The sequence below is a fragment of the Lytechinus pictus genome, chromosome 4, assembly GCF_037042905.1.
Source record: "Lytechinus pictus isolate F3 Inbred chromosome 4, Lp3.0, whole genome shotgun sequence".
Classification (NCBI taxonomy): domain Eukaryota; kingdom Metazoa; phylum Echinodermata; class Echinoidea; order Temnopleuroida; family Toxopneustidae; genus Lytechinus; species Lytechinus pictus.
Window position 1 is genome coordinate 6170529 of NC_087248.1, and position 112534 is coordinate 6283062.

The window sequence follows — 112534 nt, forward strand, 5'->3', positions numbered from 1 at the left end:
CTATAAAGATCATATGATCAAAGAGACTGCACACAGTTGTTTGAAGGTAATCCACAGTTCAGCAATAGAAAGGAAGATCTTCATTAAAGGATATCCTTTGTAGAGTAAGAAACCCATTCAATCTTATTCTACAGTTCTACGCATATTAGTACCATACACACACACACACACACACACACAAGAGAGACTGAGTGACAAAGATATTCTCAAGTCTCAAAGAAATTGTATATTAAATCAATTAGGAGTTTCTCTGGCAATCAAAGCATTATTAACATAATGTAACATTTTCTTGACAAATCAAATGCTTTCCAGACCAGTGAGGTGTTTTTGTTTTGTTGGGTTTTTTTTGGGGGGGGGGGTAATGTCAACTTTTTGGGGGGTGTCAGAAAAACTATTTCCCTCATAATTTTTTTCCTTGGCCAAACAATGAATGACACCATACATGTACATGTACTTTCCATGGCCAAACAATGTTGCCCCCAAAAATGAAGAAAAAAATCTCCCCCCCCCTTGAGCAATGAAATGCTGGATCTGCAACTGTGCCAGCTATAGAAATAAATAATACAAAGATTTGAAAGTGATTCCAGATAGCACAGTCAAATTAAAAGTCTAGAGATAAAGTTTTATTCCCATTCTCATCCCAATAACACACCAATCCCATGACCCTTGTCTCTCCTCCTGCAGTAATTAAACTCTTAAATTCTCCTTATCATCTTCTTCTTCAAATAGTTTTTCTTTCTTTTCTGAACTCTTCTACATGTACATTGTAATACCCCCCCCCCCCTACATGTACATGTACGTTTATCAAATCCACTGACAATAAGGAAAACCCAACATATGTAGTAAGATGAGATATGTGATAACAGAAATTACAGAATGCATATTAAGAAAAACAGAGTTGTTAAAGTTGGGGTAGGAATAATTTTTTCAATTCAATTCGGTTTATTAGATATAAAACAGAATACAATGCTGTAGACCGAAGACTAATTGCGCAATGTTTACATTGATTATTATTTACATTTGAAGATTGTATATACACTTAAAAAAATTATTCACATATAAATGAGAAACAGTTGGTTGATTAATTGAGTCATGCATAAGAAAGTTTAATGGAGCTATTAAAAAAATTGAGATTATAATAACTCTCCCATTATCAGGTCTAGCATCTCAGCATATTGTTACAAAGTGCACATAAAGTAAAATCTACAATGATTTTTTTTAAACATACGTACTTATAAAAAAACCTTTGTAGAGTTGGCTTTCACCTGAATGCCTGAGGATCCCCCAAAATATACAAAAAGAATTGAACTGCCCTTTTTCTGCCTGCTATATAGTGGGATGTTAAAAAAAAAGACTGTTCCCCCCCCAAAAAAAAAATGTAAAAAATCAGCATTTTGAATGCATACTATGTCCTTAATCGTTTAAAGAGAGTATTCATGTTGTGCCCAACCCCCTCAAAAAAGAAGAAAATATTAAGGGTATAAAATAAATACACATTTTACCAAAACCTTGAATCTAGTTGAATTCAGATGAAAAATAAATTCAAAGAAACGAATCAATGAAAGTTTGAGGAAGATTGAATGAAGAAAGCAATGAGCATTTGAATGCTGAGATCACTAATTAATGCCATGTAGTCCATGTGATGTCATATATAAAACTTCCAAAAATGTTACATATTACACAAGTTTTCTCTGTTTTGTAGTCTGTCACAAGATCAGGTGTTCTTTTTTATTTAGGGTATACAGTGTACATGTATGTGTCCAAAGGGGAGAGTTGATTTTATATCTTTTCTTTGACCATGAAATATATTAACATAAAATACGATATTTCTATACTGTATGAACATACCAATACCACAACAAAATCATATGATTAAATATACAAATAATCAAAGTGATAAATCTACACATGTACAGCAAAATAATACATGAATTTCTTCGGTTACAATCAAATGATACAAATTTGTTGTTTTTGTGACATCACAGATCTTGTTTACAGTTGCCAATGGGGATTAGTAGTCTAAATATTCAAATGCTTATAACTTTCTTATTGTGTGTCCAAGTTTACTCTGACTTTATCTTTAATTGGTCTTACATGTATTCTTTTTTGTTTCCTTTTTTTGCTTGAACACTTGTAAGCTAACTTTTTGCATGGGTTTCATATTCATATAGGACAACAAATTTTTAATTAACATGATATATGCATGCCATTACTGCTGTCTTTCATTAATTTTTTTCTTCCATCCTTTCTACCTGTCATTCAGATTCACCACACACGAATACATGTACATCTACATGTAACGTTAGACCTACAATATAAACACATCAGGGGCCCTGTTGCTGAAAGAGTTGCCATCACTTTATATCAGACACAACTTGATAAGTTTTGTTTTTTTGTTTTTTTTTATTATATCATAAAATCATAATCAAGGAAAAATTACAATATTTACAACTAAAACAGATTAGAGTTATTGTAACAAAAGGCAATAAAAACAAATAATAAAGTTTAACAAACAAAACAATAAAAAAAAATTAAAAAAATGTTCAACCAATCAAAAGCATCTGAGTATTAATTTCAATGCAACTCTCTCTTCAATGGGCACCTGATCATGATCAGAGAAAGAGGACACCCCGGCCCAGAGGCAGAGATTAGACTAGAGAAGCGCCGCCCCAAATAATCCCAGCATGAATGATGACCTCTAAAATAACCTGATCTATTGACGAAGGGGTGTAGGCATTTTTTAATGCTACAAGCACTGTAAAGATATTTGCTTTAGTTTAGTGCTAATACATTTCACAGTTCTTCAAGTTCTTCTTCAAGCTACACTGACTGCCTCCTTCAATTCTGAAGATTCTTGCAGTATTGTAGTACAGGGGACCGGCAGGTGAAATACACCGGGTGAACACCCTACTCTTTGATGAATAGTGTATTGGTTTTAACGTGGATAGGTTGTGACTCTCCTATACACGGGACCAACATTTGCGTCCTTTCCGATAAACGGAGTGTTTTCCAACTGCATTCACACCCACACTGAACACAGCGCTGAGGCACGCCACTTGTTCACTGCAACCATCCTGCCTGTGGGGAATCTACAGGTAGGACTATGGTATGCCAATGCTGTCATAGCACACAATTAGAAATCATTAAAATATCACTTTTGTGACCAAAATTACTACTTTCCATACAGTTGCAATTTATTTTTCATTAGTAACTTGGGAATAATTTTTGTATTCACCAAAGCACTCAAAAACACGAATTTTGGGGATATATTTGTGTACGCCCTCTATTGGTGCAAAGTAATATGGCAAGAAAATTTTCATTTTTCAATCTCTATTTTTAATTAAGAAAAAATAATTTAAAGAATCAAATTTAAGAGCGAAGTTATATGAAAATAGCTGTATTGGAAACTGACAGTGTAAGAAAATCAACAATTTGTCCCATATAAAAAAAAAATTAAGCCAAAATTGCCACCCTTATTTTGCCACACATGGAGATGTAACTGAGAACAAGGTTATATCATTGAATGAGTGAGGCACGCTAACAGTAACAGTAACACACAATGCTAGCATCAGTCAGTCAGTTTTTTTGTTAAGACTTTTTCCGGCATGCTGCTGGATTCAAACCCACACACGTCGAGATCTACAATCTTATCCGGAACAGGTGCTCTAACCGACTGAGCTACGCTGCCTCCCCCATACTTCAAAGACTATTTCAACAAGGCCAAGTCACCAGGGGCCCGTTTCATAAAGCTGTTCGTAAGTTAAGAGCGACTTTATTAAACTTTAAGAACGACTGGTGAACCTTTATTACTCACTAAATCATCGCCAATGAACCTTTTGGTGTAGGTATACCATTTACCACAAGAAAGGATCACCAGTCGTTCTTAATTAAAGTCGCTCTTAACTTGCGAACAGCTTTATAAGTTTATGAAACACCCACCGGGACAAGTTCTCATGGCGCATCATTACACGGATAGGGGCACGCTTCACTCATCTCCCCCGATCCGTCGGCATGGATAATCTGCAACCTCCGATAAACACCCGAACTTAGCTGGGCCTGACTGAAGTCACTGCGTTTAGCAATGTAAAAAATTGTAACTGATCAGGTTCTCTGTTAATTTCACAGTTTTAAATGAAGCAAAAAAAATCTTACCTTTCATCCAGTCCGCTACGTCTTTGGCTGACCATCGAGGGATATTAATGAACTCCATGATTCCTGATTATCAGACTCGATTCAAGCAGGAAGCTGCCGACGGGTTTGGACGATGTCGATGATGAGATGATGTATTTCGTGCGCGCTGCATGCCTCGCCTGCAAATTTTGCATGCATACGGTATGTGTGCGCGCGCGCCGGCCGAGCGCGGTGTGCGTAAGTTCTGCGAGTACTGTCAGATTTGACTGAATCCAGAGCAGAGGGAAATTTTAGGAAAATAATAAGTTTTATACCATATCTAATGTTCATTTTCCTTTCGTTTTTCAAGGAGAATTGAACAACACATTTCTATAATTCACGATATATCACATATGACTTTATCATATAAACCAACGTCTCCAGAGTTATAGTTTTCTGTGATCCCATTTTTATCTTCACTTCACTCTTCAGTCCCATTCGTAGGATAGTGTGTACGGCCTACTGACGCCTTTATTGACTGGATCTGGACTTCATCAACAATAAACAAACTGAAAAAGCTCAACGCAGTTTTTTTTTTCCTGAACCGACATGTCGAGACAAAGCAGTAGAGCAACAGACCCTCGTAAAATTGTGAGTAAATCTGAAGTAGACTGGAACTACTTGTTCACTGAGTTGTTGTTTTTTCTCCCAATAAGTACTGTTTAAAATAAGCCCATCTGAAAAAACAAAAATTTTCATGATTTTTATCCATTTTGTACTTTTGTAGATCTACTTCTTTTCTCACTGTGTTTTACATAGGTCATAGGCTCCTCCTTTTTAGCATACTTCCCACTTGTAAAACTATGTGTTCTTTAAGTTAAAGGGCATACAAACCAGCAGCCTTAATGGGATGGTCGGGGCAGATGAAAATATATCTAAAAAGAGTAAAATTCACAGAGCAAAATGCTGAAAATTTCATCAAAATCGGATAACAAATAATGAAGTTATTGAATTTTAAACTTCATCAATATTTTGAGAAATCAGTTATATGCACATTGTCATGAATATTCATTAGGCGGGCTGAAGATGTCACACCCCCACTTTCCTTTTTCTTATGCTATTATTACTATTAGTATTACATGAAATCATAAAATGTTTAATTTTTTCATGCATGTGTAGGTGATGCGTCTCCATTATGATGAAATATGTTGCGGCAGTATTAATAAAGGTCAAGTCCACCCCATGAAAATGCTGAATTGAATAAAAAGAGAAAAATCAAGCTAGCATAGTGCTGAAAATTTAATCAAAATTGGATGTAAAATCAGAAAATTATGACATTTTAAAGTTTCGCTTATTTTTCACAAAACAGTGATAAGCACAAGTAGGTGATTCAGTCGATGATGTCCGTCACTCATTATTTCTTTTGTTTTTTATTGTTTGAATTATACAATATTTCATTTTTATAGATTTGATAGTAAGGACCAACTTAACTGAACCATATAGTATTAAGCAATGCTAATTCCACATGTTCAGGGAGGAATTAATTGTTGTATCCCTTGACAATGAGGAGAAAATTAGAATATTTCATATAATAAAATACAAAAGAAATAGTGAGTGGACGACGTCATAGTCTCCTCATTTGCATACCAGCCAGGATGTGCATATAACTGTTTTGTGAAATTAAGCGAAACTTAAAATGTCATAACTTTTTTATTTTACATCCGATTTTGATGAAATTTTCAGTGTTATGCTTGTTTGATTTTTCTCTTTTTATTCAAATCAACTTTTTGTTGGGGTAGACTTGTCCTAAATGCACTCATCAGTTGTCAATCCAATTGTTTTAGTTCTTGGTAGAAAATTTTTGAATAAACCTAATTTCATATAATGAAATACAAAAGAACAAGTGGGGATATGATATCATCAGCCCACCTAATGAATATTCATAAAGACATGTTTCACCGGAATAATGCAAATCTTTAAAATTCAATAACTTCAGTATTTGTTATCCGATTTTGATCAAATTTTCAGCATTTCGCTTTGTGAATTTTACTCTATATTGAGATATAAATATCTCCAGCCTGGACCTTCCCTTTTATAGCCCCACCTCAAGTCTACTCTGGCCAGGTTCCCTAACCATAATGCAACATTCTAAACATTGAATTCTTGAAAAGTTGTAATACAGACCCACTTGAATGATAACATACTACGGTAATTCACCACATTCATATTGCAATGTTTATGTTACCAAGTAACAAAATTTACTCTTCCAAAAACATTTTAGTTTCTCCACAGAAATAAAAATTTAGGCTATTTTATTCTCTGTATTACTAATGGGTCATTCTCAGAAAAATACTACAATTGATGGGGGGAAAAATCGTAAAAATGAAGTCTACAAAATGGGTTGAAAAATACATATTGTGAAAGTACCATGTATCAGAAAGTGGCAACAGAAAAGGGGCATGTCGCTGTGGCGTCAATTTGAAGTCCTGACCGGATTAACTCAAGCACTGTATATCAACGTTACATCCATGTACGGAGGTTAATCGTTAGCATTGTTCACTTATGTTACTCAATTATATCACTTTTGAAATGATTGAAATAGAAATGCACACCATTTAGTTTTAGTGTGGTATCAACAATTTTGTTTACTGAAGCAAAAATGTTTGCAAGATAGCAAAAATATTCAATATTCTTTTTCAGAAGCAGGATTTTACCAAATAACATTTAACAAAAAGTACCATAAAAATCATTGCACATCTTTCGTTCAGTTTAATGTTCATAATTTGAATGAGGCAACCTTAAAATAACTTTCATCCATAACCTGAGATCCTAAGCAATGCATGACCAATGCTGGGAATCAAAAGATAGTTTACCATTAAATCCTCTCGATGGCATTTTACCTTATCAACCTTCGTTACGGAAGTTAAAATCAAGTTACAAATCGCACTACTTATTCTGTTAGCTTAGGAACATCTATATTAAGGTATCAATTGGTATAAATTTTTTTTTAAAGTTTATTGAAGATGAATGTGGAACGCATTGCTTAATTCCCCCCCCCCCCCCAAATAAAAAAAATTAAAAACACAACAGGAAACGGGCAACTGTCGTTTTTGTTGTCGTTCTTGTTCACAGTTGGAATGAGAAAACCGAATAACCGGGCCACAGAATTGTAGTTCATCTTACAAGTTTCTGGCCCTAAGTAATCCTAAGCAAGATCTTAAGCAATGCATGACCAATTCTGGGAATCTCAAGATACTTTACCATCAAATCCTCGAGTGGCATTTACCCTTGTCAATCTTCGTTACGGAAGTTAATCAAGTTACAAATTGCAGTATTTATTTGTTAGCTTAGGAAAATCCATATTTAGGTATTCGTATAACCTTTTTTTTAATAAATAAAGATAAATGTGGAACGCATAGCTTAATTTGCCACCCCCCCAAAAAAAAATGTGAAAAACATAAACAGGAAACGGAAACTGTAATTTTATTGTCGTTCTTGTTCAAAGTTGGAATGAGAAAACCGATAACCGGGCCACAGAATTACAGTTCATCTTTAAAGTTTCTGGCAATAAACAAAATGTAACAATCGCAGTCCCGTAACCAGGACGAGTTCTCCGGGTTACGAGGACTCCCGCCGCTTGCCAATAGCCAAAAAAGATGGAAAAAGAGGGGAAAAAAAATTTTTAAAAGGACATGGGGAAATGAATAATAAAAAAGTAAGGTGAATGAAAAAAGAGGCTAAAAATTCACAAATACATAAATTATTAATGGAATCTATATGATCTAATCGCGATTTTTTTTTTCATTAGTTTGTTTTATCGAGATACGCAATTACGCATCCTATTCGTGATTTTAAAAAAAATGATGAATAGCTAAAATGTTTGATTATCGAAATACGTATTTCATTTATACATTCCAACAAAGCATGAGTGTTTGAAATACCCCTTTCCATGTTTTCATGTCGGTAGGCCTATATCGATTATTCAAGCGCTTTTCATGCACATTAAAGGGGTCATCTAGGCTGAAAAATATGATCTCGAACAGATAATAAGCAGACAAACAAAATACTGCAAATATGATCAAAATTGAACAAGAAATAACGAAGTTATGCCATTTTAAAGATTTGCATTATTTTAGTGAAACAATATAGTCTATGCATATCTTCATGAATATTAAAAGAGTTGATTGATGGTGTACATACATGTAATCCCCACTTGTTTTTTTTATTGTATTGCATGAAATTATTTTTTATTCAATTTATACCCTCTTTATTTGAAAGCGTGCTTAAGATGTCTGGTTTTCATATTGGAATGACACATATTTTCAGCTCGCGCTTCGCACTCACTGCGCATCATTTCCTTAGCAAGACACCCATCCTTTTTATGATTACAAAAAGTAATTAGTAGAATGTCCCGTTTTGGGGACTAAACCTCAAAAAGCGCGTGTTTTACCTTTGCAATAATTGTTTATTGGATATATATCTTGTTCTCAAATTACAACGTCCAAAAATTATTGTTTTCAGATCAAAATATAAAAAATTTACAGTCGCATCAATTGAGATACCCATCCTTGTGATTGGTACAAAGAGTGTTTAGAATGTCAAGCTTTCAGTCAGAATAGGAAAAAAATCATCTAACACTTTGTACTCGCATTAATAGTTTATTCAGATAACATCCTGATCATTTGTACAAAAAAATGCTAGAATTTCAAGTTTTCAGGTTAGACTACATAAGTTTTAGCTCGCGCTTTGCGCTCACATTTTTGATCGGTGATACATTAACCCTCCTCATGAGTCATTGCAAACAGTTTTTCTGTCTCTTTCCTTGTCCATGAAGGTTTAATCGTTTCTCCTTCTTCCCTTTCTCTACACCATTTCTGCCGACTACAGCATTAGACAAAGCCATGTCACCTGTTCTGGAACTAGAATCGTGCTATCAATCTTAGCAAAGTACAGCAAAGAAGTGTATTAACTTCCGTAACAGTAATTGTTATGGAAGTTAATGCACTTTATATAGCAAAGGAAATTAGAAATCTTAAGTTCTAAAGAAGATGCCAATATTCAAAATTTTTAGTATGAATTATTCGAAATTCTAAAAGCATTAAATATCATATATAATTCTCGGGAAATTGTTTTCGCTGTCAATTTTCCCTCTTTTCAAAGTGATGTTGAAAATAAGGTGTGTAATAATAATTTGACAAGGATGAATAGCTATCATTTTTATGGGTAAGTAGGTGGACGGTACCTTATATGATTTATATCTGTATGATCCGGAGTGATTCAGTATAGCACAAATTTGTAGCATATTCAAGAAAAAATGTTACGGAAGTTAATGCGTTACGGAAGTTAATATCTTAATGTTTTATGGTCCAACGTGGTCCTTATTTAGCAGCCATACCTTTGAAAATTGTATTTATTATGAAATGTGTCTCCTATCCTATATAATACTGAATCCTTAACAGAACTGCCAAAGTGCATATTTTCTTAAGGTGTGTTACGGATGTTAAAGCTGTTTAGTCATACATTTTACTTTTTAAGAATAGTCCTTTATTTCCGTGTAATACAGGAAACGCATAGGATAATTCCCTATCAATTATTTATTAATGAATATCACTCTACTTGTAGACACATTATCACATAATATCATTCAGTATGAATGGGAGAAAAAACTTGTGGCAGTATTCGTTACGGAGGTTAAAATGAATTTGGGACAAAGTTAAAAGTGAAATTAATCACAAAGGGATCATCAAATACTAGGATAGGCGCAGTATGTCGGACGTTTACACCGAGCTGCCCTCACCAGACATTAATCTAGGAAAGAAATACAGACTACTTAAGAAAGAGAATGATAGTAAAATCTAAAACTGACCCGAGACAGCGTCGATTCTAACAAAAAGCAAAAATAAAAGGCTTTTGTAATAAAATTAGAGCTTTACTAGTCACTGGTCGCATATGCTTTGTTGGAGCTAGTCTATTATTGTCATTTTCTTGATAATATTTTTGTAGAAAATGTTAGGGTTGTGAAGCTAGTGGCCATAATATAGTCGAGACACGTTTTTGTCTCACCTGCATAGCAGAGTGAGACTATAGGCGCCGCTTTTCCGACGGCGACGGCGGCGGCGGCGGCGACGGCGGCGTCAACACCAAATCTTAACCTGAGGTTAAGTTTTTGAAATGACAGCATAACTTAGAAAGTATATGGACCTAGTTCATGAAACTTGGCCATAAGGTTAATCAAGTATTACTGAACATCCTGCCTGAGTTTCATGTCACATGACCAAGGTCAAAGGTCATTTAGGGTCAATGAACTTAGACCATGTTGGGGGAATCAACATCAAAATCTTAACCTAAGGTTAAGTTTTTGAAATGTCATCATAACTTAGAAAATATATGGACCTAGTTCATGAAACTTATACATAAGGTTAATCAAGTATCACTGAACATCCTGCATGAGTTTCACGTCACATGACCAAGGTCAAAGGTCATTTAGGGTCAATGAACTTTGGCCGAATTGGGGGTATCTGTTGAATTACCATCATAACTTTGAAAGTTTATGGATCTGATTCATGAAACTTGGACATAATAGTAATCAAGTATTACTGAACATCCTGTGCAAGTTTCAGGTCACATGATCAAGGTCAAAGGTCATTTAGGGTCAATGAACTTTGGCCAAATTGGGGTATTTGTTGAATTACAGCCATAAATTTGAAAGTGTGTTGGTCTAGTTCATAAAACTTGGACATAATAGTAATCAAGTATCACTGAACATCCTGTGCGAGTTTCAGGTCACATGATCAAGGTCAAAGGTCATGTAAGGTCAAAGAACTTTGGCCACGTTGGGGGTATTTGTTGAATTGCCATCATATCTCTATAAGTGTATTGGTCTAGTTCATAAAACGTGGAAATAAGAGTAACCAAGTATCACTGAACATCTTGTGCGAGTTATAGTAGTTTTCAAAATCAGCACTGCTGCTATATTGAATCGCGTGATGCAGGTGAGACGGCCAGAGGCATTCCACTTGTTTGTGAATTGTAACATTTTTTTGAGAATGACCCTAATACTAGTAGTTATCTCAACGACCAGACTAGCTTCTTATGTCCATACACACAGTCAACAAGAAGTCACACAGAGTGGTGGTCAATTTTTGTCACAATTTTGATGTTTAAAAAATATATTTTTAAGAATATTTGAACATTTTTCATTCAATTTTTATCATTCTACATGGCTTAAGTTACAGTCAATCAATCAACAATCCATGGTTGTGGATGCCATTTTGGTCTTTTGATTGACCTTGCTTAATGCCCGGCCCCTAATATTGGTTTTCCAGGAGATTTAAAGTGCCCTTTTTAATTTATTTTTCCCCCATTTGTGCTGTAGTACATAAATTCACACTTGGAAAAGTTTCCTTGCCTGTGAATATTGAAATTTAAGACCTTTATTTATTTTTAATGATTTGTTGTTGGGGTTGACTTGAGTTTTGATCTTCGATTCTGTCCCTAGAGTCAAGAGCTGTTTACTCTCACGTATGGCGCCCTTGTGGCTCAACTTGTGAAAGACTACGAGAGCGATGAGGAAGTCAACAAACAGCTTGATAAAATGTAAGATTAGTGAAACTATAGTCTATACGTTTCCCTGCTATTTTGTTTCTAACCTTGTAAATGATGAGTTTTCTCATGCAGAATACTCAATGGCGTGGGGTGGGAGTAGTGTATTTTGACTGTAAATACATAGTTTGCAAAACAGAAATTTGCTCATAATACCTTGTTACCAGTTGTGTACAGAATACTTAAAGCGCATTTCATAATTTCATATTTGTTGTAAGTTATTTACTTCACAACTGCTGTACTCATTTAAATGAAATATTTAGCAGATACATGTAGGCAATCATATTTCCATTTTTGACATTACATTTTTTAGTATCATTTTTCTGATATTAGATTAAAAGAAGTTAATTATTAATATCAATAATTACACTTTGTTTCTTTATTGCCCAGAACAACTTCAATTAACAACAATTTATTAATTGAGAAATGTCTTAATGGAATGAGAAGACAAAGAAAAACAAAACACGATTTTAGATTACATCATTTTGGAATTTGACAAGAAGTGTGAACAGCATTTTAAGAAATTGTTGACAATTGATGCTAGTCATGCTATAGCTGTACATTTTGAGGCTTCACTTATTCATCTTGTTATTCATGATTAAACCATAAATTCATTTATTTGTGTAGGGGATATAACATCGGCATTCGTCTTGTGGAGGATTTCTTAGCACGGTCCAGTATTGGTAGATGTAATGATTTCAGAGAAACAGCAGATATCATTGCCAAGGTAAAGTATGGATTTCCAATGTAAAAATCAAAGATATTTGAGATATTGTTTTGTCAGAAACTTGGAAATAGACAAATTCAAATTTACTATTGAAACATGGATGTGAAGTTGAATTTGACATCAAGATGATTTTGATTTTAAAAAAAGAAACACAAGAGGATTATATTAATGATGGTTTGGTCACAATGGTGAATATCCATTGATCAGAAAATAAGTGATTTTTTTTTATATATGCTTTGATTTTTAAACATATTTGACAGCTTCCAAATCTGTTGCCTAATGAATTCAGCAAAGTGCCTTTTTATTTTTCATAATAATGGAGTTTGTAGAATCATGTCATGTTCCTGATTATTTATCAAATCATTGTCCATATTCTGAGAAATTTTCTTTTGATTTATTGACATCTTAGACAGCATATCACATGTGATGTCACAAAATCCTTAACTCTGTTATTCTTTGATGGCTGTTGATCAAACCTTTAGAAAACTGCATTTTCTGCTTTTATTGAAAACAAGTTAATAAGCCAGTTCGGAGTTCCATTCTGCGCATGATCAGAAAAAGGTCATTTCTACCAAAGTGACATGGCGGTTTAATATTTAATGAGATACATGTAAGCACCAACTTTGATGTCTTGATTATTCATATATTCTTTTGAATTGGGTTTTTCATTAGATCCACAAAACAACGATGCGTCAACTATAGCGACTGGTATTTCACAGTTGGCCAATACATGTACATTTTATAAGAACATGCTAATGCATTCAAAGTAGAAATGCAACAAAACCGTCATAGTGTGTCCATTGTTGTGCTATTCTAGTCACCTGGTCTATGCAATTTCTGCATCCTGTTATGCAAGGCATGCTTAAATAATATCTTGCTTTGAAATCTGTCTATCATGATGAAAGAAATGAAAGGTTATTTGACCAAAATTGCCCATGATGTAACTTCAAACTGGTCTATTGTCAGGATGGACTTATCAATACCCCATAAAACAAAGAAGAATCAATATTTGCAATCTAATGAACATTTAATAAATTTACTATACTCATTGCCAAGTAAAGTTCTATTGTATCATAGGTTGATTAAGGAATGATTGCTTTTTAACATATTTCCTGTGACCTTTCCATGAACTACATGTACTTGCAATAACATTATAAAAACTATGAAACAAATAATATCAACAATAACACAGTAAATGAAAAAAGAAAATGTAGTAAAATTGCATCCAGGTTATTTTTCATTTTGCTGTTAACCGTTTGTTATTGCAGTTTCCGCAAAAACATTTTTCAATTATAGGTAGTACATGTATACAGTATAAAATACTAATACATGCAGAGATAAATGTTTCAGGGAAATAGACACATGCCTGGATAAAAACCTATTTCCATCTGAAAGGCATACTTCCTGTAGGTCAGACTGGGCATCCTGAGTTTGATATTACTGATAATTACATTAAAATGTACATTTGGTCTCGATACATGTTATTGATTGATAGGTCTGACAATCGAGGATTTAATCCTCTCTTGAGAAAAATTTGGTTTGATTGTAGGAAATAAGTAAAACAGTGTCAACTTCATCAAAATTGGATGATAAATAATAGTTGTAGAATGTTACAATTTTGCATTATGTTGTGAAACTGCAATTAGGAAAGCGAGTTCCTTGTACTTAGCTCAGACTAATGATGTCTTTGGCCCTCTTTTTAATATGTAGTCTTCAATCGTATGAAAAGGTATCTGCAAGAATCTCACCCTTGTGTCAAATACTGTAAATTAAACATAAGGATTATTTTCCACCTCTCTCGGGTTGGCAGGCTGTGATATGTATAGTGCTACACATACATCTCTCATTTTGTCATTCAAACAAATCCAAGGTCTCCGACCACAGATCTCTGCTAGACTTACATGTAGGTAAATTTGACTTAAATAATACCACTTGCCAGGAAATAATTTTCCTGGTATCCCATCACAATTTGCTCCCTATTTTTTAATGACTGCTACATGTACATGTATACAAAATTGCTTTTGTGAAGTATTTTGTTTTTGTACATATTTGAAAGCTTTTCTCTCACAACCATGAATAATAAGTAAATTTGAGAAGCAAACTTATTCCCTGCATGCAAAGCATTTGTAGTCTGGTCTGAAATTTTCTTCACCTTGGATGGGATTATTCAACTTATGTAGACTCAACTGTTATTTGTGTATCATTTATTTTATTTGTATTTAAAAAAATAAATATTCAATCCAGCTTGTGTTTGCATTCCACAGGCCCTTTTACTTTCAAAATATAAATATAACAAGCATCATTTATAATTATAGAGAGTAAATGAATTGTATATTAATATTTCCTTTTATGTCTTTTCTGTTCCTACAATTAGTCTGGATTCCGCATGTTTCTTGGAGTGACTCCGAGTGTTTCTAACTGGAGTCCTGCTGGTGATGAGTTTTCCCTCGTGATGGATAATAATCCTTTGACTGACTTTGTAGAACTCCCAGATGATCACAGTAACCTAAACTACTCCAATGTGCTCTGTGGTGTCATAAGGGGTGCTTTGGAAACGGTAAGCTTTGAGATCCATATGTCATTATAGGTGCTTCAGATATAGTGAATTATCTATCATATAACAGAGAGGTTGATGAATGCGGAACGCAGGATTGTTTTTTTTAGGTGTTGTACAGGGTTGTGATTAATTAACATTGACTGAAGTACCAAGTGTACATGTAGTAGTAAGAGATTCATTTTGTTATTGTTGTTGTTTCATTAGAAAAAAAGTAAGGGATTCAATATTTTTGTTTCATTAGAGAAGGTTTTCTAAAGCTTTTTCAACTTATGACTCATGTACATATATGTAGATCACCTTTAAAAAAAATGAGGAAATTAATTCTCATCTGAATGACAAGGATCTTTGCAGCAATTTTTATGCACTTCCAAAGAGGATGGAAAAGGCCAGTTGTAATTGCCCTCCCTGCTTACGATTTGCAATATTTTCTGGATTTAGATGATGCTAACAAAATTCTTAAAACTGGGGTAGATTAATCTTTCATAGTGTTTCATTTCAAGTTAAAGGACAACTTATGACTGTTATGTCAATTTTTCTATCAGGTTCAAATGGATGTGAGCGTGAGGTTCGTCCAGGATACACTTAAAGGAGACAATCAAACAGAGATACGTGTTAAATTCATCCAGAGATTAGAAGATGCTTTACCAGCTGGAGAGGAATGAGCCCCATACACATCTCTTGTATATAAAGGACTGTGTAAATATATAAATATAACCATGAAGATATGATATCATTCCCTATTATGAGTGTAATACACAACGTGAGTATGAGACCCTGTTTAAAATTGGAAAAATGTATGTGTAATACACACACAGCATAATAACCAACGATTATAAAAATACTTACATGCATTTCGTTCGTAAAGTGCTCATATCTACTTTGCATGGTGCTCAAAAGTGGCAATTGTTTTAGTCAGTTGGCCATCCGGCACACATGTATTTTTTCAAGTAAATTACACCTGGCAGACTTTTCACAACTTAGTCATTTGTATGTTACATAATAATACACAAGTAGTCACCTGTCCTTGGGTGCCAAGTCAGCCTGTTGATCATATTGGATCCTGCAGCTGACATGGCTAAAGTTGAAAGCCATTCTTTGTACATTAAAATTCCTCTTTTTCACAAGCATCTTGATGCTGAGTTTATAATTTATCAAAAATTTGATTTGGAATATAGGAAATGCACTCCCGTAATGTCAAAACAGGAAAAGCTCAAATCTCATTGAGCAAGAGAACATCTCACCCATTGTACATGACTTTTGTACAGCTTCATGGAACAAAACCTTGGGTAAAAGAGCATAATGTGGATGAATTTGTTTCTGAAAGAAATATATGCTCTGGCTGGTTCACTATCCTACGATGAACGACAAAGAGACAGAACCCCCATATTACATAATGCTCTATACCCTTCACAGTAATAGATAGGTGCAAAGGAAACAGACACTTACCAGTATACATTTTATAACCCCACTATAGTCTTTACTTGTTAAGTTGCTGCTATGAATATTATTTTGTATTGAATTGTAGTACATGTTACTATGTTTGAAGAAAAGAGAAAGATAAATACTAGTCTAGTATTAACCCTTACTGCATCATACCCTTCACATGCAACAGAATGTAATTCAATCTTTGGGCATCTCCATATTCATTGGTATGAAGCAGAACACAAGTACGGTTAACATCAAAGGTTACCATCCCATTAGGCTTCTATTATACAATGTACATGAAACAAGATGCAGCCTTTGACCTCCAAAATTTAGCATAGGGGATAGTTTTGCTAATCATGAAATATGATTTTCTTTATATTCATGTTTAGTAAGTTGATTTTAGGAAATTGCTTTAAATATGGTATATAGTAGTTAACAATGAAAAAGTGCAATACTTTGTCCACTCTGTTAGATATGTCAATCTTGATAAATGATTTTGATATTTTTTAGATAGCTTCAGATGGTGATTGTCGGAATTCAGCGAACCTTTTAGAAGCACCATCCATTTTTCCTGTAGTAAATGATTCAGAATGTTTAAATTCCAGAGTTTTTCAAATTAGAAATAACTTTTAGAACCACTTTGTAAACATACAGGCAGTAAATTACTTTCTGCCTGCCATCCATGTAGGTAGTTGTCAGAGGCATTATGTTTCAGGTTGTATATTCATCCCATTTTCATTCTTGCATTGACATTTAAATCATTTGATGGATAAACTTTATATAATCACTGGTCAAGGCAGGGTCCGCAGTTCTGGCCTCTTTTCAGGCTGTGAATAAAACTGTCCCACATCATTGGATACATGTCCATACATGTATATCTCAACACAAAGGGACTTCAATCTAGACACAAGCCTATTTTTAATTGGATGATTTTGCTTGTGTGTGTTTTATTTTAACACAAAAGTTTTCAACGCTAGACTTGAAATCACCCAATCTTTTCAGAGCCGGTAAAAAGCCTCTGAGTCCTTGACATATGTTAGATTATTGTATACAACCTGAAACATATTGATCATATGGTTTGATTTGCTTTTACGAATTTACTTCCAACAGTGAAATAATTGGATATTAATGCATGAGTATGTGTTGTACAGCTATCTGGTTTAAGGGACGTTAATTTCGCCCTTCATGTCTGATATTCAAAAAATTTGGGGAATTGTCCAAAATGTGTAACTTGTAAATGTTATTTTCCCCCTTTTTCTAATTTATGTCAATAACCTGTGAATTGTTACATGTAACATTCTTTATAATCGTAAATAAAATAGAACACTAGTGAAAATATTGAGAGTCTTGAAATTTATTACAAGTGATAATTCAAATTTACATAGTCATTTCAAATATTTACAAAACACATCAAAATACAAAATATCTTTACAAGAAATTCTTGACACAAAATTACAATTTTTGAACTCTATAATATAGAATAACATTCCATAATGTCTGTTATTTACAATTATACAAATAAACTAAAATACAAAAATGATAAATATATCAATAACTCTGTTCAAAGTGACAAGAAATATTCACTTAACAAACAATTTGTAGGCAACATTGGAGTGTACATGTATGTATATTCAGGAAATATATGTCTTATTCATAAAATGTCCTAATACACAATTATAGAGTGATGCTTGCTTAGGCTGCTTTATTCAGTAGAATTGTATCTTATTCATAAAAGATAACCTCCACCTCTTTCCATTTTAGATTTTCTTGACATGTTTGATTTTATCAATCTGTGTGAATCACAGACAAGAATCTGGGGCATGTTTCAGAAAGAGTTGCAATTAATCACAACCTCACTGACACCCTATCACAACCATGTATTTGGATCTTTTAGTTGCAATTACATACAGCTCTTTCTGCAACAAGCTCCTGGAAATTTCTAGTATAATAAATAAAAGCTGCACAGTATCAATATCATTATTGAATATCAAAAGAAATTGTAAGTTCATATACATAGTACATCAATTCGTTGATAAACGATGGCACCTCTAGTGGAAATCTTCAATAAAAGCACAAGATGAAATATAAGTATATTGCAGTTGCATTTGTGGTGAAAACAGTTGGTACAATTTGCATATAATGGACAATGAACACACACATTTGTATAAGGTGGAATTTAGGACGGAATGATAGCTAGTCAAAATAAATATGAATCATAAATCTTTTATTTAATTTGTAATAACATAATAGGATGAATTGTCCAAGAGAAATAAAGGCACCTTCTATTACGATTTTTTTTCTAAATGAATATGATGCATATCCTTTGCAAGACAGCCATGTTTCACAGTGGCAGAATATGAAAAAGTCTTTGCACCAAACACAAAATAAACCTTTCAGTCATTCTCTTCAAGCAATACCTTGCGCATTGTGATCCCTTTGCCTGAAATTTGTTACCTATTAGGTAATTCCCATATTCCTGTCATGGATGTTACAAGGTCGCATGTATGTTTACAGAGTAAGAATGAGCAGTGTGCACCTTTATAACATTGGAAGATGCCTTTTCGGTGGTAGATGCAAATAATATAAAATAGCAACATAAATGAAACATTGACAAGAGCCAATGTATTAAGCTACATGATTTTTTTTAATCCAGATATCTCAAAGACAATAGAAATCAGTTCCACTTAACTTCATCTCAATCTGTTAAAGTGTAATTACAAACTGCAGAAGTCATGTTGCTTGTAAGTTTGAATAAGCATACAGAGAAAACTATTTTCAAGAATTTCTCATTTTTTCTAAATAGCTTTAAATCTTGCTTGACTTCGGCTCAAAGAACATAAACTTTTTCTAAACTTCAGTTTATCAAAACAAAATGTAAATATATACTAGAAAAGAAATTCTGCAACGTATCAAATTTAAGTGTTGAGTAGAGGCTGTTTTCAAAATATCTTCTTTTTTTTTCCAGTATCTTTCAACTCAGTTTTAGACACTCTGTGTAAATGTCCCCTCACAGGCAATTATAATTCAAACAATTGTAGAGATTGACCCATTTTCAGGACATCTGCATTCAAAGGCTTTAAACTTGTTTGAATCGATCCTATTGGCAGACGTACATGGATCTGAGCATCTCTGAATACAGGTGGATATGTCTCTTCAGAACAAGAACATTTACATAGCGACCAATGTTGATGGTGTAGGCTCTCGTCCTTTTAGATTGAGAAAGAGAAGCATCTTGTGATCAAAGTCAATAGGAAGCTCTTTGGGACTACGAGATCGTGGTCCCATCTGGTTGCCTAGGTAACGGATGAGTTCACAGTGCTCCTCAAACTGGTCCAGTTTCTTGCGGTACTTCTTGCGAACATAGTCGGAGCTCTTGGGGTTGTACGCTGGTGGGTAGAAGGGAAACAATAACATAAAAGAAGATGAGTACAAGAAATATTACACAGAGTTAAAATGACGATGATAATGATGATAACAATGATATTGATGAAGATGGTGGTGGTGGTGGGGATGATAATGGTATGGATGATTACAATGATGGTGGTGGTGACGATGGTGACGATGATGATGTTGATGTTGTGCATCATGACAATGGTGGTGGTAAAGGTTATGTGGATGGTAATTGATGACAGCAACAATTAAGATGAATGAAAATGAACACCATAATGCTAATGAAACAAAGTAACACATCGGTGGGTTCTTGTGAGGTGATAGATCTGTCATATTTGATAACCCTGGGCCCTATCTTACAAAGAGTTGTGATACCTTCAAATAAACCTTGAATTGAGATTGATCTAAATTTGCTTGATAAAGAGATAAGAATTTCAGATCAATCTCAATTTTAGTTTGATTTGAATCAATCATTGATCTTTGTAAGACTGGTTGCTGGTCCTCTATAATGACTAGTTACACATGGGTACACAAAATAATATGCCAAAATACTGCTGGAAATTTAAAAAATATATGATTTCTTAATACATTTTTCACATCATATAAAATAAGAGACAATGACCAAATAGAGAATGCATGTGTATGCAAGAAAAAAAAAGCAGTTTGGAAATGCACCCTTTGTAAAGAAATCCTACTAGAAAAATGTATTTAGAAAACAGATGGACAGAACAAAAAAAAAGGGCCTGAGGGGAAGTCTCACCTTTGAGATGGAATGCCAGATATAGCAACGCTGATCTTGAGGGTGAGACGAAGGGGAACTTTGGTTTGAAGCAGCCCGTTGCAGTAAGAGCCTTGGTGATAGCAGTTGAGATTGTTTGTTCCATATAACCTAACATAGGCAGTGAGGTCACAAGGAGAGGGTCCTTCCTGGGTGGTAACTTGTGAGGTAACTTCAGGTTGTAGTAACGCTCAGGATACCTAAGGAGGGATAATAGGAATAGATTATGATGTCATTAACAAATAATGATCATTTGAAATTAAGGTCATGCTAAATCCATAAATATGGTCCTTCATTGTATGGCATAATGGCAATTTAGTCACCATCATTATCTAAAACAGCATTATAATCATATCATTTCCATCATCATCATCTTCATTATTTTCTTCAATATCACTGTCATTATTGTCATTATCATCATCATGATCGTCATCTTCATCATTTTCTTTAATTTCAGCCTTATCGTTATAATCATAATCTTTACCTTCACATTCATGATATGATCTACTATCACACAACTTACAAGTTACTTTTCAATATATCTCTTTTCTTTTCCTTCAAATGTTTGATCATTGCAGGAAAAATATCAAGTATTTATGGTGTGATATACCTCATGAATTTCTGCAGTTTTTCTTCAGAATCAAAGCAGTACATATTTTCCCTGTACTCCACAATAAGATCCGGGTTGCCTGGAAGGATTGCTTCATACCTGAATGCAAAAATAGATATCGAACAATGAAAATAAACACAATCCAATTTAAAAAAAACGAGAGCTGGTGAACATTTTATGAACATCTTGTTCGTCATTTCCGCAAATAAATTTGCAATTAACTGATCAACAATTATAAGTACTAAATCACTGACAAGCTCTATGAAACGTTTGCCTGATAGAGAATACAATGTGCTGTACAAGGTTTAAAGAAATATGGACAATTCCATCTTTTGCGGAATAAAAGTTAACTTTGATTAAAACAAATGATTCAATCATAAACATAGCAGTACTGCATATACCACAAAATTTAATAAGCTTATTTTAGTATGCTCCATAAATTGTATAATTTATTCATTAATTATATATTATAAATGAAACAAGGGTAAACATCAGGGAAACATCTACTTGATTAATAAATATAAAAAAACTCAAATCAAATCACAGGCAATGTGTCATGCCATAAAATCTAATTATTCTTTAAAATATTTTCATCAGACTGGGGCTAAGGAATGGTAAAAGACTCACCTCAGCTTTCCATCCAGGTAGGTAACAGGACAGTATCCCTGCAGCTCAATCTGCATAGGGAACATCTTCTTAGCATCAATGGCTGTTCTCCTCTTAGGCAGCAGCTCTGGAGGAGGTAATGCTCTAGGAGCTTGAGGTGGCACATAGAGTTCTGGTCTGGCCAGGAACTCCTTGACCTTCTCAGGGTTCTCCATCTTGTAGTAGCGACCGCGGAATTCTGCAGCGTTGTCTAGGTTGATCTGTCCGGCGCAGTCCACCAGCTCACCATCTTTGGCCAGGCTGACTGGACAGTACTGGCCAAAGTCACCAAGACGGGAGAAGAACTCCTTTGGTGTGATACACATGTCAGCGATAGATGCTGCCTTGCCTGAAGAGTTCAACCGGAAAATGGAGTATATTATGCAAACAGGGTATGACTTGAAATGTAATGTTTACTGATAATCAATGAATAATTCATTCCCTTGTAGTATCTCCTTTTTTCTTTCTTTCTTTCTTGTTCTGTGATCAATCTTAAAATCAGCCTAAAAACATTCCTGATATGTCTCCATACATACTGTAAAATTTATTCAAAGTAGTGCAATTTGCATGACAATCTCACTCCTCAGACAGGTGTATCTGACATCAAAAATGGTACAAACATATTGGGTATGATAAGTTTGTATTTGGTCACCCAACTCCCTATAAAGAACTGTACCAAGTATGCTATGAAGAAAAGGTTCTTATCAAGATGATTTATGATTATTCAATAAATCACCCTGAAACCTTCCTAAACACTACATTATACAAAGAAAGCAAAATGCAATCCTAAAATACTTGTTGTGAAGGTAAAAACGAGATGTGAATTGAAATGAATGAATCACGTCTTGAAAAGAAAATATGAAATCTGTATTGAAAGATCAATGTAATTTAGAATCTCTTCATCTGGAGAGAAGCAGGTATGAGGAAAATGATGAAGAAGATCGGAGTTTAATTGATAAGATGGAAAGAGAATGTGGAAAGATTCAACCAGAAGACACAAAGAAAAGGGAATGTCATATTGGAACAAAACACTGTAATCTATGATGCAGAGACAATGCTAACTTAAAGAAACTAATGAACAATGATATCCTTACCCTCTGATATCCTCTGCAGATAGTCTTGTATCCTACGAACGCTGTCCTTAGAATGGTCAGCAGCTCTGTTCCAAACCCACCACTTAGACTTCTCTCCTGTCACACTGACCCAGTTCTTATGAGTCTCTTTATAATACTCCCTCACAGAAGTAATCTCTTTCTGCCAGGCAGCAATCTTCAGAGCTAAGATCTGGGCGCTGTCATGGAGCGGTAACAACCTGAAAAGAAAATAAAAATTCAACAGATTTAAGTGTGAATGCTAATCACGCATTGTAAATCACTTGTGAATCAGCATTGTAGTTTTTCAAGGACTGAAGATGCATATAGTTTTTTTCCTGGGTGTGCCATGTGTGCTATTAAAATTAATAAAGATAATTATTTTCCGCCATACCAGGGTCATAACCAAAAGTTACAAAGCAATTGTACAAATGATTTCTATAATTCATTACACATAATGACCAATGTAATCAATTGTATCAGTCAGCCACATGTTGCATCATTAAGCTCTGTGTTACAAGGCCCAATACTATTTGGAAAAATAAACAAACAAACAAATAAATACTGCAAATAAAGAATAATTATTTGACAGCTATCAAAGTCTTTTTATTAAATTAAATTACCTGATATATGATTCGCATTTAATTATTCAGGGGATATACTGCATAGCATGAATTTTCATGGCATCATATAAATAATGTTTTAAAAAGTTACATGATAATTATCATAATTATAATAATAACAATAGAGAATACATCAAAATAACTAGAGTGTGCCTAAATGTGCTGAAAGATATGTCCATATTTACCTTTCTGAAGAATGTCTATCTTTCATTCCTCTGACCATGAGTTCCCTGCTATCAACACTAAGCTCAAGAATAACCACTGGGATAATACCGTGCTCTGTCATTAGATCAACCTGGTGTTTGGAGACTGGGTAACCATCAAGGACGTAGCTGTAATGGGGAACATAAAATCGGAATGGATGCCATAAATCTAAACAACAAAATATAGATCAGCTTCTGCTAAAACAAAAGGATTTATGATTGTTTTACATGTTTAAAATTAGAATCTGATTTTGTGACAGATTTAAAATATTATCCAGAAAATAATTTCATATTGCAATCTCTTCCCTCTCATATCCATGTGTTTGTCTTTTTTTCCTTTGCTTGTAAATCTTTTGGGAGGGGGGGGGGGCAATAACCCCAAAACCCCCACCCCATGCACACATTCCCCCCTCATAGACTGCAAGCACAGACTCATATTTGATACTTAAACCATTTATACCATGTCTAGAGTGAAGTCTAGACTCCAAACTCTCTGTCTGTGTCCAGTAAGAGAGGCAGCCACAGTATAAAGTGAATCTAGTCTCCCTACTTCAGACTCTGCATTATACTATGCAAATTTCACGAAAACCAAAGGTCTGGGCCTGCAGAATACCCCCCTCCCCCAAGTACCTTGACCATTACCCTCATCACCATTCCCAATAAGCCTTCCCTCTCTCCCTCTACTTACCCTCTGGTCGATGACCTCGTATCAAGGAGATTGACCTCTAGGGCTCGTATGGCAAGTTCATCAGGGAGCGGGATACCCTTCTTGATCTGAGCATTGATAAGTTTAGCTAGCTGTGTCTTGGGTTGTTGGGTCAAGATAAACCTGACTGCTTCACCGATAGACAGTCTCATCATACCGTAATCTGATGCAAATCGGTTGGCCACTGAACAGAATATAAGTTGGAGGAATAATAGTTTAGTGAATGCTGATATTCAGCTCATTGATCAATAAAGCATTAAGAGTAATAAAGCATGATAAAAAATTGATCATAAAGATATGCTCCTGACGAAGAGTCTAAGTGCTCGAAACGTTGAGATCACCTGTTCTTCTTAGAACTATCATCCGTAAGATTACCCAACAATCTTCTTCAGGACAACCTTTCAAAGTGAAACCGAAAATTTTATCATTTAGATTTGCACCATGTTTCACAAAGCTTGATGTGAGTAACAGGTGCTATGATATTGTCTGAAATATGCTTTTTGTCAATCAGTTCATTTCAGTAGCTTATAACAATTATAACTTATACATAACAACTCCACCATTGCTACTCACATGAAGTTTTTCCAGACTTTGGTGGTCCAATGATGGCCATCCTTACAGGGACAACAGGCTTGGGAGACGGTTGCTTCAGATACTTCAATGGATGCATGACAAACTCCTCTCTAGCTTGAGGGGTAGACATGAAGTAAATGTGCTGACGGTATACTGCTGGGAACGTTGGGTAGGTGTGACCCTGCAATTCAAGACCATTCAACAAATGGTGAATTAGTTTGTACAACAAAGATGAAATAACAAACATGATGAATAGAAATAAGATTTGTACTCATTCATTTCCAACAGAAAAATCATCAGTGTAAATTTGATAGCATAACTGAGAATTAACATTATACAAAAGTGTACAATCCTTGATTTGTATGTTGCTATAAAAAACAAAAATCTGAATACACATTGTAAAAGAAAGAGCTATAATAATCTGTGAAAAGTTTAATGTCTATAACTTTTTTTCACTAAGATACTAAGACTTAGGATTATGATTTTTGTTATGTTTTTTTTTTTTTAATTGACAATTAAATATTTTATTATGCACACATTTTTGCAGCACTTCACAAAGCACCATCATTTCTCAATGGCTCAATATACATAAGTTGTTATTATATCAAAGTCCCATATATCTATTTAATTCTTTTAACACTTTCATGAAAGGGTATGCCAACTTATACTGAGTGGCTGCTGGTGATGAGAAATTTGGATTTTACTGATTTTTTTTTAATGTTTTTTAAAAAGTATTTTGAAATTTAGTTTTCCCAAGATATATACATTTCAACTATATGATCCAAGCCTACCTGCATTGGTTGTATACAGTCTCCTTCCAGTAGCTTTACAGGACACCATCTTCCAAACCTTGACTGATGTTTATAACCAATCTGTAGCATCTTCCTAGCTACCATCTCCCTGATAGGATACACCTTCTCAAAGAGACTCTCTCTAAACTCCTGGACGGGTCTCAGACTCTGCTCAAGGGTGAAGCGGACAATGTGAGGCTTGCGACCTCCGTTCAGTTCCATCCGAGGGATCATGATCTCGTCAAGAGTTTCCTGTCAAGAAAAAAGAAGGAAGAAAGGATTAGATGAAATTATTTTCATTGTTTCTGGCTGACAACTAATGCACTCTGCAACTCTCACCATAATGAATCATCCTCCCTCTACAGACAAATTCCATCTATGAATCAGGCTACGGTTATTCCTTCAACCATTTTCTTCATGAACATGATTCTAACCCCAACTCAATGAAGCAATCGCCCATGTCCATTTGTACATGTGTTCCTCAATTTCAAGTATATTCTGATTACACACGATCCTAATCAAAAGAAGTACTCTTGGGCACGACATTTATAAAAATGAGGGGTGTTTTCTGAAATATTTTAGGACGGACTTAATTTGATATGAAAATTTCAGTGAAATCTCTGGTTTTGATTGAATAAGAAACTCTGATCTCTGTTACAGCGCTTTGTATCCTCTGGAAATGTGTTATATATACATGTATCCAATTATTATTTCTTATTATTATTGTTATTATTACTATGGTAACTGTCAGAGAATGACAACTTGTCAGTGCTGACAAGCTTCATAAGGTGGTCCCCTCATAGATAGTACTAAACAAAACAGGCATGTCAAATCAAAGGATTCATCGTTGGATAATAAAGATATATATCATTCATGTTTCTCCAATAATACCAAAAGGGGTATTATCAAAACAGGTATGCTTAGTGTTTTCGGCATCCAAATATTGAAAATGAAAATGAAGAAAGCATACATACAAATAAGGACATTGTATATTGTGAAGGTACCACCACACTTTCCATTTCATAAGAAAATTTTTTTTTCTACTTACCTGTAAGCCTGCGATGCGACTTGTATCATCATCATACACCTCGCCAATTTCATTCTTCAGTCTCTCAACGGCGTCTTCTTCTAACTCCTCCTCCTCTTCCTCTTCTTCCTCCTCTTCTTCAAACTCTTCAGCCAGCATAGCCTCGATATCTTCCTCTTCCTCATCATCAAACCCTTCTTCATCTGATGGTTCTGAGTCATCGCTGTCTCTATCTGCTGCTCTCTGAGCCTGATGAAATGCAAGCAAAAATGAATACTAGTATTGGTATTCTTTTAAAAATATATTTAAAAAAATATAAATGTATACATAACTATCATCTACAACTACTCGATACAGACATTTCCAAATTTATTAGTGTTCTTTTCATAACAAAATATTCATAGATATGCTTAGACATTCAGGGTAATGTTGTTTTTTGTTACATTTTCCTTATAATCAAAAGAACATGCATATATTATGTGACAGCACAATAGAAGATACATGGTTTAACACATTTTTCTTTTCTCCTTTTGTTTTTAAAAATATTGCAGACCCAAATACAAAAACCTTAGGCTAAAAATTTAAAACATTTTTTGCAAAGTACAAGCTTTAGAAAAAAATATCAGTTAAAATCTTCCTTTTACAGGGTGGTCATTGATGGGGATTTCAGAGAAGAAAATAGAATATGGTGCTTTCTAAAGCAAGGCATTCAATTTTTAGGTAAAATACATCAAACTAAATATTACAAACAGTATCTATTTCAAACTTTTAGAGAAAAAAATATTAAACATTATGGATTGTGAGTACAAAAAAAACAAGAACTAAACATCATTACTTTTCACACCGACACTCAAGCAATTAAGGCAAAGCAACATCATTATTACATAATTGTATTTACATTTCACGTTCATGATATTCAGCAGCAGCATTCATTTTATAGAACATGCAAAAGACATTCATGGGGGTTCTGGACTTGTTAAAAACACAAAGAAAAAATGGGAGAATGTGATTATCATCAAGATATGATCATAATCATCTCATAGTCAGACACTTTCTTCAAGAAAGATAATAATATTATTTGATGTACATGTACATGTATGCTTATGATACTTTGCATTTACACACACACAGAAAATAACTTTTTTTTAATTTAATTAACATATTTTCGATTTTGATATCTCCCTCCCCCCCCCCCAAAAAAAAAAAACATATCATGAGGATTTAAATGAGCATTCCAATTACTATAACTATATTACTTTTTGCTCAGTTATTTCTTGAAAGTAAGCTACAAGCGCAATTTATCATTGTGCAATGCCATAAGTTATGTATGTCCGACCACTCTGCGTAGGATATTCCTGAAATGGTTTGTCTCTTTTTATCTTGTTAATGAATATAAAGAGATATTATTCTCTCAAATTCTCAATAGCTTGAATAGTTCATGAAATGTAGTATTGATGAATAAAAAGAAAGTTGGCCGTAAATTTTAAGTAATTGCCCCATTGCAAATTTACTTTCACTCTCTATAGCTGATCATACTTTTAACTCTACATATCAAGAAGATTACTATTTAGTTAGTCTATTTAATGCAAGCTTGTATATCTATCACATGTTTACATACATTTAAGGGGTTTTGCTAGCATGTTAACACAATATATATTACTAGTTCTTCACAGCTACAAGGTTCATTCTATACTGCAAATTTATTTTCGCTCTCCTCAGTCTATTATGCTTTTAACTCTACAGTTCAAACAGATACTTGTATAGTTAGTAAACTTTGTGCAAGCTTGTGAATCAAAATAGCTTTAGGCTTTTGTGAGCATGTTAACATTATTGCACATTAGGTATGCTCTTATTATGTGGTTCATTTGTGACAGAGAAGACCTCTATAACAATAGAGTTATTAGTTTTAAGGTTCTCAAAGCATTAACTGCATTGTTAGATTGTTTTATTGTATTGATCTACTTGTTAATTAGTCTATTCAAATGCGATTACACAATTAATGTTATTAATTGTTCTGTCAAGCTTTACTGGCCTAATTGTGATGTTAGACATGATTTTATTATTATTGCTTTCAGTCTCTATGTATAGTGTAGGCGTGATTAATTATTAGCTATCTTTTTTTCTATTTTTATTCATCGATACCCCTTTCACATTGATCTTGAAGTACACAGTCAGCACCAGGGTGTCTCCTAGTTTTAATCCAGGTGGTTCCAGGTTAAGATTAGCCAGAGATTGAAGAAGGAAGACATCTCAAACTGGAAATTATCCAGATTGGACTGCGCATGGGTAACTTTCCTCAATGTGAAAGAGGCATTCGAAGCTTAGGCTTTCAAAGTACTTTGTTAATAATCTATCTATATACTTTGTTATTTGTTATTGGTGACACTGATATAGGAGTGTCAAGATGTTGATATGAAAACCTACCCTTAACTCTGCCTGCTCGTACACAATGATGAGAATAATAGAGATGAAACAAACAAAGGTCATGAAACAGAGTGAAACAATAGCACATGTTCAAAACAACAATGAAACAAGAGAGACAAAAATGTATATGCACCATCTCCTAAACAACCAATTAAGAAAATCAAAAGAATTGGGAAGGGGTTGCATATAACTCATTGTCACTGATATAAATAAAAATGTAAAACACTTATTATAAAAGATATAATGAGTAAACATGAGATAGATAATGAAATAAACTGACTGAAAGGATTTGTATAAATGAAATAACATAAATGTACATTGACTGCATATTAATGAATACAAGAGTAACAAGATAAATACAAAATCTTGGACTTTACAAAAAAATATGAACAACAAAACAATACGCAAGCTCTGTTCTGCTAGTACACAAATAATACACATTAGCAAGAATTACACATGTGAGGTAACTTTGGAACTATTCTAACGTGCCCGAAACATAGATGAGGGCATTGAACTGTTTCAAAGGTAACAAGTGTGTGTAATTACTCTGATACCCAAGCGAAATTATATGCATTATTTGTTTTATAAGATAATGTTATGGACCCTTGTTATTTGATAAACCATCCTCATCTTGTAACCATGACCGGTCAATAGTACCAGTCATTAGCAAGTTTGCCTTTTAGCTAAAAGAAAAGACTGGTCACACGATAGATTTCAGCCAATCATGTGATTAGGATCCATATCACTATTTTATAAACTTTCATATCTAATGGAGATAAGAAGCAGTGTACCTTGTGAATACGCAATGTTTTCGCCAGAAACTTCATTATAAAACATAATGGTGAACAAATAAATTACATGGAAAAAATAATACTGGTGAAATATTATTAATGCAATAGTGGTGATGATGGTAATGGAAATATATAGGGGGAGTGATACGTTTTTGTGATCACAAAATCAAATGCCACAAGTATGAAATGTCTTGGGATATACAATAAATTTCTTACAGGAATGGAAATAGGTATAGCAAAAAATATCGAAATATTCCTGGGGTAATAATAAGGTGTTTTATGTTACTACATTTCAAAGATGGATACAGATATCAAGTGTATGTTGTGTAGTAAATCAAATGATGTAGACACATTAAATATTGACCAATAATAATAGACAGGCAAATGAGGAGGTATCCCTATAAAACTGAATGAAATCCAATGAAAATCCAAAAGTTTTTCGTTAAGACAGCATACTGTCATACACAATGTTTATCAATTGAATCCTAATTTCTTTGCTTAGTATTTCAAAGAGATGGATGAATATTTAGATCAATAAAAGTAGATATCATGTTTTCATATGGCTGACCGCAAGAGGTGACCAGGATCCTGTAACACAAAGTTTAGCGATTAATTGTACACTTCATTTTCACGATTGATTGTACATTGTAGTCAATGCAATCAATCGCAGAAAATTGTTGTACGATCATTGCTAAGTTTTGTGTTATGTGCCCCTGGGGAGTGTTTCATGAAGCATCTAGTCAGTGATTTTCACTTACAAATTTGACCTGAGCCAATCAGATGCAAGGATTACAGTAGCTTATAACAATGACAGTGAAAATCACAAATAAAGTGTTTCAGGGAATGCTCCCAAGAAATGTAAGACATTTCAGAATCTCCTACCTGTCTCTTTGCTTTCCTATCATCCGCCTCTGAGATGAGTTCTTGTCGTCGCTTCTTGATCGCCTCCTCTCGCTCCTTCTTCTTCTTGGCCTTACGCTTCTCTCTCCGTGCCACCCTGCGATCACGTCGCTTACGCCATTTCTCCAGCTTGGGCGGGAGCATTCTGCTTGTGATGTCTGAATCTTCTACATTGAGCAGGATAGCAGCGTCTGGGAAAAAGCCATTTTCAGCCATGAATTGAGCTTCCTCGGAGGTGCGAGGGAACCCTTCCAAGATGAAACCAGTTGATCTGTACAACATCATACAAAAATCACTCATCAATAATTAATCTATTACAATCAATAAACTTGAACAAATGGAATGAGTAGACATTCAAAAAACAGTAGAGGATCACACCAATACCTCAACCAAATATAGATTTCAATGACCTATTGGTATAAGTGCAATACATTCCGGGTTGGTCAAAATTCCTAACCATAGAATAGTTTAATAATTACTTCGCAAAGGAATTAATTGATTCAATTAAATACAATTTTCAAAATGTCTGACAATAGATTTGTTATATGATTTAAGACTTCAACTAATTTACACAATTTTCTTTGCCTTTTGCTTCAGAAAAGTACTTTGTGTGACTGCAAGAACCAAGCTTGGTGTTTAATTAGCTGTTTGTAAGTTATGCATGACTTAACACATAACTACATATCTGGAACATCTTCTTAGGTGCTAAGTCAACTACATAGAGAAATATCATTTAGCACAAGAAGAGGTCACCAGTTTTGCATCAAACCATGCATAACTTACACACCGACTTATGAAATGACCCCCGAGACTTACTTGTAAGGTTCTAAATTCCACCAGTCTGGTATAATCTTCTCCAGTGAGTCTATGCTGAGTGATTCATCACCCATTAGGTTACCCTTGATGTTCTCTTCAAACTCATTCAACTCCACCTCCTGCTCCTCCTCTCCCTGATGGATAGATAGAAAGAACAAATCAAGATTGAAAATATTCAACATCAATTTACACTAATATGACTATCATGTAAAGGTGTTTTGGTTTGGTTTGGTGGATAAGTCTCTGCACTTTGAGCTACAAAGTACCTGGTTCAATTCCATGCCGCAGCACTAATTTCCTTTGGAAAGACAGTAATCTGCATTTACCACACTTTTACTCACAATGTGGGTGTACAAATTCTGAATTTCATATTGTTCATACAAATGAAATTACTAATCACAATCTTAAAAAATAAAGCAATAAATGTAAATAATAATAATAATTGGCATTTATATCGCGCTTTATCAATCTATGACTGTTCAAAGCGCTTCACAATTATTATTACCTGGTCACTGGATTCATAGCATTTTAAGCAGCCTGTTAGGCGCACACTTGCTAAACCAACCACAATGATGGTTGCCTCCTACCAGTTTCATGATTAAACCATAAATCAACATGACTTACCAGATTAGAAAATAACTCAACAATATAAAATGATTTAGCATGACTTACCCCTTCTTCATTGTCCTCCTCAGTCTGTTCTGCAGCAGCAGCTGATATCATAGTAATAGAAAAGAAAATATGTTATAGACCGAAAGACTTAAAAGAACCTGCAGTCAATACACATATTTAACATTAAAATTATGCATCACAGAAATAACTGCAAGTAGCGACAAGCTGCTATCACATTGATGCTGCGAAATTTTAAAGGAATTTAGTGATTATTTTAAAGCAACTACTGGATGTATCATTGAATTTTTGGCTTTGTAGCACTAGATAATCACTTTTGCAATTGACTGCATAGGTCACAATGTACAATCAATCATTAAAATCACCAATGTATAATCATGTGCTAAAGCTTTTCTTTCTTTTAATCATTATTCATATGGTGAAAATAGTCAGAATAATACTTTTTATTCAAGTCATCCATCACCATCCTTGGGTATGTTTGTTGGGTTCGTTTGTTTCTTGTTTTTTTTTTTTGTATCAGAGCATTTGAAAACTCTTTTTTCATTAAATGATTTGTATGATGAAAATAAATAATCAGAATATTATTTCAACACCATATCCATCATCATCCTTGGGTATTTTTTTATACCTTTTGCAAACCATTCTAAGGCCTGGCACATATTCCACTATCTGTAAAGTTGATGAAGATGGAATCGTTAGCCAATGTAAGAAAAGATTTACCATCATTTGGTTCTGATACAACTGGTATTCCATCCTTCAGTCCTTCTACTGGCTCTTCCTCTTCTGGCTCTTCCTCTTCTGGCTCCTCCTCCTCCTCTTCAAACTCTGGTCCTATCTTCTTCTTGGTCTTCTTGATGATGAGTTCCTGGAGCCGATCTTTGAAGCTGATGTGGAACAGGCCTAGTTTGTCTGCCATAGCTCTTGCATGGAGGGACTTGCCTGCACCCTTGGGGCCAAGCATTAACAGCCGAACTGGAGGAGGCTGAACAATGGAAACAACAGGTGTAAAAACATGAAGAATATGTGATACAAGCACATCTCTGTGGATCAAGGGGCCAATGCCCCCAGGCCAAAAGTAAATTATTTCTTTCTATTCATTTCTTTTTTTAATGGGTTATACACCCTATAAGGGGTGATTGCTTTTTATAATACTTCCTTTTTTTCAGAGTGCCTCCCAACCTGTACAAACTACATCCCTGACTGCATCTTGAATATATCATCCTACAAGAAACTAGATATCACATTATTGAATTAAGTCCCCTGGGTGTTTTTCATATGGATCCATTTAATGTTAACAAATTCTTTCAAACTAGTTACAGAAGTCTTTATTTCTTTCTTTCCGTTTCCTTTTCCTATTTCTTTCTTTACTTTTTCATTGCTTTACCTTTCTGTCTGCATCCAGGCCATCCTTTATATTTTCCATCTTGGGATCAATTTTTTTTCTATTCTTTACAGGAAACATAATTTCAAAATTCACTCTCTTCTTTTATAAGATCTTCACTTTCCTTCAAACACAATCTCACCTGAAACGGCCTTCCTTTAGCCACAAACGTGGTTGGTTCAGCGATGAACTTATCCCTAGCCTCTGGGTTGGAACAGTAGTAGACCTTCTCCCTGTACTTAGCTGCTATCTCTGGGTTACTAGGCCATAGGACAAACTTCTCCTTCAGAGCTACAGGACAGAAGTGCTTGGTATCACCAAACTGCTTCTTCTTATTCTTAGTGACTTCCTCATCCTAAGAAAAATAAATAAAAATAGAATACTCCAATTTAAAACAGGACAAAATATAATGTGCAATATTTTCTGTAGCTCACCATTAAAATAATATCTTTTTTATTATAAAACAAATTTAAAACATAATGATGTACACATAGAAAAGCACTATCCAGTTTCCAGATAACAGAGCAAAAACTGGTTCAATTTCTCAACCCCCCCGGGAAAAAAATGAAATTGAAATAAATCTAGAATATCAGTTTGAGTAAAGGTTTCAGGTTTACCACTACTTCTGCACCCTAATACAGATCAGATGAGATTAAATTTGAGCTCTGCAAACAACTAGCCCTGGCAACCTGGATTGTACCACTGAAAATTTTGACTATCATTATTATCATAGAAACAAACAGCACACAAAAGTCTCCAAGTATAATTATATGTAAAAGTCCACACGAAGAGGGAGAACAGAGTATACCACCCCCAAAAAAATATCCATCATCTTACCTCTTCTTCCTCCATCTCATCTCCCTCCTCATCAGCTTCAGCTGCTGCATCTTCATCCTCTTCATCCATATCAATACTATTATACTCCCATGGTCTGTAGGTGTACGGTACTATACAAAGAACAAATAACATATCAAAGGTATCATTATGGTTTTCATTTAAATAGACAAATATTAAGAACTTTTTCCCAAAAAATAATCTATTATTGACAATTGCTCCAACACACACACCCACACAAATCAAAAATAATAAACTCAGCCTTAAAAAAATACCTATTAAGGTCTAAAGACAGTATTTTCTCATATACTGGACCAATTGTTATTTGATATTGAGATTTCTCACCACTGTAATGATATAAACAGTAAAGTTTATTAGAGGATCAAGCTGGCCCTGTAACAAAATAAATCTTCCAAGTTACTCTGTCACCAATGGTAACTACGAAGATGATGACATGACTCTCAGTCAAAGGAAAAGAAAAGAATGTTTCCATGGCAGTTACCATGAAAAATACATGTACCATCAATGGTCAGTTTTATGACACAAGAGCATGGCATGTAAAAGCCTAGCAGATCACTTAAACAAGGTGATGAAGGCCACAGGTCAAAGAAAATTAAAACCCTTCCACAGCTGAATGTATATTTAGTCAGAAGTATATTTGGATGCATTAATACAAGAGGCAAACAATGCAGTTCTTCTGACCCATAGCTGAATGTATAATTTGTGAGAGGTATGACTTACGTTCCACCATGGTATGTGATTCCTTGATGATATCCTCAGTCTTCTTGTTCTCAATCTCTATCTGGATCGGATCAAGGTTGATAGTTCCTGTGAGTAGAGCTTGGATGGACGGCCACTCTCTCTCAAACTCATTCCTCTGATCTTTGAACTTGCTTGTCTCTGGACCATCGGGAGGAAGAGGGTCTTCTTCAGGGACAGGAACAGGAGGAGGTTTATCCTCTTCCTCTTCTTCTTCCTCAGTCTTAGCTAAAAGAATGATCAGGGGTAATTATATCATTTTGATATACAAGACCAGTCAGCAATAATAATTACATTTGCTTGTTGTGCACATGACACTAGTTTTATAAGAAGAATAAGTGAATCTGCTTCATTCAAACCTCTTGTGACCACAGAATCTGTTCATCTTTGGAGAAAATTGAATTAGAAGTGAATAATAAAATGTATTGCATAATCTTTTCTTGAATAAAAATCTTTTAATAGTTAACATTCCACAATTTTCTGCAAAATTTAATTTTAAGACTGTATTTTCCCCCAAGAGGTTGTAGATCTTATTTTTTCACTGTCTCTTCTTCCCTTGCAATTGTCATTTTGGGGGATATACCAGTAATGTTATAAAATCAGAACAATACAAGGAATAACATTTTAGGATTGATAATGGAGGAAAATATATATAAAAATTAGAGCACAAACAGAATTGACAGAAAATGATGGAAAATCAAAAGCTATATTTGTAAACATTGTGGAATTCTCAAACTGGAGAAAGAATTCAATGTTTGCCAAAAATCAATTTGAATCCTCAAGTTTCAGAAATTATACACATTTGATTCTTACTGTATTCCTCCCCTTTTCAGGAGGGAGATAGCAAAAATAATAGCAATATAATCACACAATGACTCTGTATACCTTTTTCTTCATAAGAAGTTACAGTAGTAGTAAGGTCTGCATCAGTTGTAGTGCCTTCTGTATATATGTAGCAGTGTGTTATGCAAAGCAAGTATAGTTTATAGAATGATACAAGGTGTATAAAGGAATTTGGAATGTTTTGAAGATTGATAGATTGAGTATAGTCAGTAAAGCAGATAATAAATAGGAAAATACAGTACAGTTAAATACAAGAGCAAAAGGATGGCAGTGCAGATAGCAGCATTTATGTGAAATGTAAGTCATGTTAGTGTAAGTGACAAGATATTGAGAAGGCAAAGGATTTGGTTTTCAATGAACATGATGGATATGGAAAGTGAAATAATGTGCATACACAATAATCAAAGCAGAAAAAGGTGTACATACATATTATGTATGTACATGTACATACAAATATCACAAATATGCCACAAAAAGATGAATACATGTATATAGTGGATACAATAAAGTTGAGATGAATAGTGGATACAATAAAATTGAGATGAATATAGGAAGAGGATGGTGAAATTAGATGAATATGGGGGAAAGCATAAATAATATAAAACATTAGCATAAAATAAGATGCATTGCATAGTGACTAAAAACGTACTAGTAAGAGCTATGACCTTCAAAATTCCACTGTATAATTTAGCATAATATTGAGTCAGGTAAATGGAAAGCATATGAACTTATTTCCGAGTGTTAATCTTTTATTTTTTTTACTATGCTATGCTATACTTATCTGCATTCTAATAACAATAGTTAAATAATAATTCCAAGTACTTTGGTACAATATAATTCAATACTTAGTAAACTCCACAATTTTTGGATGATGTTGACATTTTTACACATAACAAATTTAGTTCAATTAACTAAATTACACTATAAATTTCTATACTTTTCTAAAATTGTCATCAAAAACGAAAAAAGGAATTTTCTTACTCAGAAAAATATTAATACATCTTCAAAGTAGTAAGTAAAATATCTTCATAATCAACACCCTCAAAACAATAATATTCCACATAAGGAATAGACACAGCCACACCCAAATCTTATCAAAAAGGAATTCCACTGGATCAAGATTTCACAACAGAAAAAAAAAATGATCCCTCAGAGCAAATATACTCATACCCCTCCATAAAACGTTCTTATGATTGTAATAGCCTTATCAAAATCACTGCACACATGTTAGTAGGCGCTCTACCTTTGGGTTTTTGTTCACCATCAGACACGCCCGGTGCTGCATCACCCTCCACCCCTCCACCAGAAGTGGGAGAAGCTGATTTAAAGTTTAAAGATTTAGAGCACATTAGTGTTACATATCTTATTAATATCTTGTTAATAAAGCAACATGCCCCAGCAGTGGCGGACCGTGACCCTGAGGAGAGAAAGCATTGGAGGGGCACTGTATTGTTTGTGAACAATGCTGTGTCCCTCCAATGCTTTGTCTCCTCCGGGTCACGGTCCGCCACTGTGCCCCAGCGTAACAAGGAATGCTAAACATGAACGCCATCCACCACAAATAACTTCAGTTTAGAGAAATTAAAAACCAAACAACCCAGAAAAAAAAACATTTGGCACATGCAGTAATTTTCTCAATTTCACTGTCAAGTATATATATGTTACAAGGGGCAACACAAAACTTTGACCCTTTATTCAAATCTAAGATACACAACATAAACAGCATAAAATGCATTATAGATTGATCATCAATGAAGTGAAGGACATGCTGAAAACCCAGTGGATTTTTAATTCACTCTAATGCTTAAATTTGATATATCTGTATACTTTTTTTCTTTATCTTTCTTCCTCACATTCCTCCCCCATCCCTCCCTCTTTCTCTTACAATAACTCAGTGTTTCACTCCCTCCCTTATTTTTCATCCTTTCCCTCCTATCTTATCTACTTGATATCTGATTCTATTCTGACATTTTGTTATGCTTCATTACCTAGGTATAGACATTTAACTCTTATTTTAATCCCATTTTTTTCATACATCCAAGATCTCTTTCATTGATTGCCTGAGTTTTCTTGTCTTAATGTATTTTCCCTTTTTTTTTCTTCTTTCTGTAAAATGAGAGGAAGAAAGTAAAGTTAGTATTCTGAACAGGTCCCATAAATGATGCACAGCAAACAAGATGAATGATGAACGGATTCTACCTTCTCCTTCCTCTCCACCTCCTGCTCCTCCTTCTCCAGCTGCCTCTCCATCCTTCTCTCCATCCTTTTCTCCTTCTGCTTCTCCTTCTTGGTCTCCTTCTTCTTTTTCTCCTTCAGGTTTCTCTTCCTGCGTTTTTGCTGCTACTTACGGTAATAAATAGTGTTTGGGTCACATTATACATTTTATTTGACTGGTAATATATTTTGTCTGTGCAATGTACAATTCATATATAACATATCAGGCATAAGTATTTATTTATTAAGGGTATGCGTGAATATCATGCTTTTGTATGTAACTATGTGTTTACAGATAAATGTGTGTCTATGAATAGAATCTAGAGCTGGATGGTAATAAAAGTATTTGGAATCTTTATAGCTATAATTGCTCCTGCCATTCTCTTTAACTGCTACTACTGCTTCAATATTTTACTGCCACAACCTGCAATGACCACTGCCATTACCACCACTGTCAATGATTGATACTGCCACAATTGCTCCCATTTACATGTTTTACCTCTACCACCACTACCACCACCACCATGATCACCCACCATACCGTAAATATCCATATAATTTATCTACTCTTTGCTTGCTTATATTTGTGTTTTTTTCATGTGGTTCTATACATGTAGATGAATTGGTGTACACAACCCTATACTAGTGATAGATTTATAGTCGAAGCATGCAAATCTTTAAAAATGTACTGCTACTACCTTTACTTTAAATCTACCACTAAAACTACCTTAACAACTCCCAATCAAACACCCACTACTACAACAATTTTTTATTACTAGTACTTCAACCACAAACATCATTCCTCTCCAACTATCCATATCACTTTTAACCACTCGGACTAAGCTTTTAACCTTCAATAAAAAGTTTTTTTTATCTCAAAAGTTACTAAAACTGACTTCGTGCAAGTACATTAAAGTACATAAAAATAACATTTACAAGATAACTGGTTGCAACATAATAAACATGAACTTGTGTTTATATAAATGCTGTAATACTGATATATGCATCTGTGCTTTTCTTGATATTTTGGCTTCATGCAGGGACTTGATATATATAACTAAATATAAATATATTCACATGTAAAAATGCAGGGACTTGATATATTTAACTAAATATAAATATATTTACATGTGAAAATACAGAACTTATGTGTCTTGTGTGCTAAGAGGTGTAAAGTCTTTTTTCTATTGTATTCTGTCCTGTCTATTTGTCTGTGTGTCACTGTGTCCATCAGTCTGCCTGTCTTTTTGTCTTTTCACTCAACTTACCATCTTCATCACCACCCTCTTCTACTGCCGCTGCTGCTGCTTTAGCCGCTTCTTCCTTCTCAAGTTCCTCTTGTATCCTGTATCAATATAAATGTCACACAACAAATTACATTTGAATGATATGGAATCTAATCATGAAAGTTCATCTGTGTTGATAAAAGATAACGATTTTGTTGAACTTTGGTTCACAACACAATCATCGACCATTACGTCACTAAGGTCAAATCGCTGACAAAGGTTGCAGTTAGCAGCCGAAAATTTTGAGGTAACTCTTCGTTATTTTCTGTTTTTTGTGTTGTGAACCAAAGTTCAACAAAATCGATATGGAATCTACATTCAGCTCTCAATTTTTTTGAGGTTTTCCAAATAGGCAATACTGACGATAAGTATGTGATGCTTTATCATCCAAATAAAGCAATTTTCAATGTTTAAATAAAGGCTTAATTGTGAACATGAATAGCGAAGAACAGAAGTGCAAAAAATGAGAAACTAATAACTATTTTTTTTTAAGTTTTGAATTTTTTGTATGTATTAGGCCCGTTTCGGATACACGTGTACACGCACGGTCAAGCCAGTGCACATGAACTAAATTCCATCACCGTGTACACGGTAGCATTGCATAAAGCTTGCATGGGACTGTAAATTCAGTGAACAAGCTCACAGCCTCACATTAATTCTTAGTTCTCAGACACTGGACACATTTTAATCACTAATATGTCAATATATTTCAATTATCCTAGAGTGAGTTTACTTCCGAAATCGCCGATTTAATCCACATTCATTCTGGAGACTCAAGTTTCTGTACCACGAAATGGGTCTGCTCCGGTCTCGAAAGCGTTGCTCAATCACACTCAGAGCCAATTTGAAAATCACCAATTGCAACAGCGATCATTGCTACAGTTACGTGTTATACGCTCGTACACATGTGCTACAAGCCTACGAACAAACGCTCCTCAAATTGGCAATAAAATAATGAAAATCAATCAATAACTTCAGTTACACTTAATTCTGCAGTGATCTGTGCATATGCATGTACGGTACAGTATGCAAAATGCGCATCCAACGAACGTCGGCGCTAGCTAGGGCCCTGCACTGATTTTCTTTTGCATTCTTTATTAATTAAATGCGCTACAAAGCTAAGTAAACTTTTTAATAGCACCAATTTTTGTGGGTTGATACTTCTAACTTCTCAGGTAAGCCTTAAAACTGTGACTTAGGCTATATAAACCCCTTTTTGTGTAACATTGACATATTGATGCGGGTCCGTGTCGACATGTCGGAAACACTGAAAACATAACTCGCTCTCTGTGTTTACGACGACGTGTACATGACCGAAAAACACGCCGTGTACATGTGCATCAAAAATGGACTTTCAAAATGGGCCTAGTATTTATATGTTGAAAATTCATTAAATGCCATCTAAAAATATTTGAGATGTCTCATAATTTTCAGGTTGTTCATTTAAATTTTGATAACCCGAATAACTAAAAGAGTTGTGTAAAAGGCTACTGATTCTCATTAACTCATAGTCAAATAATTAAATGGAATGTGAAAAGGATCTATTCTTGCACTAAATCTCAGAAAACAACAACGAATAACCAGTGCAAGAAAACGTAAATGTTCATTTATATTTCAATCCAAAAAAAGGAAGAACAAAGAAATGAAAGTTTAAAAAGTAACTCAATATAAACTAGGCCAGTCCATAAACTGCAATTTGTGATTGTGTATAACATTCAAACTAATGGACTGAAAATTGTGTACACAGGACGTTCCACAGTTAAAGTGAAATCCATGTCATTTTCACCAAACTTTGCACATAGATACTTTAGAACCTGAACATTCGAAATATGCAAAAAATAACATAGGTCCATGTGCTTGATTTTTTGCTATAGAGCTTCAAAGTTCACCCAAATTGATGTTCTTACGAATTGCGCATTCAAAAGAATTTGGCATTTTTAGACCTCGCAAGATCACTTCAATGAGTTTAAACCTCTATTACTCAGTCAAAATACATGAAAAAGTCATCGAATTTCGCAAGAGAGTTAATAATTGTATCGTTAGAATGGAGAATCTATTTATAGTGCTATTTGTTTGCAATTTTACATCTAACAGCACTGTCAGTTCTTAAAAATGGCATAAAAGATAACAAAAACACAATCTCAAAAATGTGAAATTTCAATAACTGCAAAAGTACAAAAAATACAATAGTTGTAAAGGAAGGTATACCGAAGAGGTTCAAACATTAAAAATATGGGTTCATGTGCTTGTTTTCAAACTATCAGCATTTTCATTAGAGAAAATGTGCTTTTTAAAACACCAAAAATGCACCAAATGCTTTGTATCTTTATGAAGAAAAAATCAAAACCACTCTACCATTTATTCAAACTCGGGGTCATATTCGTGATTCTTGGCAGCACTGCAGAGTAAAGTATTTTGAAATTGTAGATATATTTTTTTTAATGGTCCATGGAATAATTCCAGTTTTTAGCTTTCTAAAATAACGCATCAGATCTGCAGTTAGAGTGCAGATGATGAGAAAAATCAGCTCATACCCACAGCTAATTTATCACCTGTTCATCCATTGTGACGTCAGCGCGCAGAGTGTAAAATATGCACAGATCATAATGCGCACAAACATATCTGTGGAACGTCGTTAAAAAGGTCCTTACTCTGACAACTTGAATATGTGTTCCCTTTTAAAGATCTATGTGTGAGACCTTCAAAACATGTGATTTGGAAATACTGACTGCAACAAAAATAGGCATAATTTGTGCAAAATGTCTGCTCATGAATTTCGGTGAAATGCGTTGAACTAGTGTTGAACTAAGATGACAATGAATGTGCAATATCACAAGAAATAGAACTCCAGAACTCTTTTGTTTCTTTTTTTTTTTCATGTTTGATTGTATTGGATGCTTTAAAAGAACATTGCTATATGCCTGTATTCAGAACTATGGTTTAATTTAAACTGTAGTCGTTTAGTATGTGCTTTAAGTAGGGGTAGAAATTTGGCACTTTTCATACCAAATACTATTAGAAAAAGTCTGAAGAAGAGTTCTTCAATTGTTTGGGATAGTTACCAATAAAGCATGAGAAAAGGAGCAAGAAGGCATTTCAAAGGACACATACAGATTTCAATTTTTTTGTATACAGACATTTTTGGTCACCAATAATTAAGAACAGGGCTTGATTTAAACTAGAGCTCAGAATACAGGCCACAGTGATTGCAAAATGGAACACTAAATTGAAAGAATGAATGAATAAAAGAACTGCAAAGTGAAAATGAATGGTTCAAATAGAATAAATTTGCTGGAAAACAATGTGAAAAAATAACCAATGGAAATATGAGTGCATTGCTTTATGAAAGGGCAACTGCTATATTACCTGTTGAGTCCAGTACTACCAGTAGTGTCCCTAGATGTATTACTTTGATTAGAAGAGTGAGGGAAGGAAAGAGGGATGATTTTAAGGACTGATAGACAGAAGGATTAACTTATGATGAACTTGGTTGTAAATTTGAAAGTGAGATTTAGCACAAAGTAGTCACATTATGCTTGCTGAACACTGCTGTCCACATAAATGGGAGCGGCCATGCAAACCAATACTCGTATGAAGGAACATCACAAAAGCTTACATGGGAATCACAGAAATGGCAAATGTAGGATGAATATTTTGATGATACTGTGTTGACTACTGCAGAAGCAATGGTGGCATTTTAACTATGATTTTATTGGCAATAGGTATTTTTGTGTAAGGGAACATGTCACAGAAGCATAGTGAAGAATCCAGAAAGGGCATAGAGAGCAAAAGCTTCAAAAAGGGGGGAAAGACAATAAGTTAATTATGAACTACCACGATTATATACATGTATAAACGAGCATATAATATCCCATGAACCAATTATTACCTTATGACAAGCAGGATAAAAAGCAGATAAAAGGTTTGCTTAAAGAAAATATGGAGAATATTTCTTCTCATGGTATAATATATAAGCCAATGAATATTGAAACAAGACTTGATGACAAAAGCACAGATGTAGTTAAAATAAGCATAGACTCTGAAACCAGTCACTTTCTCTTACCTTGCATCGTCTAAGACCCTTTGTTTCTCTCTCTCTTCTGCTTCTTTCCTCTCTCTCGCCTTGGTGTCCACCTCATCTCTGTTGAGTCTGTACCATCGCTTCATCAGGTAAAGACCGTTCTCACTGCTGTCCTTGAGGCAGATGACCTCATCAGGGGCCAGACCACGGTCAAGCAAGACTGTCCAGTGGTCCCGGGATTGAGGGAAGTTATCAATGATCCATCCACCAGCACTGGACAAAGGGAAGAAAAATTGACTTGTAGTAAATGCTGGGATTTTCATAGGTCTTGAAAAAGACAACTCCTGCAGCATAAAACTTGGCAAGGAAATATGAGGGGTTTCATATGAAATATACAGGGAACAGATTATAGAGGTAAGAAAGGATTGATGATTGACAGTAATTAATGAGGATCAAGAGGATTCAAATCTCAATCTGTATTTTTCATCACTATCAAAATTGTTAGGATCACTGTTAACATCACTTCACCACCATTATATCAATCAAAAGGGACTTGTTGCAGAAACAGTTCAATCATATGCAACTCATAAGATCAAACACAACTTGATTTTCAAACTATTCAGAAGCACATACTTTGGGCTTTACTTACTTTACTTTTTGGTTGAGATTAAACACGATTCTTTGTGCAATGGACACCTAGATCTCCAAACCTTTCTGAGAAATATCGATAATTTCAATGCTTGAGAGAAATGGCATTGCCATAAAAAGCGTGTCGAGAAATTATCAAGAAAAATTGATAAATCATCTGGAAGAGCTTAAAATGATAAACATTCAGATTCTTTCCAACAAAACTTAGAATGGTTTGGAGATTAGGGGAGAGTTTATGGCACCTTGACTAAGTTTCTCTGAGCCGATCAGATGAAAGGATTGCCGCAGCTTCCACAACAAATAGTGGGCAATTTCATGACATGCTCCAGTGGTATAAACTCACCCAGGTCCATTAGGATCTTTCTTTCTGAGTTCTCTATGTATCTCAACTACAGCTTCCTCTACACAGTCTGCATACTGATCAGCACCTATGGGATAGGAGAGCTTCTCAGCTTCCTTCACTGCAGCTTCTACCATTTGGATCACCTAGAAATCAATGATGAACAAGATGGTAAATTCATGAATCGATTAAAATCATCATAACAATTCAATACACTAAAATATTGCAATTAGATTATGATGTTAACATTAATATAAGGTCAAGATCAACATGTGAATAACATAATGTTTACATTTTATTGGCAAGAGGTATTTTGTCATCATTTTATGAGTTCATATTCAGGCAACTTGCTCATGACATAATATGCAAATATCAACCTTCTCTTATGAAATTTGTCGGGCACCTCACTAGAAGTTCTTCCTTTTATATTTTTTTTTGTCTTTTTTGTCTTTGATGTGGCGATATGGTCAAAAGAAGACAAAGAGAGGGTGAGAGAAGGTACAAGGAGAGGAGAGTAAAGGAGTAGGAGTAAAAGAGAGTACAGTTGTGGGGTGAGGATTACCTCTGGGTGGTTTTCATCCACATCTTCAGATATCTGTGATACAGTAGGAGCAACCCCGGTAATGGTAGACAGGTCTTCGGTGGGATGCTGTGACGCAGCAATGGTCTCTGTACCGTCTCCTTCAGTCACTCCTGTAACAGAATCCTGGGCAGTGGTCTCGCCTAGAATGAAACAGATTACAATAATTATCAATAATGATATAACATAATATTGAAAATGTCACATTTACCCAAGGGAGCCACAGCAGTTCCAAAAAAATTACGTGATGATTTAAGATTACATGATGAAAACATCCTAAGATTCTTTACATGGAGCTCCAAAGCATATATATCGAGGTCTATTGGTTTCAACTCTAGCCACTATATAAAAACAATTTTCAGAGTAAGTTTGCAGATATCACTCCGCAAACTTTTAACTAGATAACACATGCTTTTATTGATTTGTCGACAAGTTGGATAAGTGCACGTTTGACAACAGAGCCCAAAGTTTCTGAAGCAAATTGAATTCAGAAAAGGTCTCATACACTGCACAACCAATGACAATAATATTTTTTCTACTGAATTGCAATTGAATTCCCTGCCCAAGTCAGTGCAACTAGTCTGAATCAATTCAAATGAGACCCTGACAAGTTCTGGCATGGTGATCTTCCTATCAAAGATACTGAAATCAACGAGGGGCACATAAGTTTATTGCTCTACATCACAACATCCAAGCAAATCAAGTAAAGTAAAAACCTGCTATCACCGATATTTAAATGTTGGAGTGGATTACAACTTCCTTTAACAAAACATTGTTCTTTTTACCTTCTTCTTCTTTCTCCTCTGAAGCCTCAGCTTCTCCTTCAGTTTCTTCAGCCGCCTTTATTCTTGATTTCTCTGTGCAAAGAAGAAAGACTGATATTAGCCAACTTGAAATTATACTTTTATTAATCTCAAGATTCAGTAGTCTCACCATGATAAAACCATTTGATACTAGGGATAGTGAGATATACTTGGCTTAAAAAATAATAATCACCAAGTATTAGTGATGAGATGATTCAGTTCCAGTGAATGAAGTACAAACAAATGCAAGTAATAATTTTTATTCTAGTGTTCTTTGTTTCAACACAAATATCCATCATGGCAAACCAATTATAACGTTTGGCACAAATCAAATTTCTATGCAAGGAAATATTATCATCACTCAACAGTCTTACAAAATAAAATGCTGTTATGCTATGTGTTAATTCCAAGTATTATAACTAGCTAGTATCACACAGAATTGTTAGTGATGTTATGATTATAGAAGCACTTCGTCAATGAAACTTTGTTGTTAGTTAGTTAAAATGAATGAGTTTTAGACAAGGGAATAAAACTAGTCATGTACTTGTAGGTACAAAAGGGCATGGGTAAGAATAGAGTTAGGAATCAGTGATGGAGTAATTGTCACTAGAAAATCTTGGTAAAGGGTTGGGATTTTTTTTTTTTTTTTGGGGGGGGGAATAATCAAATAACCCCTCTTTTTGCTCCCAAAGCAATAGCTGGAAATAGGTAGCATTTACATCATTCCTTGTATATTGTAAACTGTAACAGCTGTTTAGATTTTTTTTTAATGTGATTTAGTGATGACCAATGCAGAATGATGTAAACAATACAAGAAGAATCATCCAGTACATTGCATAACTTCAGAGTTCTTCTTGTTGCTCACAAAATTATTCCTGCTATAACATTTTTGAATTTATGAAAACATTGATCATTATTGGAAACTTTCATACAGAACACATTTAAATTGTCATTCTTTTCTTTTAACTTTATAACTTATTTTCAACGGTTTCAGATTTCTTTGAAAGTATTTACTAAGCAGATGACTTCAATTTTCCTGTAGAAATTGGGGAAAAATGAAAATTCTCTGATTAGATTTTAAAGAAAACTGTAAAAGTTCTTTAACTATTGCCATAAAATTAATCTCCAAGGGAGTAATTTTGATGCCTCAAAGTTGGTTAAAAAGGAGCTATCGAAACCTAATTGGGGGGAAATAAAGCAGAAGCATCATATCACAATACTGTTAGTTGGTTTAGAAAATGATATACATATACTTCAAAGCAAACTGTTGTAGCTGTAAAAAAAAGGAAATTCAATGGGTAATACAGAAATGAGAGAATAATCACCACCACCAAGAAATTAAGAAGTTCAGAAACAGCAAATATGCACACGGAGATGTGAAACATTACTAGTACTGTATTGAAAACAGAATAGTTCTCTTATATCACTATACTATGACACCATGAGGTTTTCACAAACCATCCAAAGACTAAACTTTATGGACATCCTATTTAAATTTCATTTGTATGAGATGTCCGGAAACGTAGCCTACTGAAGGTAATGTATAGCTGAGCCTCGTAAAGGATGGTGAGGATATGGAAGGGCAAATCATAGAGTTTTTGTAAAGAGATAAGATTGATAGCAGGCAAGAAAGACAGATCACTCTCAAACATAATACCTCCATCTTCTTCTTCTCCTACTCCTTCCCCTGCCCCCTCCTCCTCCCCCTCCCCTTCCGCTCTGGACTCCTCTGTATCTGACGTCTTCGCTTCTTTCTCTTCTTCTGAGCGGCAATGGGGGAGGGGCATAAGGGAGGACCAAGGGGTGGGGTCAGTCCAAGGTGAATAAGTATGATGTGTGTGTGTGTGGACCATGACGAATGGGGGCGGGGTGCAACCATGATAGGAGGGGCGGTGCAATATATATATGATGTATGGGGGTGCCGATGCGTTGAACATGCAAAGCGATGGGGGGGAGGGAAAACAATAAAATGGAAAGGTTAACACAAACTCAAATTAACAGAACACCATCCCATTGTACCCACATCATTAAATATTACAAATCTCACATTTTTGCAATTAATAATACATTCTTGAAAATTTCAAGCCTGTATACAAACCCTAAGTTATATTTACAAAAATTTATATATTTTCATTTTATAATTATTCTCAAGGTGGACTGTGCATAAAAAAATACCAAAGATATAGTCATGAACTTGTAAAGCGTGTGCTCCCTTTGATTGTAGACAAATCTGAAATGTATGATTCAGTGTACATTGAAAAACAAAAAGTGCAATCTGAAATGTAATTTCAAAAGAACAAAAAAATATGAATATCTTTTGTAACCACTTCCCAGGAAACACAAACAACATGTTTATTTCTGTCCATTATAGATGAAATGAAATACTTGATAATGTGGTAAAGTATTACATACTAAGATTTTGAAATGCATAGAATAAAATTAGTTGACATAATGAAAAGGCTTATATCAACCTGCATGCCTGCATATCAAATAAATTGATAAGCACCAACTTTCAAACACAATACAATCAATTTTGAATTTACATAAATGTTTGTTAGTTTACAACTGACATGTCCACAAAATTAAGTGCATCTAGTGCATCAACTACACTGTAGACTGATGATGAAAATCTATTGTTACTGACACGTGTACAGATCATTAAACTGGACCAGTTCAGCAAAAATTACAGGTGTATGATAAAAGTAAATCAGAACAAGTAAATTCTGATTTTGTAAGATTTCACCCGTGTTTTGCAGACTTCATCAGACCTTTATCATAACTGGGACAAATCTGCAATGCACATTCATGTTAAAACACTTGTTTATATATCACTGGCAATAGTTAACCCATATAGATTTTTCTTTTTTTTTCCAGACTTTATTATTTTTTGGGGGGGGCATTCTTTTGAAAATTAAAGCAAGTATAAGAAGTCGAATCTCAATATTAAACCAGCTAATTTTAATAAGCTAATACTTTTCTTCTAAAGAATAATGGAAACAAGGAGAAAAAACGCATTAAGATTAAGAAGCTGTTTGTTATAAAATGTCATCTCTCAACATACAAAAAAATGCATTACAGACACAAACATTTCTAACCCAGACTACCACTTGCAAAGAAAAGTAAGGAATCCATCTAAAATGTGTTTTCTAAGAAAGAAATATTAAAGAAGAAGGAATTGCTACTCTTGTATCAAAAGTGGCATGTCTGATTGACACCAAGCAATCACCGAGTCAGTGTTAGTCCATGACATGGAGCACCGGGTATTTTGCAATGTGCAACACTAATACTAAAGGAATGCGGCACAATGGCGTGGTACTGTGGGCGTGGCACTATGAGTATGATTGACTGGACATTTGGGATACTGCTTGAAAGGTGCGAGGATAAAGGTGGAGGTGGGGTGGGTGCATTGCGCAGGAGATGGTGCACATATTTCTACCTTCAGGGGCATCATCGTGATCATCAGGACCATCCCCTTCCGATCCAGCTAAGAGTTTGATCGTAAGATTGTGGGATAGAACAAGAATATAGAACAGTTCCATTACACCCTGCTAAGTTTGCATACTCTAGAGCACAACAATACAGTGTACAAGCCTCCTGTGACAGAGTCCTGTGTCACAAAGCCAAGCAATTGATCATACGATTGATTTTCAAGATTGACTGTACATTATGGCCAATGCAATCAATTATTTTTAAAAAAAGTTCTATGATCAATCGCTAAGCTTTGTGTGACCAGGCTCAAATTTTCTATAGAAAAAGAGGAAGTTGCAAGGGTGGTTCATATGAATACAATTTTTCCTTATTGACATTCTAATGATATGGATATAACAAAACAACTCGTAATCCATGCTAGACGGTGAAAAGATACTTAAAGCATATATTCAGATATTCAGAAATTCCTTTTCTAGAAGTAATACCAATTTGGAATGTGCTATATTCTTCCTTGGGAGAATAGTGTGTTTTCTTTACTATAGCATAGAAATTACAAATACCTAACATTTTTATCGAGTGATTACTGATAAATGTGAGGAAGATTGTGATTTTCAAAGTGTATCTTAACATCAATCCCATATCATACAAAAAATAAGAAAGGGATTTGAAACTGTATGATGAATCAACCAAAACAAACCTGATTTATCATGAAAATTTGGAGCAAATTGTATAGATTTGAAAGTAAGACATTTGAAAAACAGCCATAGAAAGTAACTGTCAAAATGAACCCTTTGACAATGAAAAAGTATGCAAGTGAAAAGCAAAGCCATTTGAAATCACATACAATAATAAAAGAAGAAAATATATCCCCACAAAATCCCCAACCCCTCTTTCTTCGGAATAAAGATCACAGTTACAAGATTGATTAAGGAATATGAGTACACAAAATATTATTCTGGTAACTTGCCATCCAAAATTAACTTCCTTGATTTTGATTGGCTGTTGAACACCGTTACCATGGCAGTTACTTTTGAAAGGCAAAATTATCACAATAGTAGTTTCATGTAACAAAGCCCTGCTCAAGATGTCTGTACATGTATGTACTGTAACTAAAAGTACATGTTTACATGTCATACAGTGTGTATTGTGTTTGCTACATTCAAATTAAAAACCTGTACTGTGCTTAATAGGGAGATCAGTTTGAGCGAGAAAAGTTGTGTATTTACTCACTTTCTTCCTTTTCTCTGAGTTTGGCTTTGATTGTTGCTACAGCTGACTCTATGGCTTCTTGTTTAGCTAGTTCAATCTGCTTGCCTTTGTGAGACTCCATCCGTGATTTGATTAGTTCATTCACATCTAGTACCTAAAATACAGAGTGAGATTGGACAAATAACATAACAAACTGAACAATACATATTCTACCTGTCACGGTGAGGATGATAACAATAAAATTTAAATCATTCAGGGTGGTAATGACCATGAGGATTGATAACGATGACTGCCATGTTGGCGACAGAGATCATGAGGATGATCACTATGGTGGTGGTGAAGATAATGACAATTATTTACACAGCAATTGTGAAAAAGATAAAGATTATATAAATGACATGAATATGACAAATATCAACATTGTCATCATCATCATTATTATCATCATCATTATCATCATCATCATCATCATCATTATCATCACCACCACTATCACCACCATCATCAACATCTGATGTTGATGGTGGTCATCAACATCATCATGTCATCATAATCATCATCATTATAATGCAGGCCACAGAGTCATTTCCAGTGATTACAGTGGTGACGATGACAAATGCCACATTGGTCACATGATGACCTTAATTAAGGTGAAAGAAAATAAAATCCCTCAATGATACTGACCCTTGCATTGAACTTGTGAGAGAGCAGATGACACAGCGATGTCTTCCCTGAAAGAGGTGGTCCTACTACGCACAGCTTACATGGAGGTCTAGGCTGAGGACTAACTAGGTATGGACGAGGGTTCTTCAAGAAGGTCTCCATAGCATCAGGGCCTGACATTACATAGATCTTATCCAAGAATCTGTGAGTAGAGGGAGTAAAAAAATATGAAATTGTCATACAAAGACAATTTTCACCTCAATTCACTCTTAATAACTTTATATTGGATACCTCTTGTTCAGAAACACAAAGGTTTAATGGTTACCAAGAGGGTAATTTTAAATCATTTTTTTCTAATATTCTTATTTTGGGGGCAAATCCATAGAAATTTGTTTAATCATATCGCTACAGGGGATGAAACAGACCCCCATTTCACAAAACCATTCATTAGTCAAGAAGTGTTTTAAAAATCTCAGAATATGTGCAATTGAGAAAACACAGTTTTCTCTGCATACAAACTTTACATTTAACAATCCAGTGAAACATGCCTCAGGCTAATGTGAGACAAGGAATGAGAGAGATCTTACCCAACTGCGAATTCCGGCTTTCCCTGGACAACATTCCCTTTCTGGAGCTCAACAGGACACGCCCTCGCCCACTTGCTCCTCCTCCACCTGTATCTTGGGGCAACCAAATTGGTCCCGCCCAATGTCCTCATAAGTTCTTCTGTCTCAATATCGTCAGGGATGTCTTCTTCCTCAGCGTTCTGGAGGCGGATTGGTACGGCAGCCCGACGGAGGATGTAGGTATTGAGTTTGTTCATGAGTTCTCTGAAGAGGAAAGGAGCCGTTTTGTTCCCGTCCATCTCAATCAGGTATTGCTGATCATGATCTGCCATATAATCCTACAATAAAATAAGTTAAACAAACATGAGAACGCTACCTCATGCATTACCAGGGGGAATCCTCAGTTGTTTTCCACCAGTCACTGGGAGTTTTGGCCCGTTAGAAACAATACTCCCTCTTGGTGGTGGGCCAGCAGTGCAAAGCACCACCTTCCCCGCTGGTAACAGGAAAAAAAGGAAAAAAAGAAATGTCTCTTGGAAAATCTCAGTTGACAATTCACCTTTAAGGAAGTTCAACGATCATTAAGCTTGTACATCTCTACAGAAAATGAGAATAATCCATACCTCAAACATCTTGAGTAGTTTATCTTTGTAAGCATCGATACTCTCAGCGGCATGGGGCTTAAGATCTTCAGGTCTCTGAACCAATCTCTCAATAATCTCCATCGTCAATTCAATCTTCTCTTCCTCTCCCTGATAAATGAATCAAATCAAACACAAATAAGAAAATAAGCTGAATTGATGCCAACTGTAATGACAACATGATTTTCTAGATACTCACCAAAGATTGAACTAAAACCATATCAGTTTTGAACATTAGAGTAAGGTCCACCTTCTTTCTTTTCCATGCCTGAAAAGGCCCACTGAATAATTTGAAAGGGGCTTTGCATTTTATTAAGCGGAGAGGAGTTTGTATCAATTTATGCATGCAATTCATACATCCTTCCTTTTAAAAACTGACACATGTGCAGTTTGACCATACACATGTACAAACGATTTTACATAGATGATATCGCAAAGCCACAATATCACAATGACAAAAAATACAAAACACATACATTTCTACTTGTATATTTTGAGTCGAGTGAATACTGTACAAAGAGCTCACAAGTGGACTTAAATATCCTAGTGAAGCTATAATACTGAACTTCTAATAAGCACAGGGGCTTGACCGTTGATTTTGAAATAGGTACAGTTACAGGATTAAATATGTCTGCAGAGTGACACCAGTGTGTAACATAGATCTTTTGCGCACTACACAACCGTAACAATAACATGCAAAATGTCCCCCTCTCTCATATTGAAATTGTGTGGTGCTGAAGTACCATTTGGAGATGCATGAAGCGGGACAGGGGATGATTGACATATTCATATTCAATCTCCTTGACTTCAGTAAGACAAATGCAAAATATACCATATGGCCTCAACAGGAGCATGCAACTGAAACAGGAACTTGAGAATAGGACTTTGATTTTTGTATCTAGTAAGCTAAAAAAATTAGAGTTTTCAATACATGCATATACAGTGGGAGGACATTGTGACTAAAATTATTACTTTCTTTTTCTTTTTTGACGGCCTGCCAGTGCAATTTCACAGACATAGGTTAACATATTAACCTGCTACAAGCAATGTTACACTTACAGATTTCCTTCTTTTCAGTTTCTCAAGATAAAGTTTTAACTTGAAGTTGAAATGAGAGTAAATGAAAGAGTCAAAGAGTATTGCAAATTATAAAACAGGCTAGATAGTTAATATTTAAAAAAATAGTAAACACGAGTCAGGATAAACATTAACTTATCACACGATTGGAAAATGGGGAGAGAATAATGAATGTCTGGGTAATCTATTTTTATTGAGCACCAAGCTTTCACTTTTAATATAATTCAACAAAACAGAGTTGATGCATATTAAGTACACTTCTCTGATTAAAAGGGAAGATGAAAATAAGTTTTTGAAAAGATGATAATTCACTTTGTAATTATTCACTTCAGGACCATTTCTAATGAAATATAAATCTCATTCAAGCTTTATATGATATTACATAAAGTAACAAAACCTCAGAAGGATTATTCTACAAAAATCTGACCAAATATTCTGATCTCTGCTTGAATACAATTCATACTTAGCTGCATTCAAGGGACACTTTAATTGATGTAAAATTAATTAAAGTATTTATTTAAAGGGTTTCTCACCATTTCAGGGTCTAGATTCATTTCTGGTTCTTCTTCCTCCTCCTCTTCTTCATCTTCCTCCTCTTCATCTTCTCCTCCTCCTTTCTTCTGCTGTGGTTCTGGTTTCTCAGGGTTCCATACATCCTGTGCATACAGTGTGTTGTTTAGTGAATCTACTCGTTGTCCAATCCGCCTCATCTCAAGGTCTTCATCAGGTATCTGCAGCAATAAGAAGAAAAAACGCAGAGCTTCAGAGTAAATTCATGATGAGCGATGATAAAGTTGCAATATTGTGCCAATTAAACATAGAAGAACAAAATAATCTCTGTATGCACATCTGATTTTACAATGATGATCAGCATTTTTTGTTTTGTAACACTCTATAGAACATTCATTAGCCTGCATGTAATCTGAATGTGAATGGTTGGGTCAGCAAAATGTCATTGATGGACATATACACGCTATGGATGCAGCAAGATACAAAATCCTTCTAAATCAAACTTTTTGGAAAGTCAAAACTAGCAAACTATTATTGATATATGAAAAGTTAAAACAAATAACAATACATTATGCCTTTAAGTCCTCATAAACTCAATATAAATTAAATATATAGGCCTACTGTTTTACAGCACATTTTTATTGCACAAGATACAATTTATCTTACTTCATTCCTCTGCTGGCTATCCTCATTTAAGATCGAAGAATACTTTCATCCCACTAGCCTTTTCAATGATTATATATCACATATCTCTTGGAATCACAGAATTATGTCACAGAGAAAGTAATTGATATTTTAAAGATATAGACTCACCCTCAAGTTGATGATGAAATCTGGTTTAAGTTTCCAATTCTTGATAAATTCTAATTGATCTGAAGCATTCATGTACTCTTCATTTACACAGGGGAAATCATCCAAAACATAACCTGAAAAGAAAACATACAAAATAATCAGAAAACAATGATCTGAATAAGAAATCATGTTTTTCAAGGCTTTCAAATAGACCCCTAACATCATATACATAAATTGTGAATTACTAATTGAGACCACTTTATCATGATCTAGGATTTAGCACAAGTAGCAAATTAGGATTTTTTTTTTTAATCACAAGAATAAGTATTTCATTCCAACTGGGTTTGGAATATGAGGTAACATTTATAAATTTAAAGTGGACCTTCAAAGACTTAACTGTAAAAAATATGTATAAACGTCTAAAAAGAGACAATGCATCCCCCCCCCCCCAGTCTATTTAGTCACTGTGGAAAGCCATGTACCCTGAATGAAAATAAATTAATATTAAAGCAACATCAGTATACAACTAAAGTCATGAAGTAGTTTCAAACTATAACAAATATTTGTCTAACATACAATAATTCACAGCGGGCTAGAAAGCATGTCACCTTGTTAGAATTATTCCTGCAGCCCAAACAGAGAGATTGAGGAATGCTTCCATAATAATCGTAGCAACAAGAGGAGTTTAAGAGTTTGAAATATTGACACAAATAAAACATAACTTTTAAATTATTACTGTTCACCCACCATGATGTGCCACCTCTGGCGAGTTAATCTTATCCTCTATCAGCTTGACGGCAAGCTCCTCTGGGACTGCTCCACCTTTATGAAGGATCTCCTGGAGTCTTACACCCATCTCCGTCTGGAGGTTAATATGCTGGAGCATCAACTCCGTTACATTCACCATCTGACATCTCCATGCCTGGGCTAACCTCTTGGCTAAGGTGGTCTTACCAACACCAGGTTTACCCAGGATGATGAAACATGTGGGCTTAGAGTGGAGGAAACGAAGCTCAGTCTGTGGATAGAAATTGATGCCAAATTTAATACTTGTTGTGTAAAAAAATATGTGAAAATCAAACATAATACAGTTCAATAATAAATTTCCACTGTGCAAGTGATGTGAAAACAATTTTTATTTATGATCCTTTTCACCTTTATTAAAACTACATGTAGAATAATTCTCTAATTCTTTTAAATTTATACCATGATCATCTGACACAGAATCAGAAACAACTTGAGATTGATCTGCATTCAAATTTTGAAATTACAAAGTCGACTTTTTTGCCTTTACAAGCCGAGCTATTCTGTCTGTGCAAAACAGTCAAAATTTTCCATGACCAAAATAACGCAAAATGATTGCGATTTTCAAATAATTGAGGGGTTTTTTTTGGGGGGAGGGGGGTTAATCTTTCCTTAAGCTTGCACCAGGGATTTTGTTAAATTGAAGATAAAGTTAAAAGACTAACTTCAAGCCATCATGATAACTTGTTCACACTGAACACCTTTAAACATTCTTGTTATTTGTGTGTGTACAGCAACTCACCTGGTCTTCATCAAAGGGATCTTCCTCCATACGTTTGATCATATCCGAGATGTGACTTTCCTGTGCATTGCTTCCACTAACGACACTCAATGCCCTGCTCACAGCACCGCCTGCAGGGTCTAGCCTACTACCTCCTCTGTGCACCCCCTCTCCAGCTGCTGGTGTCACTGAATCCAGCAGAATATGGGTGTTTGGACGGGTCTCTAACATGTCTATTGTTACACTTGGGGTTGGGGCCCCAAACTGGGGTAAATTTGTTTCTTCCTGCAAATGCAAAAACAAATCAAATTGTAAATACATACATACAATGTACAGGTAGAAGTATAATATTCAAAACCATGTTAAGGAATTCAATGTTGCTGTAATACAACATTCTTTTTTTTTTTATCATAAAAGTTCGAATTTTTTTTTTTAAAGCTCGCACACCAATCAGATGAACCTTTTCTATCACAGCTACTTGTTCCAGCACCCCCTCCATTGTCCATGATGAACTGAAAATGGTAGCACAAACGTGATTGGCTGTGCATTTGTATACTCATGCTGTGATAGGAACATGACAAAGAACGATCGATGGAACCCGAGACTGCCTCGTTGGAATTAGCAATTTTTTTAATTTACATCACATATTTCAAGAAACTGGTAAGCTGATTGTTTTGTTAAAATGTTGATTTTCATTCATATGCTTTGTTTTCGCCGTCAAAAGGGGGGAATTAAGGAGTAATCGAAGAGGGTGCGGTAGCGCACCCTTTTCTACATAACGCTGTACTTAAGCGTCAGTCGAACCTCCACTATTATGAGCCCTATGGCTATGGCCAACATCCGTCTGTGTAGGATGACAAATAAAAAAATCAGAAAATGTAAAAAAAATCTCCTCCGAAACAGCGGATATATCAGTCTGCATTTTTGGATGCGCGAATGAAGCGCAAATGAGGAATTTTTGGTAGCCATGGCCAGGCATAGGCACTAGATGCGCTGTCACGGATGGGCACAAAATTTTTAAGTGCCCGTCGGTTCACTTGTGAATTCGTTGATGCCAATATTGCAATAAGGCAATATCAACATTTAAAGGTCAAGTCCACCACAGAAAACGGTTGATATAAATAAATAGAGAAAAATCAAACATCAATAACGCTGAAAACTTCATCAAAATCGGATGTAAAATAAGAAAATTATGACATTTTATAAAGTTTCGCTTAATTTTCACAAAACAGTTCTATGCTCAACTCAGTGATATGCAAAGGAGAGAGTCGATGATGTCACTCACTCACTATTTCTTTTGTTTTTTATTGTTTGAATTATACAATATTTCAATTTTTACGAATTTGACAATTAGGACCTCCTTGCCTGAACCACAAAATGTTAAAATAATGGAATTCCACGTGTTCAGGGAGGAATGAAACTTAGTTTCACACGACAATGAAGAGAAAATATTTCATATTTCATATGATAAAATACAAAAGAAAGTGTCATCAGTCCCCTCATTTGCATACCGAACAGGACGTGCATATAAATGTTTTGTGAAATTAAGCGAAATTTAAAAATATTATAACTTTCTTATTTATATCCGATTTTGATGAAATTTTCAGTGTTATGCTTGTTTGAATTTTCTCTTTCTATTCAATTCAGCTTTTTGTTGGAGTGGACTTGTCCTTTAAAGTCTATTACTATGCATGGCAGGGCCGAAAAGTACTCCATCTTCCCCTCTGTCATTGTACCCCTGTACAGTGGGAGTGCAAACAGAGGCATAGTATTAGTATTCAACCAGAGTTTGATACCAAATTTAGCTTCGAAATCAAACATAATCCGCTCAAAATGAGACAATGTACCGGTAAATGTACTAGGGAGACCGTAAGAATTTTTTATCTCATCAACCACTTATTTAAACTGTTTGATTTTTTCAGATCTTGATGAAAATACTGCAAAGTAGAAATCTACCAAATTTCATAGTAATCCATGAATCGGTTTTGAGTAATAATCAAATCAATTTCAAACGAAATTCAGCCAAATGCTCCCAATTGGCTCTAGTATGATGTGTTGAACACACACACAGCTGAAACACACGACCACACACAGATTGCAGATATTTTGTGTGCAGTTTTGCATTGGGCTTTCTGGAGTAGATCTAGGCCTAGTGGGGGAAGGGTATTTTGAAATCAATTCTGACACTTGATCCTAAACTAAGGAAAGGTGAAAAATTAGTAATTCCATTGGATTAGATATATTAATATCAATTGACAATACCACAAAAACCCGCTAGTTTACAAAAATATGGTATATTTATTCACAAGATAGGAAACTTTGAACTTCCTTTTTTAATGCCACATCAAAATTATAGTAGGGAGCCTAGTAACCAAATGTAAACTAAGTAGGCTATTTGAAGCATTTTATTCTCTTTAATTTGATACCAAAATCATTAAATTTGGATAACGGGATCATAATTCATATGCCAGAAATGCGTTGAACTTTGATTTTCCCTCATTACCATGACCATTTTTTGCTGTGTGAATGCGGTGAAAAGGGCGAAATTTTTTGCTCTGTGTGCAGTCACCCTAAATGTACTTTCAGTTTCAGTCTTCAGAGAATCCGATAGGCGATACGGTAAGTCGGTAGCGCGTAGCTGTAGGCGTAGCTCAGACCTCAGTCATATTCATTTCACGTTTTGCCACATTTTTTTCATATCTTTTGAAATTTGGGTTTGAATGGGACCAAATTTACTGTTTTCGAAACTTTTATTGTTGAAGTTTCGGTGTGTGGCCATAAAACGGAAAGGGGGCCGAGGGGGGAGGTGAGTGTGAGACTACACTACAGTGAGTAGCTCAGATAACTCATAGCCATAGGCCATAGCGAAGTTTGAGCTCAGCTTACGCCCGGCCCAGCGGGCCAGCGCCAGCTTACTGCCAATGAAAGCCTTCCCTTCCTCGGTCAGTTTTCTGGTCGTTTACGTTACAAAAAACTTTACATTTACAAAATAAATATTAATTCACAGCCCTAAAAAATCTACATCCTAACACACACTAATATTTTCAAATTGAACATAACCACCAATGATTCGGACATACTTTCTAACATAATACAAAAGGGACAAAAGATACGAATTTATTACCTCGTTCTCCGCCATAGTTTTCAAGATCTCCATGGAGATTTCAGCAGCGACGTCCGCGTGTGCCGTAATTGCGTGTGCTCAATACACTCACACGTTATAGTTGACGCGCGCGTACGAGTGCTGAAGATCATAGCGCCATCTTGAGTTATATACCTTATAACACTGATCTGTCCACTATAATAATAATAATAATAATAATAATGATTAGACTTATATCGCGCCAAATCCACTCTGTAGAGTGCTCAAGGCGCTTTTTAGGAAATTATAAAAGAAATTAAGAAGAATTGAACAGAAATGTTTTGAGGTAATGTTTGAAAGTTTCAGAAGTCAAGCACTGTTTGATGTTTTGAGGGAGGCTATTCCATAGCTTAGAGGATGAGTAAACAAATGATCTTTCACCCCAGGTTTTGGAAATTTTGGGGGTAACAAGAGAATTGGAAAAGGAGGAACGTAAGGATCTTGAAGGGGTATAACTTTTGATAAGTGAAATAAGGTACTGGGGAGATGAGCCATGAACGCAATAAAAAGTAAACAACAAAATCTTGAACATAATACGCTGTTTTACAGGGAGCCAATGTAAGGATCTTAAAATAGGAGTAATGTGAGTGCGCCTGGTGGATAGAGAAACGATGCGAGCGGCAGCATTTTGAAGTTTCTGAACTTTGACTAACTGATTCTGGGGTAGATTAAACAAAAGGGAGTTTCCAAAATCGAGACGGGACGAAATTAAAGCGTGAACCAATTTTTCTGTGGCCGGTCGAGACAAGTATTTCCTAATAAAACCAATATTTCGCAATTGGTAGCGAACTGATCTACAAATAAAAGAAATGTGATTCGACATTGTCATGTGAGAATCAAAAACTATACCGAGATTGCGACAAGAACTTAACAAATTTACAGTGAGGCCAGAAAATGAGATGGAGTCGATGTGGATTTTACTTAGTTGTACATGTACCAAGTTGGAGCCAAAAAGAAGAAATTCACATTTGGCTGGATTCAACTTAAGAGAGTGAGAAGTCAGCCAATTGTGAACATCAACCATGCAACATTCAAGACGATGGATGGAACCTTCTGCAGCTAGTTGATCCGAATTAAAGGAAATCATGAGTTGGATGTCGTCTGCATAAATATGGTATTTTATGTCGTGTTTCAACAGAACTTGTCGCAATCCAGATAAATAAATCGAAAAGAGAGTTGGCCCGCCCACAGAATCCTGAGGTACTCCACAAGAGAGAGGCAAAGCATCAGATTTATAACCGTTAATACAAACGATCTGAGAGTGGAATGAGAGATAAGACTCAAACCACTTGTAAGCCTCACCCTTAACACCGAGTGAACTAAGTATGTTCAAAAGGATAGTGTGATTTACCGTGTCGAAGGCGGAGGACAAGTCCTACAGCAAAAGAGCTGTGGTGTTCCCTTTATCCATGCCTTGTAGGATATAATTAGACGCGTCAAGAAGTAGTGTTTCTACACTATGATTAGACCTATAACATGACTGGAAAGGATCGAGCAAATCATTATCCGAAAGGTATTCAGACAATTGAGAGAACACAATCCTTTCAAGAATCTTGAATAAAAATGGTAAGTTTGAAACTGGGCGGTAGTTTTGGAGGGAGTTTTGGTCCAGAGAGGGTTTTTTTAACAGTGGGGTAATGAGAGCAACTTTCAGAGAGGGAGGAACGTATGCCTGTTCTATACTCATAATAATTAGATGTGAGAGAATTGGAGCAACTATTGATCGAGCATACTGACATGAAAAAAGCAATTTTACTATCTTTTTGAATTCCTGATGAATGATCAATAGGTATCATTTGCCCATAGATGTACATTACTAGTTAGTATATATCTCTATGCATTTGCCCAATCTTTTAAAAGGGGCTCACCTTTAGACCCCGACAGTAATAGAGGGAAATATGTGCTTAGTAGGTACTTAAAGGGATGGTCCGGGCAGAAAATATTTATGTCTTAATACATAGAGTAGAATTCACTGAGCAAAATGCTGAAAATTTCATCAAAATCGGATAACAAATAATAAAGTTATTGAAGTTTAAAGTTTAGCAATATTTTGTGAAAACAGTCGTCATGAATATTCATTAGATGGACTGATGATGTCACATCCCCACTTTCCGTTTTCTTATGTTATTACATAAAATCATAATTTTTTCATTATTTCATACTTGTGTGAATAATATGTCTCCCTTATAATGAAATAAGTTGCAGCAATAAATATCTAATGCACTAAATCAGTTGTCAATCCAATTTTTCTAGTTCTTGGAGGAAAAAATTTGAATAAACCTAATTTCATATAATAAAATACAAAAGAACAAGTGGAGATGTGACATCATCAGCCCACCTAATGAATATTCATGACGACTGCTTTCACAAAATATTGCTAAACTTTAAAATTCAATAACTTTGTTATTTGTTATCCGATTTTGATGAAATTTTCGGCATTTTGCTCAAAGAATTCTACTCTATTTATTAAATTATAAATACTTTCAGCCCGGACCATCCCTTTAACAAGATTTCTGATTATTGGAGGCGTCTGGCTCCATTGGAAGTGAACAAGCTAGATTTAGACACAATCATTCTACATTAGATCATAATATATTCAGTCTCAAATCAGTTTTTGACATTTATTTGAGTAAGAAAAGCTATATTGCACTTTTACTGACTATCGGAATGCATTTGACTCAATAAATAGAGTCAAACTGTGAAATCAACTAATTGCTTATGGAATTAATGGTAAAGTCCTTAATATCATTAGTAACATGTATAAGAATGCTAAATCTTGTGTTAAGTCTAATTCTGGTCAAATATCAAAAATGTTTCCTTCCGTGACTGATTGGTGTAAGACAAGGTGACATCCTGGTATCACCCCTCCTTTTTGCAATTTATTTGAATGACTTTGCATGAAAGGACTCTCTTCTGAAATCTTGTAAAGGACTTGCTATAATATTGTGTCAAATCTAGCATAATTATGATCTACTTCAAACTAAGGATACAGTTTTTTATCTAAACCTTATTACATAATGCTGACGATACCATAATCTTAGCAGAGTCAAAAGAAGACATGCAAAAATCCCTATATATTCTTTATTTTTATTGTAATGAAAGGGATCTAAATATCAACATTTCAAAGACCAAAACTGTAATCTTTTCAAGAAGCAAAACGAGGACCAAAGTCGCTCATTGATGACGTAAAGGAATACGTTTATCTACAATGGTAGTTTCGCTAAAGCTCAGAAGAAATTGTACGATCAAGCCAGCAAAGCTATGTATTCTTAATAGCCAAATGGAGGAGACTTGCTCTCCTGATCGATGTTCAACTAACCTTTTTTGACAGTCTCGTACTTACGTTACCATGGTTACGGTTGTGAGATTCCAAGTTGGGGCTTCTCTCAATGCCTTCTTGCTGAAAAGCTTCATTTGAAATTCTGTAAGATAGCTCTGAGCTGTAAATTATCCACCCCCACTTGCATGGTCCTAGGTTAACTTGGGCGCTTTCCAATAAAAAAAATCACAAAAATGCAGAATGGTGAATTTCTGGGCTAAACTCGTACAAAAAAGTGAGAAAGATATTGCTATTACCTTGTATAGTCCCATTTTTCGGATGGAAAGCACTCAAGGCTACCAATTAGACAGGCTGAACTGTAATAGATGAATTATCATAGATTGTGGTTTTAATTGACAGTTAGACCAAAAATGGGACACTATAATTTTTTTTTTTGAAATCATGAAAAGGATGGGTAGTTGGGTATCTTCCTATATTAATAATGCGGCCTGGATTCTGGGCATTCTAAATACATTTCTTTTATAATGGAAGTGAATAATGCGAGCGCGAAGCGTAAGCTGAAAAAATAATATTCCGATCTGAAGAAGGGTCAATTTATGCACTATTTCAAGCACTGTGTAGGGAAATTGAAAAGTGGATATGGATTGCAAAGAATAAATGGTGCGAGCTGATATATTAGTGTTATTTTTATTTAGGACCGGGATGTTTAAAGACAAAATGTCATCATAAATGATAAACTATCTTCCTATTCCTTTTCCTAAGCTCAACATGAAACTTGTCGATATTCCAATCTAAAAAGGGACCATTTGATTAATAGGAATTCGTGGATATAATTATTATCTTATTTATTAATCTAATAAGCATAATGAGAACGCGAAATTTGTTAATATTAAGGTATGAAAACTTGACATTTTAAGCACTTTTATAACTATGAATATTTGATTTGATTTGATTTATTGTTTTCTTCTGCATCCATAACATTCGTATAATACATTTTTCATAACATAATAAACATGATATGCTAGCATTTTTGGCATGAATCATAAATAAAGAGTATTAAAAAGATAATTCCAGACAAAAATGATTAACTATATGATATTCACAATTTGCAGGAGAAGGATTGTCATCATTATAGCAGATTGCTTGAAAAAAATGACAATGAATATAGGATGCATGGGTCAATATATTTTTAACATTATTGATGCGAGGGCAAATGTCTAGCCAAAACTTTTGATCGACTGTCATGGAAATGGTTTTTCAGTAGTTTGTTAGAATTTAATTTATAGATATACATAGCTCACCTGGATCCGTCTATGGAAAAAGGGGCTTGCCATTTTCATCTTTATTCATTGGCAGAAAGGAATCCTATGCCTATGATTTCTGCGTAAATGTAGGGCCTACCTTAATAAAAGTTGCAACGATAGATGGAATCATTTCCCGCGCATAGCGCGCGGAGAAATCTTGATTTTGTACTATAGATGTAAAAACTAAATTTTAAATTGTGTTTGGTTAATTTGCTGATTTCTGTATAACATTGCATTTTTTGGCACTTACGGAATTATGGGGGGCAAAACGATATGCGTGCCACCCCAATATTTTGATTGGCCGGGTGGGGCGATCGCCCCCCCCCCCCCTCCCCAAGATCGACGTCCTTGCCGTATTCCCCATCATTCCTGCTCCTCCCAAAGGTTTGGAGGGCAAGGGTTCATTGCTTTTGTTTTTATGAGTGTGTTTTTTTTTGGTGGGTGGAGGGGGCTTGGCCTTGGAAAAGGGGTCCATGTAATTAAAATCACCTTCGTTTTTGGAGCAAAACCCTTGTTATGTTTTTCTCGTGCTTTTCAATTTTTTAACGAGCAAAATCGCCTTCATTTTTCAAGTGAAAACCTTTTTTTTTTGCTTTCATTTTCCAAAACCAGCACCCCCTTGCAAAAAAAATTTGTACCAAATCCCGGGGGTGGCACTTCTGTTAATGCGATTTGTTGTTTCATTCAAATAATAAATACATACCAAAGTGTCCTTCTCGGTTGATCTTCAAAAATCTCCTCTCTATATCATTTTAATAGGCTTCACATTCTCTGCAGGGCCCTCGGAACGATTTTTGCAAGGGGTGCAGGTTTTGAGGAAAAATTGACGAGCAAAAGAAATAAAAGAAGACCGAGTCACTTTGAAAAATTAGGATGATTTTGGTCAGGAAAATTTGACAGGCCAAAAAATTAATAATGATGAAGGGTTTCGCTCCAAAACGAAGGTGATTTTGGTCAATTTCTGCTTTTTAGCGTACCAAACTGATGTAAACCATAGGCAGTACCCCTCCCCCCCCCCGAAAAATCGTCCAATCTTCCAAGGGCTGCTTCCCAGGGATCCTCTGTCTTTCATCTTCTCTCCATCCCCTCTCGTAAAGGCTCTCTATTTCTCACTTTCTTTCCTATAGTCGTTCTTACACTGACGCAGTAGTGACGTTCGGTCTTTATTTTCATGATTAACGTATATATTGTCATAAGTGTGATCTGTTAAAGAGCTGAGAATGCTTAACAACAGGCCTGAAAGTATATATTTTCAAAGACTGATATGCTGTCAATCATTTTTTATAAAATCTAAAATCGATTATGTTGTGAGACTATAAGCTCTACATGATCGAATATTGTATGGGTAAGACTTGTGTGGCTTTGGTGTAAAAATGACAGGGGCAATAACGGCAGCTCAAGAGTTAACCTCAAGTCTTGGTATGTTCCAATCAATCCACGCACGATGGGGACCACCATCGCCCAAATCCCTCTCGATGAGTTGTAGGCCCTATTGATCATGCGGAATAAGCTCATTTCGACTACCCATTCGAAGTCATATTTATAACAAAAATGCGAAATAATAAATTTCCAGTAAAATGACAAACTTGATTCTAGAATGCAAACTAACCCAAGGTCTTGTAAGATTGACTGTGTCATATGCCATTTGGGTCTAGTGGACCAAATTTTCATTTTTGCCATGAACCCTTTTCATTTGGACATATAATTAAATGAAATATTTTAAGTTTGATATGAAAGTGCATTAACATTTGTAGAACTAACATTTTGGTCATACACCCTATATCATTAGCTGATGTAAGACCAAAGGTAGGGCCATAATGGTTGGATTATCCACAACCGCCCCCACATCCCCTCCTCTCTGCGATTTTCAAATAGTAAATTAAAAAGAAAAGAAGAAAGGGAGAAACGAGATTTTTAATAAGAAAAGCCAGTATCATGTTATACTTCCCCTATCATTCAATTGAAAAAAAAAATGACGTCACGTTTAGGTCATCACCCCCCCCCCCCCCACACCACCAAAAAGAAAAAATGGGGCCAGCCCTGTAAACGACCCAAAGGGAAAGTGATCAATAATTTACTTTGGTGCGTGCAGCATATACCACACAGAAATGATACCGTATGATACGGGGAAAAACCACTAAATTATAGTGCACATTATGTAATTACGTGTAATGGCAATCTTCTGTTTATGAATGGGTTTGCAAATACATATATTCATAATTTTTTTATGCAGGAATATATTTCTTTATCATGTGAACTGGGTGAAATAGACGCAAACGAAAGAGGTAGGGTGAATAACAATTAATTCTTTTTATTAAGAAAAAAAAGAAAAATGCACATCGACATGGTCAGTATGAACGTTGAAATAATTATGTTTGTTATCAAATTTCCTTTTCGATTCCATTGATTAAAGAATATAGCGATACTACATCAAAATAATTTTTATGATCGTGTTTACTCGCTAAAATTGCTTCACACATAGTTAAACAATGTCAATGTAATTATAATAGCAATTTTGGTATCCTACAAAACATACCCTACACATATTATTCACGTATACAAGGCATATGAACGCAATATCCTGTTAAATGACCTTCGGACAAATTAGTGCCTGAATCGAATATCAAGACCATTATATTAAAAATCACCGTATACAGATTTCTTTAAAAGAACTTCATAAACAAAAGCAGCAAGGTCGTCAGACCAGGGAAGTTCCACCTGCCTGGTCAGACTGACATCAGTGTACGTATTCAGGTCAAAAATAATTCATGGCCATACGGAAATGGTGTATATCATTCGAGAAATAAAGCTCAACCGAAAATATTAAAACAAACATTCCTTATAAAAGAATCAAGAAACGTCCATGGTAAATTCCAATTTTGAAGATATTGATAATTTTCATGAGACGTCCTTATTTAGGTTGTTTGTTTTGTCTGGGGCCGTTTCATAAAGCTGTTTGTATGTTACCACCCCGGGGGGGGGGGGCACTCAGTATATAATGCATAGTGGGTATGTGCCGCGGAGGGGACCCCCATTTTTACACTCAAATTTCCGTTCCAATTAAGGCATAGTATTTTTGTCTTATTGAGAAAAAGAACAAAGAAAGCCGCTCCAAGGCATAGCATTTCCTTCTTATCGATAAAAAAGAAGAAAGAAATCCGCTCCAAAGCTTCGCATATTTTTCGTTACGCCGTTCCGGTCGCATTGATCTGCTACAATTTTGGTGAAAAGCGGCCGTAGAGCGCTTTTCGACCATCGCCTAAGCGCGAGCGCACCCGGCGGAGGCCGCGCTAGCTGCGTCATGCACGATTGCCCGTTCCATTGGGATGCATACGCACTCACAGAGATACGGAGATCCGTTCCGAGGACCCCCGTTTTCACAAACATTTGTAGTTCCGAAGCCCGTTCCGAGGACCCTCCTTTTTACAATAAGCCCGCTCCAAGGCCCCCGTTTTTTGCCTCGCCCGCGGCACACCCCTACCACTTTTTTGGTCGAGTGCCCCCCCCCCCCGGGGTTACCACGAATGCATGAACGACCTTTCTTGCACTAAATCAGATCCGCAAGATTCCCATTTTATCACAATGGGAGCGAGCCTTCTGATAATTCTCATCAAAATATATGCTTGCAATGAAAAATGTAAAAAAAAAAATAGGATTTGGAATGATTGAGACATTGAGAATAATAAAAAGCACAAGAAAGGGTTCGTCACAAGTCATTCGTAAAATCATTCTTAACTTTTGGACAGCTTTATGAAACACCGACCTAGAGGTAAACATATATGGAAGACCTTATTTCTGCTATCTTTATTAATCTTATTGATTCTGGTTTCTTGAATATCGTCGAGCCTTGGCTGTTTCAGAGCAATTTTATTGTATTAAAAAGTACAGTAAATTCTGAAATGTTCAGTTTTGAAATAAAAGGGTATCTCGGATAGCATTTACATTGATCGCTACTTTCGTCAATCCCATCCTTCACAATAGCTTTATTTAAAGTTTGTGATATTATTGCTTTATCATTTTCTGAGCATAATATTACCAATATGATCAATATTATCGTTATCATTACCATCGTCCTTTTTTCTTTATTATTTTTTAGTTTTCGTTGTTGTCATCATAATTATTATTCATTACAACATGTATGTCTTAAATTATTTTGTGTTAATCTCTTGTTATTTTCAAAATTATTGATTGATGAATTCGTCTGTCATTTTATTTCCTCAATAAACGCAGTACATTTACAAATTGCAAATTCACCAGAAGGGATAATATATTATAACTTAATCTTTTGACGACAAAATCCGGTTCTCCTTTAATAGAAGGAAAAACTCCGGTGTTGATTTAACACCAGTCCGGAATCTATATATGTCCACACCCCCAGAGATGTATTTAATCAACACCAGTTTGGAATCAAACCGATGCTGTTTTAATACTAATTGGTGTGGTATAAACACCTATTATGTTAGACCAAAACAAAACTGGTGTTGTTTAACACTTCTCTGGTGTGGACATATATAGATTCCGGGCTGGTGTTAAATCAACACCAGAGTTTTTGCAGTGTAGTCGCTCATCAAGGTAATGAAGAGTGGCATGATAAAGGTGATAATTGGTGCATTAGTGCAAATGAGGATGAAACCGAATGACATCTGATATATACGACCAAGCATCCATCGGCATTAGCGAGTTAACTAATTATTACTCTTTATTAGGAGCAGGTACTCCGTAATTAACACTGAATGGCAATTACTGGAACTCATTTTACATCCAATCATAGCTACCTCGCTTGCATTTTGTTCTTGGGAATGTTTATGAAACATAATTTCACGCAGAGTGATTGAGGAACAGAATGATTGTGAGTGGAAATTCGAACAAAATTCGAATCTAACATATAATTTAACATATTCAAAATTATAATCAATCCAATACCAATGTGTACTTCTGATCTTGTGAAGTACCCTAATGATTCTAATGAAAATAACCTCCATAAATTTCAACCTTTTCCCCAATTTTTGCGAATGCCATAGTTATGTCTTTATTCAATTATGTTTGCGAGGACTCATGGGGAAAATCATCACCAGACATTACTAAGTAATATATGAGGACAAGAGATGGGTGCTTGCAAAGTACAGATTGCAAAGTGCAGTTAGTGTTCAAATTCAGAGGAATTCCCTCTAATTTCAAATTTGCTTAAAATTTTCCACTGATGTTCGTCTACTTTGTATTATTACTTCCTTGCATTTATGTGCCACAGTTAGAACAGCGACTGCTTTGATAATGTTGCCTCGTCTTCCGGATATTCTACAAGCTCATTCAGAAGCAAGGTCAGTAATTGTGATAATTATGAGCAATCCTTGATCTTAAACCAAGGTCTTCCAATCGTCAAGGTTGCATGAGCCTAATTACAACAGGAAGGCATAAGATATTCATTCGACCCAACCCATTTAATTTTTTTTTTAATTTGATGTAGCTGAATGACAAAAGTGCATGATTATGATTGAAAATCTAACACTGATTCTTGGGATGGTAACTACTGAACTTCCTTTGCCCAAATTGGGAAGATAAATAAGTCTAAAGTGACTTGGAACTATGGTTTTTGACTGGCGGAAGAATTAGGGCTATTTTACTGTTTCAGTTTCACATTTATTTTTTATGATTTTTTCAAAAGTGCCATTTTAACACAGAAGTCTATGGGGAATGTTTTACGCGCGTGACACCTTAACACGGTTTGATTTAGCACGACTAAGTGAATTATAAAGTGTTCCAAGAAACTTACTTGAGATCAATTGCAAACGCTTACACTTAAGAAAATCAATTCATACTTTTTTCGCAAGGAAAGGAAAGGCAATCTATTCAGCATGGTTGAACAAACATTCTGTGGTTTTCATCGTTGTTTTCTGTAATCAATTTAATCTTCTCACTTTTTGAGGAACTTACCCCATTAGCGAAATATCTATGAAATAATTTACATTGAACAAAAATATACAAAACACCTGAGGTTCAAAGGGTGTGAGGTTTTGTTTGCAGTGGGGAACATTGCATGCAACAACAAAAGTGGATAGACAATTTATTTTTTCATATATACATAAACTTTGAAATCTATATCATACAGAAATTTATACAATATATATCTCTAAACACAAGGCCAGTTTTCAAGCATGTAACAGTTTCAGTCTCTTCATTTATTGTATGTTGCTTCATTTTGCGACAGAAGAGCCTATTGCACTTGGATTGGTGCCCTCAAAGCTACTGACAGTAGTTGTCCATTTCTTACTACAAACTGCTGCCCGAAGTGCCTTTCGGTACTGCTTGCTCTTGAAGGCATATATGAAAGGATTCATACAGCTATTACAGAAGGCGACCAAGACAGTGAGATGGTAGTACCACTGGTCAAAGTCAAGGTTCCAACCACAGTTGTACGCGAAAAACACGAACTGGTTCGGAGCCCAACATATGGCGAAGGTCACGACAACTACGGCCAACATCTTGACAACCTTCTTTCTGGCGCTCAAGAGCTCCAGAGACATCGGTCCGGACTTGCCTTCTCGGTTCTCCTGACGAAGCTTCCGCGCACTGGCTTGGAGATTTGACATGATCAACCAATAGGAGATCCCCATGACTGTGATTGGGATGACGTAGATGACGCAAAAGTTGGCCACGCCTACGAAGGTCTGGTAACCGACGTTGGGCCATCGGAGCATGCAGGTCCCGCCATCGTTGTAGAAGACATACAGCATGTAGCTATTCATGACGAATCCAAACACCCAGACACTAAAGATCATCAGCCCCGCCTTCCTGGCCGTGAAGACAGCATCGTAATGAAGAGGATGGACGATGCTGAAGTATCGCTCCAAGGTCACGCAGGTGAGATTGAGTACTGACGCTGTGAAGGCCGTCCAGAGAGGAAACTTGGACAGGAGAAGGCGACAGAGGGTGTCTCCTCCTGCGCCATTCGGAACTGGGATGTTGATTCCTGAAAGAAAGAGAAGATAGAAAAAATGCGTTCTGTGAAACTGATAAGGGATAGTAGGTGAATAAATAATTATTATTTCAGATAAGCTGCTTTGGGAAATAAAGGAATGGACACGAGAAAACTTGGGCAAGATAACTCGACAGAGGGTATCGTACACATCTGGTATGTTGATTCCTGGAGAAACGTACAGAAGACAATTGTGAAACCTGAAATTCAAAAGAAATGCTTTGAGGATCAAAGGCATGGACAAGAGAAAACTTGGTCAAGAGAGAAGGTCTCTACTTTTGAGTCATTGTTCACATGGGTAACATGTTACTGCCCTGTACATAAGCACCAAACAGAAAAGTGAAGCAGACAAAGGCAAACTTGTTCTGTGAAAGCTGTACGTTAATGAAATGTATGCGAATATTCCAAATCAGCTGTAGAGAACATCGGAAAAGGCAATCAAAGAAATGAATAAAGTAGAACATGGCGGCTACCTTCAGAGTATAGATCCATCTGGAGAAAGGGGAGATTTCACAAATAAGAACACAAATCTAAGTATACACGGCGAGGTCCGGTTACAGAGGTATTTCAACTGTGGTAACAAGGTAAGAAGCACGTAGTCAGAAGCGACCTCGGAATAGGAGAAGCAAGGGCCAAAATGTATTACTATATACCTGCTTCTCATGACAGAGGGAGCAAAAATCTAACGAATCACTGCTTATGCCCCCACCCATGGAATATTCATCTACAGCTATATATAATAAGTTGTAAGTCACTTTTTGAACAATTTTATTTGTATAAAAATGAATGTTATAACAATTTATTTTGTTTTGCATGAAAAGCCATAATGAAGAAAGATAATTCACGCTTTTAAATTAATTTATATTAATTAGATGTTTTTCTAAATTTATTTCATTTCTTTTTTTATTACAAGCTTCGTTTTAATGAAACCACGCAATGAGAAATAAGAAGTAATAAACATAAACGTACCGAAAAGGGTAATATCCATACAATTGAAACTCATAATATATATATAGCAAAAATCTTCTACTCAGTGCATTCGTGTGATAGAATTAAACGTTTGAAACACAAGTCATGATTAATTGAGTGTGTGACTAGAAAATATGAAATGACATGAAATGAATAAGAAGTGAAAAACAGACAAGTAAAGCAAATCTTGTCTAAACGCTGGCCCCTGGCCAAATGTTAATTGTTAATAGTAAAAGCAGTTGACTTTATTGCAAGCATTCTCGCAATTAGGAAATGCGGGGAAAATTATAATTTGACAAATCGTTAAAATATGAGATGTTAGATTTCAAGGAAGGAATATGTATGGTAGTAAATGATATTGAAGAAGATGAAAACTGCGAACAATATTATATTGGGTGAGGGGGGCTACGGGGTCACAGAAAAAACAAGATGGAACATGGTAAGTTGACCATGGTCATGATAGGGACATTGAAAAATTCTTAGTTCAAGATTCAAGATTCAAGAAGTTTATTTCATTTCCATGACAAATATAAATCAAATACAGATACCAATCAAAGTACGAGTACAAATTTTACCTTAGCATAATAATATAACAAAAGTATGTATAAACAGTAAAAAAAACGTGTATGGAAATGAGGGGATCCACTAAAAAGCATTGCTTGTAGAGCGTGGATCCCCTATAGCGAGTTGAATAAATTGAGAAAAGGCAAAGTAATAAATATTAACTAAATGTGGAAATTCATTCGATTGTACAAATATACAATACTATAAAATGGGAAAGTAAAATGGGATAAATATAATAGGAAAACTTTTTTAGAGAAAAAAAAGGAAATGATAGCAAAAAATTGAATTAAGGTGACAGAAGTACTGTACGACATGCATTATCAAGGATACAGACACACGAAACAAAGAAAAAAATACAGTGACATATTAGAGGATGGAGGAGAGAGAGAATAAATAGTTGTATCAGTATCGCCAGATTTATCCAACGAATGTCGATTCCTTTGAAATATTACTGGAATCAGTTCAATTAAATTCAATTTATTTCATAATGAAATATGAAATAAATTAATTTCCTAGTTATTTTCATATTGAAACGCGATGCTGCATTATCTTTACACAAAGCGAATCAATGTACACGCTAAGATAGACTACTTTGGTCATATCATACGGAAAATACAAATACACAACGCATTTTAACTTTTAAGTCAGTTTTCGTCTTAAGCAGTAAACTTATTATGTAAACAACATTTACCGTCTTTCCTGATGTCTATCAAATCACTCGGCATATTGGTTAGGCATTGCTGTGAGACAATTAATAAAACGACTCAAAGGAAAGATATGCTCCTTCTTACACGCCCTGAACTCAATATAAAGCTTCCGTTGCAGATAAGCCATAAAAGTAGATTTTAAACGCAGAGGATTTTATGTTTTTATATGTTTCTAAGAAAAACGTACAAAGGGCAAAGCGAGAAAATGACATTTGGTAGCGGAGTTAAAAAACTGGACAAATGGTCGTGGTGCATGGTTTTAATACAAATTCAGAAATCTCTCTCTCCGTCTCCCTCCCTCCCCCTCCCCCCCCCCCCCCCTCTCTCTCTCTCTCTCTCTTACTTTCCTGTCGTTTTTTCACCTTTCTTTCCTTCCTTCTTTCTTTCTTTTCTTTCTTTTCTTTTCTTTCTATCTTTCTTTTTCCCCTTTTTCTTTCTTTCTTTCATTCTTCTTCTTTTTCTTTTCCTCCTCTTCCGCCTCCTCCATCTTTTGAATTCAATTTGCACAGCCGTAGTTCAGCAGGTCAAGATCATTGAAAAACATCGCTGAAAAAAAAATAATAAAATCAATAGCGGCGCATGAACATATTTGAAAACATCAGTGTCTTTATTCTAGCAACGTGGTCAATTTATAATGGAAAACGGCATTGAAACATGTTGGCGCAATCAATTTTTGATGTATAATCTCCAGAACAGGTTATTGATTACGTTTTGGAAAAACAACATCCTGTTTTATGATAAAAAAATTATATACTGGCTTTCCAAAAACAAAGTAAAGGATTGATCTCTTTCATTAGAATTGGCCAAGGGTGTGGCCATGTGGATGTGTTATTTTATTGAACTTTTGTAGAATTCTAAGATGACATGGTCATTATCATTGGAAAATCAATCAGCCAACGAGAGGCCCCTATATACCTAAAGGGAATGGATATCCAATTCAAAGCATAGCAATATAAATCGACATTGGACTTAATCTATATAGGCCTACTAAGATTTCGTGTCATACCTTAAAGGGACACTAAATAAGGGTGAAATAACTATCAATAATAATAACATTAATAATAATAATAATAATAACAACAAAAATAACTATCAGGTGATAAATACCCCCGCCCTCCGCCGTTACCCTGGTAACAGTTTTCAACACATGAAAAAATATGTCTTTCCCATCTTTACCCCAAGACATATGTGTGAGCAAAATATCATGAGAATTGGTTAAATACTGATGAAGTACTTTGAGCCGCAAGATTTTTTTTCCTAATTTTGATATATAATATATTGTTACCATGGTAACACGATTTCCGACACATGCAAAAATATGTCTTGTACATCATTACCTCAAGACCAATGTGTGAGCCAAATTTCATGAGAACTGGTTGAAAACTAATCAAGTAGTTTAAACCGATAGATTTTTACCTAGTTTGGGGCCTGTAATATGTTGTTACCATGGCAACACGATTTCCGACACACGCAAAATATGTGTCTCGCACACCTTTACCTCGAACCCAATGTGTGAGCCAAATTTCATGAAAATTGGTTGAAAATTGATGAAGTAATTAAAACTGAAGTTTTTTACCAAAGTTTTGTCATACAATATGTCATTGCCATGGAGACATGATTTCTGACACACACAACATATAGGTTGTGTGTGTCAGAAATCATGTCGCAAGACATATGTCTTGCACGTCTTTACATCAATACTAATGCGTGTACCGAAGTTTATGAGAATTGGTTAAAAACTGAGGAAGTAGTTTGAACTGCATGATTTGGACCTTATTTTTGCCAAAATATACCTTTACCATGGCAACACAATATCCGCCACATGCAAAAAGTGTGTCTTGCACATCTTCAAGCCAACACCAATATGTGTTCAAAGTTTCATGAGAAGGTAAATTGCCAATTCGTCTACTGCCAACTCGTCCACTCACCACACGGTCTACTTTCATTTAGCCTAATGCCATTCCGTCCATCAACATTTCGTCTAACGACCATTTGGTCCAATAACCATTTGGTCCAATCATCACTTCGATTAATCACCGTTTTCACCTATGACCATTTCGTCACACAACCAGTTGGTCTAATATCCATTTTATTTTCATTCATTTTACACAATGAACACTTAGTCCACTTAGACCAAGTGATATATGGACAAAATGGCTATTGGACCAACTAGTTATTAGACGAAATGGTGAGTTAACGAATTGGCAATTAGACCATGTGGATAATTGACGAACTGATGGTAGACCAAATGAACAGTGACGAGTTGGCAATTGGACGAATTGGCATTAGACGAATCGGAAATAAACCCATGAGAATCGGTTAAAAAATGAGGAAGTACATTAGTTCGATGCGCAAGATTTGCAACCGACAAACCGACCGACGGACGCTGATTCCTATATACCCCTTCAAACGTCGTTTGGCGGGGGTATGATAATAATAACAATAATAATAATAATTATAATAATAATAACAATAAGTCCATTTATATTACGCAGTTACTATGGGCATAATACTCAACTGCGCTTTGATACTTGGTATCATATTTTTATATCAGCGGCTAAAGCGTTAAGGGATAAATCCTACCTGGTACAAATTCACCTCACCACAACATGGGTAAATATCTTGCTGGTTGGGATTCGAACCCACGTCCCTCTGATTGCAAGACGAGAGTTTTAACCACTCGACCACGACGCCCCCATTAACTTTAAATGCATGAATAGCCGCTACTCATAAAACGGAAAAGTGATCATTATTCATAAAGGCATAACGATTGCAGTCAGTCTTACTCACAAGCAAAGGCCATATACTCCATGCCAGGGGTATGGTCTATACCGAAATTTATGAATAGGTGAAAATAGAACTTGACAAGAATATGAAAATGATTAAATGTGAACTTGTCATTTGCATCCTCGAATACTTTGTGGTTTAGAAGAAATGTTTGATATCCTTGACTTTTCTGTTCTCATTTCAAGAGCATGGTTCATTCCTTGCACTTTAAAGACAGAAACACATACAAACAAACAAACATACATCTGCCAGAGACTCAATTTAAAGAGTTTCAAGCCGCCTGGGAAATAACTGAAAGAGAAGTTGTATGTGATCGCGAACCGTTTAATCAAATTACACCAAGCAGGCGGAATGGAAAGGAATTTTAGCGATCTAGGTTAGATGTAGACTTATAAATGAGTGCACAGTGCCCGTCTTTACGATTGATCCGATCAACCTGAAGTATATGGAAAAAATCATTCAATGTCACAAATTTTTTTCAGGAAATTTGCGCAATATCCTTTGACAACAAAAAGAGGCATACTGAATTGTCAAGAAAACAGTGAAATCTATGAATATACATATCTAGGAAGTATTTTGAACAAACACGTATTTTAGATGTTGACGTTGCTGGCTTTCCATAGTTGTGGTTGATTGGATCAATCGTTACTGTTTGTAAGACGGGGTCCTGGAGTGTTTCCTCTCTAATGGTCCATTCATCATGATTAAAAACCTTGTGCAAAGGTCATATTAATGTCGATGTTAATAGATGAGAGGAGATTAATTACAGGGTACAATGTATACCAGTCACTCGATTGTCCATTAAACGTGGAAACACTATATAGTGGACCATTTCCTATATACGACTGTATCGCCAAGAAGATGGGAGGTGGTATCACTAAGCATGGCAAAATGGCTGTGTGTTATGGATCGAGCCATCTCTTGGTTGTTGCTATAATTCCAGATTGCGGTTTTGCGCGTGATATTAGTGGTCAAGTCCACCTCAGAAAAATGTTGATTTGAAACAATAGAGAAAAATCAAACAAACATAATGCTGAACATTTTCATCAAAATCGGATTTAAAATAAGAAAGTTATGACATTTCGAAGTTTCGCTTATTTTTCACAAAATAGTTATATGCACAATTTAGTCACATGCAAAATGAGAATGGATGATGTCCCTCATTCACTATATTTCTTTTTTTTTATTGTTTGAATTATACATTGTTTCATTTTTTACAGATTTGACTGAACCATAAATTGTTAAACAATGGTAATTCCACATGTTCAGAGAGAAAGGAAACTTAGTTTCTCAGGACAATGAGGAGAAAATTAGAATATTTCATAATAAAATACAAAAGAAATAGTGAGTGATATCATCAGTATAACGACCGGCATGTGCATATAACTGTTTTGTGACATCAAGCGAAACTTTAAAATGTCATCACTTTCTTATTTTCCATCCAATTTTGATGAAATTTTCAGCGTTATGCTTGTTGGATTTTTCTCTTTTTATTCAAATCAACTTTTTGTCGGGGTGGACTTGTCCTTTAAGGTCCATTATTATCTCTCGCTTCGTTCCCACAAGGCATGCATGTACTGATCCAATGATAGGGGCACAGGGGGGCATGTGCCCCACCCCCGTCCAAAGTTGTACTTATAGTATCCTTCGGGCAATACCATAAAATTATTAACCTTTTTGTACGTCCGACCCCCATTTTCTTCAAGTTTTACTTCACTTCATATACTGACCATGGTCATTTGAGAACATTACAGACTATCAAATGAACGAGAAATCGGAGACAGAAAATTTTATGAAGGTCCCACATTATAGGGGGTTGGACGTACATATTTTATGGAATTGCCCCCTTTGATAAGTAATGTCCTTTCTTGCATCCAGCCATGAGTGAGAATGATAATGTCCATGCTGGTTCCCTTTTAGTACAGACCTATTCCATTAGGCCTATTTACTCATCATTTATCTTGGCGGCAATTGGGTCAAGTTTTATGCAACGAAAACACCGTATGCAAACAAAATAAAGCAATTATAACAATTATGTGCACCCCTTCAATATCAAATCTCAAATCAATTACATTTTCCCCAAGGTAAAGATCTAGTGTGAAGTAACGCAAAACGAACTTTTATATTCAAAATCTAACTCAGATTGCTTTGGAATTCGACAGAGGATATTTTTCTACGTCAACATCGATTTTATACTACCAGTACACTCTTAAAAATGTTGGGCAACATACGGTCCACACAACAATTGGTTAAAACTTTATCCAATTCTGGGTAGTTTTACACCAATACTGTGTAGTTTTCACCCAAAGCACACATTATTGGTGTAAAACTACCCAGAATTGGATAAAGTTTTAACCAATTGTTGTGTGGACCGTATGTTGCCCAACATTTTTAAGAGTGTACGAATCATGTTAAAATGGACGTTCTATTTTTTGCTTTTTAATCCATGTTCTCGTCATATTTTTTCTCTTTAATGTGTAGTGACAGGAATATGAAGGCACACTCAATTCTACATCTGTCGCAAAGGTGCGGTTGGTATTCTGGCAACCAATCAGAGTTGATTAATTTTCAACTAAAAAAAGGAGTTACATATATCAAAATAAGGAGTATTCATGCTCAGGTATATTATCAAAAACAAAATCATCGGTTGATCGTTATGTTTTTATAAAATGAGGTCATGTGCCTAATTGATTATCAATCAGGGAATTTCCCTCCATCCAGGAGTTATTTCATACTTTAAAATTTACAGTGGTTGAATGGAAAGCAATACTTTTTCGGATTGCTTCAGTTTCGAGAGAGAGAAAAGGCGAGAATGAAAGTGAAGGAAAGAGCGAGACGGATGCAGGAGGAGAATAATGACCATGATGACGATGGAGGGAAAAGGAGGTTAGAAATGTTGTTGTTCATTTATTTTATGTAGAGAAGGCGAAATTCATTTCTTTTTTACATTATACATACAAAAATTACGATCCTTAATCCATCATTTAATGATAGCGAAATGATATACGGTCCCTGTAATCGGGAAATAATATAACTGAGGGTCTGCGAGAAGAATAATAATAAAATGTTGACACCACATAGGTTGTTACTCAAGAACAAGTGGAAGTCGAAATTTGTTTTATATTCTTTTATTTTTTAAGAGGATTGATACCTGTTTAGGTCGTAAACAGGCAAGGCGCCACGATTGCTATACCTGACAGCCTGAAACATACATTGATGGATATATATCTACAATTTCATTTCTTATTTCATCGTCTTATGAGATATATGACACTATAATACCTTTTCTCTGTTACTTAAGGGATAATATATTGTCCAGGAGTTGAAAATACCATTAACTCTGACCAAATCTCGAAATAATGTAGGAGTCACACTGTCGAAACCTATTAAAGACCGAGCAAAATCTATTTTACAATATTTATATAAGTGATCTTACACCGGAGCGACGGTCGCACGTCGTGAATGATGTAATAATCACATTCTTGTCAGTTCTTGGCCGTAATGATGTCATAATACAATATAGCGGCATATTGCAATACAGTCGTTGCATGTTATAATCAGTCGAAGGAAAAGCCGCTCTTATTTACTATGCATAACGATCAAGACGGTCACTCAACTGACTATACACTCTTAAAAAATGTTGGGTAAAAATGCTCCATGAGTGTAATTATGTGTCCGACAAACATTTGGCTTTTTTTTTATCAAGTGTGATGAAAATTTTGCCCATTCTTCAGTAATTGCTGCTTTTTTTCCCCCAAAATTGGTTGGACACATAATTACCCTCGTGCGGGTAAGAATTTTACCCAATATGTTTTACAGTGTAGGGAGTTTTCGCATTTACTACGGAAAAACTCTCTACAACGCATCGATTCCTTTGAAAATGCAACTTAAATCATATTGGAGAGCTGAGAGGTTTTTGTCAAAAGTTGGTGGACTGGGACAGCAGATCATCCGAAGATTTGCACCAGATGAACTATTACAAATATGTAGTTGTCCAGAGTCAAGAGATTCCGCTGCTCTCCGGGCCACCAACTTTCGACAAAAGCCTCTCAGCTCTCCATTGTGATTTTACTTGCATTTTAAAAGGAATTAAAGCGTTGTAGAGTGTTTCTCCGTAGTAAATGCGAAAAGTTCGGAATGACTGACTTATACTATCGGTCGGTTTGGAATGAGTTTTCTTTATGTAATTGCAGCGCTATCACTCTTTCTAATTTTCCCTTTCATTTCAAATAATATTAACAACAAGCTTTGCACTGTCACGTGGGTTTGATATACAGGCCCTCTTCCGACAAAATAATCCGATAAAATGTTTCTTTGTCCAAAATCTTGAAATTGCATCCAACATGACCAACCTATTTCCGCTGCTTTGTAGCGATTGCCTAAAAAGCTGTTATCTGCTGGAGATAGCTACCTACATTTATTTCTAATTAAAGAATGAAAGGTTTATTAGCAAATGAGGTTGGGAATAGGATGACGCCACAAGATCAGGTAAGCTCCTTATAAAAACATTTTTAGTACCAGGAAAGTCTAAAGTCGGTGAGTTACGGGGGAGGGGGTTTAATATCAAGATAAATATCACACGTCTGAATATTTGTGGGTTTTTTTAAATCTTTTTCATAGCGTCAGTTAATAACGAATCGGATCTTTGAGTGTAAAGCTTTACCACTATGCTCAAAATAATGTCATAATTTCAAAGATATCAAAATGTAAAAGGTAAAGAAATTTTATCAACTGTTGCACTTCTAAAGTGGTTTCCCTTATTGAAAAGGGTATGAAGTTGGAAGTGTTCTACGCAGCAAATGCAGAGGTTTTCTTAGCTCGGAAAGTCCGGCCTTTTCCAAAGAATAAAGTTAAAATTCGAGGGTACATGAGCACACAAACGCTATCGGGTCTTGCTCTATGACTTTTCCCCGAAGAATTCTTGAATCGTTAGATCCTATTCCCAGTGATTGAAGTATAACAATTCGGTGGCTATTTTCAAGGTCAAGATCGAGCAACGAGCGAAAGTGTTGATTCAACTCCCTCAAAATCAAATATTTGTTTCACCGAGCTAACATATAGAAAGAGCGTGATAATCGATAAGCCCTGCTGAGAAATGTAAATTTACCGGTGGATTTATGAGAGAAACGTGAACTGTGTCAGGGACTTTAAGGTGTAGAGTATTCCTTATTTAACTGTTTTATAGCCCCCGCCTCAGAGCCCATACACTTACATACCCACACGCGCATCCCTCTCTACCTCATTTTCTCTACACCTCTACGTCTCTTCTCTCTTTTTTTTTCTTTTCTTTCCTCATCGATTCATTCGTTTCTCTCTATATCTTTCTTTCACTTTATGACTTGTGATGATGGTGGAAAATGATTACGGAAATGAGGGTTATCGTGAATAATCTTGATTACAATGATAAAAATAATAATGGTATACTGATGATGATGATGATGATGATGATCTTTTGTTTGTATTCATTCAAATAAAATTCATACATACATAATCAAGAAAATATAAAACAAAATGATAATTGCAGCTGTGAATACACAAATCAAATATCACTGTAATAAACATAACAGGCAAATTGTATCAGAACAGAGAAACCATGCAAAAATAATATTTCAACAACTAATGTATGCAGCTAAAACAAATGATAAAAAAGACGTAACAGCTACGCAAACTGAAAGAATTTATGTATATTGAGAATTCTCCCGCCCCATGATGATGATGACGATGATGATGATAATGATCGTTGTGGTGGTAGTGGTGGTGATGGTGATGATGATAGTGGTGGTGGTGGTGGTGTGATGACCAAGTACGAAAACAGTTGTTTAACTGAAATCGCGATGAATAATAAATACTAATAATAAATATTCAATGGTTGATGATGGCGACTCCGAAGACGACGGCGATGATGACAACGACAATGATTATGATGATTATAAATATTTTATTGATGATTCATTTTAAAGATGCTGTTGGTGGTGGTAATAAGGGAAAATATTTTACAATTTGCTACGAAAAATGAAATTTACTTGAAAATCAATTTCGTTTTCATTCCTGATATTATACATTGCAATATTGATGGCATCGAAAATGCATTAGACAGTCAATTTGTTGTGCAGCTTGTATGCAGGTCAATAACAACTCTGTTACTAATGTCAATATTCAAAGAAATGTGCACATATAGATTTTAACGCTTTGAATAACACTTCACCGTAGCTTGGAAAATGAAGAGAATTGTTGCGTGTCCAAGAAAGGTCGTATACAGTGGAAAGCAATTATGCTGTTTAGCTGGTCAGTGATCAGTGGTCGAACTCATTATAATGTATGTAGGTTTCATACAATTAAGAGGGAGAGAGAGGGGAAGAATAATAAGTGAGCGAGTCGATGTTTAATTTTTTGATATCGAAAATCTAAAGAGATCGAGAACAGAGCAGAAGAAAACAGAAGTCGATAATGAAAATAATATATGAAGACATGCATGGAAATAGGACTTTTAATTGAGAGGATGGGGAGGGAGATGGGAGGATTGTGAATGAGGAGAGGTTTGATAATTAATGGGGATGTGGACTGTGAATGAAGAAAAGAGGACAAGTGAGCTGGGAGAAAAAGGAGAAACAAAATTATAAGGGCGATCACATCATCTCAGAAAAAGATCGCAGGTTGGTCAACATGTACCTATCACCAGCTGCATGGTTAAAAGAAAATTGCATGTCAAACGAATAAAGAAATTTATGTCAACCAACCCGGTAGGTTGGTTAAAACATTTTTGAAAGTGCACGCTAAAAATATTTTTTTTAAAGGTAAAATGTATTTTATTGAAAACATCCCGCCTTGCTCGCAATTACAAACTGAAATGGATATTAATTACCACAAAAAAGTCATCAAATATATATATACGTACAACGTAATTATTGAAAAATAAAAAATAAAAGTAGGGGAAAATAGGAAAAATCGCTATATACTTGACATAGGTAATGCATCCAGGCACTTCATATAGAGGGCAATGGATCATGGGTAATATTTTTATAATAATATCACCGATTCTTGTGCAGACGAATAGTTCCTATTTTACTGACAACAATTATGTCAAAGTATCTATTCAACTTTGAGTAGAGTGCATGTTAGGGGGAAACAGAGAGGGGATCGAGGGCCTGTGAAGAACAAAAATACAGTGGCATACCGTGGGTCACGACATTGGGGGCACCAGCAAAATTTTTGAGTCACTATAAGTGAGCGCGCTCAGTTGCTAAGTATACTGACCTAATAGAGACATCTTACGGACAGTGCCGTTAAACGGACATGTATATCACTGATCAAATAATGCGAGCGCGAAGCGCGAGCTGAAAAATTTAGATATTCAGACCTAAAAAGGGACATTATAAGCACATTTTTGTAATCATGATACCTAACTGTCTCGCTAAATTTGTGTATATATTGACCCCAAACAGGGATATTTAAGGACTATATGTTAGAAATCCATTAAGAGTATACATATCTCACCAAGGTCGTCTGATGCGAGTGCCAAGCGCTTGCTGATTTGGTTAGAAATATATCTAGACACATGAAGCACTTGTAGTCACAATGATCATGATTAACATGATTAGTATCTTACTAATCAAATGTTCCGAGCGCGAAGCGCGAGCTGAAAATTTAGGAAATTCAGACCTGAAGAGGGGCATTCTAAGGCTTGTTTGTAGGAATTCACTAAGACCATACGTATTTCACTAAGAAAATGATGCGAGCGCGAAGCGCGAGCTGAAAATTTTTGATATTCAAATCAGAAAAAGGGATATTTTAAGGACTGATTTTAGGAATTCATGAAGAGCAGACGTATATCACCAATCCACTAATGCGAACGTAAGCACGGACAGGAAATATTAAGACCTTAAAATTGGGCAATCACTTTAAGTAGTCATGAAAAAGAAGCATATGTCACTACATAAAACAATAATAACTCGAAGTGCGAGGAAATATATTTGGTGTATAATGACTTGAAAACCGGAGGTTTTCGTACAACAGGATTATATATATCTCGTTAAACAGACAATGCGAGCACCAGGAACAATGAAGACATAGGCCCTGGGCAAAATATGATATTATGTTTCATAAAGTTTTGAGAAAAAAAAAGTTTCCTTTGTAATATAACATAATTGTATTTATAACTATCATGAACAATAATTGTTTATTTCCCACTAAGTTTCTCTTCCTTTCTCCCTCTTTTTCTAATTTTCAAGGTTTTTTGGGGGGCCAGCCGATTGGGGGGGGGGCACGTGCCCCCCCCCCCCCGTAGTTACGCCACTGACAGAGACAGATACAGTGGGGGCATGGATGCATTAATTACCCCCCCCCCTCCTGTTAGGAGCATTGCCTACCCCTTGACCCCCAGCAATTTGCAACATTGAATGTATTGTAAATGCGCTAACTCCCCCCCCCCCAAAAAAAAAAAAGGTCTTTTATAATTATGCAAACAAACAGACAGATAGGACCGAGCCGAGCGACATCGCAATATCGACCATAGAGAGAGAGAGAGACCGAAAAAGTGAGAATAATGAATTGAACAGGCCACAATATAGTAAATACAACCCCCTTAAGAAAGGGCGAAGGTCGCTAAGGAATCTTTCAATTTCTCGATCAACGGTGGCAAATCAATAACGCACTACTTACGTATAGGAAAGACTCTGTGGTATAATATTGGCAAGATGAATCTTTACCCCAAACCCTACTTCATACTTTTGTTTGTACTCCAATTTCGTAAGGTCATCAGTGATAGCAATATTTACCTTTACAAATGAATTATAAAGCCAAAAATACGTTTATTGATTATTAAGTCTTTATTATTTTAAGAATCAATTTATTTAGACATGTTTCAAATGGGTTTAAAGAATCCTTAAGTATCTCCAGTCCATATTGTCATATATCGACGTAATTCAAAATTCATGTTTTATGCTACATAAAGCAAAAATCAATAGACATATACGTGTATGAATATATTCTTAAGAAACAGTAGATGTGCAATAATTTTGCTCGGGCTGAGAAGAAACTTAGAACTTATTTAAGGTTTCGATAGAAATAAACACCATCTCCACATGCTACGAATTTCTGTTAACCAAACCATCACGACTGTTTGTTATAAAAAAATATCCCCATTGACAATATAATTTATGTTTTAATCATCGGTAGGTTGGTTATGTTAACTAACCTATTTTTTCAAATAAAATATATTATTAGCTAGAGATTACAAATTTCATCATCATAGAGGCATGCTGATTATTCCTTGTAATTGTATCAATGAGGGGAAATATTATATGCTCATGCATGCACTCTAATGTAGCTTTGATTTCTTAAAAATGCACACCGGGCGATATAGAAAATTAGACACGGACGATCTGCGGTCTGAGATTTCATACCTATATTCAAGCGGATATTAATCAGCCTTTTCATCGGTTAGTTTTCGCTCTGATTGCGTGTCAATTGGACCTTGTATGCTGGAAAATCATCAATATTGGATTAAAATGAGCAAGTAAAAATCCGATTCGGCACGGATGTCTCTTTATACCTTTTCCGGATTCTAGAAAGTAGAGTTCATACATTCAACCTTAGTTTAGGCGTCAGGGGAAAAGTACTGGATGGATGCCTGCGAATGACGTCACTGAAATCATTTATTCAACTAGTTAATAAGTGAAATTTATATAAATTCTAATCATGTACAATGCTGGTGCTTTAAGACGGGGTGACCGTATGTTATGGGTGACACATTTGCTCCGGTCTTAATATCTCAAAAGACATACGGTTAGAGTTAGGACTGTAATCGAGTTTTAGTTTCAGAGTAATGTAAAGATAAGGAATGGGGTTTATTATTTTAGTTTTAGAGGAGAGGTTTTATTTTTGGCTTTAAGAACGTGCAGACTTTCTATCCGAGCAATTTTCGCCGGAACTGATGTCATGGAATATTCATCCACATTGTGCTGCACTCGACCTAGGTGAAGTGAATGGGTATACCCGGTAGGATTAATTCCTTGAATGCATGAGCGCTGAAAGGCAGCTCGAGCTAAAGCCGGGGTAATAATAATAACATCGCGCCTCGGAATAGAATATTTCTAGATAGATGACGCTATGCCTATTACACTGTAAAAAAATGAAGTGCTAATTTAGCACTTACAGTGCTTGCATAGTGACTGCACTACGAGTGCTGATTTTTTAGTTCAAATTTAAACTAGAAAATCAGCACTCGTATAGTGCAGTCACTGTACAAGCACTTTAAGTGCTAAATTGGCACTTCATTTTTTACAGTGTATTATCATTATTATTATTATGGAACCATTTTAAAGGGTTAAAGAGAGAAATAAGTAATAATATGCAATATTATGCAATTGGGACATACTTTATTTCAAATCTGTCTAAGGTCCCCTTTGCAAAACGCAACTCAATAAATCAATGATGATTGGAAACAAGGTTAAAAACAAAGTTGTATTTGATTTTTGAAGACGCGATTGATCGCAACTCTTTCTTTGAAACACGTAAAAACATGGAAAAGAGGGAATTCTGGGTGAAATCTACTGAAAAGAACATAGTGTCATACAGTGTGATCACAGTGTGTTCACATAGCGGACTATGTGAAAATATTCACACTGTTAAAATGCTTCAATTAAACAGTGTGAATATATTTTCACACTGTGGACACCTCGACGGTGTGGATTGTTCACGGCGCGTATACAATCATGGTTGAATATGTGATACTGTTGAAATGCTCAAATGTATTTTTTATTATTATTTCATACTGTATTCCACAATGTGAGCACACTGTGTCACACACTATGGGACACTGTGTTCTATCAAGTAGGAATGATGGGAGGGAGTTGTGGGACGGTGAAAAATGGAAGAGAAAGAGGGTTGATTTGATAATAAATATGCATATAGGCCTATCCTGTAAAAAATGTCATTGTTACTGTAATTTCCTTTTCAAGATTTCAAGATGCATGCATTCCAAAATAATTACTCTTTCTGGTGTGCAAAATGAAGATGAATATCAATGCCGTTGCGCGATTAATTTTGACGCACGCATATCTCATTTACATCTAACAAGTCTAATATAGGGTAATACACGGATCATCACTACACATGTATAGACCTCATTATGCCTATTAGGTTTCACCAGAATAAGATATTACAAGTTTCACAAAGACATCATCTCAATGATGGTGGTGATTAGCGACATATTGGTAAAATACGGTGTCTAAATAGCATTTTAGTTCTTAATTAGTGATTTTGATTTTCTCCCGAATCAGCTGGCTTTTTTATCCAACAAATGACAAAATCGTGTCGTAACAAAATCATGATCATTTAGCGTCTCTATGGAAACCGATCAATCTCAAGTAAAATTCACGTTATTTTGTAGGTAATTATGAAGGGGACGTGACGTACATTCCATTAACAGCGAGTTCATTCGTGTTCATGCATTTTTTCCTTTCTTTTTTCTCTTCTTCATATTTTTCTTTTCCTTCTTCTTCCTCCCCCTCCTCTTCTTCTTCTTCTTCTTCGAGTCCTTCTTCTTCTCCTCCTTCTTCTTCTTTTTCTTCTTCTTCTTCTTCTTCTCCCTCTTCTTTCCTTCTTATTCTTCTTTCCTTCTTTTTTCTTCTTCTTCGTCTTCTTCTACTTTTCCTTCTTCTACTTCTACTTCTCCTTCTTCTTCTTCTTCTTCTTCTTCTTCTTCTTCTTCTTCTTCTTCTTCTTCTTCTTCTTCTTCTTCTACTTCTCCTCCTTCATTTAATTTGAAATGGGATGAACATGTAGGTGAAATTCTAAAGAAGTGTAATAGGAAAATTTATATGTTCAGATCACTCAAGCAATATGGAATGCCCGTTGAAGACCTAAAAACTGTGTTGGATACATCCGTCCCTTATTATAATATTGCACACCGGTTTTCAATGGGGCTTTGACCAAACAACAGATCGCTGACCTAGAAAGAGTGCATAAACGAGTCTGCAAAATTATATTAGGACGTAACTACTCGTCGTATGAAGATGCTTGCCAAACAATCAACCTTGAAACTCTAAATTCTAGACGGAAAATTCTTGATCAAAAATTTGCTAAATCTCTTACAATCAATCCACACTGCAAAACTTGGCTCCCTCCTCCCAAAAGGCTAGACATTTCGCTAAGGAAAATCCCTAAGTACAATCAATTCAAATGCAAAACCAACCGATTCCGAAATAGTCCCATCCCCTACTTCATAGATTTACTAAACGAGAACTAGATACATTTTGTTGCCCCCCCCCCGGAAGATATGATATAGATATAGTTTTCTTTATTTGCTATATAGGATAGTCATCCTCATTCTTTACCGCCTTGCCTCACTCATTGTACTCTGTACTTAATTTGTTGTCATACTGTACATGCATGGTTTTGTTTGTTTTCAATCTTCGCCACTACTTTCTTCATCTTTCTGACCCAATCCTCTCTCTGTACTTTCTACCTTTGAATTACCCTTTCCCCTTACTCACTTTTTCTCTGTCTGTCTCCCTATGCCGTCTTTATCCTTCCCCATCTTCTCTGTTCTAATACTTTTCATTCATGCATGTACAATGTGTCTCATTGTAGTGGTTATGATTTGCGTACTTAATATTTATAATGTTCAATACAATGTATAATTTTATTTACTCTCAACAATTTATTTCCTTGTATTATAATAAGAAGTACTAGTAATTTTATATCATTCCATGTTTGTATTTGAGTATTATTCTATTGTTGTAAATTGTACACATGTTTTTATTCAGCCTTTGGCTGCGAGGCATGTTTTTAATAAACCATTATTGAATTGAATTGAATTGAATTAAGAATTAAAATTCAGGTATACGCAATTCAGTTGTGATACATTGATTATGATTAATAACTCTCCTCAATGAAATACGCACCAACCCCCACCACCACCCACCCCCCCCGAAAACGTACACAAAAAAATCCTTAGATAATTTCCTGTTCACAAGATAGGTAACTAACAATTTCTAAGCCCGCGTTTGAATTGTTTACGAGCATTAAATCTCCAAGTCACAGGATATTATCTAGCGATTGATTCATTTCGGTTCATAATCAATTCCGATTATGTCACCCTGGACATCTTTCAGGCCGCAATGCCCATCTGCATGGCCTTCCTACATTATAGGTTACTTACCTCGATTTACTTGCTCTATTTAACACAACAGCATCTGCCTATTCACCTCATTTAATCTATGTCAAAAATCAATTCATACAGAAGATTTCAATTTCCCCTATCGCATCCTCCTCTAAGTAATTAAGTGTTATTGCTTCAAATTGACAAAGGAAAGGGAAATTGAGTACCCCATCGAATCGATCCTTTAAAAGATGATTATAGACAGTTGTGAAGGATTTTGAGATTGACAGGGTGTTTAAATGAAATAAGCTTAGCAAGAAAAAACACCGATAATTATTTTAACAGTAAATGGAATATTATAAAATTTTGCAGCTGTTTGGCACAGAGAGAAACAAAACATAATCATCATTACAATAGTATATCACAAATTTCCTTACTAATACTTATATAACTCTTACGTCTTACTATTACTTCTACATTCTTTAAAAGGATTGGTCAAAGTTAACCAATACAATTTGTCAATTTCAATCAACAGAGAGACAGAACCAATAAATTGGTTTGATTTTGGCTATTTTTATAATATTTACCTGTATACATTTGTTAATTTGACCTATCCTTTACTATCATTAATATTACTTCTACTACTACTACTACTACTACTACTACTACTACTACTACTACTACTACTACTACTACTACTACTATACTACTTCTACTACTACTACTACTACTACTACTACTACTACTACTACTACAGCAGATCCAGGGATGGTCGAAGCGGCCGCCCACCCCTCTTCTATAGATTGGATGTGCAAAAAGGGGAAAGAAGAAGAGAAAGAAGGAAAAGGAAGGATAAGGTAGATGAAAAGAAGAAATATAAGAGGAGGAGGAAAACTAAATAAATCTGAACCGGAAATATTTTTCCTCACTATCCGAACATTCGATTTAGATTGAAAGTAAAATATCATAATTGCAGGCTTAAACTTTAATTTGAAATCCATTCAAATTCAAATATCTAGTACCAAATTCGGCTGGTCACTGACCACAGCTGCGGACTTGTATTTTTTTAACCTCTGTAATTTAGAGTTAAATATGCGAAATGATGGTAATGAGATAGGGAGATATTCAAATTCAATAAGGAGAGAGCAAATGTCTGCTATCTCCGTTACCAGAAGGCCAGTCAGGTATTCATATAGATTATGGACCATTTTGCTCCCGGTTACTCAATCAACCATTGATTAATATTTCAGAAGATACACCACTCAAACAATTAACACATAATGTATAATTAGATCATGAAATTATGGAAGTATAGAACAGTCACCAGCATGGTCATAGCACCTATTAAAGTATATACATGATTACGTATTACTTATCAAATTGAAAAGAATAGATGATACAATACAGGAGAGAGATTCATATACCCCCCCCCCCCGCTAGATTTCTGCCAGTTGCAGTATTCATTAGAAAATATGAAGAGCATAATATTATACAAACAAAAAAATGAGAAGTATAAAACATATCGGGAGATACCCGATTCGGCATTGTTGATATAACATTCCCTGGGGTCCTGAATGGTGTACTTGATAACTCAATTCAATCATTTCATATGATTTAGAAGGGCGTTTTCATATATAGACCTCAGTCAATAAGATCATCTCCTTGATAAGATCGTCCTTAACGTCATGTCAATGTAATTTCATGCGATACATTGTCATTTATAATTATATTAGGGATTCCCATCAATTTTAAGCCGCTGGATTGTCTGTATGCTTGATCTTCACAGTTTTATTTACATTTATATTATATTTACTCATGTGATTGAAAAAAAATGCAATTGACACACTTTCTACATGATCGTCCTCCGTGGATCGAATAAAAAATGTCACGTTTGAGAGTCCCACAGTTTAACCACTAGACCTCAGTATAGTGATGAATGAAGCATCATACACTGTACGAATAGAAAATTTGAAAATTATCTATTTTAATACGTCATGTGAATGATTTAAGTAGGCCGATGTTCTACACTTCTACACGCTATATTCATATCTAATGCTGATAGCAAATAATGAAAAACGTGTAAAAACTCATACACTCTATTTTGCCTCATCAAATTAATTAGATTCAAGTGATTTGGAATAAGAATTTTCGATGTTAATAAACCCGCAGTCTCAGCGGTATAGTGACCACTCGCCTAAGAGGTTTAGGGTTCTATAAGGTCCATCGTCAATACTTTTTCAATTAATCTACTACAGTACATCTCCTCTCATATCGAATATGAGATCCTATTTACTGGTTGCAAGCCGGAAATTATATCTACAATACTGTACTTCTAGTTCGAAATTTCGTTTGTTGCTGAATCTGTATCATTTCGTCACTGCCTTGAATGTAAAAAAGCGATTTACCAATTAAATGCTATTATAAATCAGAAATTATTGCAAAAAATATTTGTGATAAAACATATTTCTCACTATCCAATTCCCTCTTCCCTAATCTTTTCCGAACCATTTCTCATAACCATGATACCCCAATCTCTCTCTATCTCTCTCTCTCTCTCTCTCTTTCTCTCTCTTTCCGCTCCTATTTCTTTCTAACCCCCCCCCCTCGCTCTTTAAAGTGAAGTTTGTTTCATATCATTCCATCTATATCAATAGCTTATGTTAATCTCACAATTACATTGTCTTCGAGTTCTTCTTTCATGTCATTTCATTCATCTTACAATGGGGACCTGTGTAGCTACTGTGAAATGAAATTATGTCCCAATATTCCTCATTCACTATTTACCTTTGACATATTTCATTTGATGAAGGATTATATAGATGTCAAATTATCATCAACCCAGTTCGAAACGATATTCGTACCATTATTATGTGACATGCCTGACTTAATTATTACAAATGAAAATATTAATTATTTGTAAATTTGAAGTGCGTCATGGCATTACCAACAAAAATAAATCCAGGAGAATCGTCGTCTTTATATGAACAGTTTTGAACTGATGAAAAACCGTTTATTCTGCATGATGAGCATACCAAAAGGTTTGTTTTTGATAAGTCCCGGAAAGATAAAAATAATCTTTCTAAAAATAGGAGTTGTTTTTGTAAAGCTCCATCAGAGTTAAAGATTTTCCTTCTGAAAATTACGTCACTTAAGAGCAATCAATACCTAGTGCCTCTTTGAATATTTTAGGTGTATCTGTGAAAACGGTTTATAAATATTCCCCTATATATATACCAAGGGGGTAATATAGGGGATGGAGAGGGGAACAGCGTGATCTTCGTTGCTCAAGCGAAAAGGCATACATTCGATAAACTCATCAATTGGCTCATTTGAGAAAGAGTGGCATAATGGCTATCATAGTTTAATACAGAGGAAATGTGGTATAGAATTGCTTTCTCTTTCATAGTGTTGAAGGTTCAAATTCCACTTCTTCAAAAATATATTAATAAAACAGATACCTGAATCTCAAATACTATATGCCTACATTTGAATCATCCAGAATCACCTTTCAAAATTTCTTCCTTTATAACAGTTAATGCGGTTTTGAGGGCAATATGCTCTTTGCAGAGCATCAAGAGCAGGAGGGAGGAGGCGCTCTCCTCTTTCTAAGAGGAAAAAGAAGATAATGTTTGTCACACCCCCCCCCCTCCTTCCCATGTGCAAGTGCGTCTATAATAAATACCCACCTACCGTCAGGCGCGTAGCCAGGGGGGCGGTGGGGGCGGTCGCCCCCCCCAAAAAAACGTCCCCAAAAAAGAAAAAAAAGGGAAAAAAGAGAGGAAAAAAGGAAAAGGGAAGGGAGGAAAGGGAAGAAAGGTAGCTTTGTCGGGTTTTTTTTTTCTTTTTATTCTTTTTTTTTTTTTTTTAAAGAGAAACTCCTTCACTCTTGCTCTAAATTTATATATGAATTTTGCTTCCGCGCTGCGTGCGGTTAAATGACAATATTGAAGTTCTCCATTGTTTACCCCACCCTTTTTCTAACCCTGCTTTTCCACCTCAGTGTTTCTTGCCAGTCAAAGTTCAAATGTATAGATTAGGGCATGGAATTAGAGTAAGGTTAGACCGAAGTATATGAAGTTATCTTTTTTTTAATTGATCGCGTAACTTCTGGTCGGGTCGGCTCCGGGCGGGTAAAATCTTTAAATCAATTTCTGCCGTCACCTCCATAAAGTCAACTTCTCCCGCTTTTCAGGTCATTACTAAACAGCCATAATTTGGGGCAAACAGGTTCCTAATTTAAAAAGAGGAATGTATAAAATTCGTGTCGTATTAAATAAAAAAGTACAATGTTTTTTTCAAATTATATTAATCTTCATGTTATTTCCTTGCACATTCATCTCCTGTCCTGTTTTGCGCCCTCAGTTTGAAATTTTTGAATGACACTTAGGTTTCTTTATAATTCAAAATGAAGCGCTTCAGGATAAGTCAAAGAAATTGGGCATCCTTTTTTATATAAGTTTAATAAATCACAGAAGTTTCAACTTTTTGCGGACTATTTTCCTTGTAATGAAGTTCAATCATCTTAGGAAATCAATTGAATTAGAGCCGATGGGGTATTAGATACATCTGCATTTGATGAAACGTCCGCCCTTTGAAATTTCAGAGTTTTATTGCTCTGCGCGGGGAGGAATATCTTCCTCCCGGCATATACACTTCGTCTCCTCTGTTTTGCGAGTTAAAGATATGCACTGTCGCTAAATTGTTTGTAATCAAATCTGATATTTCCAAGGGAAGTATTCAATATATCTTTGAGAATATCCTTTTCTCGGGACCCTTTTCATGCTAAAAAATTGATAAAACGCTTTAGCTTCCGCGCTTCGCGCAGGGTTATTATGATTTTAATTTCCTCCATTGTATTCCTTTTTGTGCGTTCACAATCACTTTTGAAAACAAGGTTAAAAATCACAATATAGTCAACTGAATTGGAGCTGATTTGGGTACTAGAGACAAGAGAGACGGCTCCTTTTCATTTTAATTTATGAAACACCAAAAGCTTCGCGCTTCGCAAGGGAGGGGGAAACTCCCCCTCCCTGCACCCACCCCCTAGGGAGCGCGCTTCGCGCGCTCTGTAAGTGTTGTTGGCACGCTTCGCGTGCATTTACCGCCCCCACCAAAATGAAATCCTGGCTACGCGGTTGCCTACCGTGAATACAGATCCACCATAAATAGGTAGTATTTGTGTTGCATTCAAACTATACAGACTAAAGAAATCAAGAGGGGAAAGGTATTTAACCCTTTAAGGTCAGCGCTGGCGATATTTCGATCATCACAAACGAACCGTTTTATAGAATCAATTGATTTCAGGTAAATTAAACATGAATGGTCAAGGTAATGGCGACTTCAAGAAATCAAATGTCAACAATCCATTACATTAGGAAGCCGAAAAACCTAGAATTCCCGTCAATAATCAATGTAGTAATAACAGGGATGAACTGAGGTGGGGCTCGGGGCTGCTGCCCCCAATAAATTTTTACCAACAACTCGCATGAAAATAAAGTTGTACTGTATTTTTCAGCGTCAGAATTGTCATCAAAAATAATTTGTGAGAGTTTTTTTTTTCTGGCTCGCTCGCTTTGCTTCGTTACATTTTTTTAACCAGTAAACTGAACTAAAAATAATAACTCGCAATGTCAAATCTAAGCCATTTTCCACTTATGTTATAGATGCACTTTAAAACATCCGAACCGGTACAATTTGATTACATCACGATATTTCTATATTAAATATTACATAAGCAATAATTGAGATAAAAACGGATTTCTGGTGGTGGTCAGTTGGTTACGTTGCTTATACAAGCATGAAAAGATAAGCGGTGTGACTGTACAGAAATCGGGTAATTAATAGGTCTGTATTTAGTCAATGACCGAATTTAAAATGATGAACGGCTAAAAATAACCAATTAAATTGTTTGAACTATCGCTTGCTTTTATTTGGGTTCTTTAGTTGTCTTTTCCCAGATATTGACTTATTCACGGACCAGCGAAAGCATTAAACTACCTATCCGATGATTCATTTTAATAAGAACTTAAATATGAAAAAAATATTAAACAGTGCGTAAACAGTGCGTACATAGCCATTTCAACACAATTACCTTTTTTCTTCTCTCGTTTTAAAAAAGTCCTTTAACCTACATCTAATCTCAGTCTTATCACTTGGATGGTTGGATGATAGAGGACGGGTATACCCCCCCCCCCCCCGCCGCGAATTAGTTGTCACTGGTTGATCCTTTCTGTTTCTTTGTTCAAATTGTCGCCGGAAATTTCAAGGATTGCAACTGTGAGACATGATAGGGTTATAGAGTTTGAGGAATTTTATCCCCATAAATCGAGAAAGAATCACATTTTGTTAAAAATGTGATATAGACATTTTCTTGTCTCTAACCTCCGCCGGTGAGCAGGCAAACGTAATTACGTTACGAAGGAGGGAGATGGGGGACTTCAATTATGTTGACGCTCGATCAAACAATGCCTGGTTTACCATGAAATATAAGACGGAAACTTGCAAACATTGCACGCTAACCAGTGGGTTTAATGAGATGAGATAGGGGCCAATGGCAAGAATGATTGGCGCTTCCATGAGGCGAGTAAGATCTGCTGAAGGACGATTATGAGGGTGGTGCTGTAGATGATTGTATCGTAGGCCTATTTTTTTTTCTCCACTTCAACACAATCTCCAAAGTGAAGCAAAATATGAAATATAGTGGTGACGACGTTGGTGGTGGACTGTGGTGGTGATTATGTTGACTTTATTAGCCGCGGCGGACGTGGCGGTTTTGGCGGTGGCGTTGATTTAGATGTTGTTGTTGTTGGTGGTGGTGGTTGTAATGCTAGTGCACTGCAAAAACTCTGGTGTTGATTTAACACCAGCCCGGAATCTATATCTGTCCACACCAGAGAAATGTTAAGCAACACCAGTTTCGGTTTGGTCTAACACCAGATAGGTGTTTATACAACACCAATTAGTATTAAAACAGCATCGGTTTGATTCCAAACTGGTGTTGTTTCAATACTTCTCTGGTGTGGACATATATAGATTCCGGGCTGGTGTTAAATCAACACCGGGGTTTTTGCAGTGTGCTGATCATAGAAGTGGCGATGATGTTAGTATCAATAACAATCATGGCGATTGTGTTTGATATGTTGATTGTGATAATAGTTGGTCTTCACAATTTATTGTCGCCAGAGCAAATATTATGGAACCGGTCTTCATGGTGACACGACATTTGCTCCTGCGACAATTGCTCCGGGCTTAATTTCTTCGGTGTTCATTATGGTGTTAATGTCAGTGTTGGTGATGATGGACTTGTTATTGTAGATGGTAGTGCTAGTAATGTTGGTAGTCATAGAAGTGGTGGTTGTGATGGTGATAAAAGCTGGATTGAACTAAAGCAAAAGTGTATATTGTTGATGCCTAATATGCATCAGTATATAACCAAAATAGCGATCGTCATGATTAAATAACGAAAATATTCATGTATACACCAATGTGATTTTATCATGTAATGATGATATCATCTTGGAGAAGTTAATTATCTCTAATCTTGGTAACAATCTACGGAACGGGTCGTGTGGTTTAGTGGTAGAGCATTGGACTCATAATCGCAAGGTTGTGAGTTCGAATTCCAACTCTGCCATTGTCTCCACTTTGATAAAAAGGCCCGAGAGTGATATATGTCGTCTATAACGCCAGCAACTATGACTGACCTAGACGTAAAATGTTTCCTAGGTAATTGGTTATATACCAGTTTGGCGTTTACCAGCAAAATGCTGTCCTGCCGAGTTCCTGCGGGAGTTACCATAAACAGAAACAGAAATATTAATTGAATTTGAAATATATCAATGCACCTGTCACTTTTCATCCTTCTTGCTAGAACAAAGAAGCAAAACAGGATACCATTTTATGTCTTTCTTCAAGAAAAATGAAAACAATTGGTCCAATTAGCATATGCCGTGCCAATAAAAAATTGGAGATGTTCTGTTGACAAAAAAAATAATGAGGATTAATTTAGGAGTCTAGACGATACTAATGAGGTCGCCATGAAAAAAATATCACTTTAATGATACTGTCACTCAAGTGTTACGTTGGAGATTATAACTGCTATGATGCAAACGAAGTCATCATTATTTTTCCTAACATCTGTCAGTAAACTGACAAAAAAGACGATGTTATTTAAGTATGATTTTGAGCATAATCTTTTATTTAAAAAAAATCGTCAAGGTAACAAAAAGGCATGCAGTAGTAATAATGAGCGGTGCAACGGATTCAAATTGAATTCGGCATGTTTGACAAACACATATACTCTTTGATTTATACGATTATACGATTTTAATTTAAACTGTTACAAGATCTCCAGCGTTTTTATGATTAACTGATTAATTAGATAAATTATTAATTAAATATACATGAATTACAATATTATTCTACATTCTACATTATCATATGCTAACATTAAATATACATTACATAACATACCATTACATTAAACTACATCTATTACAACAATACTATCTGGTTCTCTCCCGATATGTACCACATCCTCCAATCTTTATGTCCCACCCCAGTCCTATAAACAACTCTCCTTGCCCCTATACCCCTCCCCAGCCCCTTTACCCCTTCCACCAGCCCCTACCCCTTCGGCATTCACCTACACCCCCTCCCCGAGCCCCTATACCACAACCCAACTCCTATATTCACACTCTATATCCCTCATCCCATGCAGACTGGGAGAAAACAAGACCGGAATGCACCAATACTAATGGAGCCGTTAATGGCCTGGCAATTCGTGGTCAAGTATCCATCATGTTCGATCTCTTGTTAACAAACCTCGATGACTATGACCAATCAATCAGGGTGACCTCCTTTTAGATGTCTTTGGAAAAAAAGATACAAGAAATCAGTGCACACTGGTGAAATGTCACAAAAGAGAGTGCTGTGATTTTATTTAGGAGGTTAGACGTATCATATGGGGCAAGATAAAAAATAATGAAAAGCTACGATCGAGATGTCTTGGAAAAACAGATACAAGAAATCAGTGCACACTGGTGAAATATCTCAAAAGAGAGTGCTGTGATTTTATTTAGGAGGTTAGACGTATCATATGGGGCAAGATAAAAAATAATGAAAAGCTACGATCGAGATGTCTTTGGAAAAAAAAGATACAAGAAATCAGTGCACACTGGTGAAATATCTCAAAAGAGAGTGCTGTGATTTTATTTAGGAGGTTAGACGTATCATATGGGGCAAGATAAAAAATAATGAAAAGCTACGATCGAGATGTCTTGGAAAAACAGATACAAGAAATCAGTGCACACTGGTGAAATATCTCAAAAGAGAGTGCTGTGATTTTATTTAGGAGGTTAGACGTATCATATGGGGCAAGATAAAAAATAATGAAAAGCTACGATCGAGATGTCTTTGGAAAAAAAAGATACAAGAAATCAGTGCACACTGGTGAAATATCTCAAAAGAGAGTGCTGTGATTTTATTTAGGAGGTTAGACGTATCATATGGGGCAAGATAAAAAATAATGAAAAGCTACGATCGAGATGTCTTTGGAAAAAAAGATACAAGAAATCAGTGCACACTGGTGAAATATCTCAAAAGAGAGTGCTGTGATTTTATTTAGGAGGTTAGACGTATCATATGGGGCAAGATAAAAAATAATGAAAAGCTGCGACCGAGGAAACGAGCTATCAGAAATATGCCCTTAAAAAAATCATTGTTATGGTGACACATTTTGTCACAATTTTCAGAAAATTATAAATCATATTTCGCCTCTTTTCCTTTAAATTTTCCCCCTTTCTTCTTCGTATTCTTATTTATTTATTTATCTATTTTGTTTTATTTATTTTATACTGCAGGGTAGGCCTGTTCAGTTCTTAAAACTGCTTTACAAAGGCGCCCTGCAATTTAAAATACATGTCAAGATAACTATGAACAACAACAACAAACAACATCAAAAATACAAATTACAAAATATCTAACATCAGAAACAATTAACACCAAAATATAGAGTGGGAAGTGACAATTTAAACATACATAGCATTGTAAATCAATGGAATATCATTTCGCTCTTTATCAATTCGTATGAAAGGCTTTGCATATTTTTTAAAAAACTAACAAGGAGGTACAAACTTGTAAATTTGAAGGAAGTGCATTGAATAATTTGGGTCCGACATATGCGAAAGATTTTCTTTTATGTTCAATTCTAGCTTTGGGAAGCTGAAGGGGGCATCGTAAAGAATACCGTGTCCTGTATTTCACGGGCCGTTTACATACTAAAGGTTTTAAATAATTTGGAACTAAATCATTCATTATTTTATATACAAGAACACAATACTGATATTTTATACGCTGATATACTGATTGCCACTTCAGTGACTGCAACAAAGAAATTTGTGATGTATTATAATTTGTTTCAAAAGCATTCTGACATATTTATTTTAAAGTTTTTGTATCTTATCTAAATGTATTTTTGCACTGCTTCCCCAAGATGTAATACAGTAATCAATGTAAGGTAAAATCATAGAAAAGTACAGCTTCTTCATAATATCAAAGGACAGTAAGTGCTTAATCCGCCTTACACAACCTATTGCCCGAGATATTTTACAAACGATATTAGTAATATGTTCGCACCAAGTCAAGCCCGGATCGAGCATGACATCTAAGTATTTAATCTTTTTTACATTTTCTAATTGTATGTTCCTGAATTTCACTGACAAATGAGCACCCCTCAACTTTTTCTTTTGACCAAATACCATGGCTTTTGTTTTTTGCGGGTGTAAATGCATATTATTTAAGTCTAGCCATTTACTTATTGAATCAAAATCATCTTGCAAATACTTTTGTACCTCCTTAATTGATTCACCGTGATTAAAAATGGCGGTATCATCAGCATAAAGAGAAATTTTAGAATGTACATGCAATTTCAAATTACACATGTCATTAATAAAAATACAAAATATCAATGGACCCAGTATAGATCCTTGTGGGACACCTGATTTTATCTTCAAAAATTCACTGCGACAACTGTTAATCATTACAAATTGCCTTCTGTCTGTTAAATACGATTCCATCCAGTTGTATTCATTGCCAGTAATACCATAGTACTTAAGTTTTGCAAGTATAAAATTGTGAGGAATAACATCAAAAGCTTTGCGTAAGTCCAAGAAAATACCACCAGTAACATGTTTTCGGTCCATTTTATCATACAAAAAGTCTGTAATCTCAGTTAGACAAGTGGCAGTAGAATAAGACGGTCTGAAGCCAGACTGACAATTTGCAAGTAGATCATTTACATTTAAGTACTGGTCATATTGGTCGTGAAACCTTTTTTTCTGACATTAACCTGAAATGAGAGTCCATGTTTAAGTCACTCCTACAATACCGATTTCTTGCCGAGCGGAACTATTTGATAATATAAAATGACGTAGTTTCTTTCGTTCGGTTTGGAATTTGTTCCGTTCAACCCGGCACACACTATTACACAAAGTGTAATAACATGAACATTCCAACCAATAAAATCTTAGCGATCAGAGTTCAGAATAGTGGAAGGACTTCTGTCAAGTTCGAGCCTCCCTGTATAGGAATAAAAGCTAATTCAATTGCAAATCTTGATGTCGTTATTTTGATTTTACTCCGACCACATGGCTTGCCGCATAGCAAATTCACTATTCTATTACTCCTAACATCCCGAAATTTAAATAAAATAATTTCACTTCTTGAAACTTCATATTTAATGCAAAATGCGATATATTTATAAAAATCGCGTCGTATCGGATGCGTATAGTCTATACCTCTGTACCTGGAATGAAACGCGTGCAGATACGAGTTTTGTCAATACTGCTCTCTGATTGGCTGTAAGTTTGGCAGCTTTACGATTATTACAGCAGAGTTTGGACACGTTCAAACTTATATCAATCACCCTTGCGACTAATCTTACTTTTTCAGATTCACAAACTTACAAACAAAAACTGCAACTTCGAAAAAGCAAATCCACAAATTTATCTTTGCTCGAGGGAATAACCAATCCAGTAAATGAAAAGGCCTTACCACTATACGGAGATAAAAAAGGAACATTTTACATGTCTTCTAATTTTCAATTTTCTTGAATCTTTCCCGAGACCCCATTTTAGACGTCTGCACGCATGGATACACAAATATTCGTAAGTTAGATTAATCAAGAACAAAAATGAGAGTGAAAAGTCATGTTCTATTTCGCGATACCAACTCTTTGTAAGACATGTATTTCTTAATTAAGGTCACAGTTGAGTGATTGTGTATTTCATCTTCGCTGTTAGATAAGAATGAACAGACGCCCTCGGGATTTGACATAATTGCTAGCGTTCCAGACATGAAAATAACGAAATCGTCTTGTATGCAGATGTTGATGCTTTTTTTGACTAGAAAATGCCTAATAATAGAAATGGAAATTTTGATTTAATGTGGAGAAAAGGGGGAAGGGTGGATGGTTATTCACAACAACAAGTACATTTTTTTTAATAGTAAGAACCTTGACAAGTGAGAACAAAAGAGAGGGAGTGTTTCGGCTATTATAAGCATTATGGATTTGAATACTGTCACGCTTTTAGCTCATCCAGCCCGAAGGGCCAGATAAGCTTATGCCGTGGCGTGGCGTCCGTCGTCTGTCCACAATTTCAAAATGCTTCTTCTTCGTCATTTCAAGTCCGATTTCAATTCTGTTTGCTTTATTATGATAGCACTAGGTGGGGGATTCAAAACTTTTACACGGAATTTTGAAACTCATTTAATATGCTATAATTTATGCGTATTTTTAAAAATTCACATAAAACGCTTTTTCTTCTTCTTAATTTGTTGACTGATTTTGATTTTTTCTTCCATCTGGTAGAGCTTCATGAGGCTCACCAAACAGAACTTTGAAATTTTGAGTAGAAAGCTATTTATGCTAATTTATATGATTTTTTTTTTCCTAAATCACAGAAAACGCATCTTCTTTTTCATTTGTTGACCGATTTTGATTTTTTCTTTCATCTGGTAAAGCTTCATGAGGTTCAGCAAACTTCTGTACAGAATTTTGAAATTTTGACTAGAAATTTTTTAATGCTAATTTATGAGTATTTTTAAAAATTCACATAAAAATGCTTCTTCTTCTTAATTTGTTGACTGATTTTGATGTTGTCTTCCATCTGGTAGAGCTGCATGAGAATTTTGAAATTTTGACTAGAGATGCTAATTTATGCGAAATTTATTCATAAATCACAAAAAATGCTTCTTCTCTGTCATTTCTTCATCAATTTCAATTCTGTTTCCCCAATATATGTCACCAATATAATTCATTACAGTTTCAACTGGGCTGAAATTAAAAATAGTGTTAAATTTCTTTGCGAGATGCCGGATGAGCTTCACATCAATGATGTGCTAGTTAGAAAATAAACTAATGAATATTTTTTTAAGTATAAATAAATAAATTAATAAATAAATAAATAAACAAACAAAAAATTGTATATCTTAGACGGTGTTTAATCGTATCATGGTTGTGCCCCACCCACAAGGTTTTTAAAATAAAAACTTCCAGGGGCTCACAATCCCATGTTTTTATCAAATATGTGTATACCCGTATTTTTATGATGGACTGATTGAAATAAATTTTGAATTGATTTTTATTCTCAAGAGTATCGTAATATCGGTCAAATGTACTGTTTTGTGAACTATCAATTCTGAGTAAGTAACTCTTGCTAGTTTTACCGTCAAGTCCAGCTGTATCAAAATTTGCCCACTGCTCACTTCGAACAAGTTAGAAGGTTTATAATAATCAAGATTGCGAAAATGAAAATTCAATTTTAATCGAAACTAGTCCATTATCGTTATCATATTGCCAGGTGATGGTTTTGTGCCCATGCACCCATTTTAAGCAGTACCATGGGCAATATTTTTTGATCATTTTATTGTTTGAATAACATTTGACAACCAAGACAGATACCAAAATCTTTCCAGAATTATTTTGGGGGATACCTCGTATACATTGGAATGTATATACAGGATCGATAATGATGCATTATCACACTGATCGTGTATACTCAACAGATTAAATATGGGGCGTGTGCAAATGTTGACTCGAATATACTTCCTTTACCTTTTTAGGATCGATTTTTTTTTCGCCTAGAATAAATGCTATCCTGTGTATTTGCGGGCTTACCGACTTCTAAAATAAGAGTTAGAAGACTTCAAGACGTATGATATATATAGATCGCGATCGGTCTCTACTTTGTCAAACTCCCTTGTGAACTTTGCAGTGCAGGAAAAGATGAATTGTCAAAAAAAAATCTAATTTTGTCCAGACATTAATACACGGGTCATTCATAATTTGAAACTATATCATGGGCACGTTTTGCCCCTTAAAATGGCAACATAATTCAAAGGTTGCTATATCATTCTTATTATAACTCGAGGTAGGCCGAATAGCGATGGTCAATATGATTCTACTTTCGACATATCAGCCTCGATTTCCCAATCTAGTTTCACTGCCATACCTTTATCATGTTTATTGTTAGAAAAATTATCCTGAAAAGGGTTCCTGCAGCTGAGTTTCAATAACACCAGTAATCTTGCACTGTGTAATCTTAAAAGCATTGAGTAAAATCATAGAAATTGGTATCTGGTGTATGAAACCATACAAATTTCCTGTAACAATCCCTTTTCCTTCATTTTTTTTAAATACCTGTTCTTTTAAATTGCAAAAAGAAAATCCGGTTAACAATATACAGAATGATTCTGTTATTATTTTTTTTGTAAATTTTCTGTTTTCTTTTCTCTGAATGATGCTTGAAAGTAGAGGATAATGTAAATGTGATTGAAGCAATGAAATGGCCTATTTTATAAAGGGATTACTTGAGCAATATAATCCGGCCAAGAATATATTCCACAAAATTCAAGTAATATGCTGTTCCTAATATTGGTAAAATGAGTATAAGATTACAACAATATCAATATTAATTACTTTTGTCACCCCAACTCTTTTCTGAATATGGCAAATCTATCCGTTATCAAGAAGTGAGATGTATACTTGAAAATAATTCACAACTTGGTCTTTCGTGATGTAACTCTAATGCTTCTGTATTTTCATTTTCCCCATATACTCCTTTCATGGATTGATTTAATTCGTGTGAAATTCAATTCAACCTCTTTGGCACTTACCTCCTTCTCAAAGCAAGCGGAACATCTGCTTCTTTTAAGTAGCAACAAGACAAAACCTGAATATTTCAGATGTTTATACTGCGTCAGATTGTGTTAGTTTATAGGTCACTTTCCAAAAGAGGAAAGAAAATAAGATTTTTAAAAAATGTCTGGTAGGTCAAGGAGACACTGGATGGCAACTTAAGGAGACGTAGAATATCGCTGGAATATGGGGAGTATATATGCTTCTCCTTGTACCTATTACTTAATATTTACACGCACGGCACTCGAATTAAATGTTTGAACATAAACAAAAAATCACGGAGGAAGGGGGGGGGGCATCTGGCCCCGAGATCGATATATGGCCCCTTCTTAAAAAGAGTTACGATTGATCCAATCAACCTAAACTATATTATTATATATTATATATGGAAATCCATCAATGTTATATTTTTTTCTCCAGGAATTTTGCACAGTGTCCTTTATAAGCAAAAAAAAGCACATTGAATTTTCAAGAAAATGATGAATGTATATGACTTCATATCATATCTAGAAAATATTGTGAACAAACAAGCATTTTAGATGTTGAAGATGCTGGCTTTCCATAGTTGTGGTTGATCGGATTAATCGTATCTCTTTGTAAGACGGGGCCAAGATATCGATATAGAGGCCAGCTGAACCCCCCCCCCCCCTCCTTCCTCCGTGACTATTTGTTCATGTTCAAACACTTAATTCGAGTCCCGTACGTGTTAATATTAAGTGATAGTGTATTATGTTCTTTCGATAGCACTACAGATACCGTTTGGAAAAGGTCTTCAGCCCCCCCCCCCCCTTCCCATAGCCCTGGGAAGCTGGGGTGCTGCGTGTATTATTCTCCATAGACAGCACCCCCAAGTATTCTGGAAAATGTGTAAAATGTAGAAATAAAATCATTCATCATTTTGTAGTGAAAACCTTTTTTTTTCTTTTGAAATTTCTCGGGACCAATTTGATTTCCATTTTGAAATGAAAACCGGAACCTGTTTTTTTTTGGAGGGGGGGGGGGGCTTTTCAACTTTACATCAGCGTTTTTACTCCCCATTTTTGCGTAATTCTTCTTTTTTTGATTGACATCTTCTTAGCGGGGTAAATTTTCTCGCCCTGGGAATTTACCGCTGACATAAAAAAAATAACGTTTGATTTACTTGTTCAAAGATCAAAGATGTATCATTCAGATCTCTTTCGTGATTCCATTATTTTGTGTGGGGGTTTTTTCTTCGCGATACCAAACTATTCTAGATCACAATAGCCATTCTACCGTCTCTCGGGCTTGAAAGATTATGTTGTCGTGGAAACAAAACCTTATATACGTACCCAACATGTCTAAAGGGCGTACGAAATTGATTTTAGGGCAGTCGTGTTTTATGCAGACTTAGGAATCAGCTATTATAGTCTGACTGGGGGATGTTCTCATTGCATTACGCGTGATTAAATTATGCATTTGCGATTATATTAATTTGCTTACATTTCACTTAGCAGTTTAGTCGGGAGAAATGCTCGTCTGCTTTTTTTTCCAACGTGTAATTTGAATGACAAGACATGCAGCAGTTTGGATTCTTGATACGTCATCACATTATTATCAATGTGGTTCGTGTACACCATTGTGATTTATTTCAATTCAGCATTGTCATAAGCTCTGAAAAAAAAATCTTTTTATTCAGCAAATGTGGACATTGTAGGCTATGTATCTTCTTAGAAAATAAAAATCTATCATCCCTTAGATTTTCACAGGTTGCGTGCAACAGAAAGCAAACATTGTAGATGTTATTTGCGGTGACCATGGCATTTATTGGAAAATCTCCGGGTATACATCGATTGTTTTTCAAAATATCACTGAAATTAATTTGATTCTCGATTTCCCATTGTCAATCTGTTTGGAATAAACATATGAAAACCTAGCATATCACATAAACTAAAGAAATGTCACCAATCTTATTTTCATAACGAGGGGTTAGAAAACTTGTTCACAATATTTAAAATGGCATTGCTCGAAAAACATCGCCTATATTGAAAATCTTTTTTTTTTTGCTTTACAGATTTTCTGTTGTATCGTCCATTGCAATACTAGGAAGTGCACTGCTTAATAGGACGTGGATCAATTTAAATTTCCAATACTTTGACAACATCCGATCAGAGTAATTCAAGAAGATATATTCTACTTATTACCATGATCACTGTTCAATGTCAATAAATCAATGTCAGCTTTGATATAATTCCTGGTATAAATTTCATATGAGGAAATATACTTCCAGATATCCGTTTCTAAAAACATGAAATGGCGTCACATGATGTATATATTTATTCATTGTTTTTTCGAAAAGTTTACCAGGAAAGTATTGATACCAATTAAGTGGCAATGACCGGTCCGACATCTATAATTCCGGTTTAGTTTGTTTTATTTCATTTATTGCTGTTGTCAGCGATGAACTAGAGAATATAATGACTTTGAAAGGTACTATGTCAAATTATGTTTTAAAAAATCATTAAATGTTTTAATAAGAGAGTAAGAAACTTACCCCCCCCCCCCCCCGATGAGCAAAGCTTGTTATCGTATTTACGGAATCTAACTGCATTTCCGATAAGTGCAAGCAATATACGACACTTTTTATATGAATTGCTGGTACAATCATATGGAACATGCAATTACACATCAGAGATATCAGATTCTGAGAGAACATGAAATTACATCAAATGATTGATCTTGTCACAATATTTTAGAGGGCTTAGAGTAACATTGTGAAGAAAACATTGACGCCAAATTACAATGACTGATGTCATACTCCGGGTTCAGTGCTTCATAACGTATACTTGATAAATAATCTTGTTTACTTTTATTACTGCGTTCAAAATATTACAGTACAAAATACCAAATGCATTTACAAATGCAATATACAAAATAATATATAATATGAACAATATAGTCATGATACATAATGAATACAAAATAAGAGTCAACATAAACTCCACTTTTTTATGATACTGTATGACAAAAGCATTAATTAAAGAACGCAGGAGACCATCATCGTGAGCGGTAAGCTCGAAAATGATGGCGGCCTCTTGATGTACATTACTGTTATCTTACATTAATCCTAAAATATAAATTCCAGCATTTAAAAAAATGAAGTACATAAAGACATTTAATCACAATGAAAGTTGTTCATTGCAAAATAATTTTGAAGTTAATTGGAAAATGATCTTAGGAGAGGCGGAAAATTTCATTCGGGATGGACTTCTTTTACTTTTTTAAATTCAATTCGTCAACATCAAAGTAAACATTAATAGTGAAGCTGAGGAATTGAAGTGATCCACTAAAAAAATTGTGTGTGGATCCCTCATAATTATTGTAATATGTTTAGATAAAATATAGGTATTCAAAAAGAGTTATGCCTATTTGTATTGACGTATCAGGATGGGGATTCCCCTTGAAAGAATCTCGATTTTGTTTATTAGTTGTCAGAACAGAAGTCCCCCCTCCCCCCACCAAGTTTTACTGGTACTCCAATGTCTACTTGATACCAAACAAAACCAAATATTAAGATTTGAAGAAAAAAAAGAAGATCGTAAAAATATAACGGAATAAGTATAAAGTGTGAAAGTGATAAATTGAACATAATAGAATAAAGAAAATGATGACCGGGGTGAAAGACCTACTCTATTTCAAATGAATACCATGAGTGACGACGTTTTTTGAAATAACATATTGCTGGTAACTGATTATTAAAAACAAAAAGTCAGATCCCGTATATTAGTTTCCGAAAGAACAGGATTTGAAATTGAATGATTGATTACTGCTTTAAAAAATGAAGACATTGATGAACATGAATTACAGAGAAAACGATGACACAAAATGCCAATGACCGATAATATTCCGAGATCATTATTATAGCAAGCGCTTCCTAAATTTGTTGCTGTGCCTTTTTTCTGACCATCCCTCCAAACCTAAATTTTCCCAATAAGCATTATTTCACTTGCAGCTAAAAAGTATTTTTTTCTATCTCAAGAACATTTTATCACCAATACCAGTTCTAATTGGTGTTTTTTTAGCTTGTGTAATCATATACAAATTATAATTTCAGATTCGTGATTCAGGATATTATTTGTCTTTCCATAGATAGATGGTAATGATAAATTTACAACTTTATTCATAAATACATAAAAAGCTTTCAATACCGTTTATCACAGACTGTGAATGTTTAGATTTTATCACAGACTGTGAACATTTAGATTTTATTCATTAATATGTAAATTTGTTCCTTTGGGTTATTTAACTTTTTGTTTCTATCTAGTCTTGTTTGTATCTATTTACTCATTATTCGATTTCATTTACTTATATAGATATTCACGTATTTGTTTATGATTATTCATCTTTCCATTCATTCATATTAGCTGTATAAAAAATGTATCGCTTTATTTTTCAAAGGAAGTTGCACGAAACTTGCAATCAAATGCAAGTTCTTAGATCAATCATATGTCTTGAAATTAATTGCAAATTACTGCTAATCTGCTTCTTTAAACAAGGAGTGTAATCAGATTTGCTACAGTAAAACTTGATCTATCACTTGTAAAATTGCAACAGAATATTTGCAATTGATTGCAAATATTTTCTTGCAACACCCCCTGAAGTTGCGCTGTCGTTTCGTTCCTTTCATAAAATCGAATTATACGTATTACACACTCACACGTATGTACAAATTGAAATTTGTTGGAAAAAACCCCACTAGCATTCACAAATTATTAATTTCATTAAATCTATGATAAAACTTGATGACCCCTTGTCTAATGCCATTTTCCGATAACGATGTTTGATTAACTATACGGTGTATTATTACAAAGCCAATCGGGCCATATCGATAAAATCGTCGTCGGTCATTCAAGAGCAATTTCGTCATAATTTATAATCCAAATAACTTCCCGCCGAAAAACACGCAGGTCGTGACTCGACGCACTACAGCCAAGCTCTCAACTCTCAAACATACTCGGAAAATTTCAAAATTGGAATCTAATCGAGATAGGCAATATTCCCAACGTGAGATTCTGTGTTTTAATGTGTTTTTAGCTATAGAGGGAAGAGAGAAATCCCCCACTTTGAGCAATTTCGCCGAAGCGACTTCAAACTATTAGTAACAAAATTCTGTAGCCAGGGGCGGCGTATATAAGGGGCGGGGTGAGGGAAGGATAACCTAAAGGCGATGTCTACTACCCAGATCTCTCCTTTGATAATCTGTTTTCTACTTTCTTTCTTTTACTTCTTTTGTCTCTTTCCTCGTCTTTTTTTTTCTTCCACCACTTTTTTTTAATCATAGGCCCTGGATGAAATTTCCTCCTACCGCCCCCTTTTGATAGCTACTCGGGCAATCTAAAGATTTCACTTTCAAACGTATACCGAAAGTCAGATGCTTACAAATTGCGACCTATATTACTCAAGATGGATTGAATGCCAAATAATAACAGTGAAAATTGTTTCAAATTGTTCCTTTATACGTGAATAGATGGTCAGCTTATTAATGATTAAGGCGTAAAATATATCAATTATCATTGCATAATTTTGTCATAGATATACGGCAATAATATTATATTATTATTGTTATAACCCCATAGGATTCAACCAATCTGTGCAATACGTCTTATTGTGTTTTTTTTCTTTCTACACATACCTGTCAAATGCCATAGAATTTAGTCCAATAAATTTTACTAATGGTCCAATAAAGAATACTCGATCAATAATTATTCTACTATATGACAGTGATCGGGTGATAAATTGATTTTAATGCAAACAAAAGTCAAATATCCACAAATTTGGTCCAATAAAATGACAAATTTTTACTGAAATAAAAAAAAAATCGATTTATCATTCTTAGGTTTGTCTTTTTCTCAAACTGACCCGAAAAAAATTGATGTTCGAAAAATGCGTAATTGAGTGTCAAAATTACAATAGTGAGAATTGTATAAAATTGTTCTTGTACGTGATTAATCGTTTAGTGTATTACACTCTCAGGGATTAAACGTATGAATGTATAATTTCGTATAATCATCGTCATCATATACATGTACCTTGGCAATACGTCTTTATTCTTTGATTATAATTTGTTCGATGTTCGATTCGATCGATGTGATTTCTTGCTAATTAAAGAATCGATTTTTGCATACAAAGTCACTCTCAGGAAAGAATGTCCTCTTGTTTAATTACTTATTGACAAACATTCCGCATCCTTTCTCACAAATGGGGTAAAATGTAACAATATAATTAGGTAATTATAATTCGTAAAATAATTGGAAAGCGGTGGACGATGTGCTGTGTCCCAACGCGCCCCCCCCCCCCCCTCCAATTCGGAGTGACGCCCATGAAAATGATCACAATTAGACCACAACGTTACTCGTGTTATTCACTGGTTCACTTATAATAAATTCACAAATTGAAAATATTCAAAGTGTCTAACATTATCAACGAAAAGTACCATCCTGCATTTACGGCTTGAAAGTAAGTTTATATGCAATATTAATGATGACAAATCGTTCGCGCCTAAACCTTATACTCTTATCAACACTGAAGTAATATTGTAATCCAAGTAAAATCGGGGAATGAGACACATCTCTGCTTTGGGAAACAAAAAAATTAACCATACATATACATATCTTATATTTCGATTGAATAGAATGTGTATTGACAGCTCAAATACTGCTATCATCTTGCTAAAATCCACTTTATAAAAGCCAACAACATTAGTCACATCGTGGACGTGTATACTTCTGCATCGGGCCTATTTGATGTGTTTGGAAAAGCACCAAGAGATATTAAGTTCATATTGACAATATTCAACGAGAGACAATTTAATCGAAGAACGTTGCCGGTTGCACGTAATTTTATGCTGAGTAGCATGGCATGGTATTCCAATACATAAAGAAATGTCGTTGCCCACTGTAATTAGCAAAATCACTGCCTTTATGCTCTGTTATCAGTTAATTAAGTATATGATTCTGACATGCTTTGAGTATTCGAAAGAATACGTTGATAACAGTTTGCTGATAACAATAATATGATATCATTGATCAAACAAGTTCAAATATCCGACGAAAAAAATCGACCAGGGCGCGACAATATTTGATTTAAATTAATGATAATGATATAAATTCCTTGGTCAATTTCGTCTTGCAAGACATGCAGATAAGTGGCAATTTCTTAACCTCACATTTTAATTGGTTCTAAGCATCACGTAGTACAATATTGCAGAATACGAATTGTCTAGCGGTTTTTGTTTTTGTTTTGTGGAGGGTTATAGGTTAGTGATGTTCACTTAATACAAACTAATGAACTTTCGCCTATTTTATTGTATGTTTCATGTTAAGTTTCTCATCCCTGCTCCTTGCGGAGGTAGATATTTTTAATCCAATTTCCATCTCGTTACCATGGTTACAATGGGACCTCATGCTACAAATCGTAAATAAGATTGGCCATCCCATCATCAAGTTAATCATCCTTGGTTTTCCACCTGATTCCACCAATTTCAAAAATCGATCCCAACTCAATTCCTGTTAATCAGTGAAATGTGTAGTATAATGCATGATGGTGATGTTATGGAGACAATGTTCTTTTGCTGCTGCTGCTTCTTTCCCTTCTTCTTCTTCTTCTTTTCTTCTATCTTTTCCCTCGTTTTTTCTCTTTTAAATGTTCCAAAGTTTGTAATTTAAAGGCATCATTCTATATTTTAATTTTTTTTAAACAAACTCTTAGATTTTTTCATCTCACCATGGTTACACAGGGACATCATGCTACAATCGTAAACAAGATTGACCATCATCAAGTTACTCGTCTTTCGTTTCATTCACACCCGATTCCAGCCATTTTAAACAAACTCCACAAATCGTTCCAAACTCAATTCATGTTCAGTAAAATGCCTGAAGAAGTGCGATATTTAAGTAGATATCATCGCTTCTTCTTCTTCTTCTTCTTCTCCTCTTCCTCCTCCTCCTTCTTCT

The 112534-nt window shown here is 35.2% G+C and overlaps 3 protein-coding genes across 43 annotated transcripts; 1 reads left to right on the top strand and 2 right to left on the bottom strand.

Annotated features, from left to right (window-relative positions):
- The first annotated feature begins 4351 nt into the window (after positions 1–4351).
- LOC129259124 (trafficking protein particle complex subunit 3-like) lies at positions 4352–18831 on the top strand. The gene is made up of 5 exons (XM_054897406.2): positions 4352–4761; positions 11609–11706; positions 12340–12439; positions 14814–14996; positions 15539–18831. The coding sequence occupies exons 1-5, from the start codon at positions 4720–4722 to the stop codon at positions 15656–15658; spliced, it is 543 nt and encodes a 180-aa protein (XP_054753381.1). The 5' UTR covers positions 4352–4719; the 3' UTR covers positions 15659–18831.
- On the bottom strand, positions 17765–59764 carry LOC129259123 (adenylate kinase 9-like). 41 transcript variants are annotated; one of them, XM_064098208.1, is made up of 38 exons: positions 59665–59764; positions 56562–56825; positions 55763–56033; positions 55037–55149; positions 54247–54444; positions 52619–52747; positions 52017–52333; positions 51451–51631; positions 50788–50920; positions 49565–49612; positions 47786–47887; positions 46111–46182; positions 45308–45468; positions 44749–44891; positions 43800–44030; positions 43103–43144; positions 39719–39795; positions 38436–38576; positions 37480–37554; positions 36279–36335; positions 35376–35621; positions 34638–34747; positions 33943–34155; positions 33140–33401; positions 32462–32502; positions 31790–31923; positions 30956–31244; positions 29283–29294; positions 26880–27107; positions 25832–26083; positions 25041–25221; positions 24450–24651; positions 23744–23890; positions 22939–23156; positions 21827–22193; positions 21200–21298; positions 20572–20789; positions 17765–19807 (listed from the first exon to the last, which is right to left on the bottom strand). In XM_064098208.1, the coding sequence occupies exons 1-38, from the start codon at positions 59695–59697 to the stop codon at positions 19590–19592; spliced, it is 6225 nt and encodes a 2074-aa protein (XP_063954278.1). In that variant the 5' UTR covers positions 59698–59764; the 3' UTR covers positions 17765–19589. The 41 variants fall into 41 exon arrangements, with proteins under 41 accessions (XP_063954278.1, XP_063954277.1, XP_063954276.1 ...); XM_064098207.1 differs by having other exon boundaries at positions 38436–38579; XM_064098206.1 differs by having other exon boundaries at positions 47786–47890.
- A 6855-nt stretch (positions 59765–66619) lies between these two features.
- Positions 66620–73497, bottom strand: LOC129259636 (octopamine receptor Oamb-like). The gene is made up of 2 exons (XM_054897903.2): positions 73464–73497; positions 66620–71233 (listed from the first exon to the last, which is right to left on the bottom strand). Exons 1-2 carry the CDS (start codon positions 73495–73497, stop codon positions 70458–70460), a joined length of 810 nt encoding a protein of 269 aa, XP_054753878.2. The 3' UTR covers positions 66620–70457.
- Between the last annotated feature and the right edge of the window lie 39037 nt (positions 73498–112534).

Coding starts and splice junctions, on each gene's coding strand:
- LOC129259124 (XM_054897406.2), top strand. CDS start 4,720: ATGTCGAGACAAAGCAGTAGAGCAACAGACCCTCGTAAAATT. Junction 4,762..11,608: donor CAACAGACCCTCGTAAAATT/GTGAGTAAATCT, acceptor TTCTGTCCCTAG/AGTCAAGAGCTGTTTACTCT. Junction 11,707..12,339: donor AACAAACAGCTTGATAAAAT/GTAAGATTAGTG, acceptor TTATTTGTGTAG/GGGATATAACATCGGCATTC.
- LOC129259123 (XM_064098205.1), bottom strand. CDS start 59,697: ATGGAGATCTTGAAAACTATGGCGGAGAACGAG. Junction 52,334..52,618: donor AACTACTCAAGATGTTTGAG/GTATGGATTATT, acceptor ATTTTATTGTAG/GATTATATGGCAGATCATGA. Junction 21,299..21,826: donor TACCTGGATGGAAAGCTGAG/GTGAGTCTTTTA, acceptor TTTTGCATTCAG/GTATGAAGCAATCCTTCCAG.
- LOC129259636 (XM_054897903.2), bottom strand. CDS start 73,497: ATGCCGAGTGATTTGATAGACATCAGGAAAGACG. Junction 71,234..73,463: donor GATAGACATCAGGAAAGACG/GTAAATGTTGTT, acceptor TCTTTCTTTCAG/GAATCAACATCCCAGTTCCG.